At 43.9% G+C, this 142150-nt stretch overlaps 4 protein-coding genes and 1 long non-coding RNA gene across 17 annotated transcripts; 3 read left to right on the top strand and 2 right to left on the bottom strand.

Moving 5' to 3' along the window:
* Positions 1-2119: 2119 nt before the first annotated feature.
* LOC308477131 (WASH complex subunit 2-like) lies at positions 2120-46525 on the top strand. 5 transcript variants are annotated; one of them, XM_081005425.1, is made up of 30 exons: positions 2120-2351; positions 4974-5138; positions 5863-5928; positions 8327-8497; positions 10161-10254; positions 11369-11427; positions 11659-11703; positions 14083-14181; positions 15073-15145; positions 16939-16992; positions 18219-18328; positions 20872-20944; positions 23412-23468; positions 24652-24813; positions 25407-25525; positions 27692-27781; positions 28094-28189; positions 29469-29555; positions 30995-31149; positions 32295-32406; positions 33247-33375; positions 35184-35300; positions 36351-36476; positions 38382-38483; positions 39759-39863; positions 41180-41242; positions 41626-41817; positions 42426-43034; positions 44540-44714; positions 46098-46525. In XM_081005425.1, exons 1-30 carry the CDS (start codon positions 2154-2156, stop codon positions 46235-46237), a joined length of 3843 nt encoding a protein of 1280 aa, XP_080861551.1. In that variant the 5' UTR covers positions 2120-2153; the 3' UTR covers positions 46238-46525. The 5 variants fall into 5 exon arrangements, with proteins under 5 accessions (XP_080861551.1, XP_080861554.1, XP_080861552.1 ...); XM_081005424.1 differs by having other exon boundaries at positions 2122-2351; positions 33244-33375; XM_081005428.1 differs by lacking the exon at positions 35184-35300 and having other exon boundaries at positions 33244-33375.
* LOC308477308 lies at positions 46273-48403 on the bottom strand. Its single transcript, XR_013986471.1, has 2 exons — positions 48128-48403; positions 46273-46764 (listed from the first exon to the last, which is right to left on the bottom strand). It is a non-coding gene; the product is annotated as an uncharacterized lncRNA (long non-coding RNA).
* Positions 48404-48516: 113 nt separating this feature from the next.
* ZFAND4 (zinc finger AN1-type containing 4) lies at positions 48517-75298 on the top strand. 5 transcript variants are annotated; one of them, XM_081005490.1, is made up of 10 exons: positions 48517-48667; positions 51689-52000; positions 55018-55093; positions 55182-55249; positions 62187-62373; positions 63446-63593; positions 64514-65668; positions 70129-70180; positions 70649-70766; positions 74935-75298. In XM_081005490.1, the coding sequence occupies exons 2-10, from the start codon at positions 51817-51819 to the stop codon at positions 75068-75070; spliced, it is 2124 nt and encodes a 707-aa protein (XP_080861616.1). In that variant the 5' UTR covers positions 48517-48667; positions 51689-51816; the 3' UTR covers positions 75071-75298. The 5 variants fall into 5 exon arrangements, with proteins under 5 accessions (XP_080861616.1, XP_080861613.1, XP_080861615.1 ...); XM_081005487.1 differs by having other exon boundaries at positions 70649-70762; XM_081005489.1 differs by having other exon boundaries at positions 70652-70762.
* Positions 75299-78194: 2896 nt separating this feature from the next.
* Positions 78195-114374, bottom strand: CFAP99 (cilia and flagella associated protein 99). Of its 2 annotated transcripts, none has more exons than XM_081005513.1 (16): positions 114252-114374; positions 109730-109860; positions 106987-107131; positions 105940-106034; positions 104740-104852; positions 101293-101461; positions 99128-99208; positions 97753-97824; positions 96792-96845; positions 96245-96333; positions 93767-93971; positions 92435-92576; positions 85691-85842; positions 84677-84882; positions 82199-82379; positions 78195-78707 (listed from the first exon to the last, which is right to left on the bottom strand). In XM_081005513.1, the coding sequence occupies exons 2-16, from the start codon at positions 109841-109843 to the stop codon at positions 78549-78551; spliced, it is 1977 nt and encodes a 658-aa protein (XP_080861639.1). In that variant the 5' UTR covers positions 109844-109860; positions 114252-114374; the 3' UTR covers positions 78195-78548. The 2 variants fall into 2 exon arrangements, with proteins under 2 accessions (XP_080861639.1, XP_080861640.1); XM_081005514.1 differs by lacking the exon at positions 114252-114374 and adding an exon at positions 111235-111361.
* Positions 114375-114668: 294 nt separating this feature from the next.
* Positions 114669-136222, top strand: MXD4 (MAX dimerization protein 4). Of its 4 annotated transcripts, none has more exons than XR_013986403.1 (7): positions 114669-115052; positions 115440-115527; positions 124222-124251; positions 127080-127194; positions 127503-127662; positions 132514-133973; positions 134018-136222. XR_013986403.1 is itself a non-coding variant. In XM_081005759.1 (6 exons), exons 1-6 carry the CDS (start codon positions 114989-114991, stop codon positions 132654-132656), a joined length of 600 nt encoding a protein of 199 aa, XP_080861885.1. In that variant the 5' UTR covers positions 114669-114988; the 3' UTR covers positions 132657-136222. The 4 variants fall into 4 exon arrangements, 2 of the variants coding, with proteins under 2 accessions (XP_080861885.1, XP_080861886.1); XR_013986404.1 differs by having other exon boundaries at positions 132514-132909; positions 132945-136222; XM_081005759.1 differs by having other exon boundaries at positions 132514-136222.
* The last annotated feature ends 5928 nt before the right edge of the window (positions 136223-142150 follow it).

The raw sequence follows: 142150 nt of genomic DNA on the forward strand, positions 1-142150 counted from the left end.
TTTGGTGGGAAACTCCCTTATCCCAGCACCGTGTCCCGCTGCTGTCCCTTACTGATGATGTCCCTTAAATTTCCCGTGTTTCATGCTCGCCCGGCTCGGGAGGGAAGCTCGGCTCAGGGTCCTCCACCGTGAGAGAGCGCGTGCGCACAAGCTGACGCATCTCCGTCTCTCCCTTTTCCCCCTTAGGGGCGTGTCATGAGGAGATGGGTGGCGGCGGGCGGGCAGGCAGCCCCTCTCTTGCGAGACTTCCGCCGCGCTGCCAGGGGAAGCCGGAGGCAGCGGCTGAGAAGGCGGCCTGAGGGAGGAGGAAGAGGAGGAGATGGGGAGGGATGCAGAAGGGCGGCACTTCAGCGGCTGCCGTGGCGCCGCAACCGCCTCGTGCCGGGCTCGCGGGTGGCGTGGGTGAAAGGCTCTCTCCCTCCCCCCCCCCTCTCGGGCGGGGAAGCGCCGATGGAACTCCTCGCCCCAGGACGACGGCAGCCCCGACGTGCTGCTTAGCATCCCCTCCAACCAGTGCAGCATCTTAATGTAGTGATTTCCCCCTCTGCATCCCTTTCATAACTCTATTTTTAACAATCATTTGTCCATCCATAGTTCAAATTTTTACTACAAGTTTTCTGTCAATCCTCCCAATGTATGTAACTCTTTACAATAGCTTTTCAACTAAATTATAAACTTTCCCCATTCTTTATTAAAGAGGTCCCCTTCCTGGTTTCTAATTCTGCCTGTAAGCTTTGCCATCTCGACGTCGTTCATCAGTTTTGTCTGCCACTCTTCTTTGGTCGGAGTTGTAGACCCTTAGGATCATCTAGTCAAACCCCCTGCAAAACATAGTCAGTCTCAGCAAAAGCAGCATGGCTCCATCAGTGCCAGATTGATGTATAAACTAAGCCCAAATCATGCGAAAGCTTGGGCTGGATAAATCCCTAGCCGGAATTAAGATTGCCAGAAGAAATATCAACAACCTCAGATATGCAGATGACACAACCTTGATGGCAGAAAGTGAGGAGGAATTAAAGAACCTCTTAATGAGGGTGAAAGAGGAGAGCGCAACATATGGTCTGAAGCTCAACATCAAAAAAACGAAGATCAGGGCCACTGGTCCCATCACCTCCTGGCAAATAGAAGGGGAAGAAATGGAGGCAGTGAGAGATTTTACTTTCTTGGGCTTCATGATCACTGCAGATGGTGACAGCAGCCACGAAATTAAAAGACACCTGCTTCTTGGGAGAAAAGCAATGACAAACCTAGACAGCATCTTAAAAAGCAGAGACATCACCTTGCCAACAAAGGTCCATATAGTAAAAGCTATGGTTTTCCCAGTAGTGATGTATGGAAGTGAGAGCTGGACCATAAAGAAGGCTGATCGCCGAAGAATGGATGCTTTTGAATTCTGGTGCTGGAGGAGACTCTTGAGAGTCCCATGGACTGCAAGAAGATCAAACTGATCCATTCTGAAGGAAATCAGCCCTGAGTGCTCACTGGAAGGACAGATCGTGAAGCTGAGGCTCCAATACTTTGGCCATCTCATGAGAAGAGAAGACTCCGTGGAAAAGACCCTGATGTTGGGAAAGATGGAGGGCACAAGGAGAAGGGGATGACAGAGGACCAGATGGTTGGACAGTGTTCTCGAAGCTACCAGCATGAGTTTGACCAAACTGCGGGAGGCAGTGGAAGACAGAAGTGCCTGGCATGCTCTGGTCCATGGGGTCACAAAGAGTCGGACACGACTAAACGACTAAACAACAAGCCCAAATCCCTTATTTTGGCTGCTGATCCCTTATTTTCGAGGCTGCTGGTCCCTTATTTTCAAATCTGTAAGTTGACAGCTATGCGGGGGGCGGGGGTGGACTAGATGACCCATGGAACCCCTTTCCCCTTTCTGAACGATTCCATGAGAAGGGGGCGGGGCTCTATGCGGAACGTACAGCCCTTTCTCGCGCAGGCGCCCTCACGGTTCCCTCCCTCCCTCCCACCGCGCTTCCGAAATCTCGAAATGAAGCCGGAAGCCGCGGAGCTGCCCTGCCCTTTTTTTCCTGCCTCTAACAGCCGGCAGCCCAGTCACGCGACCCGGAGTCAGCTGACCACTGGGCCGAAGGTGGCAGTTAAACCGCCGTCGCGAGGGGCGCCTCAGCGTCTTCCTGTCAGCGACCATGTCGTCGTCGGCCGCTTCTCCTCCCGCGTCGTCCTCGTCGTCGTCCTCGTCGGGGGCGGCGGCGGCGGCGGCGGAGGCTCCCCCCGGGGCTACGGCGGCGGCGGCGGCGGCGGCGCTGCTGCTGTGGGAGCGAGCCTGGTCCCTGGAGGAGGTCCGAGCCGGGAGCCCGTGCTGGTCCTTGGCCGCCGACGCAGGGGTGAGAGGCCGGGGCCGCTGCCGGATAAACGCGTCGTTAGGGGGCTGCTAGGCGTTTGCCACCCTCGCGGCGGCGGCGGCAACAGCGCTCCTGAGCGCGTGCAGAGAGCGCGGCCCGTGACCAGGGTGCCTGCGGAGGGCGGGGGGCGTTGCTGTCGTTCCCCTTGCCCTGCCCTGCCAGGGTCGCCCCCTGTCCTGTGTAATACGGGATGGCCTCCTGCTTCAATGTAAAATGCTACGTCCTGGGTTGATAAATATTCGTCCAGTATTTCAGGTCTCTCTCTCTCTTTGCAAAGTTAGGGATCCTCTCCAAAAGCACGTGGTTTTTTGTTTTTTTAAGATACAATTTATAAATTTTATAATAACAACAACAAAACCAAAATAACATCATATCAAAAATTTAACTCATATATCTTAATTGACTTCTCTCCAATCCCAATCCTGGTTCCATTATTTTATACTAATTCATGCATCTTATATTCTTAACAGTCCAATTTTAAAATCTTACTCATGTTGTTACAAGTGACTTTTAGAAGTTTGACTAATGTAGAAACCTATACACAAAGCTTGCAATATATGCCTTAAACATTTTCCCATTTTTTGAAAAACCACGTCCTTTTCTTGGGTTTCAAATTGTGTAATCCTGCATAGTTCATTAGTTTGTTTTGCCAATCTTTTTCATCTTCTTTGGCCAAAAGCATGTGGTTTTTTTTAAGGGGGTGTGAGATGTCGTGTGTTTAAGCTCCAGATAGCCAAGCACAAGATTTGCAAATTTGTGCGCATGCGTGACAAATTCCAGAGGGGCCATCCTGTTAGGCTGCTCTAGGTTGTAATGTAATTGATTGTTTTGAAGTCACTTCAGCGCCAGATGAAAAGAAAAGAAAAGAAAAACCCAGCCCGCTCTATGTTTTGCCAGAACAAAGGTGGCAAACCCTACTTGCCACTTCCTATGCTTTAAAAGCCTTGGCCGCCTCGATCATGCCTATAGGGAGAAGGGCACGACATGCTCCAGGTAGCAGGCATGCACTGCCAGAAGAATAAGAGGAATCGTAGAACTGTAGGGTTGTAAGGGACCCCGAATCTCAACTATAAAGCATCCATGACAGATGACCATCCAACCTCTGCTTAAAAATCTCCAATGAAGGAGAGTCCACCACCTTCCAAGCAAGTCCCATTTTGCTGTCGGAACAGAAGGAAGAAGTGGCTTGTGTCTTCCTTTCAGAAATGAGCCGCCCTTCCACTGGCGGTGGAGTTGCAAAAGTGGTGCGATGTTAGTGCCCCACCTCTCTTCCTTAAGTGTGGTGGTGCCCAAAGGCAGTTGGGATGCCGAATTGTGGCACTACCACCTGTGTATTGTATGTGTGGACATTTGCAAGTCACCCAGGAGACGGACGCAGCCTTTCACCCCATTGCTTTGTGCATCATAAGAGATGATCCCTTACACCCATGGAAAGAATGTGTGTGTGTGTGGCAAGCTCTGCCCACATGGGCATGGCCAGGGAGTTGCAGGGGGGCAGCTGCCACCCCCCAAATCAAGTAGAAAAATAAAAATACTAAACTAACTGACCATTCGTGTTGCTGATAGTTTGGTTCTGCCCCCCACAACAAAAGTCCTGCAGCCCATGCATGCCCACCCCACTGTACCCAGCAGCCATCTCCCCCACCGCCCACCCAGAGCTCTGAACATACCGTATTTTTCGCACCATAGGGCGCACCGGACCATAGGGCGCACCCAATTTTGGGGGGGGGAAATAAAGGAAAAAAATTATTCCCCCCCCCCAGGCGCGGGGCTGGGGCGGGGGAAGCTCGAGCTTCCCCCGACCCCAGCCCCCAAACAGGCAGCTCTCTGCAAGCCGCGGGAGCGCTCCCGCTGCTTGCGGAGAGGTGTGCGAAGCCTGGAGAGCGTGAGGGGTCGGTGCGCACCGACCCCTCTCGCTCTCCAGGCTTCAGCGAAAGCCTGCATTCGCACCATAGGACGCACACACATTTCCCCTTCATTTTTGGAGGGGAAAAAGTGCGTCCTATGGTGCGAAAAATACGGTAATACTCCTCGCAAGTCATCCTGATCTGATGCTATGCCAGAAGGATAGCTAGCTGCCAGATGTGTTGGTGGGAGTGGCAGGGTTGACCTATGCATCCCTGCAAGCATGTACTTGTTTTTACAATGTGTATGGGAGTGGTGGTCATCTGAACCCTCTTAATGTCCGACATGTGGGGTGTGGTAGGGTATAAGAGCTCTTCCCAATAGCCATGTTCTGCCTGTGGAATTCCTTGGGGAAAAAAGCCTTGTAGGCCAAATTGGCCTGTGAGCCAAGTTTGGCCTGTGGGCTGGAGGTTCCTCACACCTTCTATAGTACATAGAGCACCATGAGCTTCATCTTTGTTTATTACAGTTCAGATTCTACTCTCAGTTCTTTCTCCAAAAATATGGTTGTTACACAGTCGGTAGTATATTTTTAGCTGCTTTCTATAAACTGCCTGTGTTGCATTTTTTAGTTGCTGGATAGCAAGCTTAATTATTTTGTAGGAAGAACACTTTCCTGTTCTCCTTGTCTTACATCATTACTTCAGTTTCTAAGCTATGGCTTAAAAGTCTGAGCAAGTGCATATTCTGTTTTTGTAGCTGTTGCGGTTTTTGCAAGAATTCTCCCAGCAAACTATCTCCAGGACACATGAAATCAAGAAGCAAATGGACAGGCTGATCCATGAAACCAAAAGTGTAGATTGCCGGCTGCACAATGTCTTCAATGGCTTCCTCATGCTTTCAAATACACAGTTCATTGAAAATGTGAGTGTGCAGTAATTGAATACTATGATATGAACTGAGATATGCTTAAGCCAACTCTGGTGTAGTATGAGAAGGCATCATAGAAGGAAGTGCTCGTAATGAACACAATAGTTCTAATAGATCTGATTTGTGTGCCTATCCCTTGCAACTCCGAGTACAATATCATGTAAGCATGTAATTGATTACTGGGTGCTTTTGAATTCCATAATGCAAGGATAGATTCTTGCTCTCTGAGATGTGTAAGAAAGGGAATGCAAATATGAAAAATGAGGAATGGCTGACTTCTTGAACAGTAAATTTTCAGATTATGCTATAGCATAACTAGTTTTAAGTGAAAGGGAGCCAAAGTACATGGGTAAGGGGAGCTGAACACACCTCCAGACCACCAGATTTACAACCCCCAGCTCCTTTCTTCACTATCATATTTTCCACTTGGGGATCATGTACATGAAGTAAAATAATCATTTTAGGAAAGGGGCTATGGGGGAGGGGGTATTGTTTGTCCCTTTGGCTCTTTGGCTTGAAAGCTCCCCCCCCCCCACTTTATCTGTGATGGTGCAGGCTAAACAGATGCCGTAATCTTGTTTCATTGGGCACTTGCTGTTCAGCTCTTCCACTGAAAAGTATTAATAGTACAGGTAGCATGGTGACTTGCCTTTGCTTGTGAAGGCTATTTGTATCAGATGCTGAAACTTAATAAAAAAAGTTTGAATTAATTTTATAGAGAGTGTATGATGATGAAGTGGAAGAAACCATATCCAAACCTGAAGTGAGCGACAGGCCAGAACAGGCAAGTGGATTACATAAGAATATGTAATATATTGGTAATTGTAACCTTTGATATTTATTTGCAATGCTGAAGATTACAAATTGAAAGTTCAGGGAAGGTGGGAGGAGGTATTTATCAATGGCAGACTCTCCCCACACTTGCCAAAAATGAGTTCTGCTTTAATCATGGAGGATTCAGATGCAGAGGGCAGTGATGGCTGGTAGGAAGCTTCTCCTCTGCAAGAGCAAAACTGCAATATTTGCAGGCCATTGTTATATTTTGAGAGTAGTCAGTGTGTGTCAACCACCTCCTGCCTACCAGCTCCTACGTCCTCTCTGGAGCTGCCAAGCAAGCACATTCAATCTCTTTGAGGGCATGCTCTGCCTCCTTACACCTCCCAAATTACCTTTCTCTTTCCACCATTCTCTTCCTTTCTCTGAGGTGGGGAGGGTGGGAGTCTGCTTGTTGAAAGGTTCAGGAGGATGAGCTATAGGTAACATGGTTTCAGAGGGTGGTGTCCAATGGTATTTTGTTCCCCTCTCAGCTGCCCACTTCCTTCCTCTAATGTGTAATAATGGATTTCATGTGCTTCAGGCACAGGTGAATCATTCCATTTGAAAGCCTTCAGATGAACGGTGTTCCTGAGCGCTAAAGATCCTATTTTTTATGGCTTTCGTCTTCGAGAGAGACTGTAATTCCATCTTTGGCATTTCCTGCCCTGTGTTGTGTTATCATTCTTGAGTGCAGTTTAAAAGGCAGACGTGTCAAAGACTGTGAATTGTTTCAGGATTGAAATCATCCCATCCCCTCCCCAACATGATATATGATATACACACTCCACTCATGCTCCCAGTTGTGTGGATAGCTGGTGTGGATAACTTATCTGCACAATCACAAATGGGGAAACATCAGTTTTGAGAACCCATGTGGATTGCCCATAACATGCATGAAGTTATTTGTGTGGTGAGAAAGAGGGGTACCCACTTAACCACCACATGGAAATTCTCACCCCAGCAAATGTCTAAACCTGGTCATCAACTAATCAAGCTGCAGTTAGATATAATAATTATCACTCAAGCCAAGCAGTAGTTCTGCAGTTGGGTACTGTAAATGTTATTTGGGGTCCTTTTGTTTTTCACTTTTGTTGGGAAAATGAGCGCACTTAAGTAGAGCTGCCATCAAAGGCTGTTTGTACAGTGCAGAATGTCCTCTTGCAATCTAAGCCTATTCAACTTGGCTTGAGTCTGCTGAATTGGCAAACTGCTGGCTTGTAGGCACAATTCAAGCTGCCGCTTTTGAATTCAAAAGCTCCAAGTTCTCTTTTTGTCCATTACAATCTTTTTACTTATTAGAGAAGGACTGTTTTCAAGGACTGGCCCTAGTCCTGTAAAATCTGCCTGTATTTGAGTTAAAACTTGTTCATTGTTGTTCCAGAGGGCAGGATCAATGGGCCAAAATTCAAGGGAGGCAGATTTTGACAAAAAAAATAGGAGAAACTTCCTAGTGTAATAGCTGTTCAACAGAGAGGTAGTGAACTCTCCTTTACTGGAAGTATTTAAATAGAAACTAGATAGCCATCTGTCAGGAATACTGTAGTTGCTTCCTGTAGATTCTGCACTGAGACAAGAATTGGACTAGATCAGAGATAGCCAATGTAGTACCCTTGAGAAATTCTTGGACTCCCATCCTCCTTGACCACTGGCACTGCATTGTCTACCCCTGGAGTAGATGATCTCCAAGGTACTTTGCAGTCCTGTGATTCAAGAAAGCTTTTCTTTCCACCCCATCTCTGTCTTTTAAAGTCAGTCTTGCCGTATATACCTTAACCTTGTGTCCCCAGGGTGGGGAAGTTGTAGTTCTCCAGATGTTATTGTACTATATTTCCTGTCATCCTTGACTATTGGCCATGCTGGCTGGGGCTGATGGGGATTAAAGTCCAAAAATAGCTGGAGGGTCACAGGTTCCCCTTTTCTGATCCAGCCTCATGATTGTCAGTATTGCTGCTCATTACTGTCAATTCTGAGTACTCGTCCCTTCCATGTCTTGTAGGAAATGACTATTGGTGATCAGGTTCTGTTGACTTCGTTTATCATGGTTAGTTAGTGCTGCAGTTTTAAGTTCAGCTTATTTGTGTTTTTATGATTGGATTATTATTGCTTTCATATTTGCTTTTTATTTGTTAGGCACTTTAAGTGACTTCTTCATGGAAGGGGAAAGGAGGGCTTTTTTAAAAAAAAAAAAGTCCAGCTTTATGAAGGCATTCCATTTATTCAGAACGTTTTAGCTCCATATTTAGTAATGCAGCCCGTTAAGAGTGGCCAAGCCATGTTGACCAAAATCCCAACTTTCCCCATCACATTTTTGAAAAATGAGTATAATAGGAAATTAACAATGAAATGTGTTTCTTTTGATTCTAAAGGAGAAAACCCGTGAACAGAAAGAAGCCGATCTGATTCCCAAAATCCAAGAAGCTGTGAATTATGGGCTGCAGGTGTTGGACAATGCCTTTGAACAGCTGGACATCAAAGCAGGGAACTCAGACTCTGAAGAAGAAACTAATGAAAGGATAGAACTAATATTGGAGCCAAAAGTAATGTAACTTTGTCTCTAAAACAGTAAATTTACAATGTTTTAATTTCAGACTTTGCAGAGCAACTACACTTGAAGGATGGAAAGTGGAAGATACACAATAGTGTGAGCGCTGCTTCTGAAAGGTGTTGCTGATTATCTGTCAGGGGTCCTTTACCTTTACCATTTTTTAGCTGTAAATACTGATAGCCATTCTCTTGTACCTTGGAAAATAAAACCATGGAGAAATTGATCTGGGTGCATTTCTAAATTTCAGTAACATTAACTCTGAAAGCTCATGACACAGTAAAGCAGGGATGAGTAACCTCCTGCCTGTTGGCCACTCTTGACCGACCACAGGGTCCAGTTTGGCCTGTGATGCCATTCCCCCAAAATCACACCCCCTCATGTCATTCTGACAGGCGTGATGTTAACAGCGAGGGGAACTGACATGCACAGCAGAAGCAACAGGATTTAATCCCCTGCTCATCAGTTTGATGACCGTGGGGTTAAATCCTGCTCAGAACCCTGCGGAGAGGAGGACTGAAGTCTCTACTTACAGGGTTACTGAGACAGAACCATTGTGAAATGCAGAAAAGTACAGAGAGTTATTAGCAGTGACAGTTCACAAAAGAGTAGATGACAGACATCCAGGCATTGGTGAGCCATCATTGCCATATACTTGAAGATTGGCAAGTCCTCACTGTCTCCCTCAAACCTGCTGAACAAGTGAGTCTTGCTCTCACATCCTGAACTAGAAGCAACAGCAGGCCTCCATAATAATTTGGCTACAATGTGTTATAAATGGTGGTGGAGGGGTGAAGAGTACCAAGGCAGTGCTGTCTATCTGTTATTCTTCTTGCCTGAGCTGGTCCACCCTGCCAGTCTTCATACACACACTCAGCACCTTCTCTGCAGATGAAGACAGGAGATGGAATGTGATAGTAGCTCAGCGACCAAAGAGGAAAGGGAACCTGTCCTCTTGGAGACTTAGCAGAAAGCAAGAATTATGGAATCATAGAAATGTAGGAAGGGTCAACTCCCTACAGTTCAGGAATATGCAGCTGTCCCATACGGGGATCGAACCTGCAACCTTGGCATTATCAGCACCACAAAGAAGAGAGCCCTCTCCAAAGAGTCTGCACAGTGCTTAACTTCTGAAGCTTTTGGTCTTTCCTTTTAGCCCTAGGGAGCTGATATACAGTGGTACCTCGGGTTACAGACGCTTAAGGTTACAGACTGCACTAACCCAGAAATAGTACCTCGGGTTAAGAACTTTGCTTCAGGATGAGAACAGAAATCACGCTGCAGCAGCGGGAGGCCCCATTAGCTAAAGTGGTACCTCAGGTTAAGAACGGACCACCCGAACAAATTAAGTTCTTAACCCAAGGTACCACTGTACATTACAGTTAGAAGGAAGATCCCAATTGGCAATTAATTCAGTGAGGCACTCTCATTCTTCCTTCTATCCTTATCTGCTAAGATGAGACTCACCTGGAGGTAATTTTGTACTCTGTGGTGGTGTCCGAGTACCTAATTTCAAACCTGGAATTGGGAGTTACCATCAAGACAGGACACTACAAATCATTCAATGTGTTTTGGAGTTTTATCTATGAAATGTGTAATTTTGACCTGTGGCATATTCATTTGAAATCTAAAAATACTTTTTTGCCTTTTTTTTACAGGATCTTTATATTGACAGGCCTTTACCGTATTTAATTGGCTCTCAGCTCTTCATGGAGCAAGATGATGTTGGGCTTGGCGATCTCTCCAGTGAAGGTGTGTGATAGGATTAATAATGTATTGGTAAATACTGATTTGAGTTTGACTTGTGGCAGGCCAAATACTTCATTACTAAAAATGTTGTAAGGGTGCCTGACAAAATCTTAACTAGCTTGGAAAACCTAGTCTATAGCTAATTTTTGACGCTTTGAAAAATGTGTCGCTTTTTCGTCTTAGTATTTTGAACAATCCACTAGATACTTCGGTTATGACTTAAGTGTGAGATGGCTACTGAATATGTTTGAGTACCCAAAACCATATCTTTTTCAGTTGTGCCCTTATGGAACCTACCAGGGTATTTTCTGATGAGCTTTCTCCCTCACACGATTTTGTTGCTGTTGCTCTTATTAAATTTTCCAAAAAGAAACAAAAGCAAATGCATTCAGAGAATACAAACTAAATCGTTATAAAGACAGTGCTCAGACATTCAAGAATAAAGATCTGTATATTCTCACATATGTTCTTTGTAAAAAGAAATCCTGGTTCTCCCCCCCCCCCCATTTGCTCCACTGGTTATTTTTCCTGATTAGTGCAAAACTAAAAAGGAAACCTATTTTCATTCAGTAGTGCAGGGATGGAAATGGACTGTGTTGCAGGATCCAGAATTTCATTGCTGTAGGGATGAATTTGAAAGAGTACAAAAAAAATGGTTCCCTCATGGAAATGCAGAGTGCTGATATCCACGGAAACTTTTCTGTGGGAATCCTTGCAGCCACTGCTAGTTTTCTTGCAAAGAAAATATTTTCTTGTCACTGCCATCTTGGACATGGGAACCCAAGAGGACTGCTCTTCCACTCAATGTCTCTGGGTTTGAAGAATTGAAGTTGCAAGTGAATAGGGAAGTGATTCATGTGAGTGAAAAGGATTGTCTGATTATGTATTTACTACATTTATATACTGCTTTTCTGCATTATTATTTTTAATAATGTAGGAAACATAATACAGATGGAAAAGTAAGTCATGTGTCAGCTCTTTCATGTTGTTACAGAAGAGTCAGGTGGAAAGTTATATGCATAGTTGTGTATAATTATTACCTGGGGAAAGGATCTTGGTATGTAGTGAATAAAATGATCCGCACATAAGTCTTCTTTGTTTCCCTTCTATGAAACAGAAGGTTCAGTAGACAGTGATCGTGGAAGCATGATTGACAGCGAAGGCAAAGATGAAGAGGTAAGGCATGAAGACATTTTTTTTCTTGGATATCCCCCCTCCCCCCGCAGCTTTAAAATGTAAAATTGAAACATTTTGGGGAAATTATAGGGATTTATGGATTTTCATGTTGGTGGGTCCCTGACTTTATCTGTGGTATAGACCATAAGATTATACGGACGTAAGAAGTGAACATTTTAAAGCCTGTATAAATGCTGTTTAATTTAGTCTGAAACTGCTTTTGCCTTTCAGGACCTGGAAGAATTTGAAAATGCAAGTGAGGAAGACCACAAACCGGTAAGAAGTCCACCATGTGTACTCTCTACTAATGTAAACCTTCAACTTTTCCAAGGGTAGGGAGTGGGCCATGGATTTTGAGTGTTAGAAATCTAACAGTGGCATAAGTGTACAAATGGCCTCATGGGGTATCTTGCAAATAGTAATCTTTCCAATGTTCTTTAAGATATGCACCTTCCTTGTTAGATCTGACTACTGAACTCCAATATTTTAAAAGTACAAAATAGATAAAGGGCTGTATTTAACTAAATTGTTGCACTAGCAGAAGCCAGCACAAGGATTTCTGCTAGCACAACGAGGTTCCCCCCCCTTTCCTCCCCTCCATGTGCTACATGCCATCCCTAAAACTGCTCTGAAGGGTTGGGGGAAACCCTGGAACAGATTTGGGGGGGGGGAGAAGGGGGGAAGGTTTCATTGTGTGAGAAAATATTTGTGCTGACAGAACCTTAGCCTTTGTGCTATGTTGAATGCAACCCATAGATCATGGGTCAAACCTAATAAAATGTGTGTGTGTTTAAAAAGAGACAAATGGAAACTGATTTTTCTTAAAGTGTTCTACAAATAATTTTAGGTAGCTATTGTCTTAACTGCCCAAGTTTTCTTTACAGAACAGAGTCCATACTAATTCATTGCTTTTCGTTCATAGAAAGCAATTTTTTTTTGTTAAACCGAAACAAAGAGATGTAAAAGTGACTATCAAAGAATCTTAACATGTTTCCAATAGATTTAGTATATATTTAGAATTGTTCAGAGTTCACTGGTTAAATATTTCAACTTTAAATGTGATATTTAATAAATTTTCCTTTTGTATGAGATTGGGGGAATTAACCATAAAATGGATGGGAGCAAGCAAGCCCTGATGGCTTTGAGAGAAAAGAAGGAGTTTCCCTCTTCTACTTTGCCTTCCTCCCTGCTAGATTATTTAGGTTTGATTTTTTATTAAAAAAAAAGAGCAAATGAACCTGATAAGCTCCAGCTCTGAGCAGAGACACACGCTATTCCTCCACATGTCTAATGGAAGATCTTAAGAAAGCTGCAAGCAGCACTGAGAACAAGCGGCAGCTACTGTTATAAAAGTAGAGAAGTTGTCAATTTTAACAACCAAACATGATGCACAATCAGTGGAGGTTCTGGTTTGCAAAATCAGCCTGCCAAAATACAGCTCTGTGTATGCATATGTGCATGTGACCACTGTTGCAGCTTCCTTAGGTAAAGGTAAAGGGACCCCTGACCATTAGGTCCAGTCGTGACCGACTCTGGGGTTGCGGCGCTCATCTCGCTTTATTGGCCGAGGGAGCCGGCGTACAGCTTCCGGGTCATGTGGCCAGCATGACTAAGCCGCTTCTAGCAAACCAGAGCAGCGTACATAAATGCCATTTACCTTCCCGCTGGAGCAGTACCTATTTATCTACTTGCACTTTGACATGCTTTCGAACTGCTAGGTTGGCAGGAGCAGGGACCAAGTAACAGGAGCTCACCCCGTCGCGGGGATTTGAACCGCCGACCTTCTGATCGGCAAGTCCTAGGCTCTGTGGTTTAACCCACAGCGCCACCCGCGTACCTGCAGCTTCCTTACCCAGCTCTAAATAATACTAGGTATGCTCAGTGTTCTCAGCTGATTTCTGGTGGAGAGAAAGGCAAATCACGAAGTTGCTTCAGGGTTGGGTTAGGTTGGCAGTGGATGCTCCTGAAAATGGTACCTGGATGCTGTTATATGGCACGCTATGTTTGCACACACACAGCATTGGTTTTCCTGATGATGGGGACAAGGGTATGGTCTTACAGCTTTTGCTGCAGTTGTGAAGATCAGATTAGTCCCCAAGACTGATGGCCATCTGGTGAGCACAGTTAATGGGGGAACCTTATGAACCCTAGGGTCATTGGCAAATGCCCAACTGTTATGACCAGTGGCACTGGCCTTGCTTGAATCTGTATAGCATAGCAGGTTAAAGTGATTCCAGGCACTTCAACTGACAATATCTGCCTTGGGAAAGGCTTTCATGGAAATGAAACATAAGACTGTGTGAGAGAAGAATACTCTACTTGTCATACAGCTTTCGACATCAGGTTGAATGCTCCTGTTGTCAGAAAGGAAAGCTGCTGCCTGACAAGCATTGACTCTAAAGCTGGCTCAGTATACTTCATCTGATGCCTTCGTTATATATTTTTTGTTGCCAGGTGAAAATGTTCCTATTCTACCAGGCCTTTTAATTATTTATTTGTGCTTTTTTATGTTGTATTTTTCTATTGTGAACCATTCTCAGATCTTTTGATGAAGATTTATTATAAAGCCATTAAATGAAAAGTAGTAAAATAAAGTACAACTTTCTGTCTCAAGTGTCCTGGAGCATGAAGTGTGGTGTGTGTTTGTTTTTTCAGAGAACGGCACTGATGAGTGACGAAGATGATTTTTTTGGTGACTCTGAAAAAGGGGAAGACGATGATGAAGACGGTGACTTAGAAGAGAACGCAAGGCTGGTAAGTGATTGCTGCCTGACATCATTTCTAAGTTTTATTCAGAAAAACTTCGGACAAAAAAAGGCACGGGGAAAAAATATTCAGCATAGTTGATGGATTAGCTCTTCCATGTTTAGAAAAGGACAGAAAACTCTCTGATACAATTCAGTTGGCTCAAAGCAGGGCTTTCTTTCTTGGTGCTGTAGATAGCCTAAGACTAGTTATGACATCTAAAAGTACACTAAGTAAAACCTGCTTGGTTTCTGCTTGGCATATGACCCAGTAGAATGTTTCAATGTAATATATTTGTACTGAAGACTGCTTATTCGTAAAATCATAATAATAGTTTTACATTTTTTCTTTGTTTAAGGCTTTAACACCACCATGTGTTTTGCAGCCAAGAACAGGACCAAAAAGTCCCTACTATGTACCTAAATGATCATGAGTAACCTGCATTTGGATCCTATATATAGCTTTGAAAAACAGAAAATCGTCTAAAATAATACTAACAGACTGTTTTCATACAAAACGTTGCTCATTGGAACTGCAAGTTTTCTGTTCACATGCGTGCTATTTCTACAAATTTGCTTCCCACTGACTATTCTCCGAGAGCGGTCTTAAGACTAATTTAACTCTTTTGGTAATCCAAGGGAGAATCTCCAATCTAGATGGTAAAGTGATGTTAACTAGTAGGGCCCTGACCCATTTTTGGGGAAGTGGGGGGTAATTGTTCTTATGATTGCCTATTCCTTTCATAGTCTGAAAAAACGGTCAGTTTTCTAAAAAAAACAAAAAAACCCCCCACCTTTTTCAACAGCAATTTAAAAAAAGTTATGAAACCAAATTGAAACGAAATATGGGTGTATGTTTCTTTCTTTCCCTCTTCCATCCATTCCCATATGACTACTTCAGAAAAAGAAAAGGCCCACATCATTTACAGATGAGCTTGCCGCTCGTATCAAGGGTGAAGAAGAAGAGCAATCATGTAAGCTGCTTCTCAGAGCTTTTTTCTTTGATAAAGTTGAATTTTGTGCATGTGTGCGGTGTGAAAAACATTTTCTGTTGGCATTTGGAAACGTACAGGACAAGTGTGACGTGCAGCAAAATGTTGCAACGTGGCATTCTGTTGCTGGGGATTTCAGCTACTCCCATTTCATTCTCATTCATCCCTTCCCAAACTAGTTAGTCAGTATTCCATGGCCAATGAACATCCTTCACCTTCACTGGGCAGTTTTGGGGTTCAACCAATAGGGTTTTTTGGTAGTTCTCTCCCAAGGCTCCTGTCCCCTCCCTCTTGTATTGGGGTGATGTTCACTTTCGGCCTGAACTCTGGAAATAAAGGGAACAAATGTGAGCCTTCAGATCTCTCTCTTCTCAGGCAGGAGACTGTGCAGAGCAAGTTGTTGACAGAACTAGAGAATGGACAAGTATCATTCATATTGGTGTGCTTCTTTGTCCTTTTCCAATGTTCAATTTCCACCCAATTTTCAGTGTTTTTCCTTTCAACAGTCAGCCCACCATGATTACTCAACACATGCTCAGTCTTTCAGGTCCCTCCACCTCCACCATATTTTTCGCTCTATAAGACGTACCCGACCATAAGACGCTCCCAGTTTTAGAGGAGGTGAACAAGAAAAAAAAAGTTCTCTCCCTCTCTGCTCAGCGCCTCTCCAGCAAAGCGGGAGGAGAAATGGAAGGGGCTCCGTTTCTCCTCCCACTTCGCTGAAGGGGCGCTGGGCAGCTTTCCCTCTCTGTGCTTCGCCTCTTCAGCACTGAAGAGGTGCTACACACTTCTCCCTCTCTGCGCAGCGCCCATTCAGCGAAGCGGCAGGAGAAACAGAGCCCCTTCCATTTCTCCTCCCACTTCGCTGAAGGGGTGCTGCGCAGCTTTCCCTCTCTGCGCAGCGCCCCTTCAGCGAAGCGGCAGGAGAAGTGGGGCCCCTTCCATTTCTCCTCCCGCTTCACAGAAGGGGTGCTGCACAGTGGCTGTCCAGCAAAGCGAAGCCAGGAGAGCAAGAGGGAGCGCTCCCGCTGCCCTCCGGAGGCTTCGCGTTGCTTTCACTGAAGCCATGGAGCCTGCATTCGCTCCATAAGACGCACACACTTCCTTACTTTTTAGGAGGGGAAAAGTGCGTCTTATAGAGTGAAAAATACGGTACTTCATTCTTCTGCAAACCCTGAGGTTAACCTGAACCTCTTGACACTTCCCTCTTGTATGTACCTGCTGCTGTTTGGACCACATAAGCCTGCCATTTTACATAGTTTTACTAATGTTCAAAAACCATCAGTAGCTGCTATTAAAGAGAGATCAGGGACTAGAAAGAAGATTGAAAAATATTCCATTTGGGTAAAGTCTTTCTGTTATGAAAATAGCTTTCCCCTTTCCCTCCACCCCCAAGAGGTAGAAACGAAATTTTATAGCACTTGTTTATATTATTTTTGTTAAAAGTGGTTATACCCTAACAGACCCAAGCATAAGAGCGCAACATTATGGTTTCTTTCTGGTTTTCAGTGATATGATGCTGATTGATTCTTATGTTGGCTTTGTGTGTGTGAGAGAGAGAGAGAGAGAGAGAGAGAGAGAGATAGATAGATAGATAGATGGTATTTTACTGTTATGGAAGGCCCTTTGAGGGTAACTGTGATAAAAAGTGATTTATAAATATTTCATTTTTTCCTGGCTTTCTATTTATTGCTTGTCAAATGTTTCTATAAATGATGCATTGACAAAGAAAAGTTAATCCTCAATTAACTTTCTTCTACTTCAACCATTGGTAGATACAAAAAATAAAACCACAGTGACAAATAAGGAAGAAAGTGTCTCATCAGATGGTAAGTGTTGGTTTTTTCCCATGTGTTAAGTTTTCTTTGGACGTATGGAGGTGGAATTGATGGGGGCATCAGCTAGTCATTCCTATTCTAAACTTCTTAATGTTCTCAATCTTAATGAATACTACTGTGAGTTGGAAGTTTCAGGTTCCCTTTTTTTAGTGCCAAGACAGAAGAGGCATATGGAGAAGGTTGAGCAATTTCTGCATGTCTTATTGTGACCGCAGTCTTGTTGCTGTTCTTAAGTTTTAAAACATTTCCTCTGAGATGAGGATGCCCTTTATTGCGTTTTTAGACCCTTGTTGCTCCTTTTGCACATAGCAAGGAACTACAAAAGAACTTGACACCAAAGTGAATCAAATGAAATGTGATTTCAGCTCTGAGTCCCAATCTGTTACTTTATCCATTGAACTGTATAGCCACAAATACAATGGATTCATTGCACTACTCTACTGTGGAATATTTAAGAGTGGGAAGCTTGAGTCTTTGTGGCCCTCAGACAGTAAATTTGTCAGAGTTGTTCCTGGCTTCTTTCTGGGGTAGATGACTTAGTTCTTCATAATGTCATGGGCTGGTTGTATGCACAGGCATGGTGGGCAGAGCCAGCTGGGGAACCATCAAGGGAAGAAGGCTCAGAGTGATGGTGGGACAACGATGAGTGGTCAGAGGGAGAAAACTAGGAAGAGGAAGTGTTGAAAGCTGAAGGAGTAACAGGGCTCAGTGAGTTGGGAGAGTCCGTGGCAGAGAGAAGGCCAAAATCAGAGGCAGAAGCTCAAGCAGGCGAGTGGGAATAGGGAGGTCAAGAGGCAGAGATGGGTCGGTTTGGTGAAGAGTCATGGGTGTCTCCCCCTCCCGCTGCAACAAACTTCCCTCCCCCTGACTCCCAGAACAAGGAGAGAAATGAAATGGGAAGAGCAAAGACAGGCTGCATACAAGCACAGTATCTGATTGCTTGGGGAAAGCCCTGGAAAGGAGAAGACATAGATGGCTATGATTAGGCAGGGACCTTTAGTCTTGGCCACTCATTTCATGGAGTAAGGCCTACAGGGAATAAGCTGCCGTGCCAGTTAGGCCTGAAACAGGCAAGTCTGTGAAGATCCTGCTTTTGCTAATAAAGAGTTAACTCCAATTTGGAACTGTAATTTACTAACTGGCTTGCTCTGTGACACATAATGAACTTCTTTCCAGCAACTGTAAAATACATTGATACACGTATTCCCTCTTCCTAGATGATGGGGATATTTTTAAGCCCCCCAAGTTGACGGATGAAGACTTCTCACCATTTTGCTCTAAAGATGGCCTCTTCAGTGGTGGCACAGGACTCTTTGATGATGAAGAGGTTGGTATGATTCAAATCAGCAGCTAGACTGGTGACTGGGAGCGGCCGCCGAGACCATATAACACCGGTCTTGGAAGACCTACATTGGTTCCCGGGACGTTTCCGAGCACAATTCAAAGTGTTGGTGCTGACCTTTAAAGCCCTAAACGGCCTCGGTCCAGTATATCTGAAGGAGCGTCTCCACCCCCATCGTTCTACCCGGAGACTGAGGTGCAGCACCGAGGGCCTTCTGGCGGTTCTCTCACTGTGAGAAGCTAAGTTACAGGGAACCAGGCAGAGGGCCTTCTCGGTGGTGGCGCCCTCCCTGTGGAACGCCCTCCCACCAGATGTCAAAGAGAACAACAACTACCAGACTTTTAGAAGACATCTGAAAGCAGCCCTGTTTAGGGAAGCTTTTAATGTTTGATGTATTACAGTATTTTAATATTTTTTTGGAAGCCGCCCAGAGTGGCTGGGGAAGCCCAGCCAGATGGGCGGGGTATAAATAATAAATTAGTAGTAGTAGTAGTAGTATTAATCCATGTACAGAATTAAACAAAGAGCTCAGAGATGATACCCTCCTGCTCTAGATGGTTATACCTAACACAGCGTCTCAATTACCATCATCAGCTGAACATTTTTTGGAAGTCACTTATATCTCTCATATTCAGTATTCTTAGATATACTGAGCCCATTTACAATTCCCCAAATATTATGCTGCACCATTGGCTTCAGTTGAGGCATCCTCATGGTATAGCCACTTTCTTTTCTTCTTTTTTATATATAAAAAATTATTAGGCTTTTGATCATTTTATACATAAAAAACATAACCTTTTCAAACATTCAAATACAAGGTTCTTTTGAACCTTCGGACCTCCTTCCCTCCCTCCACGGATTCCATATTTAAATTTAAGTTTTCCACATCTTTTACCATTATCTATCTATTAATTAGCCATAGTTATCATAAATAATTCCACATTACAAGTGTCATTACATCCCTGCCAAAGATTTTAACTGTTTACAATGGACTTTTAAGTGAATTACAAATTTACTCCAGTCTTTAGTAAATACTTGATCTTCCTGGTGTCAGATCTTCCCCATCTGTTTCGCCATCTCCGCATACTCCATCAGTTTCATCTGCCATTTTTCTTTCGTTGGTACTTCTTCCTTCCTTCCATCTCTGAGCTAGTAGCATTCTCCCTGCCATTGTTGAATGGTATAGCCACTTTCAATATCATTGTAAATGGCAGGAAACCACTTAAGGCTTCAGGAGATCCAGATGGTTGTTTAAGGCGATCAAGTTTATAGACAGTGGATCTAATCCTGTCCTTTTGCTTTCTTCAAACACAGTTAGGTGACCACAAGTATATAAGGCTGCTGCTACTTTTTCATATCATTAAGTCTTTGTAGAGCGTTGAGTGGCTGTTGCATGCTGTTTGAGCATCTGGCGAATAAAGTTCAGCCCACACAGGCAGGCATTTTTTGCAGTGCTGAAAGGAAGAAGAGCAGGTGAAACTGGTACCAAGGCAACTCTCCAAAGTCAGGAATTGAGTGGCACCTTTTAGATGTGGCTTGCAGAATTCCTGCTTGGGTTGAAGATAAGGGATATTAAACCACTTTGAGGTTGTTGTTTTTTTACAATCAAGTAGTATATAAATGTTATGAGATTGAAATAAATAAATATAAATAAATAAAAATGGTATGTTGAAATGGGCAACAAAGTATCGTTCCCGGATGTCTCATAGGACCCTCGTACCTACGGGACCACCTCTCCCGGTATGCCCCACGGAGGACCTCAAGGTCCATAAATAGCAACACCCTGGTGGTCCCGGGCCCTAAGGAAGTTAGATTAGCTTCAACCAGAGCCAGGGCCTTTTCAACACTGGCTCCGGCCTGGTGGAACGCTCTGCCTCATGAGACCAGGGCCCTGAGGGATCTGATTTCTTTCCGCCGGGCCTGTAAGACAGAGTTGTTCCGCCTGGCCTTTGGCTTGGAGCCAATTTGATTCCCTCCCCCTCTTTCTTTTTTCTTTTTTCTTTTTCCTCCTGTGATGAGGCTGCATTTTAATATTTTAATGTTGTATTTTAATCTTGTTTTTAAGTTGTATTCATTCAACTTGTTTTTATTACTGCTTGTGAGCCGCCCTGAGGCCGGCCTTGGCTGGGGAGGGCGGGGTATAAATAAAAATTATTATTATTATTAATATTATCCCATAGTTTGATAGCCTAATCCTGAAGTTGTGGATGTCCTGTTATCTCACACTGGCTGATATCTGCACCCAATGAATATAAGCCTTTCATGTTGCAATTTGCAGCGAGTAAGGAAAACTGAATTAAAATTGTTCCTTCTCTAATGCTGTTTACCCCGGTAGTCTCATTAATAGCCAGGAAGCAACATGGTGGTTCGCTACATGTCCTTGTGAAGTATATTTCCAAAATGTCACCTTTTTTGAGTCTAGCATTGTTTTATTCTGTAGCATTTGGTCCCTATTGTTCAAGCAGTTACCCTATTTACCATTTATCTCATGCAGAAACTATTTACTATTGGTCTCTCTTTTCATCCAGAGTGACCTTTTCTCTGAATTGCCCAAAGGGGAAGATGTGGTGGAAAAAGAATCGCGAGTCCCAATAAATGATGGTGAGGATTTCTGAAATGTGGAACAGACTGAACTATGGAGATTTCCTAAATGTAATGGAGATATATTAATTGGGAATGCTGGGCATGAGCATAGAGCTGATTATATGATGCATACATTAGAAGCCAGAAAACCTTGGCTTGAGTTCTAATGTGCAACTTTCCAAGTGCTTATGGTGGTGAAGAAAACCTTTTAAATTTGAAAGTAGCATCTGATGATGGGTCAAATCAAGAGCCAGTTTTGACATTCAGGAAGCAGAGCATCCCTTCAAGTGTACATCTTTAGGCCACAAAACCGCATTGAATTTAGGGGAAATGGCATGCTGGAGAGGAAACTTGTGCGGAAATCTTGCTCCTTGACATAGTAGCTTTTTATAGTCAAGGATTCGCCCCACCTGCAAAGCAGCAACCTCAAACATCTGAACCACAGTCACTGCAGAGTTGGTTAGTGCTGCTTCCTTGTAACATCTGAAGTAGGAGTCTTAAGGAGGTTCAGGATATAGGTAGGAGCCTACATGTTAGGAACATAGGAAGCTTCCTTGGGAACCGGAAGTTTGATTTGCACGGTCTGCCCATCAAGTCTCTGGTTGAGAGCAGTTGAGGCAAGGAATACTAGGATGTCTTTTGAAGGGGTTGCGGGGTGGGGCGGGAAATAGAGCGCAGGGGCAAGGAACAAAAAATGGCCTGCTCAAACCCCTAAAAGCACCTAGTGAGTCCTGGAGCAAGGCTTTGAAAATGGGACACTTTTAAAATGAAAACAGGCAAAACTAAGGGGGTTATGCTTACCGTATTTTTTGCTCTATAAGCCTCACTTTTCCCCTCCTAAAAAGTAAGGGGAAATGTGTGTGCGTGTTATGGAGCGAATGCAGGCTGCGCAGCTATCCCAGAAGCCAGAACAGCAAGAGGGATTGCTGCTTTCACTGCGCAGCGATCCCTCTTGCTCTTCTGGCTTCTGAGATTCAGAATATTTTTTTTCTTGTTTTCCTCCTCCAAAAACTAGGTGTGTCTTGTGGTCTGGTGCGTCTTATAGAGCGAAAAATACGGTACTTCATAGAATCATAGAACTGTAGAGTTGGAAGGAGTTTGCAGTCCAACTCCTTGCAATTCAGGAATCCTGCCACTACCAATCTTCTGCTTAACAGCCACACTGACCCATTTCACCACAGGACGGCAGCTATTAGAGGCCAAGAGCCACATGTAGGCTGCTGTGGTCAGCTGTGGGAGTTGTGGTTCTCCTTCACACACCTTTATTAGCAGACCAGAATGGGGTGAGTTTGCTGAATGCCGTCTTCATATACTGATATTTATAAAGACCATGGGTGATGGTGGTGGGAATATCTATGATTAAGTACTTCAGAGAGAAATTGTATCTGAATATGATCTAAGCCATCTTGATTATTAGAACTGTATGAGCAGGGCATTTTATGTCCCTCAAACTTAGGGACATAAAAGAGGAGTTTAACTCTTTCCCCCATGTATACAGTGAAGGGAATGATCATGAGCACCAGCCATGTCCCCAGTACCTACATATTCAGTGTTGATGTGAAGGGGGATGTACCGTATTTTTCGCTCGATAAGACACACTTTTTTCCTCCTAAAAAGTAAGGGGAAATGTCTGTGCGTCTTATGGAGCAAATGTGTGGTCGATCGCTGGCTCCCTTTCCGGCCCCGGCTCCTTGCCCAGGCCTCCATTGTTGAATGTTCTGCAGACAGAGACTGTTTGTTTCCCCAGTGACATGTGACTGACTGACTGATTAGATTATCTGTCTGGAAACTGTAGAAACGGCTCCCTTTCCTTTCCTAAAGAAGCTGCAGAACTGTGAGTTGAACCCCATAAAAACAGGATTTTTCCCCTTTGCAAAGTAAGCTCAATAACTTTGAGCTGATCCTCAAAAAAGGGGTTTTTCCCCTTTGCAAAAGAAGCTGCACAACTGTAAGCTGATCCCCCCAAAAACGGGGCTTTCCCCCTTTCCTCCTCTAAAAACTAGATGCATCTTATGGTCAGGTGCGTCTTATGGAATGAAAAATACGGTACATGCATTCAGATATACGGTGTAGGTCTCCTTCAGGTTAACATTGAACGTGCAATTGTCTTAGAGGGTGTGACTTGTAGGTGTGGTTGCAATCCATTCTTTGGGTTCACTGAACAGGTCTGGGGACCTCATATGTCTTAATGTCCAAAGTGTTGGATGTAACATTGTTCTAGGTGAGGTCATTCTTTTTACCCTTGAAGCAGCTACTGAGTGGAGGGTTAAGAGCCTTTAATGTCAGCCAGAAAAGTAAAAATAGGACAAACTGTACCTGTGAGATTTCCCTTGTATTTTCTTCGAGTTATACCTCCCCACTCCTTGTAAACTGGTTAACTTACTAGAAAAATGCTCCTTCTAGTGTTCCGTTTTATAATTGATCAGAAGTAACTCTGAAGTGAATGTTTTGCATTTTCAATTTGACCGCATTATATGCTTTTTAGAGCCATCGTCAAAACCTACAAGGAAAGTTCCTGCTGGTGCAGTATCTCTCTTTCCAGGTATGAGTAATCTAGAGCTGACTTAAAATAGTGTTTTTTATACTTTCTACCTTCAGATCAATGTGTCTGTTGCAAACACCTGTGCATTAGAGGATTCCAGGGCAAGTTCTAGGACACCTGTAGGTCATTTGATCTCATCTGCTCCTCTAAGGAAAGCCTAACTGGGTGGAGCTGAAATTGGAAGGCTACAAGTTCACATTTAGCTTGTAGGCTAGAGATTCCCAGCTGTTTTATATGTGATGTTAAGTCATGACTGAGTGGGGTTGGGAATCAGTAAGCTTGCATATTCATATAGTTCTCCTGGAAACCCATCCAGTTATGATGATTTGCCTTTCCAATTTACTTGTTAATCGCTGCTGGTGTTAAATACTGTATTTTTCGCCCTATAGGACGCACTGTTTCCACTCCAAAAATGAAGGGGAAATTTATGTGTGTCCTATGGGGTGAATGCAGGCTTTCGCTGAAGCCTGGAGAGCGAGAGGGGTCGGTGCGCACCGACCCCTCTCGCTCTCCGGGCTTCAGGAAGCTATCCGCAAGCCTTGGGAGCCCAGCGGGAACTCCCGCTGGGCTCCCAAGGCTTGCGGACAGCAGCCTGCAGCCCGAAACCCGGGGAGCGCAGCGGGACGCGCCCCGGGCTTCGGGCAGATATCCGCAAGCCTGGAGAGTCCGGCGGAAGTTCCTGCTGGGCTCCCAAGGCTTGCGGATAGCAGCCTGTTCTGTGGGCTCGGGTCGGGGGAAGCTCGGGCTTCCCCCGCCCCAGCCCAGCAAGCTCCGGGAGCGATGGCGAGGTTGCGCAACCTCGCCTTCGCTCCCAGACCCCCAGCCCCAAGGCTAAAAACGAAGCCAGGACAGTGAGCGGGATCCATCCCACTCGCTGTCATGGCTTCTTTGCTCTTTGGGGCTCAGGGGGAAATATTTTTTTTTTCTTTATTTACCCCCCCCCCCCCAAAAAAAAATAAGTGCGCCCTATGGGCTGGTGCACCCTATAGGGCGAAAAATACGGTAGCTAGTGATAATGTTCCTAATGATTTTAAAAAGCGAGGTCTAGAAGTCACCATTAGCTTGTCCGATATTTGCATCGGAGATTTGGAGAGAACTTTTATAAACGGAACAACAGTTAATTAGTTTCAACGATAATAGGAACTTCAGTTAAACATGAGATGACAATGTATGTCCTCTATAGGTGGAAATGACGTGTTTAGCCCCTCCTCGTTTCTAAAGGGGAAAGAGGATAAGAAACTGGCAGAACCTGTCACAGATAAAGCACCTAGACATGAAGATGTTGGGCTTTTTGATGATGATGATGGTGGCAAGCTTGAGTCGAATAAGAAAAGTTTCATTTCAGGTAAGCTGCTGCATTTCATTCATTTGGAATCTTCCTTTAAGCATTCTGATAACTTGTTCTTCCCACAAAGCCTTGCTTGGAACAGAAGTGCTGAAGAAGTCTTTGGTTAGAACTTTGGAATGAGAAGTGTGGCAGCAATTGGTTATTTAATCGTCCAAGCAATGCCAAGCAAATCCAAGCAACGTAAAGCCACCCTTTATTATTATTTGTTGAATTTAGATACTGCCGTAGACCCAGAGGTCTCTTTATATTTAAGACTGCCACTTCTTTTAGTGCATTGTGCCTTTGACAGTGGCTCAACATGCATAAATCTAGCAGGTGAAGCTTTTGTTGGTGTGAAAGTAAAATGATGGGAAAAGCTTCCGTTGTAATATGTTTGAATTACAAGCTCCTGTTGAAAGGTCCTTGACATGTATTGAGTAATAAACCTGGCTTTGTGACTATGCACTGTTTTTCTGATGAGTATGATATGATATGGTGCTTTAGCCATAGCCATTGCAAATACAATAAAATATACACAGTGTCTTTGATAGTTGACTTCTTTCTTAATGAGTTAACGTTTTCCCTGAAGTAAACCTTTTGTTTTTAAACAGCCAAACCTGCAACTGATCTCTTTGAAGGTGAGGAAGATCTGTTCAAGGAAAAGCCTGACATTACCACTGTTACAAACAAAGCAGCTAAAGAAAATAAAGACGTTACAGCAGGAGATAAGGTAATCAACATAAATAAACTTTAAAAAATAATAATAATAATGACAGATTCTCAGTTCATTGATCTTCCACTATCCAGCAGCCTAGGGAGAGAAAGGGGTGGTTTCACCCACTTTTGGCTATCATTAAGTTCACCATTGGCTTCTTCCTTGGACATTTCTGGCATGCAATTCAAAACAATAGCTGCTGACAAATCTACTCTTTCTGAAAGGATTGTGAGATCTTGCTCTGGAGAAAGCTGTGTTTAAAAAACAACAACACTTTTTACTATCAAGACTTTAAAAAGACAGCAGCACTAGTAAATCTTAATACAGTTGTACCTTGGGTCCCGAATGCCTTGCGAGTCGAACGTTTTGTCTCCTGAACACCGCGAACCCAGAAGTGAGTGTTCTGGTTTGCTAACGTTCTTTGGAACCCGAAAGTCCGACATGGCTTCTTTGGCTTCTGAACGTTTTGGAAGTTGAACAGACTTTCAGAATGGATTCTGTTCAACCTCTGAGGTAAAGGTAAAGGGACCCCTGACCATTAGGTCCAGTCGTGGCCGACTCTGGGGTTGCGTGCTCATCTCACTTTATCGGCCGAGGGAGCCAGCATACAGCTTCCGGCCCATGTGGCCAGCATGACTAAGCCACTTCTGGTGAACCAGAGCAGCGCACGGAAACGCCATTTACCTTCCCGCCAGAGTGGTACCTATTTATTGACTTGCACTTTAACGTGCTTTCGAACTGCTAGGTGGGCAGGAGCAGGGACTGAGCAACGGGAGCTCACCCCGTTGCGGGGATTCGAACCGCCGACCTTCTGATCGGCAAGTCCTAGGCTCTGTGGTTTAACCCACAGTGCCACCCGCATCCCTCTGAGGTACTACTGTACAATAACACAAGACGTACTGAAGAAGAACAAAAAAAGTTATTGAAATGGCTTAATAGAAAACCTAGGTAAGTACAAAACAGAGTGAGGCAGAAGGCAATAAATGAAAAGGAGGAACATAGTCTTTTTCGTGGCATCAGGGGAAGGTGGCATGATTTGCACCAGTTAAGCAAAGTTATATGTTACAGGTAATGCCAGATAGTCATAACTTCACTAGCATAAGTGGCTTTCTATGTTGTTTGCTTACGTGCATCATAAAAGTCCTCCAAGTGGCAGCAAATCCATTGGTTTAAGCCAGAGCTTTCCAAACTTTTCAAGTTGGTGACACACTTTTTAGACATGCATTATTTTCTGACACAGTAATTCAGTTTTACTAGCAAACCAGAGGTTAAACTAACCCCTTTCCAGCCTTGGGAGGACCGAGGGGCGTGTTCGTGTGACACACCTACATACTGCAGCCGACACACGAACGTGTTGCAACACACGGTTTGGAAAGCTCCGGTTTAAGCAGTCCCCTTCAAACCTTAAAGATAATGGATTAATTTTTCTGAGACAACTAAGAACAAAGCTTTCTTATACCAGCCATTCACATTAATAACAGAAACATCTATCCTTCCTCAACCAGTCTTGAGTGCAACTGAAAGGAAAATTGCCATATATTTTTAAGGGAGGTCAGCATTTATTCCTGGAAGACACAATTTGGGATGTAGGATCAGTGAATTACCAATAATGATTCCAATTTCCCTAAGAAAGTAACCACTTGGCCTTTTTACTTCTCACATTCTGCATAGTCTTCTTTTATATGAGCAGGACATGGATATTGGGTTTCTCTAGGCTTGGCGTTTTTTGCAGCAGCAGTATTTTGCAGCTTTTTTTTGCAGCAGTATTTTGTAGAGATGAAAAAGAATACAAAGATAAAGCTAACAAACTGACAGCAGAAAAAGGCACATTTTGAGTAGCAAAATTGGAAAAACAATTAAAGTGGTACTTCGGAAGTCAAACAGAATCTGTTCCAGAAGTCCATTCGACTTCCAAATCATTTGGAAACCAAGGCGCGGCTTCCGATTGGCTGCAGGAGCTTCCTGCAGCCAATCAGAAGCCATGTCAGACATTTGGGTTCCAAAGAACGTTCGCAAACCAGAACACTCACTTTTGGGTTTGTGGCGTTCAGGAGCCAAAATGTTTGAGTTGCAAGGCATTCGTCAACGACTAGTTGAGAACCAATTCCAAAGCATGATTAATTGCAAAACCTTTGCAAATCAACATAAATGTGTGCGTGTGTTTTGTTGTTGTTGTTTAAGAGTCAACCGTCTGCTGAAAACGTCCGGTCTTCAACTCAGACATTTTCCAAAGGCCACAAAAGCCTGTTTTCGGATGAGGAGGATTCTGAAGTAAGTTATTAATCTAACCATTCACTTTCGCACCAAACCCAACCGAGCTACAAACTTGTCAGTGGATTTGGCCTGCGTGCCACAAAAGATGTTTGGTCCACCTTTATGTTGATTGTCTGCAGTTGTGCCTCCCTTGTTGTCTAATCAGCTGAGTAAAACTACAAGTAGTGGAGGAAAAGGTAAGGTTCCCAGAAGTCCACAAAGAGAGAATGCTACCCTTCATGTCTGCCCATTGATGCTGAATATTCCAGAAGAGTAAATGTACTTCTGGGGTGGAAATTGCTGATGCCAGCTTTCTTTTCTGTCCAACAGGATTTGTTTTCTTATCCATCAAAATCAAAGAGTTCATCTTCTAGCAAAGTGACAACAAAGACATCGCTATCTTTGTTTGAGGATGAGGATGAAGAAGTAGGTGTTGCCTGAAAGCACTAGGTTCTACTTCAGAGTAAAGTATGCTTTCTGCTGCAGGCCTGTATGACACAATGCCTGTGGGCTGATTGTGGTTCTCCCATCTCCCCCCATTTGTGTCCCTACTGGGGATTTCCAAACATCAATTGTTTGCAGCCCATTCTTACCTCTTTGTGGGGAAATTAACTGCCTGGCCCCATGAGCCAACAACCGTGGAGTATGAGCATGAGGAAATATTGCTCTTCCTTTTCCTGGACTCGCTGGCATTTGGTGGAATTGGTGCCATCTTTGCCTGCCAGCCGGTCATAAAGTACCTGCATCTGAGATTCTCTCTAGGTCGAATTAATTGCTGGAAGGGGGAAAGGGCCTTGTGTGCCACAAACTTCAACAAGGAGGAGTGGATATAAGAACTGGGAGCACAGAGGGCAGTAAGAGCAAATAAGGAGCCTAAAGGAAGAAAAGCGGGTGTCACTGAGAAATGAAGCAAACAACAAAATAGAGTTTAACACAGATGGAAGTTGCAGGATCTCAATCAGAGAGCAACTACAAAGGTTTTGGGGAACCCCAATACAGCATTGGACATATAGGTCTTCAGCTGGGGGGGGGGGCAGCGGAGTGCTCAGCTTCATTCTTTCAGAATTTGATTGTTCAGGAGCTTAAACAAGTTATTTGACATTAGGGCCACTACACAAGCCTGACATTGATGGGAAGTCACGTCTAGAGGGTATCTTGGAACACAGAATGTAAGACGTACTTAATTTAGTCATAGGTACAAAATCCTGAGAATTCCAATTTCCTTTCTGAAGTTTATAGTCCTCATGGTTGCTTGGAAATGAAAGAGGAGTTGGGTAACATTTTTATCTATAAAAGGATAAAAACACTTTCTTGAAGGCGCCCACCAGCTTTCATTGGCTCCAAGTCCAATAAATTAACTTCCCTGGTTTTCTCTGGTTCCTAATACTATTGAGCCAGTATCTATCTCAGTCTGTATGAAAAAAATTGAACACAAACAGATTGTGATGTGCCTCCAACACATTGTGCAATAAAGAGCACATTCATGGAAATCTGGAACAGTCTCACATAAGGGTTCCGAACCTGCTCAAAGCAACATTTGGGACCTAGGACTAGGCAATGAAACATTTGGGAGGGGGTCACCCTTGACTGTCTTGATGCACACTAGAGGGGCATGGCTCCCACCTACCTCTACAGTTTTTCGTTGAATGCCACAGTGGTTGCATCTTTGGGGAAAGTAACCATCTCTTCCCTTTGTATTTTCTAGGGACTCTTTGGGTCTGCGCCTAAGGCACAAATTTCAAAACCACCAGTAAAGAAAGCAACCAGTTTGCTCTTCAGCAGTGATGAGGAGGTAACATGTGCAGAGGTTGTTAAAGGGTGGCTGGTTTTATAGCTCTCAGTTAAGTGAAAGTGATATTATTTAATACAGAACTTGCACTCTCAGGTTTAGTTTTCCGCTGCTATGTGTCAGAGCTGTTTGTGCAAGATATTTATTTCAGCTGTACTGCTTCAGAGTCAAAGCTTTTACAAGCAGCCGTAATGGGAAGGCTTTTCCCTGAGTTATTTAAAAAAAAGGTTGTTGTCAAATCTGAGATAGTACTCTAAATCCTCTATAATAAATATATTCAAAACTAACAGCCTCTACAAAACTCAAGGCAACATCTCTTAAAAAAACTCCAGGCAGCATCTTCTGAAAACTGGTTCTTCTGTTCAGAAGATGAGAAGTTGGGCACATAGAAGAAACATCTGGGATCTAGAGAATTTCTGTCGGAAAGGTCTGACAGAGAAAAGCTGCCCTGCAAATTTTCAAAGGTTGAGAATCTGACATAACTGGGTAGTAAAACCTCTGTACTCCTAAAAGTGTCAGGTCCAGGCTCCATTGTTGAGTAATTAGGGAACCGTTATGAAGTAGTGTGCAGCACAAACACCAAAGGGTTTTGTGAGAGAATAACTTGACAACATTGGAAATTGTGTATAAGACATCACAGTCCATGTTGTCTCGTTAAAACGGGTGGAGAACCTCCAGGCCCTGGGCCAGTATTGGTCCACAACGCCATTTCCCCCAAATCGTGCTCACCCACCCATCAGCTTTGAGACGTGAAAGGGTCTATAGTTCATGGATAGAATACATGCCATTATTGTCAAAGGGCACTAGTTAAATCCCTGACATCTCTTGCTGAAAGGCTATCTTACAGCAGAGCTGGAAAAGACCCATATCTTATAACACTTGAAGTTTAATGGTGAATTTTAGATATGATGGAGATGTAAAAGATTAGGATTATTATAAAAGATGCAGGAGGAAATGATTAATAATAGAACCCACAAAGGGAGGAGGGAAGTCCAGGAGATTCTTTGGAATCTTGTCTTTATGTTGTATGTTTGTGATTGTAAATTTTTAATTTGAAAAACCAAATAAATAAATTTATATAAAAAAGGAAAAGACCCATATCTTAGGTCTTGTAGAACAACTAGTCTGAATAGACTAAACTAGGCTAGGTGAACCAGTGACTTGATTTGGTGCAAGACTGCTTCATATGTCCGTACGAGAACTATGCTACAGCTTAAATTGGCTTTGATTTAATGCACCTAAGAAAGGCAAATGCTAAGTATTCTGGGGGGTTGACTTGGCTGAACTTCCTTGGTCATTGTGTTTCACTGTTCTGGTAGCTTCTCGGTTAGTCACTGTGTTCAGAAATACTTCATACATGCTTAACCCAGTGAACTTGAGGAACGCGATTAAAAAGACAACCCCTGGTACAACAAAGGTATAAATAATTGCTGTATTTTTAGGACCACTGGAATATTGGCCAAGAGGTCAAACCTGCCTCTGAATCCAGCCAGAAAAAGGAACCTACAAAATCTGCCTCTGCTGCCAGCCACACAGTTAAGACAGGCCTCTTTGAGGAAGAAGGCGAAGAAGATTTGTTTGTTATCACTAAAGACAGGTAAAATGTGGGCATTAGAAATGTATCTTCTATTGCAGCAGCTGTGTCTAGTTCTTCCCTTGGCAATGGATATAGTGCTTTTTTTGAACACTTTCCCCACAGGAGTAAGCCAGGCAAGAGTGGATTAACTCTGTCTGCTGCCTAGGCAGGCAGAATTTTGAACTTGAAGCAGCTTGGACTTTTTGCTTGCTATTTGAATGTACATTTGCAGTTTTAGTTTGTTGTGTTGGTTTGTATGGCTTATTTCACTACAGTGCTTTCTATATAACTACTGTACTACTTTGTTTAGCCACTTTAGTAACATAACTTTATGTTGCTGGTGCACAATACACAATAGGGGTCCCACAACAGTCCTGGTTTGCATACGTTGCCTGAGCCTGTGGTTAGCTCTGGATTGAGGGAACAGTTAATTATTAAGTGATAAATACCACTAGTATATGTTGAATTGAAACACAAAACCTACTTAATTTCTATGCATCATGTTAATATTCAAAACATTATACACCAATTATTCCTGGTAACAACTTTCGTTGTTTAATTAACAAAATTATTCCACCTTGTTGCAAAACTATCATCCCTCTGTTTTTGTTGCAGTAGTCAAATTAACTCATTTCAACAAACTGCCACAATTTTTCTACACATTCTTTTGCAACAAATACTTTAGCTGTGGTCAACGTATAGGAATTCTCTTCTATTTTCCCCCCTAATCCTTTCCCATCATTTAAAAGGAAAAGAGTGGAGGCGGATTTTATGAACTAGGCTTTTTAAAAATAAATAAATAAGACTTTAATTTTTTTCCAATACTTTGTTTTGTCACCCTTCGTGTGTGTGTGTCTGTCTATCTATCTATCTATCTATCATCTATCTTACACCCCCACCCCCACTGTATCGTAATATATATCACAGACATATACAGCAATATGAAAGCATAAAACCACAGGCCAGAGGTTCCCTACTTATGACCTAGAAGTTTGTCCCCCTGTGTGGAACCAGTGGCCTAAATTTCAGGGATGGGTCGTGATTACTTATCCTACTACTGTTGTAATCAGCAGGCAGTCAGAGGACTTGGATCTTGTACCAAGAACTGCAACGTTTGATAATCTGATTTGTGTGATTTCATGGTGCTTCTTTTTTTCTTGTTGCAGTCAAAGAAAACCGCCCAAAGCTGCCCTCTTGTTCCAAGAAGATGCTGTAAATGGAGACTCATTCTTCAGCATTCAACCATCCCATCTCCCATCAGGTGTACAAGAAGTAACGGTATATACAGCTCAAATACAGCGTTCTAAAGTGGGAATTTCTCAACACTTTGCTCCCAACTTTTTCCCCATATGCTTCACAGCTCTGCTTTAATCCCCACATATTTCTGCTATTCAAAGGATGGAGACATGCTCTAACTCCCCCTGCCTAGTCTCTTCACCACAAATGTGGAACCTGTAACCTGCCAGATGTTTTTGGACTACAACTCCCATCATCCCTGACCATTGACCAATCCGGCCGGGACTGATGGAAATGAATTCCAACAGCTGGAAGACTGAATTCCAGCAACATCTGGTTGACTACAGGTTCCCCAACTTCACACATCCAGTGAGGCTTCTGGAGAGAAAGCCAGGCAGCTGCTGTCTATAGCTTATCCTTAGGCTGCTTTGTGGGAGATAGTGCCCTCCTTAGAGAAATCCGAGATAAACAGCAAAAATGAAATGAAATTTTGTCGCACATTAAATACTGACAAATTTATTATGGCAAAAGCATTTATGGACCAGAAGCAACATCATCATATGAATTGCTATAAAAAAATCTTAAACTTGTCAGCCATTCTCAACTGAACGTCATTCTGTAACACTCCATTTTGCATTGTTGAAATTGGCAAGTTTTCCAAGTCCATTGAGAAAGGGGTGAGTTCCTGGTCCTTCATTGTTAGATCTTTTTTATTGTGGTTTTCTTTATTTACAGTATATATCAGTCATAAACAGCGATTCATACACAGCTGATTTTTAATTTTTTTTACAATCCCCCCTTTCAGAAGCACCATATGTCTATTTAAATACATTTACCTTCTAAGTCATTTCAGATTTTAAACTTTCATTTATTGATCAGCAGGAGGATTTGCTGGGAACACGTCAAAAGAAACCAGTGGAAGAGAAGGCAGGACCTTTGGGTGAACCTGGTACACTTCACAGGTCTGATCTTGGAGGAGGAGATGCAGGAGAGCAGCAGAGGAAGGATGAAGTAAGGAAAACCTATTTATGTTGAACAAACCCCTGAAAAACATTCCTTTGGCAAGTATGTCTTCAATGATAGTGGAGTCTAGTGGGCACATTGTTAGAGTTGGTCTTAGGAAACTTTGACCCTGTTAACTTGGTTTGATTTTCACTAAATAAGTCATATTCTGCCATTTTTAGCCTCTTCTGTGACCTAGACATTAGCTCTTCCTGCTTTAGCTGTATTGGACAAGTCCTGTATTAAAATAGACTCAAAGCAGCATTCAAAAATTATCAGAATAAAATCTAATAGAATAATATATTAAAGCATGGTATTGTTGGGGAGCAGGGCAGAGAAGTAGTATGAATAGTAAAGACATCAGTAAATTAGTGATTAGTAACCAAGGAACCTTTGGCACAAAAATCTTTTCTTCCAGCAGAAGATCACTATTTTAATAACGCTATCTTAATATATTTAGCACCATTGGACAGTATACAAAGTAACGTAAGCAAAATTATAGGCTCTTGCCCCAAGGATGTTACTGTCTTGAGTTTTTTTGAAGGGAGAGGCCAGGGGGTAGTTAGGCAGAGATGTTGGGGATAAAAGTAGGAACCAGTGTAGCAATATATACTTGGGCTTAGTTGTCTTAGAGAACAAGGTCTTCAAGCATAAACTAAGCTTTGAGGGGAGAGTTGAAAGAAGAGAGAGGTGGCATTATGGGAGGGGTGTTTTAGGAATAAGGGGTAGTAAGGTAGAATAGGCAGTCTTGTTTAAGGGAGAATGGTATCTTTTGGGTAGCTGAGGATGTCAAAGTTGAAGAAGGAAAGGTCATGGGCAGAGATATATCTGTATAATGGGTCAAGGTTGAGAAGGCTTTGAATGCCAGGACAAATAATTTGCATTATATATGGGAGTGGGCAAGAAAGCAATGCAGGAGTTTAAAGAGATCTTTCACATGGCGTGAATATGAGGCAAGTGAAGCATCTTGGAAACAGAATCTTAGAGGTGAGAGTGAAAGAGAAGGTTGTAATAGTTAGAGACTAAATTGGAGGTTTCAGTGAGGGAACAGAGGAAGAGCTGAACCTTTGCAGCGCTGTATAGGGAGAAACCACGGACAAGATCACAGGAACTGCCAAAGCAGTGAAAATAGTCCAAAAGTGACATATCAATTGACAAAATGAAACTGCCTATAAAATTAATATGTAATGGAAGACAGCGGTCATGAAAGTAAGTGGTAGCTATTGTTGTGTAGCAATTTCTCCAAAGACCTCCAGTTATAGAAATCAGCTGTCAATCCATGTAGCCATTTTTGGCAAGGAAGGCAGCCGATGTTGGGGTCACTATACTTTTTTTTAAAAAAAGGTGTCTACAGATTGCTAAGTAATATACAGATGACTTTCAGCAACTACATATAGGTGTACATTTATATGTGTACAGAGAGAGAGAGAGGGGCGGAGAGAGAGAGAGAGAGAGAGAGAAGGAAGACTGGCCTTTGAAATGCCAAAAATGCACATATTTGAAGGTTCAGAGAGTTTTGAGGTTTGTTTGGGAACCATGATCATTTGTGTGTTCCAGGCAGTTGTGATCTTGCACCTTAAGCGTGCAACTCAATAGCCAGTTTCTTGCTACCTTGAGCATATTGTCAGAATGGTGGTAGGGAAAACAGAAACGGAAAGTAAATTAATAAATGAGAGACGGAACCTTTTAATTTGTTGTTCCAATTACTGGATAATGGGGTGTAAAATCAATTCAACTACTTCTAAACCTAGCTTGAGCATTTAGCGCAATCTGCTCTAGATCCAGTGGATAACTTACATTTGTTTGATAACTCTTAGCCCCTTTTGGAGAAAGATGTTAAAAAAAGGATTAAAAGTGTATTCAGCTTATTTGACGAAGAGGAGAAAAATGAAGCTGTGGATGCTGATAAAATGACACAGAGGGAAATTGAAAAGGTGAGTGATACTGGAGTCATCCTAAAAATAAAGATACAACAATTAATATAAAATTTTTAAAAAAAAACACCACCAAAACACCCTAAACAATACTACAACCCAAGAGTCTGTTCAGTAGCTTTTGTAGCTGGAGTCAGTCAGGGCTTCGCCCTCCCAGGCCAATTGGGAAAATGTCTACAAGTCAGGGAGCACGTCTTCTAGGGCTCACAGCCAAGATGCCAGGTAAGAGAAAGTTCCTAACGAAGCGTTTAAAAGGTAAAGGGACCCCTGACCATTAGGTCCAGTCGAGGCCGACTCTGGCGTTGCGGCGCTCATCTCGCTTTATTGGCCGAGGGAGCCGGCGTACAGCTTCCGGGTCATGTGGCCAGCATGACTAAGTCGCTTCTGGCGAACCAGAGCAGCGCACGGAAACGCCGTTTACCTTCCCGCCGTGTGGGTTAAACCACAGAGCCTAGGACTTGCCGATCAGAAGGTCGGCGGTTCGAATCCCTGCGACGGGGTGAGCTCCCGTTGCTCGGTCCCTGCTCCTGCCAACCTAGCAGTTTGAAAGCATGTCAAAGTGCAAGTAGATAAATAGATACAGCTCCGGCAGGAAGGTAAACGGCGTTTCCGTGTGCTGCTCTGGTTCGCCAGAAGCAGCTTAGTCATGCTGGCCACATGACCCAGAAGCTGTCTGCGGACAAATGCCGGCTCCCTCGGCCAGTAAAGTGAGATGAGCGCTGCAACCCCAGAGTCGGTCACGACTGGAGTCCCTTTACTTTACCTATGAAGAAAGATGCCTGCACTGTAAACACATAGCAGCAACATAGTTACTTAAGGACACATAAAATTGAATCAGTACTACTTAAGTAACATCAGGGAGCAGGCAAGAGACCTCTGCTGCTAGGTGGTGGTGAGGTTGTGTACACGAGTGTGTCATGTGCATTCACGCAGGTATCTGGAAAATTGAATTGTTTTAGGACTTAGAAATAAGTTGACAAGTTGACAGAGGTTACAAACTCAAGTTATTAAGGAGTCCACAAAGCCTCTTGAGCCTTGCTTCTTTTCCAGCCCTCCGAGAACAGTATCCCTTCCAAGAGCACAGGCGTCTTTCAGGATGAAGAACTTCTCTTCAGCCATAAGCTGCAGAAAGACAATGATCCCGATGTTGATCTTTTTGCTCGCAGCAAAAAAGAGGTCAGTCAGTCCAAAATACCTTTAAAGTGGGTCCTCGTGTTTGAAAAAATTAAAACCAAAAGAAAAATTCCTGTTGGAGCACTAGCAGAAAAACTTTACAAAGGGTGTTGTTCAAACCCTGCTGACTACGTGCAGTTTAACAAGGCGGCCATGCATATGCATGTAATAAAAAAATTACAGCAGTTAAAATCTTAAGTCAATTCAATGTCTTTTTGTGGAAGAGTCTTGCATCATAGAAGCCCTCCACCCATTTAGTGGGGAGCCTCCAAGCTGGTTTAAATGGACTTTAAGATTCTTCCTGGGCTACATTCCTTTCTTGTGCTTTTGCCTGTCTAGATTATGTGTCTGAGCAGTGATAATGGCTCTTGCTTACCTGGTTGGGGAATGGAAAGGAGTGTGTTGAGAAGGGGCAGAGTACAGAAACTTGAGATCCTTGCATTGCTGGAATGTAGCCTCTGCTGGGGGCCACTAGGGGGCGCATTGGAAGATGGCCAACAATACCATCTCTCCGACCCACACAGGGTAATTAAGAGGCTGTTATGGGAGTAGGCAGCCTCCCTTGTTGCCCCAAGGAAATGGGGAACACTGCCCTTGCCTGCTGTGCCCATAAATCACCCCCTAATTCGAAAGAAGGGGGTGAGGGCCCTAGGCAGAATGCCCCCGTGTGGACCTCGGCTCTCCTGGACGCTGTCTCTGATCGGGCACTAGTTGCAGCAATTTGGAATAATTAATGACAAAAGAAGCAAATGCACATATTTCAAGTGAAGAAGAGGAGTGAAGTCTGCTAATTTAAGTGACCTCTGCGAAAGAAGACGACGGGCTGGAGAAACAGGAATATTTTACGATGAAGATACACCAAAGGCGGGGTATGTTGACAACGGGGCTGAATGGGGGGGGGAACCTTTTTTACTTTCCTTCTATGTGATTTACAAGAACCCCTCCTCATTAGAACCGTCGGTTCAACTGACCCAAGCAGGATGATTAAGGTCTGTGTGGAGATAAACTTTAACCAAAAGTATGCTTTATGGAGACCGAGAAGCAATAAGAGCTTTTGGGAATGGCGCAGCAATTAATTCGGAGTCGCCATCTTGCCAAAGGATTTATAGCCGGGAGGAAGAACGGATTTGTTTTCAGACTGCATTCCTAGTGAATCTCCTCAGAGGTTTTGAGAAAGGAGGCAGATTGGTGAAGATTAATGACGCTAAGACTGTTTTGATGTATGAAAGTGATGTTATATGGAAAACGTCTGGATATGGCTACTGGATAAAAAAAATAATATCCACGCAGGATTACAAACTGTTCTAACCAGCTTGCGGAGACTATCAGAGGTCACAAAGAGAAAGGAAAAATATATGAAAATAACAACAAGAGATGTGGAAAAATAATAAGAAAGGACTGGATAGTACTGTGAACATCATAAGGTTAGATTTGTGGACATTAAAACGGCAGTAAGAAGCAAGAGGTTGATTGGATCCCTTCGGAACTTGAAATATGGGTACCCCCAACAAAAATTTAAAATTCGGCTGTGTAATTTGGAATTTATGTAATTTGGTTTGATTTGATGTGATTGTTCGGTTAATAAAAAAATTATTCTTAAAAAAAAAAGTAATGTAGCCTCTACTGTGCAGAGATGAGACTCGCATCAGCTGCTTTGCCTTCTTTTGCCTCTGGCCCTGCCCACCTCTGGAATGTGGCCCCCAGAAAGCTGCCTGGGAGGGACAGCGGCCCTTGGGCCCTAAATATTCCCTATCTGTGGTTTAAAGGGGATATAGTCAGAAAGTGACTCTTTGTGAGAAAAGGTAAAAAAAGTCTAGAACCACACACACAAAAAATCTGCCTCTACTGTTCTGTATTTTGTTTTATTTTACTTATAAGAGACTGATTTATTTCCATTATTAATTTCAGGTTCCAAAGCCCAGGGTAAAACTTCCATCTGAAGGAGGGCTGTTTGGAGCTGATGATGATGGTGATGATGGTCTATTCAGCCCTTCTAAAGCAAAGCCCTTGGTACTTGCCATTTTGTCCTGAGAATTTGAGGAGCAGTAATGCACAGAGCAAAGTTGCCCGTTGCCTTGCATATTAATCACATGGAATGTTACGGCTTAAAAAAACTCTCTTCTGCAGCCACATAAATTAAGCAAATTGGGCAGATGCACTGTTCATGCAAGTAGTGTTCTTACTCAGTGTTGCAGGATTTAGATTTTTGACTCACTTTTTGTGGAAAGAAGATTTGGGACCATAGCTGTCAACCGTCCCTTATTTGGCAGGAAAGTCCCTTATCCCAGCGCTGTGTCCCGCTGCTGTCCCGTATTGATGATGTCCCTTAAATTTCCCGGGTTTCAAAGGAAGCAGCTCTCTCCCTCCCTCCCTGCCGCCCAGGGAGGAGGGAGGCTCCAACTGTGTTGCTTGGCTGCATTGCTCACCCAATAAGGAGTCTAAGAACAACTGGGGGGGGGGGGAGCTTGCATGCCTTGTGCCGATCAAATCGGCTGCATTGCCTGGGGACTCGCCTTTGCTCAGCGCTTCCCAGCGGAGAGGTGACGGTGGTTTTCCTTGCTGCATCCCCTTTGCTGGGTTTCTGCACTGTGGGAACCACCGCTTGAGGCTTCATTTGGCTACTGGCTGGGCTTTCTGCCTTTGGCTTGGAGGTGCTCAGAAGTTGAACATACCTGTGCTTGGAAAATCCCTTATTTTGGCTGCTGATCCCTTATTTTCGAGGCTGCTGGTCCCTTATTTTCAAATCTGTAAATTGACAGCTATGTTTGGGACCAGAGCTAGACTGATTTTTTCAGCTCAGCTCTTTTTGAACAAGGAAATTCTCCTGAAAACAGGGAAGAGATGAGACAAATGCCTCATACTTTCATTTAATGGGGGTTGGCTGTACTGTACTTTTTAGGACGAAGCAGCCCAAGAGTCTTCTTCCTCCTCTTGTTTTTTGTTTTAAACCCTCACCAGCCAGTCATTGCAGCCAACAGCTCTCCACAGCAGCTTTTCCGAGTTCCACACTTGTGCTAGATGTGGCACAGGAAAAGGAATATCCCAGGCTCCTCACATTATCTTTGTTGTTCTTTTCTGCTTTTGAAAGTTGCCTAATCCGAACAGGTTCCAGCACAGGAGGGGAGAATTAACCATCCCCCATGCACTGCAGACCCAGTGCAAATTGCCTCTCCCCACCCCCATCTTAGTCTTAATTTTTAAGATGGGAAAATATATATAAGTGTGCAGAATTTAGGGTATTCCTCTTCTTGTTCACTTACGCTTCTTTATTTTACTTTTTGGAAGGTAGCAGAGAAGAAAACAGTAATCTCCTCTTTGGAAGAGGATAGTGAAGTTCCGGAAAGTAATAAAAACGCCAAACGAGAAGAATCAAACTTAAAGGCCACTGAGGTTTGTAAGTTCCAATTTTAGAGAGCTTCGAGAGCTTGTTCCTAAATGCAGTTCCTGAACTACCCCCATTTTCTATCTAAGCAAGCACATAAGACACTCAAATATCTACATAGATATTCTCTTTGCAATCTACATAGATATTCTCATTGTTCCTTTAACTGCCTCCTGGCATCCTGCCCATAGCTGTCAACCGTCCCTTATTTGGCGGGAAACTCCCTTATCCCAGCGCCGTTTCCCACTGCTGTCCCTTATTGATGATGTCCCTTAAATTTCCCGGGTTTCAAAGGAAGCAGCTCCTCTCCCTCCCTCCCTGCCGGCCAGAGAGGAGGGAGGCTCCAACATGTGTTGCTTGGCTGTGTTGCTCACCCAATAAGGAGTTTAAGAAAAACTGGGGGGGTGGAGCTTGCATGCCTTGTGCTGATCAAATCGGCCACGTTGCCTAGGGACTCGCCTTTGCTCAGCGCTTCCCAGCGGAGAGGTGACGGTGGTTTTCCTTGCTGCATCCCCTTTGCTGGGTTGCTGCGCTGTGGGAACCACCGCTTGAGGCTTCGTTTGGCTGCTGGCTGGGCTTTCTGCCTTTGGCTCGAAGGGGCTCAGAAGTTGAACATAGCTGTGCTGGGGAAATCCCTTAATTTGGCTGCTGATCCCTTATTTTTGAGGCTGCTGGTCCCTTATTTTCAAATCTGTAAGTTGACAGCTATGATCCTGCCCTTTCTCCACCCTTCTTCACCTAGTCACTAAGGCAAGGGTGGGGAACAGGATTTTGCTGGAGGGCTGGCTCCTTAGTTCTTCACTCCCAGCAGACTATGTTGGCAGCTGAGTGGGCCTTCCGACCTCTCAAATCACATGGTGCCACAGTGTTATGTCACTTACATTTCCTTTCCAGCATGGCTTGAAGTCACGCTGTGCTGCAAAGGAAGATCAAAGTGGGGCTTTTAAGTTCCCAGTTGGGGTTACATTTCATGCCAAATTTAGAAGACAGTGAATCTGTCACCCACATGTCAAGGAACAGCCAAGAGCACATTTTCAAGATTGTTCCTTTTCAACCATGTATTTTCCTGTCTCACACCTGATGCCGTATGGCCTTCGGGGAAATGGCATTGTGGGCTAAATTCAGGCCTCCCCCTATTGAATCTAATGAGGCCCATAGGCTGCAGGCAACCCTGCGCTGTTGCAGTAAGGGCTCAGGCGGGGGCGGGCGGCGACAACCATACTTTCTGGGCTATCATACTGCTTCTGAGATGCTCCTGTAAAATACTGAGTGCATTACTTTTATTCACTTGGATTAATGTATATCTAATGTAATTTTTATACAGAAATCCACTGGCCTTGGTGCAAGTAAACATAGAGAGTCCTCATCTAGGATTGGAAAATTACAAGTAATTTATTTTACTGGCATTTTAGCTTTCAGTGTACTTTTCCTGCTAACTGTGGTTCTTCCACAGTAAAATTCTTTTTTCCCCACTTCCGGCTTCAGTCCTTTCTTGTGAATGCAACATCTGCTTTCTGTAAATGCATGTTTCACAGGATGTGCTTTTTTTCCTTTTGGGAAAGACATGTCTCTGGACAGGACTAAAATTCCTAAGCTGAGGGGGAAAGGGTGAGAGGGCATGTCCTTCTGTGCGCATGCACTATTCTTGTTTTTCCTGATCTTTGTCAAATGTGGAAATGCTCTTGGTGATTTTATTTTTCTTGGATTTCACATTTATATTTTCCTTATCTACTGCTCCCATTAACAATGGCCTCTCCATCCCTTTCTAAGGCAAGCTTGGATATTAATCCAGCAGTTTTGCTGCCCAGTGCGAAGCCACCTTCATTGTATCCGAAGACTCCGATTCATGAACCTCATGGCGTACAGCATGTTGAAACAGCCTCTTCTGTAGGAAGTAATAAGGAGATGGGAGTCAGCTTTGATGATCCCATGCAAGCAGACACACTGCAAAATGCCAACAAGGTATAACTTTGTAATACTTCATGCAGCAGCATCCTTGATGCTATTTGGAATGTACCGTATTTTTCGCTTTATAAGACGCACTTTTTCCCCTTCAAAAATTAAGGGGAAATGTGTGTGCGTCCTATGGAGCAAATGCAGGTTCCTTGGCTTCAGCGATAGCAACGCAAAGTCTCCGGAGGCTTCGCGTTGCTTTCGCTGAAGCCTGGAGTGCAAGAGGGGTTGGTGCGCACCGACCCCTCTCGCTTTCCAGGCTTCAGGGATAGCCGCCTGAAGCCTTTGGAGTGCAGTGCGAGTTCCCGATGCGCTCCGCAGGCTTCGGGTTCCTTTTGCTGAAGCCGGGAGAGCAAGACTCTCCCGGCTTCAGCAGAGAGGGCTGCGTAGCACCCCTTCAGCCAAGCGGGAGGAGAAATGGAAGGGGCTCCGTTTCTCCTGCCGCTTCGCTGAAGGGGCGCTGAGCAGAGAGGGGCAGAATTTTTTTTTCTTGTTCTCCCCCTCTAAAACAAGGTGCGCCCTATGGTCGGGTGCATCCTATAGAGCGAAAAATATGGTAAGTTTACTTGTTTCTCATTTTGTGTCCTGTTGTCACCTTGGCTTCATTGTTATTGCAGGGCAGAATCAAGGTGACTGGGAAACGAAGGCCACCTACCAGAAGTGCCAGGCGATTGGCTGCTCAAGGGGATAACTCGAATGACATGAACATTGCTGAGGATCCATCCCCGCCTCTCTTCAAAGAAAGCTCTGTGCCACCAGCCACATTGCATCCCTCCGACGTAAAACTGCATAGGAAGGAAAACACTGAAGAATCTCAATCGCCTCTACCAACCAACAGCAGTGAGCAGCTTCACGAGGCAGCTGGTAGCCCTGGCTCAAAATCAGCAGCCCAGCCTAATGTGCATGATCTCTTTGAGTCAAATGATATTTTTGCTGACAGCATAGCATCTAAAGTGACCACGAGACCAAAGGCAAAGGTGGAAACGGAAAGCCTCATGAGCCAGGTCCCTAAAGGTGGGGAAGGTTTGTCTGTTCCATTGGCATTGGATGGTGCAAATAGTGAAGGCCTCTTCCAGGCTGAAAAGCCCTCAAAGAAACCCGACCCAACTCCATTCTTGGAGGATGAAGATGATCTCTTTGCCACCAGTAAAAAAACTGTGAAGAGGAAAGATCCAAAACCCATTCCTCAGTTAGTCCAGGATCCTTCCGTCCCAGATATTTTTGAGGTAATATAGAAACATAGAATTTTAGAGTTGGAAGAGACCTGCCAGTATGTGAATGTTGGAATCTTGTTCCTTCAGGCCTGGATATGGCTTCTTTTGTGCTCTGCTACTTTTGCTTAGCACAGGGATGGGAAATGTGCATCTTCCAGATGTTGAGCTCCATTTCCCCGTCATTCCTGACCATTGGCCTTGTTGGGGCCAATGGGAGTTGGAGTCAGACAACATAGGGAAGACCACAGCCTCCCTGTTCCTGGCTCAGCAACTCTGTAAGCATGGACTTACAGTCCACTGCATAAATTCCTCTGAAAATTAGATAGCACGAGGGTGTGATGTCATATTGTAGAATGGGGAGGTGGTTATGTTGTGATTTGGAAATCTTGATTAACTCTGGAAAGGTGTAGGAAACATAGGCATGTTTAACTTCTTCATTGCCAGTCTCCTCCTTTTACCTGGTCTCTGTGGGTTTTCTTTCCTGGGCCAGCCTTTGAAACACGATGATACTTTGGCAAATCCTGAGTACAATTCACCCAGTTCATTTCCATTTTTCCCCTCCACTGGATGATCTCAGTGAAGAGGCAGTTGCTTTAATTATCTATCAAGCATTTATGTAGATTTTGTTGTGATGTGTAGTGTGCTTTAAAATTCTTACACATTCGGCAGAAGTTATTAATGGGCTGCTTTATGTGTTACTGGAGTAGCAGGGAAGAGAATTTAACTTGGCTAGATTCTATGTTGTACCACTGGCATCCGTGTCAGGTATCGCGCACAGAGGTAGCCTGAAAACTCCCACTTTTAAATTTTGGAATTATTTTTCAAATACAACAAAAAGAAACATTGCCAACTCACATCACACTTCTTTTTTATTTATTTTTAAAAAACCTTGCTGTGTAGCATATAAAGAAGTCACTTGCTCATGTTGATAGAAATGTGTTGATGCCAGAGAAAGATAGGTACACTTTGCAAATCTCACTGCAAAGGAGCTACGCACATTTTACCTTCAGCACCAGCTGAAGATATGCCTCTTTGCCCAGAATTTTTTTTTGGGGGGGGGGTGGGCTCAGTTGATGAGGCCAGTTGCCAGTTAATTGCCTGCTGTACTGTGAACATTTAAGGATTTTTAAAATATATCTATATATTGATGTTTTATGTCTTTTTACTGCAGTTTTTGCGATTTTAGAATTGAATTGTTGTGTATGAGTTGTTGTGTTGTGACTTGTGATCTGCCCTAGGATTATTAAGCAAGGAGGGGTGGGATAGAAATTTGATAAATACCATGATTGCCTATAGCAGGGGACTCCAACCTTATTGGGTCCCAAGGTACATTTGAAAATTGAAGAAGTGGCACAGGCACTACAAAAGAAAAACTGGTAATACTCATTGCCTCCAACCCCAAACCAGGCAGAATGAGAGCAGCTGTATTCTGAATTACCAGCCTCCAAGTAGCGAGAGTAGGGAAATGTGGCTACACAAACTTGTCCTATACTGAAACTTCTCTTCTTTTATTCAAGGATGATATATTTGCATCAGAAGCTCTTAAGCCGCCTGTCAAAGCAAAATCAAAAGAGCTGGAAGTGAACCTGTTTGATGATGACGTTGACATCTTTGCTGATCTTGCAGTAAAACCAAAAGAAAGGAGTGCCAAAAAGAAGATGGAATCTAAATCTATATTTGATGAGGAGATAGGTAAGGAGTTAATGTAAGCAATTAGGTCTGTAATATGGTTACAAGTGCCAAGTGGTGGTTTTCATAGGGTAGAGAAAATTTATTATCTCCTCTGAATGAGCAGTTTGCATTGAAAGGATATCCTCCCATTGTAAGAAAATTCCCACTGCTTGTCTGTAGCTATCCCAATAATCAGTCCCCATCCCAGATGATGCTATATTTGCATTTTGAAAAGCCTGCATAATGTGAAAGTGTGTTTTTTGTTAATACACGGCAGAGGGGTGCTGTGTTTTCAAATGCTCTGTTACTTCCAACAAAGTTTTGGTGTTAACAGTGTTTACAGAATAGACTAAAATGTGAAACATCCAAAGTATGTCAGTACTTGGCTCAAACGCTTTTGGCACAGCAGCTCCTGTATCTGTCATTACTGACCCACTAAATTCCATGAGCAGGTTCAGTGTTGCTTCCCGGGCAATAGCTACTAACCTTGTTTTGTATCCGGTTAAATTCACACCAGTCACAAAACCTATTATTTGACATTCACAACTCCATTTGAACCGTAATAATTTCCTTCTCGTTCTCTAGAGGTTTGGGGGTATACATAGTTAGGATGGCAGAAAAAAATAAATACAGCAAATATGTACATACTTGATATTTTGTTGTTTTTTATATAGCTAGAGACACTATCCAAAAATAGAAAATAGAGAAGCAAATGGAGACAAAACTAAATGGGCAAATATGATGCAATTATTTCTGCTACACATTTAGTTACAGTAGGAAATTACATCTGGAATGGTCTAAAGGCTTTGTGAGTTTTGAGGAGGGATTTGACGTAAATAAGGGTGAAATTCCATAGAGACTATCTGGAAGGCAGTTTAAGGCCTAAGGGACAGGATGGGAGAAACGGCAGTTGTTTCAAGGAACAAGAATCTTATGGAAACTAAAGTTCCGCCTTTTAATAGGAAAAGATTACTATCTTCCCATGTAATGTGCACTGATGAGTATCTTTCAAGATCATTAAAATGGCAAGAGACAGAATATTGTCTAGTTAATACTTGAGGCAGGTCATGTAATTTTTGAGTCTGAGATAATCTGAGCAGGAGCTGGGACTTTTCCATGACCATTGCCTTTAAAACAATTCAGCAATGGGCGGAAAAGGGTGGTGGTGGAAAGTGACAAAACACACAAACCTAGTAGTGTCTGTCTCCCTTTTAAAATGGAAGCCAGCAATATCAATTTGGCAAAACTTTAGAAGTCATTGGCAACTTGCACACAGACAACATTCTCAGCCAAATGTAGCTTTTTTTTACCATTGGCAGTAATTGTGTATTTCCATTTCCCATTCTCTCTCTCTCTCTCTCTCTCTCTCTCTCTCTCTCTGTGTGTGTGTGTGTGTGTATTTAGATGATATCTTCTCACCTAGTAGTCAATCCAAGACAACCATCAAGAAGGCCCAGTCCTTTCAGGCAGCTTCAGGAACTAAATCCGAAATCAGAACATCAAGTACATTTGAAGACCCGCTCAATGTATTTGAAGGTCAATGAAAATGTAGCCGTTGACTCTTCTGTAGCACTCTTATCCTGCCCAGTACTAATTCCCTTGCTTTCCGATTAAACTCCTGGTATGACGGAGCTGTTCAGGCTCGCATCTAAATATTTCTCCTTCCAGGGCATCAAAAGAAACATAGTGTTCCAAAAATAATTTCAGTACCCTGTAGCACTTCTGTTCCAGTTCAGTAGCTTATACATTGACCTGCTAATGTAATCTTTTGTACAGAGTATAGATTTTATTAATCAGAACTGTCAAAATAAATCTGATATTGATAAATACAATTTGTAAAACCAGTTTTTGTGTATGGCGTGTTAGGGGAGAGGGGTAGGACCTCTGGTGGGGGACACATGCTCCTTCTGGGTTGCACCTTGGGTCCCCACCATGCACTCAGCTCTCACCTGTGGCTCTTGGATGCTGCCAGGATGTGGCTTCGAATGGCTGGCTAAACTTGATGGGGGTAGCCAGTGGGTCTCAAACCCTCAAAGAGTCAGTCCAACAGTCAAGGTGGTTTCTGCACATGCTGCAGAGAGAAAGGAGGGGCAGATGGGGCTTGTCAACCTGGAAAGGTAGCTCATCTAGGAGAAAGGCTATCTTTGGGAAGAGTAAAGTGTGGTGTAGTGTGGTGTGGTGTAGTGTAGTGGTTAAGAGCGGTAGTCTTGTAATCTGGGGAACCGGGTTCGCGTCTCCGCTCCTCCACATGCAGCTGCTGGGTGACCTTGGGCCAGTCACACTTCTTTGAAGTCTCTCAGCCCCACTCACCTCACAGAGTGTTTGTTGTGGGGGAGGAAGGGAAAAGGAGAATGTTAGCCGCTTTGAGACTCCTTAAAAGGGAGTGAAAGGCAGGATATCAAATCCAAACTCTAAAGGCTAAGTAAGGTCCTACACCTTGCCAACAAAGGTCCGTATAGTAAAAGCTATGGTTTTCCCAGTAGTGATGCATGGAAGTGAGAGCTGGACCATAAAGAAGGCAGATTGCCGAAGAATGGATGCTTTTGAATTATGGTGCTGGAGGAGACTCTTGAGAGTCCCATGGACTGCAAGAAGATCAAACCTATTCATTCTTAAGGAAATCAGCCCTGAGTGCTCACTGGAAGGACAGATCCTGAAGCTGAGACTCCCAATACTTTGGCCACCTCATGAGAAGAGAAGATTCCCTGGAAAAGACCCTGCTGTTGGGAAAGATGGAGGGCACAAGGAGAAGGGGATGACAGAGGATGAGATGGTTGGACAGTGTTCTTGAAGCTACCAGCATGAGTTTGACTAAACTGCGGGAGGCAGTGGAAGACAGAAGTGCCTGGCGTGCTCTGCTCCATGGGGTCACGAAGAGTCAGACATGACTAAACGACTCAACAACAACAACAACAAGGTCCTACACAAATCCAGAGTGGAAGGAGGCATCTCGTACGCCTCCTTCCAGCAACTCCCGCAGCCAAGCTGGTGCCAAACGTATTGCTCTGCTTTCTTTTGGATCACATCAGTGAGGCATGTCATCTGGGCAGCCCAGGACCCCCATGCACAGTGTGTCTGGGCAGCAGTTCACCCCCAGAGGCGCACTCCATTGTCTCTCCAGACAGATGGCAGCTTATTTCCTGTCTCACAATATGCTTAAGCAGGCATAGGCAACCTTTGGCCCTCCAGATGTTTTGGGGCTACAATTCCCAGCATCCCTGACCAGTGGGCCTGTTAGCTAGGGATCATGGGAGTTGTAGGCCAAAACATCTGGAGGGCGGAAGGTTGCCTGTGCCTGTTCTTAAGACTCCCAAGGGTGGAAGCAAACCTGAGAGCTTATCTTTTTGGCGTTGATTTTGTGATAGGCGCTACCCCATTGTCCTGACCGCATGTCTCCCTCCTAGTTACTGAAATGCCAGACTCGAGTAGTCCACCTTCTTTAACTAGGACTCGGCTACCACGAAACTACATTTCCCGGCAGCTCTTGCGGGCCTTGCGGAAGCGCCGAGCGCGCGTTGCTAAGGGCAACGCGGGTCCCAACATCCGGGGTCCCTCCCACGCTCCGTTAACGACCAACAGCGCCCCGGCGTCGGCGGGAAGTCCCGCCCCCCGCTCTTTGCCAGCCGCGGGAGCGCCCGGCGATTGGGCGGCGGCGCTCGGGGGGGCGGAGACCTCTGGGCGGCTTGGCCCGGAGCCCGCCTGGCCGCGTCACAAAGGCCCGGTGGGCGGACGAGGGAGGAGGCGGGCTGCGCGCCGCGTTGTGAGGGGAGGGGGCGGGCGGGGGCGGGAGTGAGTGAGTGAGTGAGTGCGGCTAACGGCAGCGGCGGCCGCCGGTTCTCCTTCCGCGCCTTCCTCCCAGCCTTCTCGTGATGGTCGCGTGTTCGGCGGCGGCCCCGGTGGTCCTGTGAGGCGGCGCTTGGCCCCGCCCCGTCCAGCGACCGAAGGGGGGAGAGGCGGAGGCGACCGGCAGGCAGGTGAGGAGGACGAGGCGGCCGTTGCGCTCTTTCCCCTCCTCCCTCCTTCGCGGGACGCGCTTGTTTAGCGACTAGACGCCCGCCAAAAGAGCTTTGTTTTGGGAACTGGCATTCTTAGCACTATTAACTATATATGGATTTGTTATGTCAGTTGTTATATATTTATTTACACCCCACCTTTTTGTCCTGACAGGGACTCGAGGAAGTCTACTAGTTATTGAGAGAGAGAGAGTAGTTTTATAGAGATAGATAGATAGATAGATAGAACTATCTATATAACTATCTATATATAGTTATAGTTTTATATAATAATAATAATTTATTATTTATACCCCGCCCATCCGCCTGGGTTTCCCCAGCCACTCTGGGCGGCTTCCAACAGAACACTAAAATACAATAACCTATTAGATCTAGATATAGTTCCTATATAGATCCTATATAGATCTAAATATAGATAGTTTTATATAGATCAAGTTATAGTTTTATATAGCTATGTACTTATATATAGTTATATAACTATATATATATAGTTTTTTATATATATAGATATAGATATAGATATATATATAGATATATATATATAATGATAGTTCCTATCTGTAGGCTTCACCTCAGTGTTTAGTTCCCGCGCCTTTCCCTTGCAAAGAGTACGAAAACCGCATCCTCCCGTGCACACCCTTTGAATTAATCAAAAAAAATTTGCAAGGGTTCCCGCAGCCAGGTATTGTGAGCCTCATACGGCAGAGGTGTTCACGTTCACAAGTGTTCACGTTTCCTTCTTGATGCCAACGCAGCGAATGGAATTTTATGCACATTGAATCTGCAGCTTGCGCACGTTGAACTCGTGTGCATTCGGCTTTATGTGCTTGGCAAAAAAAAAAGTCAAAAGGTGGTGGGGTTCTGGTGAAAATGACTTGGGCAACCCCGCCTGCCATTGAACCCAGTGGGTTTTGACTATACACAATTACGGCTTTCGGCACGCTCCCTAGAATGTAATGTAAGTTGCGGACTTTGTGTATATGGTTATTTCCCCAAAGTTTACCTCCCCCCACCCCCCATTTTTATTCATACATCCCTTTTATTCATATCATTGAGATTGTTAATAGAAAACAAACAAAAAATGATTCCCCCTCCCAAGTTTATTTATGATTTCCTTTTATTCGTATTATTGAGATTGTTAATAGATAAAAACAAACCCTTAATAAATTACTCATGCTATACAGGCTTCATGTTTCAGCTGCGGGGTGCTGCAGGCAATTGTCACTTTGGCACACTGCACTACCTTTGGCACACTGCACTAACTGGAAGTTAGTCCAGAGGCTGCCAGTCAGAACTGGAAGCCCAAAGCCGCTCCTTGAATTGCCAGGTTCATAATGGGAGACCTCTTCCTCCTTGGCAGTTTTCAACCTCTTAGACTTCACAGCACTCAGCCTTAAGGCTGCTTTGCTGAAAGGCCAATGAGCGTAGTCAGGTCAGCAGTGGTGAAGCTGTGGGTTTTGCTTCTTTCTCTGTGCAACTGCTTCACCAGTGTTTCAGTTTCAAAGTCCCATTTCCCACACGGTGTTTGTTGGATTTCATAAATCTGGGCTGAATTGCGCTAGTGAAGAAAAAAGTTCATGCTTGTTTCCACTGCTCAGCCCAGGTACTCTAGCCACGTTCCCACTGAAACGTTTTGATTGACTTAGGCTGCGATTCCGTGCATGTTTACTTAGCGGTAAGCCATGTTGAATGCAATTGCTCATACTTCTGAATAAACATGCATGGAATTGGGATGTTAGAGATTGTACAGCAATCTCTTGTGTGAACTTCTAGAAGCCCTTACAATGACAGACAGACTAAACAATCGGCGCAGCCTAGAGCACACAGCTGGCAATTAAATGGCTGCTTCCATTCGGGACAGCAGGAGGTATGCTTCAGTTATCGTACCTGTTTGGTTACTGTTTATAATTTGGCCCAAAATCAGATGTGAAGCAAAGAAAGTGAACTTTCCAAGTGCCTAACTTGTGTGCTTGCCTTCATGGCTTGCTAAACATCTGTCCAAGTTACCAAGTATGCTGCAAAACGTAGAACAGTTTTGAAAATAATAAATAACCCAGTAATTAAATTTTCTGCCTTTCAAATTTAAAGCTAAATTGGGTGAGGGTAGCTGATGGGTGTCAAACCCTCAGTGAGTTAGGGACTTCCCCAGTGTGTTGTAGAGGGAAGTGAGAGGCAGATGGGGTTTGTCAGCCTGGGAATGTAGCCTATCTACGAGAAGGAAAACTCTGGTCCTAAACCTCCGCTGCCTTGAGGGATATCTTCAGGAGAAGAAAAGGCTAAGGAGGAAACCATACACAAATCCAGAGTGGAGTCCCGAAGACGATTGGATGGCGTCTTGTATGCCTCCTCCTGGCAACTCCTGCAGCCAAGCTGTTGCCAAACGTATTGCTCTGCTTTCTTTTGGACCACATCATCAAGACCAAGAGGAGTGTCTTGTCGTTGGGGCAGCCCAGGACCCCCATACACACTGTCCAGGCTTGTACACCATGGAAGGTCACTTTGGTGCTGCAAACACTGGGTTGACTTCATCCCCAGAGGCATACTGGATTGTCTCTCGGGGCAGACAGATGCATACCCCTGAGTTAACTCATTGAAGGGCCTTGACCAGTATGTGTGATTTTGCAGATATTCTACCTCCTTAACTTCTTGCAAGCGAGTGGTTATGAGCTGCATGTGTGAATAGAAAAGAATTCGGTTATGATACAACAGTGTTAATATCAATTTATTAGTTTGTTGAAATATCGCTGAGAAAATTACTCCTGAGTCAAATAACGGCCCAGACAAGCAAATGTTTTGATGGGTGATAGTGTAAGCACAGCCCATAAACAGTCCCTTCTTTTGACCTGTAGCCTGTTGTCAGGTAACTATTTTGTGTCACAACTCACACAAGAAGTTCAGAGACAATTGCTTGTTTGTTGTTTGTTTTTTAAAGAATGTTGTTTCCCTCAAATACCATGTTTACTAACTCTGCGTCTGTCTTAGGTGCAAACTTTGAAACATGAACAGCATCACCCATTTCCCGTGTTCAGAGCTGACTTGGCTTGTCGTGGAGCCCAGTGCCCAACGCTTCCCAACTGACTTCCCCACAAGGCATTTTTAAAGTACCTAGAATGGCCAACAAGAAAGAACCTCCTTTCTACAATGATAATAACATGGGACCATGCCATTACAAATTTGCTTTCTATGAGACTATGGAGCTCTTCATTGAAACTCTAACAGGAACATGCTTTGAGTTGCTGGTATCTCCTTTTGAAACAGTAATTTCTGTGAAAACTAAAATCCAGAGATTGGAAGGTTTGTGTCCTTTTAAGTTATAAAAATCTAGAAAGGTTTTTAACTTAGCACTTGAAAAGGTGGTTATTTTATAGAAAACATGCCATTGTGATCTGTAATGCAGTGGTGATCAGTGTAAAGAGCTAGCTAGCAGTGTGAAATATAGTGGTACCTCTGGATGCGAACGGGATCCGTTCCGGAGCACCGTTCGCATCCAGAAGCGAACGCAACCCGCAATTCGGTGCTTCTGCGCATGGCATCATTTTGACCGTCTGCGCATGCGCGAGCGGCGAAACCCGGAAGTAACGCTCTCCATTACTTCCGGGTCGCCGCAGCGCGCAACCCAAAAATACTTATCCCGAAGCTATTTTAACCCGAGGTATGACTGTACCTGGAAGATGGAGCAAATTTGTTTTCTCCTGCCACAGAAAGGAGATTCTGACTAAATATCAGGAAGAACTTTTGGATGGTAAGAGCTGTTTGACCGTAGAACGGACTCCATTGGAAGGTGGTGTACTTTGATGGAAGTTTTAAGCAGAGGTTGGGTGGCCATCTGTCATGGATGCTTAATTGAGATTCCTGCATTACAGGGGGTTGGACTAGATGTCCCTCGGGATCCCAGCTCTGCAATTCTAGGATCTACCATGTGACAGCCCTTTAGATATTTGAAGATGGCTGTCATATCTCCTTTCAGGCTCCTCTTTTCCAGGCTCAGCCATGCCTCATAAGGATTGGTTTCCAGGCCCTTATTATATTGGTTGCCCTTCTCTGCACCGGGTCCAGCTTACCAATATCCTTAAATTGTGGTATCCAGAACTGGACACAGGATTGCAGGTTGGGTCTGACCAAGGCAGAATAGAGTAGTATTACTACTTCCCTTGATCTGGACCATACGTCGGCAACCTAAGGCCCATGGGCCAGAAGCAGCCCATGAGGGTCGCTTAACCGGCCCATGAGCCACCCCCGAACCGAGCCGCCCGCTCAGTGAGTCCCCTCACGCTACGCTAAACCGATGCTGAGTGGCGCAGGGACTCTCTTCCGCGGCTCCGGAAATCGCTTCTGGGCATGCGCAGGCGCGATTTCCAGCGCTGCACCGGTCCGGCCCACGGAGGATCTCCGTGGGAGTGATCTGGCCCATGCCAGGTAAGCCTTGCCGACCCCTGATCTGGACACTGTGCTTCTGCTGATGCAGCCGAGAATAGCATTAGCCTTTTCTGCTGATGCATCACACTGTTGACTCATGTTCAGCTTGTGGTCTACTAAGACCCCGTGACCCTTTCCACTTGTACAACTGGTAATCCCGGTGTCTCCCATCCTATATTTCTGCAGCTGGTTCTTCCTGCCTAAGTGTGGAACTTGGCATTTGTCCCTTTTGAAATTCATTTTGTTAGTTTGGGCCCAGTTCTCCAATCAGTTAAGGTCATCTTGAATCCCGATTCTGTCTTCTGTGGCAGTAGCTACCCCTCCCAGTTTGGTGTCACCTGCAAATTTGATGAGCATCCATTCAACAACATCCATTGAATTGTACTGGCATTTCGTTTCTTACATAAGTTTAGAATTCTCATTGAGGTGTATCATTGAGATATTTACAAAGACAGTGAATTAGCCAATTTAAATGATAGCTGATATGTTTTGGTAGTAACTTATTCTTAAAATTATCTACACTTTTCTGTATGAGTATCTATCAACTGTTCATGCTATAGAAGTATCTTCAGAGAGTTCTTCATCATTAGTGCTTGCTTTCACAAGAACCCAAGTACTCACTGGTAGTAGTTTTAACATCTAAGTGCTCAGAAGTTTCAGCTAGTGCAAAATTTAGCACCCCAGCATTGTACACAGCAAGCCAAGATTTGTTGCTCTAGTGTTATAGGATCAGTCTCTTTAGCCGCCATGAGTGCTCTCAGACAGCATAAAAAAAATTATTATCAGTTAACTTCGTATTGATCTCTTTACATTGAAATGCGATGTTCAATACTACATTGACGCAGTCAACAACCCTGCCCAAAAGGAAATAAGAACAGAACCTTCCCAAATCATATGGGTTAAATTTGCCTGGTCTCTGTTGCAACAACAGTAAATAGCAATGATTGTCATACGGTTTTTGGAGAGGAGTCCAGTGATCTCAAATGGTTGCCATGGGGACATGGCATAACACATAATGGCTGTGGGGTGGGGCATGGCGTAACACAACACAGTTCTCCTGAAGAGAATAGCATAACCCCAAATTAGAGAATACAGTCGTTTCCTTCTCTCATGAACTCTACCTGCATAAGACCGCCTTAGAGAATGGCATGTCATGTGAGATCAAACAGCTAGGAACTGGAGATGGAGCCTTTTCAGTGGTGGCACTAACCTCTGGAATGCCATCCTGTGGGTTCCTACTTTGTACGTAGAGTGAAATTGATTTGCAGTAATTTCAAGATAGATGAAAGGCACACTTTACACAGCGTGTCGCTTGCTAGGTTCTTGTTGCATCTGGCTACTTGCTTTTGGAAGCAGGCTAGTTCAAACCATGTACTTTTCAAGCAAAGTAGCTACAGTAGTATCTTGGTTTACAAGCTTAATCTGTTCCAGAAGTCTGTTCTTAAACAGAGACACGCTTTCCCTATAATGAGGCCTCCCACCGCCAGTGCCCTTCCACCGTTCAGATTCCGTTCTTAGACCGAGGTAAAGTTATCAAAGCAAGACACTATTTCCGGTTTTGCGGAGTTTTTAAACCAAATCGTTCTTAAATCGGACTGTTCTTAAACCACGGTACCACTGTATTCTGTTTTTATGTTGTTACCATTTAATCTCAAGGACAGAAAAGGACAGTACTTTGTGTTCACTTGATAGTAATGTAAGGATGTTCCTTTATATATTTTCAAGGCACTTTCTACTACGTATTCACATCTTTTCAGCTCTTTAGTACCTTTAACCTAAATGAATTTACATAACTAAGTATACTTAAAATTAATTTCAGTGGTTTACCATGGTGATTTGGGGCACAGCTTTACAAGGTCAGTAAGCCAATTAAAATTTATCAATGTCATTTTAAGGTATCCCCGTATCTCAGCAACACTTAATCTGGAATAATGTAGAGCTGGAGGACGACTATTGCTTGAATGATTACAAGTGAGTATTTAAATGCAATTACAGATGTTTCTAAATACCATTTCTGTTGTGGGAAAAAGGCTACAAAACATTTTTGATTGGTTTACAGCATTTCAGAGGGCTGCACTTTGAAGCTGATATTGGCAATGCGAGGTGGACCTATTAATACTAGAAGAGGTAGGTGCCTATTAAATTGTCTCTGAAGTATTTTTTGCAAAGTCAGTACAATCCACCTGAAAGCTAAACTTACTATGATCCCACTGACGGGTGAGAGGGAGTAAAGCACATGCTTCACTTTCCCATTATGGATCACATGCTTAACTATTGAAGTGAATGAGAGCTTCTTTCCTTTTTGTGCTTCTGTTCAGTAATAAATCAATTACACCCCAGTGACATAAGAGTTAAAGTGCTGTGGTAATTGATTCTATATACTTCTGCCTGCGGGTGGCGCTGTGGGTTAAACCACAGAGCCTAGGACTTGCCAATCGGAAGGTTGGCGGTTCGAATCCCCGCAACGGGGTGAGCTCCCGTTGCTCGGTCCCTGCTCCTGCCAACCTAGCAGATCGAAAGCATGCCAGTGCAAGTAGATAAATAGGTACCACTCCGGCGGGAAGGTAAATGGTGTTTCCGTGAGCTGCTCTGGTTCGCCAGAAGTGGTTTAGTCATGCTGGCCACATGACCCGGAAGCTGTACGCCGGCTCCCTCAGCCAATAAAGCAAGATGAGCGCCGCAACCCCAGAGTCGGTCACAACTGGACCTAATGGTCAGGGGTCCCTTTACCTTTACCTTTTTAGTAACTTGGCAATAGGCTCCCAGTTCTGGTAAAAGGCCCAACCTATATATCTCACCCCAAGAGTTATTGGATCATTCTCTCTTCACCACTAAAGTATCACTGTGTAGTTTGGGCTGAAATTTTTGCATGCCATTGACATCTTCCTTTAGCTGTTGCAGCACAAGCCTTGGTGTACCTAAAAGAGGATAATTGTTGGGTAGCCACAGCCTGTCTTTGAGGAACGAAAAGGGGAACACCAAAAGTATATTCATTTCTTTGACTTGTTAGATTCAAATCTAGACTTAAATTGGACAATCATATTAAAAGCTAATTGCTTTCCAAAAAAAAAAAGGAAAAATAACAGCAACATATTTGTAATTTTATTTTTACAAATTCTTTAAAGAAAAGTGGGAGAAACTACACTTTGCGTCCTTTCTGCCATTGTAATGTCTGCAATGAAATAGTAGGTGCGGAGGCAGGCAAAGTGGCCAGTTATTACACTTACATGCAAGGGAAGATACAACATTTTTATTTCCGAAATCAGTGAAATGAAGAAACAAACATTGTGAGACGTGTGTTCTTAGCGCTCGCTCAAATGTTACTGCATTTGCTCTGTAGTTACTCTTGGTAACTTGCATCAAAAGAAACCCATAAATATTGTATGAAGCTGAGTGGTATGAACCAAGTGCTGAAAGAAAGGTGGTTTACTTTATTATTAAGTGGGTCAAACATTCGATCCCTCGTATTTACAGAAATGTCTATCATTGTATACAAAATTAAAAGTGAGAATGAGTGTTCAAAGCACTCAGTGGACTACTGCAGATAGTTTCAGCAATTTGACCAACACAGAAGTCCTAATGCTGAATAGTAAATGTCAAATGTGTTCTGCAATTCTCTCCCCTCCCCCTCCCCTTTTCAATATGCTGGGCAAACACACAGATGATTGGTTTCTATGGGCATATCACCTGACAGTGGGAAGCATGTTCTAACTATGGGGCACCTTTGGTTCCCACATTGGAAGCCCTTAGCATTATTATTTGCAAAGTATCGTTAAACCACAGAGCCTAGGACTTGCCGATCAGAAGGTTGGTGGTTCGAATCCCCACAACGGGGTGAGCTCCCGTTGCTCGGTCCCTGCTCCTGCCAACCTAGCAGTTCGAAAGCACCTCAAAGTGCAAGTAGATAAATAGGTACCGCTCCGGCAGGAAGGTAAACGGTGTTTCCGTGCGCTGCTCTGGTTCGCCAGAAGAAGCTTAGTCATGCTGGCCACATGACCCAGAAGCTGTACGCCGGCTCCCTCGGCCTATAGAACGAGATGAGCTCACAACCCCAGAGTTGTCCGCGACTGGACCTAATGGTCAGGGGTCCCTTTACCCTTTACTTTATCATTATCACAGAAGATGTATAATTATTATTATTATTATTATTATTATTATTATTATTTAATAATTATTAATAATAATTTAATAATATTATTATTAGCTGCTCAGGGCGGCTAACACCAGTAAAATTACAAGAAAAGCATAATAGGGGGGGAATTTAAAATACAGGTTAAAATGCAATTTAAAATGCAGCCTCATTTTAAAAGTAGCCCATGGATCAAAATCGTAAGGGAAGGGAAAACATAAGGGTCAGACTGAGTCCAAACCAAAGGCCAGGCAGAACAGCTCTGTCTTGCAGGCCTGCGGAAAGATGTCAAGTCCCGCAGGGCCCTAATCTCTTGTGACAGAGCGTTCCACCAAGCCGGGGCCAGTACTGAAAAGGCCCTGGCCCTAGCTGAGACCAATCTAACCACCTTGCGACTTGGAACCTCCAAAGTGTTGTCATTTGTGGATCTTAAGGTACTCCGCGGGACATACCAGGAGAGGCTGGGTCTTAGTACCTAAGACACAACTGTGATTTCATAATCATTCTTTTTAGCAGTCCTCACAGCAAATCACTGTATCCAGCAAATCAAATCATCCATAGTGACTGAAACCGTAGCCCAAAGTCAAAAACAGACATTCAATGATACTGCCTGTGAGAGCACAGATAACTGCATGGATGTTAAAAACCTCGATTATCATTAGAGTGACGATTCTATCATTAGATAGAATTAGAGATGAGCCAGTGTGGTGTAGTGGTTAAGAGCGGTAGTCTCGTAATCTGGGGAACTGGGTTCGCGTCTCCGCTCCTCCACATGCAGCTGCTGGGTGACCTTGGGCCAGTCACACTTCTCTGAAGTCTCTCAGCCCCACTCACCTCACAGAGTGTTTGTTGTGGGGGAGGAAGGGAAAGGAGAATGTTAGCCGCTTTGAGACTCCTTCGGGTAGTGATAAAGCGGGATATCAAATCCAAACTCTTCTTCTTCTTCTTCTTCTTCTTCTTCTTCTTCTTCTTCTTCTTCTTCTTCAGATCGACTCTCCCAGGAAATCTCTCAGCCCTCACTCTGTAGTGCACTATCAGAGTCCTCATGCCTAGAAGTGTGTTTTTAAAACCAGCAGGGTTTGCACAAGATAAGCCCATTTTAGAGTGTCTCTTGATAGGCCAGCCATCCCCCAACCTGTTACTTCGCAAATGCTTTGCACTGCAACACGCATCAGTCTGACCCTTATGTCTTCCCTCCCCGTACGGTTTTGATCTATGGGCCACTTTTAAAATGAGACTGCATTTTAAATTGCATTTTAACCTGTATTTTAAATTGGGTTCCTTTTTTTCTTTTTTCCCTATTATGTTTCTATTGTAATTTTACTGGTGTTAGCCGCCCTGAGCTGGGGAGGGCGGGGTATAAATAAAAATTATTATTATTATTATTATTATTAGTTGTAGCCAGCATGGTCAGGGATGATGGGAGTTTCCTCCACCAACATCTGGGAGCACCAGTCTAGGGGAAACTCTGAAATACTGAGAAATACCTTTCCTTTCCCCCATCCCCGGGCAAAAAAATAATAATTTCAAAAGTAGTATCAAAAGGGTCAGAGGGAGCCTGCTTGTTTCAATCCAGTTCTGCTGCATCCATAATTAAATCATAGTGAAAGCATACTTTGCTAGCTACTGGTGCTATATTAATAAAATCTTGTGGTGCCATTGATGTCAAACTTGGATTTCTTGATGTGACAGGACAGCAGAATGGGGGCACAAAAGGAGAGTATTACAGCTTTTCCTGTATTACCATACGCACTAGGGCTGTGCATTCACTTTAGAAAATGTGCCAGATACATTTGTCCAGATACTTAAAAAAAACACACCCTCAACTGGCCTTTCTATAACTAGAAACGGCTGCGGGTGGATGGGTGCGGTATAGTTTTGTGAGCAACATATATCAAGGAGGAAACTCTCGTTGGTTCTGACGCTTTCATCTGAGAGGTCATATAAATACTGCAGTAAAGACTAGAACTATGAGGGGATTCCTTAATCTTGAGAAAACGTAATTTACTTTGGGAAAGTGCAGATGAAGCCACTAAACTCAAAACGTTTGTACTATAGGTTCTAAAACAAATTACCCTATTTTTTGCTCTATGACTCACTTTTCCCTCCTAAAAAGTAAGGGGAAATGTGTGTGCGTCTTATGGAGCGAATGCAGGCTGCGCAGCTATCCCAGAAGCCAGAACAGCAAGAGGGATTGCTACTTTCACTGTGCAGCGATCCCTCTTGCTGTTCTGGCTTCTGAGATTCAGAATATATTTTTTTTTCTTGTTTTCCTCCTCCAAAAACTAGGTGTGTCTTGTGGTCTGGTGCGTCTTATAGAGCCAAAAATACGGTAGTTTCAGAAGATAGTGTGGGGGGTGGGATTCTGCTTCCTTCTTATTCCCCACACTCTTAGACACCAATATGAGGTCACCCGAGGGCTTGGAATGCAGAGTCATGACTGATTTCCCTCTGATATTGGAACTGAGCGAGGCTGTACAGATGTATCATCTGGACTCCATAATGGGCTGGATGACGACCAATAAACTAAAACTGAATCCTGATAAGACAGAGGCAGTATGAGCAGGTAGTTCCTAGGACTTTGGTGTTTTATCTTGCTTTGTTTGGCGCTGCACTCCTCCTGAAAGAGTTGGTTCACAGTTTGGGGGATGCTCCTTGATTCAGCATTGTCAGTTTGGGGCCCACCTGGCCTCAGGTGCCTTTTATCAACCTTGTCGTGCTTGCAACCTTTGCCGGACAGAGTATAGCCTTGCCATGGTGATCCATGTGATAACATCCCAGTTGGATAGCTGTGGTGCCTTATATATGGGGCTGCCCTTAAAGATAACTCAGAAACTTATTCTCCAGTGAAATCAGTGCTCAGAATGGCAAGGTTTGTATGAGAAAAATCTTTTTATTTATGAATGTGTGAAATCTTCAGGAAGACTTGCATGGAAAATCCATGCACTAGGATGAAATTTGTTTGCTGTCATTGCCAGCAACAAAAAGGGGTGATTTGCATCTGTATAAATACTTCTCGTGGCTGGAAAGGGCAAAAGTAAGGCTAGTGCATCAGTAGGGATGGCCTTCCGTAGCTACTACAGGTTTGACAGCCTTGGAAGTGGGCAAAACCTGGGACCGCCACCCAGACACCTGCGAGCGTCACAGTACCCTCAAAGGCTTTCGCTGGTGCCTTGGGCTGCCTGTGGGCATTAGGTTAGTTAAAAAACGGTAAAGGTAAAGGACCCCTGACAGTTAAGTCCAGTTGCGAATAACTCTGGGGTTGCGGCGCTCATCTCACTTTACAGGCCGAGGGAGCCGGCGTTTGTCCGCAAACAGTTTTTCCAGGTCATGTGACCAGCATGACTAAGCCGCTTCTGGAGAAACCAGAGCAGCGCACGGAAACGTCATTTACCTTCCCGCCGGAGCGGTACCTATTTATCTACTTGCACTGGTGTGCTTTCGAACTGCTAGGTTGGCAGGAGCTGGGACCGAGCAACAGGAGCTCACCCCATTGTGGGGATTTGAACCGCCGACCTTCCAGTCAGCAAGCCCTAGGCTCAGTGGTTTAGACCACAGTGCCACCCGTGTCCCCATTGGGTTGGTAACCCACTATATATCTATATCTATCTGTATATCTATCTATATCTATATCTATATATATTATTACTACGATTATTATTTTGGTTTGCTTTGGTTCTTTACACGGCAGAACAGTTCAGAGTGGTTGCTGGAGGTGGATGGGTCTGCCTCTTGCCTTCTGGTTGGTTTGGAAGGATTCTTTTTTTGCGGGGGGGGAGACGGCAGAGAAGGCTTCCCCACCCCCTGCCTCATTGCTTGCTTGTTGCCTGCTAGTCTTGAGCTAGCAGTTGCATTACCCTAGAATGAGAGAGAGAGAGAGAGAAGGAAGGAGGGGTGTGTGTGCGCAGGAATGGTTGATCTGGGAGAGGGAGAGCTATCTGTGAGGTTTGTGCATGGAAGAGAGGGGTCTGTGCATGACTATGTGGTCTATGTATGTGCAGTCTGGGGGCAGAGAGAGATGTGGGGGGGTATGTATTTGTGTGTTTGGTGTGGGTGGGTGGGTGGGTGAGAGAGAGAGATCTATATTGTGTGATCTCCACAATCAAGACCAGCAGGACATAGCCGGCTTCCCATGGTAAGCACAAGGTAGTCTTGAGCAGCAATGACAATACTCTTGATTTTGTGTCATATCATGCCCCTCGTGGCGGCGTTGTGTTATGCCGTGTCCCCCTGTGGCAGACATGTCATGACCGGCAGCCACAGCAGTTTCAAGTTTGAAATGTGGCCACTGGCCCACACAATGACCTGTGTCAGCTCTAGAGATCTGTCTGCAAGTGCAGCCCGGTCTTTTTGTCGACAATTTTGCTGGTAAGGGTAAAGGGGCTCTCTCTTTTTCTGAGCTGCCGTAAAGTTTGATGAAGCATTACAAGGTCTAGCCAGTTATTGATTTAATTTATTAAATTTCTATTTGAAAATGGTTCTTACTTGACAGCAACTTGATCATAGGTTACCGTATTTTTCGCTCTATAAGACGCAGCAGACCACAAGATGCACCTAGTTTTTGGAGGAGGAAAACAAGAAAAAAAATTATTCTGAATCTCAGAAGCCAGAACAGCAAGAGGGATCGCTGTACAGTGAAAGCAGCAATCCCTCTTGCTGTTCTGGCTTCTGGGATAGCTGCGCAGCCTGCATTCGCTCCATAAGCTGCACAGACATTTCCCCTTACTTTTTAGGAGGGGAAAAGTGAGTCTTATAGAGCAAAAAATACGGTAATTATTTATTTGAGGAAGTTATGTGGACTATCACTTAATTTGGCCTATTACAGACACTTCAGGATAGCTTCAGGAGATAAATCTTTTCAGTATGTTGCCTAGGTGATAAGTGTGCGTCCTTGCTTTCAGACAATAAAATATTTCTGGTTGTTTTTCCTCTCAGTTCCTGTGGGAGACCCAATTAGGGAAATAACAGAATACATGGATCCCAGTCGAGACGATATTTGGGAGAAGGTTCCATCCAGCAAACAGGTTACCTTCTTAGTATACCGCGAAGGAGATCAACTGAATTTTTTCCGTATTATAGACAAGGGAGATGGAACTTTAACACCATTGTCTGAATCGTTAAGGTATACTGGGTTTTATTTCTTTTCGAAAAAGTTAAAAAAATGTCTAACATAGAAACTTTTCTTACAGATTTGGTAGGAATAATCTGAAGGGCCCCCATTCTGAAGAAGCGCTTCAACTTTTTGCTACAGTTGATGAGGCAGATTGGAGTCTGACAGGCTCATAGGTTTGAGGGGGAAGGAAAAGGCACAGAATCCTAAAATTATGAAACAATGGATCCTGAAAATGTGGTGTTGAAAGACCTTGGGGGCGTGGAACCAGAGTACAGTGACTGAAACTGTTTTGGATGTTTTGAAGAATCAGGTTCACAAGCTTGGGACACCTCTGCATTCAGGTGGCAGCTGTAGCCAGAAGTGCCTTTCACCCAACTTGCTTGCTTACTTATATATTTGCTCTTCATCTGAAAAGATTTCCTGAGCAGCTGACAAAAACTAGTCCCTGTCCTTACAACACAAAGAGACTCAAGGAAAAGAGGCTTGGCGGGTGGAGGAGGGAGAAAGCAAGCTCAGGCACCAGTTCTAAAAATTATAATAACCAGGTGGGATGGAAGCAGCTCAGGTAGCCTGATGGAGTGATGATAGAGGAAGGGTCAAAGGCTGTTTCAGAAGAGGCAATGGAATAGCCCTGGTTTTCTTCTCTCCCTCTGCATTGCAGCCTGATGGGCCACCAGTGACACATGTTCCCGATGAGGTCAAATTTGCTGTGGTAACACACATCCATATTGCGTTAACTGGAATGCACTCTGCTTGGGGCTACCATTGAAGACTCATCAGAAACTTTACTTGGTCCAGGATCCAAGTGCATTAATGTTGTCCAGTGCTTGCGCATGAGATCATGTTATATTGATCTTAAAACAGCTGCCCTGGTTACCAGTATGTCACTAAGCACGATTCAGAGTGTTGGGGCTTATCTTCAAAGCCATAAATGTATCCAGGGTACCACCTCTTCCCATATTATCCTGCTTAATTTTGAAAGCTTTTGACAACCCCCCCCCCATTGCTTTGAATGTTTGGCATCTATATTTACAACTTAAATACCTAATGTTAATGTAAATTTGCACTCTCTCCTTGCCAGTGGTGGTTCTGTTTATAATTTGTATGCGGATGATGAAGATGATACAGAGGCATCTCCTTCTGGTGAACAGATTATTGAGAATTCTATTACGATGAATAAAATGAAGCTTCTTAGAGCAAAGATGGAGAACATGAATCTGAGTAAAAAGGTGAAGGCACAGATTCTTCTACGCCATACAGAACTGTATGCATATTCATTTCTTTTGAAGAGTTAGCTGACTGCCTTAACCTTTATGGACTACAAGTATTCAGCACAGAACTGTTAGAGGGAATTATTGCTTTGTTGGCCTTAAAGCGAGGAAACATATAGAAATAAGGCTACTTTTATTGGACCAAAACTTTAGTAAGGGAGAGACAAAAACATCCTTTTTATTTCAATAGCAGACATTGTTCCAACAAAAGATAATACTTTACTATATAATATGCCCAGAATATATGTGTGTGCCACTTATTACAAAGATGCATTTTTAGTATAAGGTACAGTTGTACCTTGGAAGTTGAACAGAATCCGTTCTGGAAGTCCCTTCGACTTCCGAAACGTTTGACTTCCAAAGCGTGGCTTCTATTTGCTACAGGAAACTCCTGCAGCCAATCGGAAGCCCCGTCAGACGTTCGGCTTTCAAAAGAACGTTAAAAAACCAGAACATTCACTTCCAGTTTTCAATCATTCGGGAGCCGGAATGTTCAACTCCCAAGGCGTTAGAGAGCCGAGGTACGACTGTATATAGTAAACAACTTCTAAATGAGAATCTGTTTTTATATTTAATAAATGCAAAGCGGTGTTATTTAGTGTATCTGATTTCCCAATATTCTAATTATTTATTAGAAAAGAATTAGTTATTAACATTGCCGTCTATGCAGACTTATAGTTTTGAACTTCTATTAATCTGGACACTGAGCAACATTTAAATTCACTTAATTTCTTAATTGGCCATTCTTGGAAAGGTATGCAGTTAAAGAAAGTGAGAAGAGGCTATTTTTAAATTTGAAAAGTCATCTCGGAATTTTTGTGTATATTGTAATGCAGAAAAAGTAATAATAACCACGTCTCCTTTTTCTTTTTTCACAGCCTAAAAAAACGATTAAAGTGACCCCCCACCCTCCATTGGCTCCTCGCCCATCTAGTGGCTCAGTCACAGCTGCTCACCAGAGATTTTTGCGAGCGCTCCGCCGTATGGGACAACCGTGCCTACCTCCTAGGAATTCAAATACCTCAGACTTTTCTCAAAATGCACTTTCGTTTTTAACATCTGCTGGCAGAAGGATGCCATCCACTAGTAATGACTTCGTGAAGGAAAACGACAGGTGGGAGACCGCTCCACAGTCACTTAGCAGCCTTAGGCTGCCCCCTAAAATTCCACGCGTGGAAAAAGAAGATTCAAAGCTTCCTCCAAACAGCGTGGTTCTTCCGGTCCCTGCTCCACTTAGGCACCCTGGGAGAAATATAGATAACAGTTCGGCAACAAATGAAGCTGGTCCTTTCTTATATCCAAATCTCACCAATGTAAAGCTGTATGCTGCAGAAGAAAAGGTTATACCAAACTCTGACACTTTTGCCTTGTTAGCTGAACCATGCAGTGATTTATATGGAATAGGAAAAGTCAACACGGAGCTCCATTTATCTGAGGCGGATGAGGATTCTGCTTCCGCAGATCTTCCAAACAAGACCATTACAAAACTCCTGACCCCTGCAGCAGCAGCAGCAGATACTAGTATTCTTAATTCTTGCGAACTAAGTCCCCAGAAGAACACACAGTTGTCGCCTCTTCACTGCTCCGCACAGATGACACGTTACAGTCCTCGGAAACCTCCAGCTCAGTCCAAGTTTTTCGAGGTTGGTAACTTGAGGCCCGCTGCCTCGCCAAATGTTCTGCGATCCTTGGAGTTGCACAATTTAGCCGACTCCTCATACCCAAGGACTTCCAAATTCCACGGCATAGGTTTAGACTCGCCCGGCAAAAGACCCGACCTCCTTTCTAAAATGGAGGCACGGGAAGTCACAGAAGTAGCGGTCAAGGCACCCAAAGATCCTGTTGTCTCTGTAAATAATGTGGGGTTCCTAAGTTCGCTGGCCCGGAGCGCAAACAGAGATGCTTCGCAGAATTCCTGTGGGACAAGCAGGTTTCGGACTTCTGGTATTGCGCGGACTACAAACCTCCAACATTTTCAAGGAGAAAGCTACAACATGGCCGCTCCCCACAATGAAATGCCCGGATACTTCCTAGTAAGTACATAAGCTTTCTAAATAGATGAGATTCCTCTTTGTGTTCCTTAGAAGGCTTGATTAGTGTTTGTTTCTGTTAAGAGTCACAAAGCTGATTGCAGCTGGAATTGAGAACTAGATGTGGGTGTTCAGTACTGTTTGTATCAGTATTTCTTAGGCATGTTGGGCTTGTTCATGGTGCCTTTGACCACCTCTTCAAGCAGTAAGCCCAACCCAATAGCCTTGCACTGCCAGTGGAAAACTACCTTTCAGGTAGGTATCAGCCATACTTTTCAGAAGCCTAGGACTTCATAATTTTGGCATTTAATTTCTATCTTGGTGATAAATTCCATTCATTAATTTTCTTGTGACTTCCAGTTTGATCATCCAAAAAGCTTTTGCTTAATCTTCCTATCTGTCTATCCAGTTTCACACTTTGCTGCATTAGCTAAGCCATATGCGGTTCTTTGTTGTTGTTGTTTAGTCGTTTAGTCGTGTCCGACTCTTCGTGACCCCCTGGACCAGAGCATGCCAGGCACTTCTGTCTTCCACTGCCTCCCGCAGTTTGGTCAAACTCATGCTGGTAGTTTCGAGAATACTATCCAACCAACTCGTCTTCTGTCGTTCCCTTATCCTTGTGCCCTCCATCTTTCCCAACATCAGGGTCTTTTCCAGGGAGTCTTCTCTTCTCATGAGGTGGCCAAAGTATTGGAGCCTCAGCTTCAGGACCTGACCTTCCAGTGAGCACTCAGGGCTGATTTCCTTCAGAATGGATAGGTTTGATCTTCTTGCAGTCCATGGGACTCTCAAGAGTCTCCTCCAGCACCATAATTCAAAAGCATCAATTCTTCGGCGATCAGCCTTCTTTATGGTCCAACTCTCACTTCCATACATCACTACTGGGAAAACCATAGCTTTAACTATACAGACCTTTGTTGGCAAGGTGATGTCTCTGCTTTTTAAGATGCTGTCTAGGTTTGTCATTGCTTTTCTCCCAAGAAGCAGGCGTCTTTTAATTTTGTGGCTGCTGTCACCATCTGCAATGATCATGGAGCCCAAGAAAGTAAAATCTCTCACTGCCTCCATTTCTTCCCCTTCTGTTTGCCAGGAGGTGATGGGACCAGTGGCCATGATCTTCGGGGTTTTTATGTTGAGCTTCAAACCATATTTTGCGCTCTCTTCTAAGGCATGTTAATAGTTCACTCCTGTCTACATCCAAATTATGAGTAATATAGAAGGGAACTGTTATTTTGATGTGCTGTGGCCCACTAGAGACCTCCAAGTCTCGCCTATCAACATGTTCAGTGAAACCAGGAGCATGAATTAATCTGCATTTGCTTATGCAAATTGCACATGGGAATTTTACTGAAAGGCGATATAAAACACCCATCTTCAGTACATCAGCCTTATTCAGATATTTCACACTCCAATAAGCAAATTGTGCAAGTGAGAGTGTGGAACTATAACCACTGACTCTTGAGTTGCCAACCAAGCATTGGGATATATCTGCAAAAAGTAAGACACTGAAACGCCCCTAGGCTCTCCCTGTGATCAGAAATCTCCCCTTACCCAAATGCTTATTGTACTGGGAGCGTTGATGGCTGAATATGACTCTTGAGTTCTTGGGCTCTTGTTTTGATTCAAGTTGCTCAGCTTTTGACGCCAACCATATCAAGGGCAACACAAAAACGACAAAAATCGTACATAAAAGTCTCATTCGCTTTAGGTTCTTACTGAGATACTGTGTTTTTACGTTTCTTCCCTGGTTTGGGCTGGTGATGGGAATATTGCCTGGCAATGTTTGGGGGGCAGGGGAAGGACAGGAAAGTGCTTGCTGTACTTTGTTAGGCCGTTGCAGCAAAAACTTCAAAAAGTCTTGTAACGCCTTAAAGGTTGACAGACTCTGGGGTTGTGCGCTCATCTCACTCTATAGGCCGGGAGCCAGCGCTGTCCGCAGACACTTCCGGGTCACGTGGCCAGCGTGACGAAGCTGCTCTGGCGAGCCAGAGCCGCACACGGAAACGCCGTTTACCTTCCCGCTAGTAAGCGGTCCCTATTTATCTACTTGCACCCGGGGGTGCTTTCGAACTGCTAGGTTGGCAGGCGCTGGGACCAAGCAACAGGAGCGCACCCCGCCGCGGGGATTCGAACCGCCGACCATGTGATCGGCAAGTCCTAGGCGCTGAGGTTTAACCCACAGCGCCACCCGCGTCCCTTTGTAACACCTTAAGAACTGACAAAACTTTTCTGGTTCAAGTTTCACGGATTTACTTCATCGTTAGTGGTTGTAAGCATATCAGAGGGATGTGAAATGCAGAGAAGTACAAACAATGATATAATTATGTTATTATAGTGATATAGTTATGTTATTAACAGTCCATTAAACAAAAGTTGTAAGTGCAGAAAACGCGCTGATAAAAATTATTCCAGCAGTTGTTTACCTCTAAGTGAATATAATGATTTGTTGAACATGAAACCGATATTTTGCAGCCCTGCTCCGTTTCCGCACCTTACCTACATAAGTTCACCTTGTTTAACAAGCAGCACAGTTTGCCTGGTGAAGGATAAGGCTCCCATAGCAGCACTAGCAGAAGAGAGGAGATTGTTCTGTGTATCTTGGTGCCCAAATAAAGCAGGGGATAATGGGAGATAACAGGTGCCTGGGGGGAAAGGGGAAAAATGCTTCTTACTGGTGTTTTCCTCCCCAGTCACTTCCTCATTCCCTAAGTTCTTTGTGGAGGAAACGAGGAATGATTTCTTTCTCTTTCATGCTAGGGTTTTGTAGAAAGTAGTAGCAGCAGATGTATGGAATGCTGTCTATGACATGTGTAACAGTTTAACACCCTTAATTCTTCTAAATCTTGCAAACATATACTGCAATGCATTTTTCCACACTATAGTTAATTGATGTCTGGTTTTAATCATTTTTATATGGTTTAATGTAACTTCTGTCATAAACTGCTTTGATGTATTTTATGAAATAGTGGTATGTGAATATTTAGATAAATAAAATCCTTCCTGAACTAAAATAGTCAGGGCGTCATCACCCTCATCTTTCTCTTTAAAGTTTGACATTAAACCATGAACAAGTTGCTGTCATTAAAAATTGTGGCGGGGTTTGCATTCTTTGCACCCCCACTTCATTAATTGGAACATGAGAGCTGCTAACATGTTCTTTAGTGTTCATGGAGATTTAAAATGCCAACAGGCATTTGAAGGGCCTATTGAGTCATTTACATATCCCAACAAAAAGGGAACCATTATAAGAAATATTGTACAATACTAAACAATTTCTACATACAATACCCAACAACAATAATAATTACACAATATTGGAAAGAAATTTCAGTTTTGTACTATTTATTTTAAGTAGTTAGCACCTAGGCTTGGATCCTAGTTTCCAATGAAAAGAGCTTTGCTTATAGCATTTTTTGTTGGTTCCGCCTATGCCTTATGAATATGGTATAAACAAAATCCAAAAAAATGTGGAGAATGTGTGGTTCCGTATTCATATTTTGACTATGATGTTAGGTTTTAGTCTAGATTTAGTGTGATTCAACCATATGGCAAGGCAGTAGCAAATAATGATTGGCCACAAGGGCTAGCCATAATTTGTGAAACCCTGCTACAAATCCATTGCCTTTTTTTGTTTTTACAAACCAAATGGCTTCTGGCTGCTGAGAGGACCAGAAAATCTGCTCTGATATGCACACGGTTTCTCTCGTGCTCTCAAATGACTGAAGTCACTGGGACCACCTAGGAGCGGGGAGTCCTACAACAGCTTTTGTTACTGAAAACAATGAGATATTATTCCGCATTTCAGCATTTTAATGAAAACATTACACCACCACAGAAAACAACTTACATGTTTCATCTTTTTCTTGTTGCATTGAACATCATTCTGAGTTTCTGTTAAACTTCAAAAAATCTGGAGTAAGCCCTGCTTGACTTCCTTATACAGAAATATATGTATAAATATATTTTCATACATAGCAGTTCTGTTCAAAATAGGTTCTCATTAAACAGTGTTCGGCATATGGGTTTTCCCAGTGAAATGTTTGGTGTGTCTGGGGTTCTAACAATTTATTGTATGAAATTTCACATCAGCAAAAAAATGTAAGTTGAAGAGGTATATACCAATACTATGGTAACTTGTTTGTTTTTCATATTTGTATCTGGTGTGTCTTCTAGCTGTATTTGCTTTTAACTCACGTTGTGAACCACTTTGGGTCCTACCCTGGGAGAAAGGTGGGATAGCAAATGCAATATTTTATCCACCTCCCATCGTGTCTTTTCAAGCAAAAACTAATCTGTGCTTATGTACACTATGAGAGTCCTACGTACCAAATTTGGTTCAAATTCATCAACTGGTTCTTGAATTGCTATGGCATAATGCATTTATCTTGATTTAGTGCTCGTTTCCCAACCCAGCGTTTTTTTCACCTAATCCACTAATACAAAAAAAACCTCTCTCTTTTTAGTCTCCTGGACTTGGATTGAATGGAAGTATTGTGGCTGCAGGAAAAAGAATAGGTGAGTAATAAATCCATATAGCTGTTATCAGCTAGAAAGTGCTTGTCTCATTTGAAACTGAACTAGGATCTAAGAGGGAGTATCCAACCTCTCTTTTCTATAGACAGCAGTTCTGGATCCAAAACTCTTCAAAGGTAATCATTCTAAATAAAAAAAGTAGTTATTTTGGGCAGCATAGATCTCACATAACTAAAACCACTTAGTTTTCTATATAGCGTGTATTGCGCTAACAAAAATATGTGCAGTATTTAATTATTATTAAAACACATTAATCAAACAACATGTGTCAGGCTAACATGTTTACTGCTGCCAAAGTTTGCATTATGTAATTTTGGGGGCATAGAAAAGTCACTTGAAACAAGAAACTGTTTTTCACCTGTGAAGCAAGGTTTTCCGTGTGTGCTGTTTTTCTCTTACACCATTTCTCTGAGAGCACGTATAAATTGAGAACGTTTTGCTTTTGGAAAGCAGGTGATGCAACTCATCTCCCACCTGTGAATGGTTCAGTTCAGCCTAAAAAGAAAATGACAAAGCACTGTTTCTTCTGTGGAAAGAAAACTGGATTAGCTACTAGCTATGAATGTAGGTAGGTTGAGTTTGCACCTTGAATGTGTTTGTCTTCAAACGGAAGCTTGTTGCTATGCTTTGTCACTTGTTAATGATTATTACATCTTCATTGATAAAATGTGACATTTCTTGACATAAATCTCCAAGGGATGAAGGGCTGTCCATTGTAAAATATCTCCGAATATTTTGCATCTCATTTAAAAGGGGTCACACCTTGATCTTCCTTTTAAAGGTGGTAGAGATTTGTGTGAATGGGAGGGAGGGCACGCTTAGGCCCTGTGGAATCACAGAAATTTACCAGAGTTGCATAGCTACTGGAAGTTGAAAGTTGTCATGTCCAGGAGTTAGTCCTGGTCCTGCTGGGAGAAACCATAATGTATGCCCTACTGCTAAAATAATTGGATTCTTCTGCTCTCCCCCCCCCCGCCCCCCGTGACTAATTTCAGTGGGTTTACGCTGAATAAAACCACCCTCTTCTTCCAGATACAATAGACTCGTAGAGTTGGAAGGAACTTCAGGGGTCATCTAGTCCAACCCCCTGCAATGCAGGAATCTCAGCTAAGTCATACACGACAAAGGGAATTGCAAAATGTCTGCCAAATTGTGTCCAGGCACTAGTTTTTTATGCCTACTCTAATCCAGTGGAATTGGCTGGCCAAGACAATTGGTGAAGCAAGTTATTTCCTTCCTTACAAGCTGTTTGATATACACTTCGAAGTGGTGGTTGTGGGGGATTTTTGTGGCATTTTATAATAGGACCCCGGCAGGGACACTATCGCCCTGTTTGAAGTGCATACCTGGAATCCATTAGCATTCTTCTCACCGTTTGAACCAAGCAGTGACAGGTCAGACAAGTTCAAATGGCTTTGCAATGTTGTTAAGCTGCAGCTACAGCAGACACACGAGACAAAGCCACAAATACAAAGCTATTGGTTATTAGACATCATGATCTCTGAATTTGCAAGCCAGAGTAACTCTCATTGACTCTGGTCTCCCCCCTCCTCTGCTCTTTCTTGCCTTGATTACCGTATTTTTCGCACTATTGGACGCACCGGTCCATAGGACGCACCTAGATTTGGGGGGGGAAATAAAGGCAAAAAAATTTATTCCCCCCCCGCCAGGCGCGGGGCTGGGGCGGGGGAAGCCCGAGCTTCCCCCTCCCCCAGAACGGGACCCAGAGCCATGCCGAAGCTGCGCGCAGCTTTGGCATCGCTCTGGGAGCTTGCGGGGCTGGGGGAGGAGGAAGCCCTCCGCCAGCCTCCAAACCATGTCGGGAGACAGCGGGATGGCGCGCTGCGCCTCTCCCGCTGTCCCCCGAGTTTGCGGGGCTGGGCCAGCCTTCTAACCAAGTCGGGGGACAGCGGGAAGGGCGCGCTGCGCCCCTGCCGCTGTCTCCCGAGTTTGCGGGGCTGGCGACGGGGAGGAGCAGGCTTCTCCCCCCGCCAGCCTTCTAGCCAAGTCGGGGGACAGCGGGAAGGGCGCGCTGCGCCCCTGCCGCTGTCTCCCGAGTATGCGGGGCTGGCGACGGGGAGGAGCAGGCTTCTCCCCCCGCCAGCCTTCTAGCCAAGTCGGGGGACAGCGGGAAGGGCACGCTGCGCCTCTCCCACTTTCTCCCGAGTTTGCGGGGCTGGCGACGGGGAGGAGCAGGCTTCTCCCCCCCCCCGCCAGCCTGCTAGCCAAGTCGGGGGACAGCGGGAAGGGCGCGCTGCGCCTCTCCCGCTGTCTCCCGAGTTTGCGGGGCTGGCGACGGGGAGGAGCAGGCTTCTCCCACCCGCCAGCCTTCTAGCCAAGTCGGGGGACAGCGGGAAGGGCGCGCTGCGCCCCTGCCGCTGTCTCCCGAGTTTGCAGGGCTGGCGACGGGGAGGAGCAGGCTTCTCCCCCCGCCAGCCTTCTAGCCAAGTCGGGGGACAGCAGGAAGGGCGCGCTGCGCCCCTGCCGCTGTCTCCCGAGTTTGCGGGGCTGGCGACGGGGAGGAGCAGGCTTCTCCCCCCCGCCAGCCTGCTAGCCAAGTCGGGGGACAGCGGGAAGGGCGCGCTGCGCCTCTCCCGCTGTCTCCCGAGTTTGCGGGGCTGGCGACGGGGAGGAGCAGGCTTCTCCCCCCCGCCAGCCTGCTAGCCAAGTCGGGGGACAGCGGGAAGGGCGCGCTGCGCCTCTCCCGCTGTCTCCCGAGTTTGCGGGGCTGGCGACGGGGAGGAGCAGGCTTCTCCCCCCGCCAGCCTGCTAGCCAAGTCGGGGGACAGCGGGAAGGGCGCGCTGCGCCTCTCCCGCTGTCCCCCGAGCTTGTGGGGCTGGCGGTGGGGCTCTCCTGAAGCCTGGAGAGCGAGAGGGGTCGGTGCACACCGACCCCTCTCGCTCTCCAGGCTTCAGCGAAAGCCTGCATTCGCACCATAGGACGCACACACATTTCCCCTTCATTTTTGGAGGGGAAAAAGTGCGTCCTATAGTGCGAAAAATACGGTATTTGGTCCCACTCTTGGTAGTTTTTCCTCTGTCTCTGACCCTCACCTTTCTATCCCCTTTTTCTATCTCTCTCCAACTTCAGGTATTCCTTTTCGATTGACTCCCTACCTCTCACCCTACTGTTCCAGACAAGCTAAGGAAATACGATCTCCTCATTAGGTTCCTCATTTGCAAACATAATACATTTGTCAGACTGTCACCTCCTGCTATCTTCTCAAGGCCTTCATAAACCTCACTCCCACTGACTCTGCCCGCTGTTCATCAGTATCAAAGTTCAGTACCTCTATTTGACTGGTCTGAACCTGGGTTATTAATACGGCGTATGAGTGCTGCTGGGACGGGGGTGGCGCTGTGGGTTAAACCAGAGCCTAGGACACAGAAGGTCGACGGTTCGAATCCCCACAACGGGGTGAGCTCCCGTTGCTCGGTCCCTGCTTCTGCCAACCTAGCAGTTCAAAAGCACATAAAAGTGCAAGTAGATAAATAGGTACCACTCCGGCAGGAAGGTAAACGGCGTTTCCATGCGCTGCTCTGGTTCGCCAGAAGCGGCTTCGTCATGCTGGCCACATGACCCGGAAGCTTTACGCCGGCTCCCTTGGCCAATAAAGCGAGATGAGCGCCGCAACCTGAGTCGGTCACGACTGGACCTAATGGTCAGGGGTCCCTTTACCAGTGCTGCTGCCTCAGATTAAGTTACTGTGCCCTTCCATCCTCAGAAGGGCTTTTGATAACAACAGCAGAGGGTGGATTTTGCTAATGGATTTGGGAGGTTGGCGGGAAGCAGTCTTCAACAGTTTTCCCTGTAGATCCCAATGCCTCTCAGAAATTTGCTCCAGAAGGTCAGGACTCACGTGACCCTGGAGGACATCGTGAGGTGTAACAGAGCAGACTGCAAGAGAAATCAACCTTCCCCTTTCTATTTGTGGTTAGCATGGGCCTCCACAAGCAAGGATAGAACCTCCAGCATGATCCCATCCAGCTTATGGCATCTCTCTTCTCCACTCCTCTGTCGTGCTCTTCCTCCCAACGCCCCCTTTCCATCCAAAGCCAGTGTTCCTCCTCTAGTGCTATACTTTTAACCCTTTTAGGTTGGAATCTGATTCACAGTTTCCTGGGAGGTGCATCATTCAGCACAGTGGGACTTGGTTTTTCTCCAATTATATTTTATTGAGTTTCAACATTTTTAACATACATAGTCATAACACAAGTTCACCTTTTCTCATATTTTTGTTGACTCCCCACCCCTTTTCCCATGCAGTTGTTTTTACTCCCCTACTGCTGCAGCCTATCTTCCGTCTATCAAAACATAACCAAATTATTACATTCAAATTACTTCTGTTGCTCATAGCTGAAATCCTGCTCATGAGTTCACCATACTATAATATTTAAGTAGTCTGAAAAAGCATCCATTCTTCCACAAAACACTCATCATTAGATTTTCTTAATTTTGCTGTTGGATTTTGCCAGTTCTGCATAGTCCAATATCTTCCTTATCCAAAACGGACTTTTTTCCAGTGAACATACAGTAGATCGTGCTGTACAAAGAATGCAGATCTCGCATCAGGAGTTAGTGATTTTGTCTCTCTGGTTTTACAAGCCTTCCTGTGTTACTCAACTCGTTTAGATGAGACCTTCAACCATTAAAAACGGCATTATTTTATTTCTGGGACAGTATCTGGACTATGAGATTTGTGGAAGATCTCTAACACTTGCCTTTCTCTTTTCAGATGTGGAAACAACTTCTGTGCAACTCACCGCTATGCAGAGACTCACACATGTACTTATGACTACAAGAATGCAGGGCGGAGGTACTTGCAGGAGGCCAATCCTGTGGTCAGTGCACCAAAGCTTCCCAAAATCTGAGCATGGTTTTATGGCATGCATCTGTCTGCCAGAGGAGCCTTATTACACAGAGAGAAGTAGCGGTGGTTTAGACTGCTTCTTTTGCCATGCTCCAAATCTAAAGATTGCCAACTAACAAAATCATATGAGGCTGCATAATACTGAAGAATAATGTGAACACTACTGTAGCTGACACCATTTATTCTTGAGTGAATCAAAAAATTTAAAAAAGTAGTTTTTGAAAATGTACATTCTGATTTAACTATTATTATATGTCTTGTGTTAAGTGTTTTATATTTTCCAAATGCTCTTTCACTAGACAAGTCTTTTAAAAGATGCACTTTACTAAGTTTTAATATAAATTTTATAATGAGACTTGAGGAGGTTCTGTAATGAGGGTGTCATGTAATCTCTTCTATGTTCTACCTTGGTTTTTGTCCATTCTGGGGTGTAAGTTATTTTCGTATAAAGTTTCCCAGCACATCAAGCCTTACCCTTTCAGAGTTTAGAAAGTGCTCTATTGGCTGCACTAGGTTCCATTCAGATGGTCAGCCATACATACATTGTGTGATCCAGTCTCAAATAACATATCATGTTAATCCTGCTATTTCTTAGGAGGCAGTTCTTTCGTTTTCACATTTTTACAAAAGAGAAAGTTTACCTTGCCATTAAATAGAAGAGACAACTTATTTTACCTTTTTGTAATTCCCTTTTTCAAAAGACTGGGTTTGTTAAAAATGTTGAGTTCTGTTACTAGGGGGGCGGGGGGAATCTATTAAAATTAAATTTTCATGCAGTTATAAACATAGCAACTGACTTCTACTGTTTTACAGGCTGATGGCAAGTAGGAGCAATGATTAAGAAGCTATGCCATTGTTTATCCCATTAAAACATATGAAAGCCGGCAGACTGCAGAGAGTGCTGTACTGCAAGGCAATTTCAAAGTATCCCAGCTAGGTTGCAGGTTCCGTCAGAATCTTCACATGCCATCCTCCTGACTCTTACGCCTTTTTCTGGCATTCCTCATTGAACATTTCTGGCTTTCTCAGAAATGTTGAATCCACATAGGAGTGGCACCAGCAGCCTTGATCTCCTTTCTACTTTCACAAAAATATGGAGGGGATTTTAGTGACTGTTAACACTGTCTTTTCTTCCTTCCCCCCCCCCCCTTCCTTTAGCAGAAACATAACACTACTTTCGCCGAATTACCTGTCAGTTGCTGGAAGTTTTTACTTATCTGCGGTTGCATTTATTTCTGGAAATATATGTGCAGCTGGCAACGTGTAGGATTCCTAAGAGCATGAGGACTCTTCCTTTTTTGCCACTTTCAGGAGACCTGAAACATGGCTGCAATTTGGTGCAACAGGTCTACTCGGTACATTAAAGAACGTGAAATGATAGAGCACGCATTCATGGCAGCACTTCTCCACCTTTCCCGAGTCAGTTTCAGCTTTTCTGCAGGCTGAGTTCAAGTTTTGTCCTGATAACTGAGCACACATTCACCCTTCTTTAGAAAATGGGCTGCTGGTGGGGGTGCATTGGGGGGCTTAAAAGGCAGCAGGCATAGCTCTCGCCTTTTGCAGCTAAGATGTTGCACTGTATTTCCCCCAAGGCATTTGCAAGCTCAGTTTGAATTTATTTATTATACTTTGATTCCACCGCTTCTTTAAGGGGCTCAGGCTAATGTACAAAGTTCTCACAATCACCACCACCCGCCCTTTTCCTCATCAATCCTGTGAGGCGAGTTTTGCTGAGTAAGTGCTTGGCCCAGGCTCCATAGCTAAATGAGATTTGAACCCTGGTCCTCCCCTCTTCCAGTACATCAAGAAACTCGGTGCGATATACCACATCTGTGAAGATGCGGAAGAAATGGAAATGGCCAATGATTAAAAAAAAGAGTAAGATACTTCACCTACCTTGCCCATAGTTTTCCTTGAATTTTACACACACCTTGGACCACAAAGACAATGAATGAGTGGGAAACTGGGAGACAATAAGCCTGCTAATATACTTTTGTCTTCCTCAGACTACCAGCAATTTGAAAAGCCCAAACTTGAAACGTTATTTCAGAGGCTTGGAAAGTAGCCTTATGTGGCTAGTTGGCATCATCCTAAAACCACACATACAGGAGGATTTGTGAGGAAACCTGAAGCCTCTTTCAAGCATGGCAAACATGGGCAGGAGCTGAGGGGGATGTGAAAATTCTCCCCAACTGCTTGTGTTTCAGTGCAAACAATTTAAAGGCTAAGAAAACACATCTGTATCTTTTAAAATGGACACGCAGCTTCAGATAAGACATCTGCTCAAACTTGGGTGGCTCCCAACAGATTGAAAACAGAATAAAACTTTATCAAATATTTAAAACTTCCCTAAACAGGGCTATATAGTTAATGCTGTATCTATTGTTACTAGTTCCTGAAAGCTGAGGAAGGTTGGTGTAATCTGCATATTTGATGGGCATCCACTCAATTCCATCATTCAAGTCATTTGCAAAGATGATGAACAATATTGGGCTCGGGACAGAAGCCTGTGGCACTCCGCTTGTCACCTTTTTTGAGGATGACAAGGAACCACTGGTGAGCACACTCTGGGTCAGTCAACCAGCTACAAACCCACCTCCCAGTAGCTTCGTGTAAGCTGGGAATGTGTATGGCATTTCTTTGACTGCATTAACAGAGCTTATATGATCAAGAGGTCATAATGTAGGCTACCGTCTTATTTTCTGCATTACAGAATCACCATTTATCAGGGATCAAGGGGTTAACTGGCAAAGGCAGGACTGAATGACTGGTTGGCACAGTGGACCCCGGTTACTTTTTGATGCATTGCACTGAAGCCTGGCAGAACAGCGAAGGGGGTGAATAAAAACAAGTTTAACTCCCACCAGCTCAAAACACCTGTTTTACGCCAAAGTCTGGTGTGCGTGTCTACTCAAAAATAAATCCCATCATATTCAGGAGGGCTTCTTCCCAAGAATTATGTGTTACTGAGAGTTGGTAACTTTCCTTTTAGTGTCGGCAAGCCTAGAGATTGTCAAGCAGTGGAGGAGCGCAAGGGAATTCTTGCCAAATTTGTGGTCTGGGCACTGCCTTAGCAGAGCATTGTAAATTGCATGTGATGAGGAGGACATACTCAGCCAGACACGTTTTCACAATGTGGGTTATCTTTAATGGAACAAACCTCCCCACTGTGGACATGGAAATTTCCACCACTCTTGCTAGTCTGACACCGATGCTCCAATGGAGGTAATGACAAAAAGGGGCTGTGCTGGCGGGGGCAGGAGTAGGAGGCGGGGGTTGGGGAGGGAGGGCGCTAGCCTTAGTGCATTAATTCTCTCTCCCGTTGACATCAATGGGAGGGAAATCTTGTAATGGTAGGAAACAGCTGAAAAAGAATACTGAGATACTGTGAACCAAAACTAGCTCTTGGTGCTTACAGTATAAAAGACCTAGTAAACGTCTCATAAACAGAAATAAACGTAGAAATAGCTTTGTCTGACTTAAGAGCGCAATATACAAGCCTTGGTTCCAGTTCTCAAAGTCTCATTGGTCATCCTTTTCTGAGTCAATTCTCTTGCCATAAAACCATGTTGAAGCATTTTGAACTGCCGCTGTTGACTTTCTTCCAACTTCTTCCAGTGATCCTCACGCTGAGATTTCTGTGGAAGCAACACACAGAATATTCTGGTATTGGTACAAAGGTGTTCAATAAGAGAAAAGCATTTTATGGTCTCGTCCGCCGCAAATGTAGATCAGAGGCAGTACTATTAGAAGCAGAACCACACTCCCGTTGCCAGCATCAGTACAGCTTTCCTGGATACTGGTTGTGGGGAAGGGGCCACTGTTTTGCCCCGGGAGCTCGTGGTGGCATACGTGATTCTCCTCCTCCACATTTAATGCCCGTAACAACCCTGTGAGGTAGATTAGGCTGAGAGGCGGTGGCTAGCCCAAGGTCACTGAAATATACTCTGAGTCGAGTGTGGATTTCATGCTCTCTATTCAGCTCATAGTAGTGAGGAATGAAAGTTCCCCCAAAATATCTGCTTTATATACATTATTTACACAATGAGCCGCACGTGATTGGCTAATTCTGGAATTCTCCTGTAGGCCAATCAGGTTGCGGATTCACTTCCACCTGGAGCTGGACTGGGTGGCTCCTGCGGACCAATCATACTGCTGAATTGTTCTAGGACCAATCAGACTGCTGCATTCTGAATCCTATTGTTCTAGGACCAATCAGACTGCTGCCTTTTGGATCCTATTCAACTCAGTACATAACAGTCACCCAGTGAGCTTCATGGCCAGATAGGGATTTGAACCCTGGTCTCCCAGGTCCTACTCCGACATGCTAACTGCTATACCTGCACACTGGCTATATGCTGGGAATAACAAACCTAGTAGAACGGAGAGAACCAGTGGGATATTTATTTCTACATGCGGATTCTATTGGAAAGACAGACAAGGGGAGAGATGTCATATTTCAAAAAGTAAAAAAGCAGGACACCCCGAAAGTTGAGGGTTTTTTCAGGAAGATCCCAAAATTGTTCAGCTTTTTTTCTAGAATAACCCCAAAGATCTTGAGCTTTTTTTTACGGAAACACCAAAAAACCCACCGCCTTCCACAGATTCCCCCCCAGGAATCACTTCCGCCTTTGAGATCCCAGTAATGTCCAGGAGATCCCAGATGTATGCCAGGTGGTGGGTGTTGCTTAGAGGACACTGAGGCAAACAAGCTAGAAACCCCCAGAGGCAGACTACTCCACAGAATTGTAAACTGCAATACCAGGCACCAAAAGGAAATTGGCACTGGTGACATACTATCATCGTATCACCTCCTGACCAAAAATTTGAGATGGAGCATGAAAGTAAGGAGGCATCCCAAGAAGTAAGTGTTGTAGTAACGTGACCACAATTACACCCTCACATAGATTGGGTAAATGCATGTTCTGGTCACAACAAAGAGGTAACATTTCTAAATATACCGTATTTTCCGCTCTATAAGACGCACCAGACCATAAGACGCACCTAGTTTTTGGAGAAGGAAAACAAGGAAAAAAATATTCTGATCTCAGAAGCCAGAACAGCAAGAGGGATCGCTGCGCAGTGAAAGCAGCAATCCCTCTTGCTGTTCTGGCTTCTGGGATAGCTGCGCAGCCTGCATTCGCTCCATAAGACGCACACACATTCCCCCTTACTTTTTAGGAGGGAAAAAGTGTGTCTTATAGAGCAAAAAATACGGGCGCAAGAACTAAGAGCTGTGGAACCAACTGGCAAGAATGACCACAGTGCTATCAAATTCAACATAACTGAACAATTGCAAAAATAAAAAATCACACAGTCCTATTTGACTTCAAAAGAGGAAGCTTCTCAAAAACGAGGAGACTGGGAAAAAGCAAGTTGAAAGGGGAAAGTCAAGAGTCAAATCTCCAGAACATTTGGTGGTTATTCAAAACTACAATTAACAGAAGCTTCTGCAGATCAGGAAAGGTACTGGCAAGTCCAAGAGGTTGCTAGCAGAGTTGATGAACAGAGTCACGAAAGCTATCAGAGGCAGAAATGATTCTTTGAGGGGAAAAGATCGCCAAAACAATTCTTTAAACATTGGAAGCAGGAAAGTGGCTGGAGGATAGTTGGATCATTGGATAGCAAGGGAGTTAGAAGTGCGCTAAGGAGGAAAGGGAGACTGCAGAGAAACTGAATTATTTGCTTCTGTCTTCACTGCAGTATACAGCAGACTGCTCAGGAAAAGGGTCTCAAAAACTCAGGCAAATAGTGGTGGCAAGACATGAAGTTCTAAGCTGCACCAACAAATTAAAAGCTAACAAATAGCCATACCCAGATGGTAACCACTTGAGCTGTCTTAAAGAACTCAAATAAGAAATTGCTAACCTTACAGGCCAGTTAGTTTAACATTAATATTATTAAAGATAAAATTACCAAGCATACAGAAGAACAAGTATTTCTGAAGAAGCATGGCTTCCACCAAGTTATGTCCTATTCTAACTAACCTTGAAGAGTTCTCCAGTAAGTCTGTAAGTGAACAGAAAGAGGCGTTTCCGCCGTCTTTCAAATAGCTCCTAACAAATCTTCAGAAGGTTCCTCACCAGACTCTTGAGTAAGCTTAGCAGTCATGGGGCAGGTCATCTTACGGATCAGTAAAGGCAGGAAGCAGAGACAATTCTCACAATGGATGTGAGACCCGCCAATTATGACCTGCACTGAGAATGGTACTTTCCAGCTTGTTCACAAACTATCTGAAGTTAGGGATCAGCAGTAAGGGGAGCAAGTTTGCTGCAGGCACCAAATTGCTCTAGGTGGTAAAAAGTAAAATGGCAAATAAGAGTTTAGCATAAGCAAATATAAAGTGATTTTTTTTTGGGGGGGAGCAGGAATATTAACTTTAAATATACAGTGGTACTTTGGTTCTCAAACTTAATCCGTTCCAGAAGTCCACTCCAAAACCAAAGCGTTCCAAAATCAAGGTGCACTTTCCCATAGAAAGTAATGCAAAACAGATTAATCCGTTCCACACTTCTAAAAACAACCCCTAAAACAGCAATTTAACATGAATTTTACTATCTAAACGAGACCATTGTTCCATAAAATGAAAGCAATAAACAATGTACTGCAGTCACACAATCAATCCGTAGCTAAACGGGGTTCCACACAGTCACGCAAAAAAGAAGAGCCACAAAAACGCAAAATAAATAGCAAAAACAGACGGGCCTCAGCATAACACTTAAAACGGAAGTGTGAAACTCAAAATGGACCACGTTCGACTTCCGAAAAAAGTTCGCAAACCGGAACACTTACTTGCGGGTTTGCAGTGTTTGGGTTCCAAGTTGTTTGAGAACCAAGGTACCACTGTACATTAATGGGGTGCGAATTGGTAGTGACTGACCAGACAAGATATTAGGAGCCCGGTGAACAGCTCAGTGAACATGATCCAGTGTGTGGCAGCTGTGCAATGCAAATTTCATGGTAGGTATCGTTAGGAAAGTGACTGACAGTGAAACTGAAGATTGCAATGTCTTTATACAAACCTATGGTGTCACCACACTTGGAATACTGTGTCCAGTTCCAGCTGCAAAGAACTTATTTCCATGCTATGTTTGGACAGTGATTTACACAAGAACAAGAAATTTCTTACTTTCTTTGGCCTCCAAGATGTGACTGACCCTTCGTCGTACTTTAGGGATGCAGTCTGCATTTTCTCAGCTTGCATTTTACGCTCCATAGATTTTTCCATAATCTTTTGTTTCAGCTCCAAAACTTGTTGATCTTTCAAAATGCGTTCGCGAAGCGGTGGCTTGGTTTTCTTTTCCTCCAGCCTGCAGAGCAAATAAGAAAAAAGTAAGAACAAATGCTGTTATTTTCCCGTTAGTCACAGTATCAGATCACCCATTTTTTGTAGCAGGGGAGAAATAAGTGATTTGAACAATGGGAATCCAAAGATTTTACACACATTGTGATTTTTCTATACCGCTAATCAACCTACACCTATTAACCAACCAGATAAAATTAGCTCTGTCAAACCTTAATGCGAACTTATTTTAATCAAACTCATAGTTCAATCATAAAATAACAATTAAGAAACAAGCTCTGAGACCCTTAACACAATTTTTAAAATTATTGAACACAATGGGTAGAGAGCAAAAAGGATTAATTTCTAAGCTGCACTCTGTGTTGCTTAACGCAACTTAGGAAGATGATATTGGCACACAAATTCTCCCCAAAAGTTAGAATAAAATTTGGGAATCACAACCCTTAAAATCTGTTTCTAGTTTCTTTTGGGGAAACTCCTTGAAATTACTACACAGATGGTATCGCATTACCTTGCAAATGCCCAAAATGTTTTCTTCTCTGTCACCTAATTCTTGGGGGAGCTGCAATAAATTTGGTGCTTATCATTTCTGGTGACAATGCACATTGGTACAAGATTTCTGGAATTTAATTTTGGCAGAAATGATAAATATTACTAAATAAACTATTGTCCAAAATTACAGTTATGGAATATTCTTCATGATACAAAGGTAGATATATAAAAATGAGAATTGAGAATTGGCCTCATGTATGGGCCTGGCAGCTCACATACTGTATTAATTGCAACTCAATGGGAAACAGCCCAAAATCTTACATTGGACACAGTACCATTCAAGATGGAGTATAGCTATGATGGAGAAAATTATGCATATTTTGACGACGACTAGAGCCTCTGGACACTTGTTACATGGTTTGTCATTCCTTCATTACATATACAGTAGAAGCATCATTTTAAGACAACCATCATCACAAGCACGGCAAATTTGGAACTATACTTGACAATAAAACCGCACTAATATTATTTCTTTATATGAAGAAAACTTTTATTTTTGCTTTTTGCTTTAATGGCTTGGACATTGCTACTTAACTCATATGTCACACTCTCCAAAATCCCACTGACCAAAATTCAAAGATGCTTGTTTTTTGGTCCTGAGCTTTTCTGCAGGAGCCAGGTGATTTGTGAAAGAGTGCAAGACAGAAAAACCCAAGCGTCTTTTGGTCTGGCATTCGTGTGAGCCAGCTGATTCCTGCAAGGCATTCCGGGATCCAATCAGAATCCGGAATGGCTTCTGTAATTCCAGGATGTCCTGCTCAATTCGGGACTGCTGAGGGATATGATATGAAAGGAACCCGAAGCCTTTGGAGCGCAGCGCGAGTTCCCACTGCGCTCCAAAGGCTTCAGGTGGCTATCAGTGACGCGCCTATCATGCGAAGCCAGAGGAGGAACAGAAGGGACTCCTTCTGTTCCTCCTCCGGCATTGCGGCGACGCGCCTGACCTGGAAGCCGGAGGAGGAACAGAAGATGCCTGTCCTGGCTTCTGCCTTAGCCGTGCGCAGCCTCTTTGGGCAGGGGGAGCCTTCATCCCGCTGCCCTGAAGAGTCTTGGCGCGGTTATCCCAGAAGCCAGAACAGCCACACGGTATCCCAGAAACCAGATCCCTCTTGCTGTTCTGGCTTCTGGGATTCAGAACATTTTTTTCTTGTTTTCCTCCTCCCAAAACTAGGTGCGCACTATGGTCCGGTGCGCCCTATGGAGCGAAAAATACGGTGTAACTACTTATTCTACGTGCCTAGTCAATGGTTTTGTTTTCATCTTTTAATTGGCATCTGTTATAATTGTTCTCTCTGATTTATATACATTATAGAATGAAATTTTTAAAATTACCCAAAACATCATTTCAGTCCACCCTGTAAGGACACACCCTGGCTTTTGTGTTTTGTTTTGAAGGCATTTAGTGGTTCTTGTTCTGAAAGGGTGAATGACAGAATAATCTACTCCTGAGACTTGTTTTTGACATTTCCCCCACATGCAAGGTCCTTTACCTCTGAAATGGTGATTCTGGTCATCGAGTGAGAGCACAAAGAATTCAGATTTACTATTAAATGTCAAAATTTACTCATGTTAGCTGCTGGACCCCTCAACTTGTGAATATTACTAAAAAGGAGTGATAATTAAACTTCTGAAATCAGTCACAGAATACAGCTATTTCCTATCTATTAACTTGAAGAGCAATTATTTGTTTTGTTTCTGTAAATACATAATCCACAATTAGGTATTATAAATGCTACAGTTCTTCAAACTAACTTCAGCGCAGCTGCTCTTCCAAATTGGTCTCTGAACATGGAGATCTGCTCAAGTTTGTCCAAAAGAAGCTGTTCCTTTGCATATTTTTCTTGGATTATCTGATCCCTCTTCTCCTCTTCGGCCTTCTTCTGAGCTTGTTTCAGTAAGGCTAAGCGTTCCTGCAGTTCTACTATGGACATCTCACCAAGAACACCATGGTTAGGAGTCTAGAGAGAAGAGAAACCGGCAAATTCTATCTTTTTTTATTATACAAGCGTCCCCCCCCCCCCAATTATGCATGATCAACTCGCGCCAGAAAATCAATCAATGAATCAACCAATTGATTTCAATTCAAACCTAGAAATGGCAGGAGAGAGCTGGAAGTCCTCGTGGCTTGTGAGAAACCCCTTCCCGGAGCCCAAAAAGGCTTTAAAAAAATAATGTATGGGTTTCAAGATGGCATGTGGAAGCTCTCACTGCTACCACCCTGTTGGGCAGGGAACCTGTAATGCAGCAAAATCGGGCGTGCTGTTCCCTGCCGTTTCTGGTGCTTTGGAGGCACAGGTAAGAGTATGGGTTGCTTTTGGTTATGGAGGGTTGTGAACAGCTCTGAACGTTTTGTTGCAGAAGAAAGGAAATTTCCCTAGTTCCCTGCTCTGACAAGGATCCCCCTTACACACATTTTGCTTATGCACACAGCGGCCCGGAATGTAATCCCCCTGTAAGTGGGGAGTCGCCTGCACATTAATTGACACACAACCCTGACTTCATTAGAAAATTATTTGAGGTTTGAGTTGGAATGGAGAGCTATGACTGGGTACAGAAATGGCTAGTTATTGCATTGACCAGAAGTTGCTCTAAGGCAGTCAAGCCCTAGCAACCTATGGCTGGAGATTTCCAAGAAGGCCACTCTCGTTCATCCTAATCTATCTCACAAAGGAGCTGTAAAATCAGGTGCTGGACTGAGAACCTTGGATGGGAAAGTAACAAATAAATGCACACAGGCACTTTTGTAATCTGTCTTAATGAACTCACCTGGGTTAAGTCAACAAATTTTTGCTTCATTAAAGGCAGATACTCTATTGCTCTTATTTGTTGAATCAGTTCATATCTTTTCTTGAATCTCTCTTCTTCTTCTTTCAAACTCTGAAGTAGGATTTCCTGGCTTTCTTCAGCAACTTCCTGCGCTGTAAATGGTAGGAAAGATGTGCAGTCTCCATAGCAGTGCATAAGGTTAAGTAGAGTGGATTAGTAATGTAAGTTGGGATGCTGCCCAATTCTGTCAAGACCGGAATTTGAATTGGATTTGGGGTTCTCAGTAAGCAGAACACATGGTGATCTTTCAGGCAATCATACCAAAAATCTACCCTTTTCTCTGGTGTTTAGGAGTCTGTGCTTATTGATTCTATCAGTGTAGACTTACAGGGATATACCGTATTTTTCACTCTATAAGATGCACCAGACCACAAGACGCACCTAGTTTTTGGAGGAGGAAAACAAGAAAAAAATTATTCTGAATCTCAGAAGCCAGAACAGCAAGAGGGATCGCTGTGCAGTGAAAGCAGCAATCCTTCTTGCTATTCTGGCTTCTGGGATAGCTGCGCAGCCTGCATTCGCTCCATAAGACGCACACAAATTTCCCCTTACTTTTTAGGAGGGAAAAAGTGAGTCTTATAGAGCAAAAAATATGGTATTCCCCTCTACCCTTGCTTATCCAGAGACCTCTAGCTTCTGGAGCTTTCTAATGACACAATTACCAAAATTTGCAAAAAGTATTTGGGCTGGCCCCGTGAGACCTTTAAGTGTTATGGGAATCTCTGGATCCAACAAGGCTCCCGAACCCATTTTGAGGCCCCTACCTCCAATCTTCAAGCAAAATATAGCTGGACAATTCATGGGATTCTGGCTTTCAAAAATTCCTTGGTAGCTCACCAGCTTGGAGACTCAATTATTCATTGTCTCAAAGCTAGTGCTGTATTATATCCTGTAAACTCTGAAAGTGTCATAGGAGTTGCATGCTTTGCACAGGGAATGGCCCATTGACTTGCTTACCATGAATGAGCCTTCTGAGCTCGCACAGCAAAGCACCTACATGATGAGTTATTTGTCCTGATTCACCTGGGCAGCGGCCATGTGATTTTGCAGATTAATTTAGCATCCTTCTTCCACTTTCCCTCCAGTTGTGGTCTAAACCACTGCGCCTCTTGGGCTTGCCGATCAGAAGGTTGGCAGTTCGAATCCCCGCGACGGGGTGAGCTCCCGTTGCTCTGTCCCAGCTCCTGCCAACCTAGCAGTTTGAAAGCATGCCTGTGTGTGTAGATAAATACAACCCCGCTGCGGCGGGAAGGTAAACGGCATTTCCATGTGCTCTGGTTTCCGTCATGGTGTCCTGTTGCGCCAGAAGTGGTTTAGTCCTGCTGGCCACATGACCAAGAAAGCTGTCTGTGGACAAACGCCAGCTCCCTCGGCTTGAAAGTGAGATGAGTGCTGCAACCCCATAGTCGCCTTTGACTGGACTTAACCGTCCAGGGGTCCTTTACCTTTGCCCAGTTTTTGTATGTGACAAAGCTCTGACTAAGTCGGATTCAGAAGGATGACAGAGAAAGAAAGAAAAATCCACAGAACAGACCAACCCCTACAGTGGCTTCCTCCCCTTCAACTCGTGAGACTGAGGCATATGTCTTTACCCCGGTGTGGCTCCCCTTTATCACATATGCAGCACAACAAAGCAATGACATATCCCCGCCAACAGCAAACAAACCGATATGGCTAATCTGACCCAACACTCCATCCCGCATACAAACAAACCCCACAGCAACCACCTGAACTCAACCAACCAAGATCGGAATCCTCTAATCTCTCACACTGCCAACAAAAATAAATATATAAACAAAGGACCTTCTCGACTGACACCGACACAAAACCACTGCACAAACATTATGCAATAGAACAAAATAGCACCACACACCCCATCTCTCTCCTATCTTTTCCCCCAACTGTGTAATGTCTATGACAACGGTGTCTCCTACCGCTTGTAAACTGTGGAAACGACTCTATGAATTGAAAGTGGATGTGCTTTTTTAATACACAAGAAAATATTCAATAAAACAATTTTTTTAAGGGGGGGAAACTCATGAGACCGAGGCATGAAGAGTGCAACTAGAAGTGGGAGAAGGGATGGCTCACTCTGCCAGCCCAGAAGCCCCATTCAGTGTAAGTGCATCAGTATTTCATTCCTAGGCTGGCTGAGGCATCCACATGACGGGACTTATTGGAGCTACAGAAATGCTGTGCGCAGGGCTCTTCTTCACTGAGGAGACAGAACGTTGTGCATTATTTGTCTGCCAACGGAAGGATCTGCTGAGTCACAGAGATCCAACTTTTTATTTATTTATTACCTGCAAATTAGAGATAGACCCTAGCAAATATGTGACCTCTCTACATTTTGTAAAACACTTGGGAGATTGATTATTTTTTTATTTATACATACATACATACAATCAAGCATTATACAGTGGACCCTCTGGATGCGGATTTAATTTGTTCTGGGAGTCCGTGTGCACCCTGAAATATCCGTAACCAGAGGCGCCGCTTCTGTGCATGCACGCAGAGCGCTTCTGCGCATGTGCGAGCGGCAAAACCCGGGAAAATACTTTCGGGTTTGCCGCTTTCACAACCCAAAGATTACGTATCCAGAGAGGTACATAACCCGAGGGTCCACTGTATAAATTTTATGGGGTAAACTAATAATAGATGTGTTGAAGGTGCTCCCCCTCCCTCAGATGTCACTAAAACTGGGGGTTGTTTTGCCTGGAGAAAGAGGTGAAAGGCTTGTTTGGGAGGTATGACTGAGTTTTGGCAACTCTGGATCCTAGGAGGGTGAAGCCCTTTAGCCAAGGAAAATGTATTGGGAAAATCATATCCAGATGCCTCAGAAGAGTGAACAACTGGGAGTTCAGCCCAAAGGCGCATTGCACAGGGTTGCTGTTGATGTTTTAACTTTTTCTTCCCATTCCCTTTGCTACAGTGATATGGAGAGGGGCGTCTTTGGGAAGGAGGAAGAAGGTAGACTAGATCTCTTTCTGTGCTTATATCCATTTTACGCTGCAGCTTCCTGGAAATGTCAGTCAGCAAAGCCTCTTTGAAGTTAGAAATCGACTTTTTAGAGAAGGGAAGGAAAGCCTACTGTGATGTAATGTACTGTACTGAAGGAGGTTTCGTGATTAGCAGAAGGAAAACCACTAACTTCCCATGTGGGCCTCTGGTGGTCAGAGATGATACTGTACTTTTTAAGCCCTAGAGAAGCGATCTGCAAGTGGCACAGAACAGACTCCCTCTGACTCTCCAACTGCAACATGGGAACCACTTCCATGTTTGATTTATAATGCACGTTATTAATCCTAAAATGACAATTCACGGAGCAATATACATGGCTGTTACCTTAGCATTACTGCAAAACGAAAGCTTTTTTTAAAAAAAAAGAAGAAGAAGTCTCACTCACAATTTCCATGGGACACCTGGGCATGTTTGCTCTTCCAGATTTCATTCCAGTGAGGAGTGATATTACAGAAAGGCTAACTCGCGACTCATTTCCTAGCGCTAAGCTGTTTGGTTTGGAAGGTCACCATTGCTGAGACGCCTTGCTCACAAAGACAGGTGGTTTCAAATGGCAGCAGACAGGTGACAGCTTCGCTTGCCATTCCAGGTAATCTTTTTACTGATCAAAATCCCAAACTTTGGTAATGTTAGTTGCAGATGCTGCATTTTTACCCCAACAGAGAGAAAGAAAGAGAGAGAGAGAGAGAGAGCTCTGCACAACATTCTTCCTTTGCAGCTCAGCAGAACAGGAGCTAAGGAGCAGGATGCTATTGTGCAGCTGGGCAAATGGACTGAGCAAAGACCCTGAAACTGAGGAGGGAATATGTGAAGCAGAGAATAGGGAAATGGTAGCAGAGGCACCTGAGGCCTTAGGAACTTGGCAACTGTACGGAGACCTGTGAATGGATCCCCCTCTCTGGCCACCAAGAACCTTTCCCCCTACCCCAGCGCTGTTTCAGATTGCAGGGAGCAGCGTGAGGGTGATATGGCATCCCTGCTCCCTCCAACTCCCACCTCCTGGCTCCTGCAGCCACCAGACTCCTACCATTTCTTCCTGGGTCCCCAGCTGCTGCCATGTTAGCTGTGCTAACAATCCTACTGTTAAAGATTGGAAAGCTCTCAAGCACGTTATCTCAAAGGTACTATGCACTACATACAGACTCAGATTCACTGGTTAGGAATCTGGAGGTCTTGAAATCTTTGCAGATGCAAGTTTTGGCAGTGACACCAAAGATGGCACAAGCACATCCGGGGAGAGCTGCATGTACAACCAGTGTCTGTTTGACTGGCTGTGCAAGAGGCAAACCACAGTTAACCTAAGTTCTTGTGAAGCTGAACTCAATGCACTGTCATATTCACTAATGGATTGTGAATGGTTGATGCAACTGTTTAAGGACGTCAGGGTTACTGTGCAATGTCCTATACAGGTGTATCAAGACAACAGATCCTGTTTGGCTTTGTTAGCTTCAGAGAGTTGCAAGCATGCCTGTTCCTTAAGGTGGAATGGAAATGTCAACAACGTCTGCATTTTAGTCTCCAGCATACTTCCATTCCAGGAGAAATCTAGAAAGCTACAGAAGGAGCATAGAAAGCAAAAAAAGAAGGGAGAAAAAGACTGCCCCTGCTCAAAAGAGAGCTCTCTCACTAAAGGCAAGAAGCAGGCATCTAATTGAAAGAGGCTCTACGACAGCAGAGAAATTCATCAAATGTGTGTCTCATCAGAAGAACACATCCTTGCCCAAACACTTCAAATAGCATCCCTTTGGTCTGGTCAGCCTTGACTGGAGTCCAGCATGGCAGCAACAGCTGCCTGGCCCTGTGGTTGAAGAGCTATTCTCTAGAGAAAATGAACGCTGCACCAAATGTGGAGGCAGGGGTAAACGCAGAACAACGTGAGTAGTGGGCTCAAATAATAATAATAATAATAATAATAATAATAATAATAATAATAATTTATTATTTGTACCCCGCCCATCTGGCTAGGTTTCCCCAGCCACTCTGGGCAGCTTCCACAGAGACCAAAAATACACTAAAATGTCACACATTAAAAACTTCCCTGAACAGGCCTGCCTTAAGATGTCTTCTGAATGTCAGGTAGTTGTTTATCGCTTTGACATCTGGTGGGAGGGCGTTCCACAGGGCAGGCGCCACTACCGAGAAGGCCCTCTGCCTGGTTCCCTGTAGCTTTGCTTCTCGCAATGAGGGAACCGCCAGAAGGCCCTTGGCGCTGGACCTCAGCGTCCGGACAGAACAATGGGGGTGGAGACGCTCCTTCAGGTGTACTGGGCCGAGGCCGTTTAGGGCTTTAAAGGTCAACACCAACACTTTGAATTGTGCTCGGAAACGTACTGGGAGCCAATGTAGGTCTTTCAAGACCGGTGTTATGTGGTCTCGGCGGCTCAAAACCCTGATGCCTTCTGCTTTCAGATACATGGAATCTGGTCCATGCTGTGGCTGGGAGCGGATGAGGATGTCTCCTTTGCTCTCCTGCTCTCCCCACAACTGCATCTTGCAGCCAAGAGATGAATCATTTGGGAACGTCCATGGCAGGATGGACTTACTCTTCCAATGCTGGGCAATACATGCTAAGATCCAAGAGAAGCCCCTGGGGGTATTCAGAGTGGGCAGCTGAGGACCAGTGGCCTTGCTGAAGATGGTTTTAGGCATGGCTTCACTAGAAGCAGATATTGTAGTGCCTTGGTTGGCATCCACCCATTTAGCTCGTCCTTGCTTGCAGGCGCCATGGAAAAGACAGAGAAGAGGAGGAGTGGAGAGAAAGGTAAAGACTTTGTATGTGTGTGAGACACACGCATCAAGGGGGAAAGAGTCAGAAATAGCTGTGGGAAGCAAGGGATCCAAGAAAATGGAGGCGAAACAAACAGAACACCTCTTTCCATATGAACCTACCTGGACCCTGAGATCATCTTCTGAGGCCCGTTTTTGTGTGCCTCCTCCTTGAGAGGTCTGGAGGGTGGCAACACGAGAACAGGGCCTTCTCTGCAGTGGCTCCCCGCCTGTGGCATGCTCTCCCCAGGGAAGTTCGCCTGGCACATTCATTATACACCTTTAGGCGCCAGGCAAAAACGTTCCTTTTTAACCAGGCATTTGGCTGACCTAATCAACACCCTATACCCTTTAAAATGTGACTGTTTTTTTGGGGGGGGGGTGTTATAGGACTGTTATTATTCTGGTTTTATATATTGTGACCTTTTTTGTGAATTGCCCTGAGATCTCCAGGTATAGGGTGGTATATAAATTCAATCAATCAATATTAGAAGTATGAGGGAAGGTGGAGGCACATGGCTGCCTCACAGGGGGCAAGGACAAAGCACTGGAAGGAAACTATAGAAAGGATGCTATACTAATCTGCAAAGTCACAAGGTCTTGGCAAATCAGGACAAGCAAGCCATCATGTTTCCCATGCCAGCCTACACACAGTAAGCATATTTTAGGTGAATCCTTCAACAAAAGCAAATTTGTCACTTGGCTCTCAAATTCTGTGCAGACATATTTATCGGTGGAATTTCTCAGGATTTCATATATCTCTCAACAGGAGCTTTTCAATAGCTATTTATAACACAGCACTTGAATCTCTCTCTCTCTATATAGCAATGCTTTGCTGAGCAAATCAGAAGAAAATGTACCTTTTAAAAAGACATACGGATTTGGCACTACTCGTACCTATTTGGTGCTTCTGTTTTTGGAGCTTCATTCGGGCTTGCTTCACATTTTTGCGTCCTTCCACCACTTGCTGCACCATTTTTTCCCTTTCCTTCCTTTCCTGAATGCGCCTTTCTGCAATCTGTTGGCTCATTTCCGCTTCCTAAACTCCAAGCAAAATTGAAGCCAGATAAATTAATTACAATGCAAGCTTCTTGCTTTGTTTTTTAAAAAATCTTAAGCATGCATTTCTTAAATAAATAAATAAGCAAGCTTCCTTGACCTTAAAATGCTAAGCATTCTTTACTCTTTCAAATCTGAACGAAAGCCCTAAACCTGAGATTGCTAGAGCTACAGCTAAAGAAACAAACCTGATTTTAATCATTTTCCTACACCTAGCTGAAGATTACCTGGGTTAGTCTGTTGCAGCAAAATCGGCAAAGATTACTGTTGTACCTTAAGGGCTAACAACTTTATGATGACATTCTTGGATCTCCTTTGTCCATTTCTTTAATTCTGATACCGGTATTGTTTCTGAGGCTGTAGACTGCATCATGTTTTACAAGGCAGCCGCTGAGTGGCAAATGATGCTCTTTATTGATATTGATTATTGATATGCTCTTTATTGATTGGGCTCTTTATTGATATGCTCTTTATTGATTTTACAAGGAGTGCAGATGCACTCCTTGTAAAACTAATCTTGTGTGGTGCCACCCACTGCCTCACAAACAGTACTGACACCAGCATTAAGGCAGATAAAGGAAGTTGGTCCAACATGGTGTAGAAATTTTCCACAAATCTTAATTGAACAATTTATATATCCATATTTCTCCCCTCCCCCTATTTGGCTTATCCCATATTTCCGTATTGATTTATTAAACAAATTCTGTAACCTGCTGGTTTTACCTCTTATATAGTTGTGAAAGTTTAGTCAAAACCTGCCAATGGGTCCAAATTTTTATACTGTCTTTTTATATACCGTATTTTTCGCTCTATAAGACACACCAGGCCACCAGACACACCTAGTTTTTGGAGGAGGAAAACAAGAAGAAAAATTGCAGTGAAAGCAGCATCCCTCTTGCTGTTCTGGCTTCTGGTATAGCTGCACAGCCTGCATTCGCTCCATAAGACGCACACACATTTCCCTTTACTTTTTAGGAGGGAAAAGGTGAGTCTTATAGAGCAAAAAACACGGTAGTTTATAGATGGATCCCACTCCTTTTTGAAATCGATGTTGTCTCTCGATGTGGACTTTGCCTCTTCTGCACACCCTCTTCCTCATTTTGCCACTGAACATACCCATACACAGGAGTCGTGGCGAGATAAAATATGAACAGTATAGTAATAGAGTACCTCTTCCCTCTTCTGCTCTGCTTTTCTATGGTTTTCCAGAATGCGATTCTGACGTGCAAGAATGGCCTCCTCGTGGCTTAGCTGTCCTTGCAGCCTCTTACATTCTGCTTCTGCCAGCTTTTGGTTCAAATCTCTCTCATACATTTCTTTTTGCCAGTCCAGAAACTCAGAAGGATCCCGAGCCCCTCGTAAAAGCTGTTCAATCCTGTAAGGAAAAGAAAACAGGCTACTCTGAGGAACTGAACAGAGTAGAGCTGTCAAGGTGAACGTGGCATTACATAGCAACATAATAAGTGAGTTCAAATGAGGCAAAAAAATTATTTTTAAAATCAAGGTGCCTGAACTGGTCTGTGGCTACCTTGGGAAGATTTTGGGACTATGGTAAAGAACTCACTGAAAACATTACCTCAGAGTTCACGAGTAGTGAAAATAAAAATCCCATTCATAAATGTATAGTACCGTATTTTTCGCTCCATAAGATGCATCTGACCATAAGACGCACATAGTTTTAGAAGAAAAAATATTCTGAACGAAACAGTGGGTGTATGATTTTTTTGGGTGCAGGCAGTAGCCATGGACATGCTACGTGATCTGATGGTGAATTTGGGGTGACCCAATGGAAAAATCCTGAGGATCCATGTGGATCTCTGCTTTGTAACCACATTTTTGCACCATTGCAGCCCCAGGAAACAGTGGATGCTTGATTTTTTTGGTGCAGGCTATAGCCATGGACATGCTATGTGATCTGATGGAGAATTTGGGTGACCCAATGAAAAAATCCTGAGGATCCATGGGCTTTTACCTCCCCTCTCCCAGGCAGCCTCCGCTAGTGTCCCTTATCTCTCTCCCAATCCCACCAATCAGCTACTTCCTTTCAACACTCCCTTCCCTCTTGTTTGCCTTAGTGTCTTTTCCTTAGCTGGAGCAGTTTTTTGCTCCTCCTTTTCTTCTAATTTCTCTCCTCATTGATTTAGTCTTCCTGTTTCCACCCTTTGCAAGGTTGCTGTCTTTACCTCACCCCTCCCAGGCAGCCTCCTTTATTGCTAGCATCCCTTATCTCCCTCCCCAATCGCTTGCTGATTAGTGGCTTTGTTTCCACACCCACTTCCCTCTTTAAAAAAAAAAAGCATGATCTGCTTTTTGCCCCTGGGCAATTTGGCTCCACGGACCACGCATTTGCTCCGTAAGCCGCACAGACATTTCCCCTCACTTTTTAGGAAGAAAAAAGTGTGTGTTATGGAGCGAAAAATACAGTAATTGCTACAAGGTCTCTGTTGTCCAATAATGAAGTCTTTGCTTCAGTTAGTTTTTGTTTCATTCATCTAATGAAGCATTCAGTTTTCAGCAGTGGTCGGCTCCTACCTAGGGCAGGAACAATTGCCTTCACATGTTCTTTGCCTGCAGTAGCTAGTCCACAGGTATCCCACTTCTGTACGTGTATCTATTCTACAAATATTTGATAAATGTCCCTAACTAATCCCTTTTTTTAAAGCTGTCTAGGTTCCTGGTCATCACCAATCTTGTGCTAGTGAATTCCATGTATTGTTTGAAATCATTCCTTTTGCCTGTCCTCAACCTACACTCACCAGCCCTACTGAAGAGGCTCCTCATGAGGCCGGAGGAACATCGCCCGGCCTCATGTTTTATTGTTCCTAATGTTTTATTGATTTATTGATTTAATATGCTGTAAAACGCTTTGAGATTTTTATTAAAAATATAAAGCGGTATATAATAATAATAATAATAATAATAATAATAATAATAATATATTATTTATACCCCGCCCATCTGGCTGAGTTTCCCCAGCCACTCTGGGCGGCTCCCAATCAAGTATTAAAAACAATACAGCGTTAGAAATTAAAAAATAATAAACATACTGTCAGTCAATGTCATTTGTCTGGAACTCGTAATACTGTACTATGAAAGAGAGAACTTTCTATTATCTCTATAATTTTATACAGATAATTATATAAACTTCTATCAAGTCATGGCTGCGTATACCTATTTAATTTTGTTTTGGAAAATAAATGATTGTATTTCAGCAGTGTGATCTTGGGGTACAGTGATTTGAAATATTGATTTGTTTTGTAATGTATTACCAGGTAAGCACTATTTAAGAGGCCTGCATTGCAGTCCTTCACCACCCCAAATTTGGGCTGGACTGTAGAGGACTATATGGCATATTCTTAGTATGCCTTCTCCTCAGGCAGAGCTCTGGCCTTGTCATCACCTGAAGAAGTAACAAGCTTCTGATGAGCTGACTTCTGGAATCTTTCATGAAGGTTTGGAAAAGAAGCGAATAATTATATTACGAACAACTGATTAATTCACTTTAATGCAATGCTGAGATTCCAGAATTACAGGGGTGTGGACTACATGACCCTTGAGGTACCATCCAACTCTACAATTCTATGATTCTGTGACATCTTTCATTTAATGCATATGCACAAACAGAAGCAGACGGAGAGTAAAAAGTACCTATTAAGCTCCTGCTCCACTTTTCGTTGGTAAAGGACACCTTCTCTTAAGATCGCTGTTGTGTTTAGTTTCACAGGTACGTTGTCAATCTGCCAGGAAATTTAGCACATAAATAGAGAATTACAAAAAGCAATACAAAAAGAATTACAAAAGCAATAACGAATCTTGGAATGATTTAAATATAATAAAGGCAGTTTAGAAAAGCTTTAATGAATGGTGCTGAAAGTTTGAATCCACAGCTGATATTTATACTGCTTACCAGCCAATAAAATTCTAAAGAACTTTTTAAGGACTTCAAATGGTTAATGTAATACCTTAATTTGTATTCTGAACACTTCAGCATCCCCCGTGTATTACATTGAGCTAAGGGTATGATGGACAAGGAAAACATCATTAAAACCAGGATTCTTACCTAAGATATTTAATTATTAAAGAGAGGTGTGCCCTCAATTGCAGAACTACTAACTTTTATACCAAATCTGAAATTTTACCTCTTACTTCCTGCTGGTTGGAACATCAGGATAACATAATCAAACAAGTTGCTCACCTCCCCTTGGATCTTCTGAGCTTGAAAGGTCTCCGCAACAGTCTGAATTATACCCTAATAATATAATATAAATATAATAATTATTTCATTTAGTGGTATATTGCCTCTGAACACGAAAAGTCAGTATTTATTTATTTTACGTAAGTTCTATCGCACACATTCTCCACAAATTTATGTCCCTATGGTAACTAACAGAGTAGTAAGAAAAATAACACTGATGCTACTAATATACTATACTATACTATACTATACTATACTATACTATACTATAATATACTAATATAGCAAGTTCAAAAGAACTAAAGCACTGGAAGCCCACTCAAATGTTTAACAGACAGCAAAATCACACTGTGGTAAGTTTAAAATGGTAACATCAGCAGTTCTTGAAAGCCTGGGGAAACAAATGCTTTTGCCTGGTGCCTAAATGATAGCTTGAAAATGTGGCAGCAGATAGATCAGGAAGGGCAAGAAAGAAACCGTAGCTAGAGAAGCAAAGTGCCCCATCTTCCTCCCCCCAGAAAGCCTTCAATTTGCTTACTTAGGGTTATGACAGGATGGGGAATGTGTGATAGGTTACATTATTTATGCAATGTTTGCAACTACCCAATAAGGTGGTCCAGAGTTATATCCTTCCCCCCACTTTTACAGGCCAAGGAGGTGGGATTGAGGCTGGGGCAGAAATGTCTTGCCTAGGCCACTTAGTGAGCTTGTGGCCCCAATGAGATGTGTAGTAGGAACTACCTGGCTCATAGCTGCAATCCAAGTAAGGATTACACTGTATGTCATTCTTCTATACTAGTTGTGTTGTTTTAATAGTCAATACAAAAACTGCAGTTCAATATTATGATCTCAACAAAGAAATCTCAGTAAAATGATTGATCCTAAGACCCCAATAGTGGAGGCAGACTTATTATTCATTCCCACACTACTGAATATGTATATTCACGCTGATTTTACTTACAGCGCCACAGTGACATCCAGGTTTGGGGGCAGCACAGGAGAACTGGTTAACATTTGCTTCCAGAAGCAGTTCCTAAAGGGGACACAATAATTCCAGTAACATGATACCCTTCCCCATTTTGTGCAGTGGGGACGCAGCGGGTGTAGAAAGAGAAGATGAAGTTAAAGTGGATGAAGTTGGCTAACACTTTAGTTCTCCTCCAGGGATGTTCGGCTGTGTGAAAACATCAATGAAGATATTAATGGTAAGCTAGGGGTGAAAAGGTTTAACAGTTTGTGGGGAGAGTAGATCAAATGCATCCAGGGTAGAGGACTGGGATGCATTGAAGATGCAAAGTAGAGTGTCTAAAGGTCCCCTGAGACATCATTTTATTGCAAATCCATGGTTATTTGTGCGTGCAAGCAACTTTTGGAAAGCCTCTCCTCCTTCCGGAGGGGAGGGGTTGTGACCGGGAGCCGATTCCCGCGTCACGCAGGGGGCGTTCCGCCCCTTGCCCTGCCATCGTCGCTGGCGCGGCGCACCCCCAGATGGGCACCCGGTAGGGTGACAGTGCGGGGGCGTGGTTTAGCCGCTCAAATGCGGCCGCGCCAGTTGCCACCATTGCGCTCCGATTTTCCTCGAGTCACCCACCCACCACTCCCTTTAGGGCGTAGCTTCTCGCTTGACCTTGCTATGGACCTATGGTTGGTCGCCCTGGTTGCCTGGGGGGCTTGGTAGGAGTTTTTTCCAATTGGCAATTGGCACCGGCCTCTTGGTTTTTTTCGCCTACCTCGTAGCAATCGTCACAACTTTCTTGGTATTTGGCGGTTAGGCAATAGAATGTGTTGATGGTGTATGGAAGGGCAAGGTGTGGCCATCGCCTACCCCTTCACTTATGGGTATTCCATTAAAGGAATCAGGCGGTCGTGGATCCTGTCCGATGCCATGTGGGGCGGAGGGCCATGGCACGACCCCCGGTGACATCAGGGGAGAGCTTATAGTTGTGTTTGCATCAACAGGCTCCCCCTACTGATGGTTAACCCTAGACAGACTCACCCCTCTCCGAGTGGGTGGAGTCAAAATTTAGTGTTGGTCCAATGCCTAAGCCAATACCTCTCACATGCTGTAATCAAAAAAGTTGGGTCCTTTTCTAGCCCATTAACCTTATATACTGTGTCCACGTGTCTTTATTATTCCCAAGCCGGGGTCGGGTCCTCGAATCACAAGTGGTTTTCCAACTGCCCCACTCTTTTCTGCTCTTCACCGCTGAATTGCAGCAAATGTCGATCCACAGAAAACCTGCTTGACGTTCAGTTTCCCCTGAAGGAAAGTGGTGGGGCGAGCAGCAGTGCGGACAAGCCCTAAATAGATTATAAAGAGATAATACTGAACTTGCCTCTGCTTTGCGACGATTCTTCAGTTTAATTCCTTCTAGCTGCTGCTTCAGTTTTTGGGGTTTATAAGTACTTTTAGGAACCTAAGCACACAGAAACAATAATTTAGAGTTAGAAAGTACTAGGTAATAAAGAGGTCTGAAAGGATTTGAATAACATATATTTCAACAGTTTGCTTTAGAACTAAAGAAAACCCCTGCTAATTTAGACCAAAGGCATATCTAGTCCAGCACCCTGTTTTTGACAATGCCTAACCAATTGCTTCTGGGAAGCCCACAAGCAAAGCGTGAGCACAGTAAGCACCACTTTCCCATTGCTTGCCAGCAACTAGTATTCAGTGGCAGGGTGGATTTGATTTAAATCAAATTTATTTAAATAACGGTTTAAATCACTAGTCAGTAAGACTTGACTTAAATCATTTTTTTACAGAAAGACTCATTCTTGCTGGTATCATCTTAATATTTACAACCAGATGAAGGTTTCATTTTTGGAATAATAAATTTTCAGAGTAGTTTTTACAATTATATCAAAAATTACTGATTTGGTTTTACTATGAGAAATACATAGACAGATAATTAAGAAATTATTGTGAGGTTTCATAAGTTAACTGTTTATATCTGGACAACTTTTCTGCTGTGCTTTATTGGAAGGAGAAAAATAATCATTTCCTTAATAACAATTTAAACAATTTATTGAACTAAAACAATAACATTATAGCATATGTATCCATATTTGTTAACTGATGTGGTTAAACATTTTTTTAAAAAAAAAACTTGTGAGTTTTAGCACACATGAAAAACTTAAAATGAATCCTTATTTCCTGATGAATAGCCTTTGGACTGTAATGTAACTTAAATGGATAACTATCTTTAGAAGGATTTTTCCCTCAAAAGCATTTTTTTTTTTAAATCCGATTTAATTTTTTTTAAAAATCCAATTTAAATTTTAAAAAACAATTTATATATATATATTTTAAAAATCATTGATTTTTATCCACCCTGTTCAGTGGCATATTGCCTTCGAATCTACAGTTTCCATATACCGTATTTTTCGCCCTATAGGACGCACTTTTTCACCTCCAAAAATGAAGGTGAAATCTGTGTGCGTCCTATGAGGCGAATGCAGGCTTTCGCTGAGGCTTGGAGAGCGAGAGGGGTCGGTGCGCACCGACCCCTCTCGCTCTCCAGGCTTCAGGAAGCTATCAGCAAGCCTGGGGAGCCCGCAGGAGTTCCCGCAGGGCTCCCTAGGCTGCGGGTAGCAGCCTGCTTCCCGGAGCACGCTGAAAGCAGAGCGCCCGGCGCTTCGGGAAGACACCCGCAGCCTACGGAGCCCTGCGGGAGTTCCCGCAGGGCTCCCTAGGCTGCAGATAGCAGCCTGCTGCATGGAGCGCAGGGAGCGCTGAAGCAGAGCGCCCCGCACTTCAGGCAGACATCGGGCAGCCCCACAAGCTTGGGGGACAGCGGAGAGGCGCAGCGCCGCCATCCGCTGTTCCTCGACCTGGTTTGGAGGCTGGCGCTGGGGAGAAGTGCGCTTCTCCCCAGCGCCAGCCCCACAAGCTCGGGGGACAGCGGGGAGGCGGAGCGCCACCATCCCGCTGTTCCCCGACCTGGTTTGGGGGGGGGGGTTCTTTTATTTCCCCCCAAAAAACTAGGTGCATCCTATGGGCCGGTGCGTCCTATGGGACAAAAAATACGGTAGTCATCGTGACAAGTAGACATTGAGAGCTCCATGATCATTCATGGATTTGTTTTTTCTTCTTTTAAAGCTGTGGCCACCAGCACATCTGGTGTACTTTCTTTTCTGAATCTACTTCCAGTCCCAATTATAGTATTATGAGAAAGTATAGGTGTTGGGTATCTCCCAACTTCAGGGGTACCTGGCGTATACACATATGGCCCAGGGAGGCCCGATAGGGTCTGCCATGGGGAAACCCACCGCAGCTGCAGGTAGCTCTGGCAAGGCCCAGTGGTGCGCTTGCTGGGGCTGCTGGGAGCGGCAGTGATACTGTCCTACAGAAAAACAAGATTTTTATAGGATTCATCTTCAATAACTAATACGTAGCGCTTTCTTCAACTGAGGTTTGCCTTTTAGAGTCTGTTAATTTATTTAGGGTTCAGATATTATCAGAAATCAGACAAACTTTCTTTGGTAAAAAAGCAACACTCACAGGCTTCGTTTTTTCTACTTGTGGAATTAGCTCAGGAACCATAATAGCTCGTGGATTAGGGACTGTCAAGTTAAACGCCTTTGGTTCAGTTGTCTTTGACACTGTAGCAGTGCATTTAATTGATTTGTCATCAAGCTGATCGATCAGTTGTTTCACTTTGGGCTGCCATCTTCAAACAAAAAAATATATAACCTTATTTTCATTTTTTATCTTATATTCTTTTCTAACAGACTACGGAAGGGAGGAATCACAGTTCAGTGGGAAGTACATTTTTTGTATGTATAAGTTTCCAGGTTAAATTCCTGGAACATCCAGTTAAAAGAATCAGGTCATGTGAAACACTTCTGCCTTGAGGGCTGAAGCCATCTAACTGAGTTAGGTGGAGAAACAGTCTGACATGGTTAAAATCAAGTCCATTTATGCCTGTTAACTTTGGTAAATATAAACTCTATACAGTTTTCCCCAATGCCTTTTAAAATTTTATTTACCCTGTCTTTTAGGTTGAGGATAATATAAACATTAATATAGAATGTCTTCCAATTTCATGAAATCCATGACCATATCATATGTGGCCTGAATGACCCAATTTGTATTAAATTTTTGGGAAGTACAGTTTCAAGTATTCGATGTTGAGATCCACATTTCCTCAACATACCATTTCCAATGGAATGCACCAATCGGACTCTGGGAAGTACCTGTGATGCTATACTACCCAACAGCAAGATAATGAGGTCTCCCTGCTACCCATCAGAGAATCCAGCAGGCCATATAAAGGGCAGCCTCATCTTGTAACGTTTATTGTAGGATGTCTTCTCCCAACACCAAAAAACACCAATCTGAAGCTGCTAATCTTTTTAAAAATGTACAATCAAGAATACACACCACACAGTCACCTCTTAATTATTTTAAGGCAGGAAAGTACAAGAGACAACCCACCGCTCCCCTACCCTCAAATACATAAAACGAATATGAATTTAGGAGTTTTAGTTGGCCTAAAGAAGGAAGGGGTTGCCCTCCATAATATGGATTACAGAGAAAAGTGAATCCCTTTTATTTTCCCCATAACCACCCCTGGACCTATGTCCGCCATTTGGGAGGTTTAATCCACTCGGGGGGGGGGGCTGGGGGCTCCTGTGCCTTAAAAATAATAATCTAATTCTGCCCAAAGGGGGGCAAATTATAACTAAATTCCCTAGAAGAGTGAACCCAGAGGCACAGAGCTTTATTTTATGCAGAGTAGCTTGGAATCTAAATTACAAATCAAAGTGGACAGAGCAAGTCAAAAACATATTGGATTGCTATTATTGTTTAAAACACAGATACAAGATAAATCTGCCTGTAAGTCTAAACAACACTTAGCTAGAGGATCCGATAGTCTGACTTGGTATAAGGCAGCTTCCCCTGTTCCTAAGAACCTTAATAACAAGAGGTTTACAGAGAAAAGGTCATGCAGCACCGAACCGATTCGGAAACCACAGTGCCCAACAGCTGACTCAGACACTTCCTGTATGGCAAAGCAGGAGGGCCAATGCACCACAGCTACTTAGGCTGCTTTCCTATGCACACTTACCTGGGAGTAAGCTCTATGGAACACAGCTTACTAAATAAATAAATATGCATAGGTTTGCACTGTTCACAACTTCAATGTTCAAAGTTTCTGTCTGGAAACCAACTGCCTCCATTAACCTCCGAGGGTAGATAATTCTATCAGGGCCTCTACTTCTGAGGAGGGGGGAAATGGCTGAAGCCATAAAAATAATAATAATTTATTATTTATACTCTGCCCATCTGGCTGAGTTTCCCCAGCCACTCTGGGCAGCTTCCAACAAAGATTAAAAACACATTAAAACATCAGTCATTAAAAACTTCCCTAAATCTCAGCAGGATGTGATCTCACCTGTTGCATTTTCAGATCATCCTCTTTCTACCTGGTTGAGAAAATCAGATCAGGGCTGAGGACCATAGCTGTCAACTTACAGATTTGAAAATAAGGGACCAGCAGCCTCGAAAATAAGGGATCAGCAGCCAAAATAAGGGATTTTCTGGTCACAGGTATGTTCAGCTTCTGAGCCCCTCCGAGCCAAAGGCAGAAAGCCCAGCCAGCAGCCAAACGAAGCCTCAAGCGGTGGTTCCCACAGCGCAGCAACCCGGCAAAGGGGATGCAGCAAGGAAAACTACCGTCACCTCTCTGCTGGGAAGCGCTGAGCAAAGGCGAGTCCCCAGGCAATGCGGCCGATTTGATCGGCACAAGGTACGCAAGCTCCATCCCCCAGTTGTTCTTAGACTCCTTATTGGATGAGCAACGCAGCCAAGCAACACAGTTGGAGCCTCCCTCCTCCCTGGCCGGCACGGAGGGAGGGAGAGGAGCTGCTTCCTTTGAAACCCGGGAAATTTAAGGGATATCATCAATAAGGGACAGCAGCGGGAAACGGCGCTGGGATAAGGGAGTTTCCCGCCAAATAAGGGACAGTTGACAACTATGCTGAGGACTGCCACGTGATATTGGGACAAACCCATGGTTGTTATGGTGGCCATGAAATTCTGAGACACCTCAGATTTAGTGGACTAGGCATGTACAGTGGTGCCCCGCAAGACGAATGCCTCGCAAGACGGAAAACCCGCTAGACGAAAGGGTTTTCCGTTTTTGAGTTGCTTCGCAGGACGAATTTCCCTATGGGCTTGCTTCGCAAGACGAAAATGTCTTGCAAGTCTTGAGATTTTTTTTTCGCTCCCCCCCCTTTTTCTAAGCCGCTAAGCCGCTAATAGCCTTTTAGCAGCTAATCCGCTAAACCGATAAGCCTTTAATAGCCGCTAAACCGCTAATAGCGCTAATCCGCTAATAGGGTTGCTTCACAAGACGAAAAAACCGCTAAACGAAGACACTCGCGGAACGGATTAATTTCGTCTTGCGAGGCACCACTGTATGTTGAAGTTCTCCAGAACCAACAGTCTGGGAGTCCTCAAGACCACATCTGAGACCACCTCTGTCGGCTCAGGCAGGAAGACAACTGGGCATCAGGGCAGGTGGTAAACCGACAGAATCCCTAATCTGTCCTGACTTCCCAGTACAGACACACTAGATCTCAACTTAAGCAGACGGGAAGAGAGATGGAATTTCTACAGACTACAGCCCCACCCTACTCCTCAAATCTGCCCTGATGATGCATCAAGTACCCAGGTAAGACCAATTCCACCCTGTTTGCTTACCCAAGTCTTGGTAATACAAACAGTTCAGCCTCCTCACAAATAAATATATAAATTATAAACTAACCCCGGTGAACTGGATTTTTTGGGATGTAAGTGATGCTAAAGATAATCTAATTATCATTAATTTATTAACAGACACAAACTGCAATCCTATGCCACTTTCTGGGAGTAATCACCATCAGACATAATGAGACTCACTTCTGTTTTAACACGAATGGGATTGTACTGATTATTGCTTACCTTAGCAATGGTTCGATCCAGTTTTCTTTTACATAGGCAGAATCATATATCTGGTTCCATTCATCTTTTATCCATGTGTGCAAATTTACAACATCGAAAAAAAATCTAAGGAACTAAAAAGAATTTGCTTTAGTTAAGGAATTAAAATCAGAGAAAACCCAGTAGCCGCCTTAAACATTGGATCAGATATTGTATTTTGTTTGTCCTAATAACTGCATCCAGTGCTTTTTTCAGGGGGGGGGGGACGCAGGTGTATGCATACCCCTAAACATTTTGTGAATCTAAGTTCGGCCTCATTGAGGGGCAGTATTTCAATATGAGTAGGAAAATGAGAGTACCCCTAAACATTTTTTTAGAAAAAAAGCACTGACTGCATCCTGTCCACATCCGTTCCTATGTCTATTTGAATTCTGTTGAGATCACTGAATATCCTGCAACCAGAGGGTTAGATTGAGAGTTATCGGGGGTGGGGGGTTATTGGGTTGTTGTTTTTATTTTGATTGTGTACTTTGTGGTTTTCTATTCTGATTTTATCCTGTGAACCACCCTGAGACCGGAGGGTATTGGGCAAAATATTAAATAAATCAATAAATATCTAGAAGTTGAGAGGCAATTTTAGCTGATTTCTACTTCTTCCTGCAGTCCCCTGTGTAATAGAAATCTGTTTCACTAGGCTGGGAGAAAGTACAGAATATGGGAGGAGACGGGAAGGCTGCAGGGGGAACTGAAAATAACAGTCTTCACTGGATCTCAGTGCCTTCTGTGAATGGAAGAAACCCTTCCTTTTGTGGACAGACAACTTTGGTTCCAACCCATCTGGTAAAGAATCATAGAATTGTAGAGTTGGAAGGGATCCCAAGCATCATCTAGTGATTCTAGTCCAACCCTCTGCAATGCAGCAATCTGAACAGTCTCCCATCCAATTTGAAACCATAAGGGACCCTGCTTAGCTTTGCAAATGTGATAGCAGTTTTATTGCTGCACCACTAGGAGGGGTAGCTTACCATTTGCTGAGGCATATAGGATAATTATATGGTGGACAACCTTTGTCTAGTTGATTGACAATGAAACTTCTTCATTATTGATATCCAGATATGTAATTTAATATATTATTGGGGGGAACCAGTTAACCCATAATGGATAATAAAAATGTTGTTTTTTAAAAAATAATAATTGCTTAACTACATCAGTTTTATTTACCTTACATATTTTAACAGGATCTGCTGCCTTGACCATTCTTGAGAACTGCTGAAGTCCAAGTTCATCCAATTGAAAAGTGGCCAAATAACAAACAACTATCAGAAACAAAATAGATTTGTATTTTATAGATGAATATGGATAATGATACAAAATTGATAACTTTACTGGACTAGTGCAAAGTTAGTATATGGAAGGGTTCTCAAATGTTTGATCCCCAGGAGTCACATGAAAATTACTGAGGCCCACCAGTTACAAAATGATGGTGAAGAAGCAGAGCATGTCACATCACATAATTGTAGAAGGTGGAATTAGAGTTTGGCATAGTCAGCTGCCAATGACAGTCATTATTTTCTGTTGATATCTTAGGTAAAGGGACCCCTGACCATTAGGTCCAGTCGCAGACAACTCTGGGGTTGTGGCGCTCATCTCGCTTTACTGGCCGAGGGAGCCGGCGTACAGCTTCCGGGTCATGTGGCCAGCATGACTAAGCTGCTTCTGGTGAACCAGAGCAGCACATGGAAACGTGGTACCTATTTATCTACTTGCACTTTGACGTGCTTTCGAACTGCTAGGTTGGCAGGAGCAGGGGCTAAGTAACGGGAGTTCACCCCGTTGCAGGGATTTGAACCGCTGACTTTCCAATTGGCAAATCCTAGGCTCTGTGGTTTAACCCACAGCGCCACCCGCATCCCTATTGATATCTTACCCCTCTAGAAATTCCCAACTTCTTTGCCACAGTGATTTCCTTGTGGCAAGGAGTTCTCTGGTTCAGCTTTTCTCAAGCTCATTACAGTGTGTCTAGCGGTTTCATGACTCAGCCTCACGATTTTAGGCAGAATATGCTTATCCAAAGGCTCTGAGTCAGTGGTGGCGAACCTATGGCACACGTGTGTGTGTGTGTGTACACACACACACACACATATATATATAGTCTACTGACTGCAAACAAATGATAATGACAACCCCGTGTAAATTTCCTATGTCATTATATTGTAATTGTGTAATACCCAACACTAAATCATTATATTCTGATTAGATAATACCTACCAACGTAAAGATTATGGTCAGACAACAGGCAATGTTTTCCATCTCTGGTATAAAATGCATTGACCACCACATCCAACAGAGGTTTATATTCTATACAGCCAGATAAAGTTGCCATCAAAAAGGTTTCATCTGTTACACTGAAAGCCTGTAGAGATGAAATTGATTACAATTTGGGGAGCAAAGTCCAACGCATGGAACAAAACACCACAATTCTCTGCCCAATGATAACATGGATTGGCCATTAAGGAAGGAACTATACAAAGATTGCCACTGGCTTGAGTCACTACTCCATAGAGCTAACAATCCAAGGTCTCTGACAAGATGAAGCCCACAAATAATTTGCTGGAAAAGGAAGCTCCTTGTTATGCACTGTGCTCATGAGTTTTTCCAGCATAGCTACTCTGGGTGAGGTCAGACATATGGTTCAAGATTACTTTGAAAGAGAGGTTGGTCCAGTTCTTGCAGTGGACAAACATGTTACGTGTAGAGGAGTGTTTCCTGTATTCCACCTTGTGCTCTATGTTGTAGCTCTTTCTAAACCATTTTCTGTAACAGTGGAACATCTGGTGGACCAATTCCTTTCGTCCCATAACAAAATCTACAGTGAAGTTTGTCATGATGTGCTGCTCTCTGAAGTCAGTTGCTGTTTTTATTTCATGCTTGTCAAAGTGAGATCTCTGCAAAGTGTTGTTGCCCCTCATCTCATAGTGCTAAGGCATGGGTAGACAAACTAAGGCCTGGGGGCTGGATCCAGCCCAATCGCCTTCTTAATCCAGCCTGCGGATGGTCCAGGAATCAGCTTGTTTTTACATGAGTAGAATGTGTCCTTTTATTTAAAATGCATCTCTGGGTTATTTGTGGGGCCTGCCTGGTTTTTTTACATGAGTAGAATGTGTGTTTTTATTTAAAATGCATCTCTGGGTTATTTGTGGGGCGTAGGAATTTGTTCATTTTTTTCCTCAAAATAGGTCTGAGGAACAGTGGACCAGCCCACTGCTGAAAAAGTTTGCTGACCCCTGTGCTAAGGCAAGAAACCACAGCTGGTGCATTTTACTGTTACACATGCACAACAACACATACATGTTCCCAAATGATACATATATTTTGATAATTAATCAAGAACTACAGTTCCTCACAGCAAAATCTGAGCTTCCTAATAGGAATTATCAAGACAACAAGTCAGGGTTTAGAGAAGGGTGGTGGATCTCAGGCCTGTGGACCAGGTCAAGCTTTCTATTGCCCCCTGGCCTGTTGCAGCAACATCTGCAGTGGTGGAAAATAACAATGCAAACATTCTGTGCTTGTGGCACAGAAACCTCTGACAATGGATGGGTGAGCTAATGTGTTGCCACTGAACTCTCAAATGTTCCAGCTGCTAAAGGAACAAAGGTTTGTTTGACAACCAGCTTTGCAGTCCAGTCTCTTTCTGTGGAGGGAAGGTTGTCAGTCAGTCTGGGATTAAGATCTCACATGTTCTAGGGAGGAAGCACTTCTGGAGCATATTAAGGACCTGGAAGAGGATGAAAGGAGGCTAACAGGCAGAAAAGGGGGAACAGGGAAGAATAGGAGTAGGAGATTAATGGGGAAAGAGCAAATGAAAAAATGGAATAGGGATAAGAAACAGAAGCATTATTCCTTTCACCCACTTGATGACAGTTGTGGAGAGAGATGATGTGGGGAGAGGGGACAAAATAGGATTGATTAATGCTCTGTCAAGGTGAATGGATGAGATTTCTGTGTAAACGTATTAGGCATAGGAAAGGAATTTGGCAAATTCAGCTTCCAAAGCAGACTCACTTGATCCACACTTCCAAGATTAATGAGCAGATTCGACGTAGGTCCACTTTGGAATCCACACTTCTCCTGAATTTCATGGCAATATCAACAAAGGGCTGAGGACTCTTATTTTTAAGAATTTCCTCCCCCACTGCTCCTGCCTCCCCACTTATCTTTCCATCATATAAAGTAGCAGAGACAAAGATAGGAATGGTAGGCATACATCCCAAACCAAGTGGAGCTTCTAAGATACTGTATTTTTTGCTCTATAAGACTCATTTTTACTCTTCTAAAAAGTAAGGGGAAATGTGTGTGTGTGTTATGGAGTGAATGCAGGCTGCGCAGCTATCACAGAAGCCAGAACAGCAAGAGGGATTGCTGCTTTCACTGCGCAGCGATCCCTCTTGCTGTTCTGGCTTCTGAGATTCAGAATATTTTTTTCCTTATTTTCCTCCTCCAAAAATTAGGTGCGTCTTGTGGTCTGGTGCGTCTTACAGAGCGAAAAATACGGTAATTCCCACAGTCCAGAAACTGACACCTGGGCATCCATTAATGCATCACTCTCAGGCTTGTTTATGTCCATATTCCTGTGCTATTCCTAAAATTAATTTCCTTCTTCTAAAGTAGAGGCATACAATCTTCTTACTAGTTTAAATGGAAATCCCACCTATAACTAATGCATTTATCTAGAGGCTTAAAAATAACAAACTTTAAGTGTTTGCACTTAATATTTCAGAGGACTAGTCTAACAACATGCCAAGCCAGATATTTCAGATTATTCCTCCTCCCCCCCCCCACCACCACCATGGGATTTTGATCTAGTTTGCTTGCTCCTACTTCTCCCCCCATCCACTGAAAGCATTTTGATATCTGGTGACATTAAGATTAATCTTGCTTAGTTCTAAGAAAGGAAGAAAGCCAATTTAAAATGTGAAAATTGTGCAGGATGAAGTAGGATTCTGCATACCTGGAATGTTTTAGCAGCTGTTTCATCCAAGAAATGCCCAACACTCTCATTTTCAGGATTGAAACGATTAAGCTGTTGGACTACAATTTCAATGTGCTTCAGCTGGCTGGCCATTTTCACATGCAGGATTCCTGTAAATCATTAAATGTACGGTATATATTGTCATCAGTTACAGTTTAATCTAAGTATAAATACTATTTTTCATGAATACACTAGTGCTGCTACTAGTATATGCTAAGATTTATGCTGAGGAGGTAGTATTTGAAAAGATGAGGGGGGAAACTTTCAAAGTTGAATTCTAAATGCCAGGTTTCTTTACACTTACTATTAAAATACATTTTGTGACATTTCAATTTCTATCTTTTCAAAAATATGCATTTAATTCTTTAATGCCACTTTGCTTTTTTCAAGGTACGTACTCTTGAGTTCACAACACAATTGTTAAAAAAATTAAAATTCAAAAGCCCTAAGCTATGGGCTCTCTGTTGTATCTAACCCCTGCTCCCAGATTTCAGGGGAGGAGGTATAATAGTTTCCTTGCCTGGGTGTCCTTGTGCATAGGACCACTGTAAGTCTGGATGCCACTGAAAAGGTTTACTGGGGCGTGGGAGTTCAGAATATGCCAGAAGTTCCAACTTAATATTTACACACTAAATATTAAGTTGAGACTCCACATTCATGATGCCAGGTCATACTAGATAGCTCAATGAAGATGCTGACCCAGTGTGAGGTGGCCATAAAAAAAAATAAGGCATATTCCACACTAGAAAGAAATGGGGAGGGGACAGCCAATATCATAATGCCAATTATCCAAATCTGTGGGGTGACCTATTTGAAGTACTGCGTACAGTTCTGGTCACCTCACCTGAAGGAGGAGCTGGAAAAGCTTCAGGAAAAAAGGCCATCAAAATGATCAAGGGGGTGGAGTAAGGAAGAGTTGCAGACGTGCTTCCCAACAGGGGGGCAATTTGATTTTTAAGGGGTGGCAATTCGAGCTTGTTCAGACCAAGTTTATGGCCTTTTAGGCTTACTCCACGTGAATAGGAGATCACTTTTTGAATAATAAGAATTATATGTCGGGGGGGGTCATCAGGATTTTAGAGATGCTTAGGTGAGGCATGGCCAAAAAAAGGTTCGGAACCACTTGGGTTAGACTAGGAAAAGCGATGAAGAGGCAACATGACAGAAGTCCTCGGATCCCACACCTAGGGGTCGAGGTCCCTTTGCCCTCCCCCCCCATAAAATATTTGGGGAAGCTGCCCCCCCCCCCCAAAAAAGTTGATGGCCATTGAAATGGTGTTTGTGTGCTGCATCGTGTGATTCATTATGCGGGACAGGGCTTAGCTGACAAACCCCCCCCCCCAAAAAAATATATATATTTAAAATTCAAATTGGCGCCCTGATAGAAGTTCATGTGGAGAAATGCTTCTCTCCCACGACGGGCTCCTGCGAGGCTGGGCTGGCTGGGCCAATGGCCTGATCCAGCAGGTGAGTCTGGCACTCACCTGAACGACGACCCGAGAGATGGAGAGAGACGCCGCTTCTCTCACCTTCCGCAGAGAGAGAGAGAGAGAGAGAGAGACGCTTCCCCCGTCCCGAGCGAGAGAAAATGGCCGCCCTCGCGGACGCCGCCTCGGTTGCCTGGCAACCAATGGAAGCCGGTGGCGGCGGCGGCGGCCTACGAAGCCCGACGCCGCCCGGCCGCGGGATTTAGAAAGCTGGCTTCTTCCCGCTTCCCAAGCGGCGCGCTCTTGCCATGCTCCTGCGCCCTCTTGTTCTGGGAGCTGCCGCGGAATAGAGGGTCCCGAGTCCCAGTTCACCCACCGGCTCTGCTCTTCCCGCTTCGGGTGTCTAATATAACGTGAGGATGGGGTGTGCGAGCGTGAGGGAAGAAGATCCGAGTTCGAGGGAGACGCCGCGTGCCTTTTCTTCCCGAAGGGAAACCGGGTCAGAGGCAGGAGTGAGAAAAGGAGGGAGTTCAGTTCTGAACATGGAAACCAATTCCCACGGTTCAGAATGTGCTCAGGTGTTTTTGCACTTCACTCTGCCTGGCAGAGCTTGAGGTTGTGGGGCTGCTGTTGTGGTTTATCACACAAGTCTGAAGCCTGCCCATCCTTGATTCATCTCACGCATTTTCCCCAAGTGCATTGACACTTAATTCTGCTGCAGGTGTAGATCCAGCCTTTACACCCCTGTAGGCAAAATTCTGCTGGCCTCCTTAAGCTATTTCATTTTTTTTAAAAAAATATTTTTTATTAAGTTTCTTACAAATATACCACACACTACAACAAAAAATAAAGACAAAATCACAAATATAAACAAAAAAGAATATAAGAAAATAAAAATACATATTGACAAACACCCAGACCATACAAATTAATTAGCTGCTCAAACTTCTAACGTCATTACCATAGTTTGGACTTCCTTTGAGCACTCCCATCTGAATTTCCTTGTATTTAAATGTAGCGGTTTTCTAATATTATTAAAACACAATGTTCCAATTAAGTTCTAATTTCTTAACTTTTCGAGGTTCTGAATCTCAATTATTTTACAACTCTTACTTTCATCCTAGACCTATTTAGTAGTTTCAAGTAGTTTCTAATTTTTAATGTTACAATATTTGTTCAAATAGTCTTTAAATTTCTTCCACTCTTCTTGATGTTCTTCTTCTTTCTGGTTGCGGATTCTTCCAGTAAGGTCAGCCAGCTCCATATATTCCATCATTTTCATCTCCTTAAGCTATTTCAGGCCTTTGTCTGAATTTTCAGCTTTTTGTTCTCTAAAAAAATAATAATCTCTCTAGCTCTTTTATTTATGGAAATGTAAAAGCATGCAGGCAACATTTATATCCAGCTGGTCTCTACAAATAAACTTTTCTGATGCCTTGAAATGTCCTGTTGAGTGAATGTCAAAAGCACTGGAATAACTTAAGAGCGATGCAATAGACGCTTCTAAATTACATTTGATGGTTCAAAATATTCAATACCAATTAGATACCTTATTTATTAAACAAATCGGGATATTTGCGTTTATTTGGTGCATTGCCCTGTACCTTCTGCACTAAATCACCAAAATTGCTGGTTCCTGGCTTGTGTTGCTGCAAATGTAGATATAGAAAGGAGAATTCCTGGATTCCAAGATCCCAGTACTCTTTGGTGACACAACCCCAGCAGAAATTCAAAGTCACAAAATACACAGCAAAGTAAAATGTAGAAATCTAGGTTGTTAAGACGTTTAAAATATGCCCTTCCAAGCCAGTCCAGAAATGTCCCTCTTCCTCCAGCATAGGGAAAAGATGTTTGGTTAGTTGAAAACTGGTTTGCTTACAAACTTTTCAAAAGTCAGGTTCATGTGCTTTGCCGTGCATGAGCTAGAAAGGCTGCAGAGACAGTAAAAAAAATCAGTTTAGTTCCAAAGTGGTGTGAATCCCTAGATTATTGGTATGTTGTTGTTGTTTAGTCATTTAGTCGCGTCCGACTCTTTGTGACCCCATGGACCAGAGCACGCCAGGCACTTCCGTCTTCCACTGCCTCCCGCAGTTTGGTCAAACTCATGCTGGTAGCTTCGAGAACACTGTCCCACCATCTCGTCCTCTGTCGTCCCCTTCTCCTTGTGCCTTCCATCTTTCCCAGCATCAGGGTCTTTTCCAGGGAGTCTTCTCTTCACATGAGGTGGCCAAAGTATTGGAGTCTCAGCTTCACAATCTGTCTTTCCAGTGAGTACTCAGGGCTGATTTCCTTCAGAATGGAGAGTTTTGATCTTCTTGCAGTCCATGGGACTCTCAAGAGTCTCCTCCAGCACCAGAACTCAAAAGCATCAATTCTTCGGCAATCAGCCTTCTTTATGGTCCAGCTCTCACTTCCACACATCACTACTGGGAAAACCATAGCTTTAACTATACGGACCTTTGTTGGCAAGGTGATTTCTCTACTTTTTAAGATGCTGTCTAGGTTTGTCATTGCTTTTCTCCCAAGAAGCAGGCGTCTTTTAATTTAGTGGCTGCTGTCACCATCTGCAGTGATCATGGAGCCCAGGAAAGTAAAATCTCTCACTGCCTCCATTTCTTCCCCTTTTATTTGCCAGGAGGTGATGGGCCCAGTGGCCGTATATGAACTCAAGATTTGCTGTTCTTCACAGCCATTTTCTGGAAGAAGGCTTGAAGGTGAGGAGGGGGCTTCATGTTAACTTATATTTACAGTACAGTGGTACCTCGGGTTACGTACTTAATTCATTCCAGAGGTCTGTTCGTAACCTGAAACTGTTCTTAACCTGAAGCACCACTTTAGCTAATGGGGCCTCCCGCTGCACCGCCAGAGCACGATTTCTGTTCTTATCCTGAAGCAAAGTTCTTAACCTGAAGCACTATTTCTGGGTTAGCAGAGTCTGTAACCTGAAGCGTATGTAACCTGAGGTACCACTATACTAAAATGCGGGGGTTTTTTGTATGTCACTATATATTTTTATTGTGTCCCTATATCAGTATGAAATAGTTTATTCTACGCTTTTAACCCCTTCCATGCACCAATTAGACCAGAGCACGCTGGTTATCCCCGAGGCTAATTTTCCCCCCATCAGGGCGGCCACGGCCTCGTCGGTTCCGCCCGCTCGCTTCCTTCACTGCGCAAGCGCGCCCAGCTGTGCTCCCGGCGCCGCCCTCTTCCATCCCAAACTGAGGCGCCGCCTCCCGCGAGGCGTTCAACTTCAAAGCTCATTTGCATGGGCTCCCCGTGCCCAATCACTGGCCGCCGCCTGTTTTGCATGGAGCCCGGCCGGCCACTCACAGAGCCGGGGGGCCGGGCTACCACGTGCTGTTGCTAAGCTTCGGCTTCTGAAGTTGTTGCTATAGTCGCCGGCCTATCAGGGGGCGAGGCTCTTGATCTGTCAACATTCTCTGCGCCGGAGGGAGGGAGGGCGGGCAGCTGGTTGGGTTGTGCGCGTGTTTTTTCCCCCTTCCTTCCTTCCCCCTCCCGCCCACCTCGCCTCTGATTGGCTCCGCGATGTCTCAGGACCCTGCGGGTGACGCTATCGACTGGCCCAGCCAGCCGTCCGTCAGCTGGGAAAGTAATATGCCCAAAGTGTGGGGGTTTGTAGACTTGGGCTCAGAGAGCAACACTTTGGAGGAGCCTCCCTGCGCGCGCTTGTGAGCTCCCGGGTGCGGAAAAAAACACACCAAAACCATTGTTAATTGCTACTATTGCTGTTATTTTTTTCCTTCCTACCTTGCTGCCTAAATTGCAAAAAAAGCAAAAGGCTGTGAAAATGGAGTGGAATTCCCTGCTGATGCTGCTGGAAGCTGCGGAATACTTGGAAAGGCGAGAGAGAGGTACATACAGCAAGATTCCCTGCAAAAAGTTGAGGGGCTCCCACCCCAGGGCTGCGATGCACCCCGGATTTATTTATATTTATTTTTTTAAAGTCACCTTGAGTGGGGGTGGGGAGATGGGTTTGTTTTGTTGCAAAAAGGACTTTAAAAAAAAAGAAAAAGAAAAAGCCACGAAATGAAGGAAAAAATCTCCCCACCGTTGGTCTGGTGGCGCTGCAGGTCCGCCTTTGCTCCCTTTCTCCGCCAACTCTCTCCCTTTGCAACTGCTTCCTCCCTTTGCAATAAGTTGCTTGCAACGTTTGCACAGGCAGCAGCAGCAATACGCGGCAGTTGTCACGAGCTCAGCTTTTATGTGTTTTGTGTCTTTTTGCCTCTTCCCCCATCCAGAAGCGGAGCACGGCTACGCCTCGGTGCTGCCCTTCGACAGCGGCTACGCCAGGAGGAAAAGCAAGGCCGGGAAGCCCCAGAGCAGCCGGTGAGTGCGGGGGGCTGCGATCCCCTACCCCCCACCCAGGAGCCCTCTGCTTAAATGCAGCTTTTCCCTCGGCCTTATTTATGGGTGGGCTGCATGTGTTTTCTGCACTACAACTCCCATCATCCCTGGCCGCTGCTCCTGCTAGCTGAGGATGATGGGAGCTGTAGTCCTCCCGCCACCTGATAGGACCCAGAGGCCGTGTTGATGCACTAGCACAAGGTATTTTGCAGCGACTTCAGCACCAGCGCAGAAGCAGGAGGTCGCCATTTCCTTCTGCCGACCCCTCTTTTCTGGGCTGGGTTTATGCTTCGGTCTCTCCTGAAGAAGCTGCCACGCGTACAGCGGGGGTTCCTTTCTCCCTAGCAACCTCCACTGGATGCTACCCAACCCAACCCCACCCCGCAGTCCCCTTTTGCTCCTTGGCTCCAGGGATTTCGACTTGGGCGAGGGCAGGATCGCTAACACCCCAAAATTGCCAACTTCAGTTTTCAAAAGCAGGTGCCTTGGGGGGGGGGGGAATGAAAAGCACGAAAGTCGAACCTGCTGAACTTGTTTTAAATTGCAAGAATAAGCAGCACGGCGATCTTTGATTATCTTTCTCAAATACAAAAAGGTGTTTCAGCGCACAGATCGTTCTGAACAATCTTGGGAACTGCAGTGTTAAAAGTATCTTGCGAGTTTCAGTTACAGGCGCATCAAAACTGCAGTATGTGCATCTTTTCCTTTGCAAATTTTGTCACCTGTTCCTTCGGGTCGAGTGCTGGTAATACGGGTTGAATTGGTGGCCACCCCGACTGGTCTGTTTCGCAACATTGTCAATCGCATGTAAGCTTGAGCTTTGAAAAACTGCATTAAAAATGAAAAGTAAAATGTTATCAGGCAGTTATAACAAAAACTAATCTGTATAAAGCTGTGTCCTCTGAGGTCTGCATCCTAATGATCTTGCCAGCCCCGCTGCTACCACATACCACACTTGTAAGCCTCTGTGTTTGTTTGTTTTTTGCTTTTTTTTGCATGCTTAACCTGGAAGTGATTTCCACTGGATTCAGTGGGACTTGCAGGTGAGATTCTGCATGGTCTCTATAAAAAGTACAACTTAATAGATGCACTAAGAGAGTAGCAAGGTGGCAGAACGCTGTAAGATTGGCATAAAGGGAGTTATTTAATATTTCCTTGCATCTCCTTATCTTTGTCCAGGTTTATAAAGGTAAAGGGACCCCTGACCATTAGGTCCAGTCGTGGCCGGCTCTGGGGTTGCGGCGCTCATCTCGCTTTATTGGCCGAGGGAGCCGGCGTACAGCTTCCGGGTCATGTGGCCAGCATGACTAAGCCGCTTCTGGCGAACCAGAGCAGCGCACGGAAACGCCGTTTACCTTCCCGCCGGAGCGGTACCTCTTTATCTACTTGCACTTTGACGTGCTTTTGAACTGCTAGGTTGGCAGGAGCAGGCACCGAGCAACGGGAGCTCACCCCGTCACGGGGATTCGAACCGCCGACCTTCTGATCGGCAAGTCCTAGGCTCTGTGGTTTAACCCACAGCGCCACCCGCGTCCCTATCCAGGTTTATAATGACACATGATTAAAAGTGCATCCCCCGGCTCTGGATACTTTACCCTGAGCTTTCCTGCTCTGCTCAACTGGATGTGTGCCTGGATAGAGTGCGATGGTGCCTTTATTCTTTGCTTGTTCTATATACAGTAAGTGTTTGAAAAGGGAGTTTCATCTGGCCGTTTATACTGGTTGTTGAAGAGAGCACCAGGAAGGCCTTGGAAGCAGGAGCTTGCGAAGCACAAACTACTCACACACACCTTCAAACCCCACCCCCCTTGCAGGGACTCCTGTCCTAATGATCAGAAGGAGCTGCTAAGGATTGTTTTGCAGACTCAGCAGATTTGTCTGGCTTGCCCCAAACAAAGTCCAGGACACCCTGTGTTTTAAAGAATGTGCCTGCTTCTTCCTTGACTTCCTGAAATACCCATTCATTGTTCTTGATGCCCTCCTTTGCTTATCCTTCTCTTTGTTCATGCAAAATATCATCTTGGAGAGAGAGAAAAAACTACCTACAAAGGAATCTGAAATAATCGCAAGCACTCGCCATATCAGACAAGCTTCTCAGTCGCTTGCTATTCCTGAGTGCAGCCAACAAAACTGAAATCAGGAATGAGTCTAGTGATGTTTCGATGCATTTTTATTACTATAGCCAATTAGATACTTAAGGCACCACAATATATCTGTACTGCAACACTTAATATACAATTAAATGCAGGGCTTCTTCCAACTCATATGAGCCTTGTCGCATTAGATCACAGGCCTCTCTGGTCCAGATCCTGTTTCTCACATTAACTACCCAGATGACTCTAAGAAGCCTACAAAAAGAACATGAAAGCACTTGTTGTTGTTGTTTAGTCATCTTAGTCGTGTTCAACTCTCCGTGACCCCATCAACCAGAGCATGTCTTGGAAACTCTCACTTTCTTCTCAAAGCTTCTCCTTTTTTATATCCATGGAGTTTTCTTGGCAAAATACTGGAGTGGATTGCCAGTTCCTTTTCCAGGTGGATCACATTTAGTCTAAACTCTTGGCTATGACCTGTCCGTCTTGGGTGGCCTTGCACGGCATAGCTCATAGCTTCTCTGAGTTATTCAAGCCCGTTCGCCACGACAAGGCAGTGATCTGTCCCCTACTATTGCCCCTCCCAGAATCAAAATTAAGTACCCAGTTTTCTTAACCTTGTCACAAACCATCTCTGGGTTCAGGGGTGCCAACTATGGGGGACTCTGGATGCCTGAGCCCCCACAAAATTTTTGTTGTGGATGCTCAGGTACCCACACCTTAGGGTTACCTGTGCACCTTCCAAGGTCTTGCATTGGGCACCCGTAACCTGGGACCCAAGTCGGCTCCCCTGTCTGGGTTCAAAGACACAGCAGCAGATGGAAGTTTTAGCCATAGGAAAGGAACGTTGTTTTTTGCTTTGTAGTTGGATCAACTCAAAAATCTGATGTCAAATTTTGTTTCTGGAAGTCCACCTTGTAGATGCTGGAAGACTTTAAAGGAAGGCTCATGCATTTTGCGAGTACCTGCAGAGAAACCCCGGGAGCGAACTCTCCTCAGCCGCAGCCAGCATGGCAAATGGTCAGGGTTGGCAACAGTTGTAGTCCGACAACAGTTCAGTCACCCTGATACAGACAACCTTCCTCCAGTTGTTTCACTTTCAAGAGATAGTATGCGCACCCTCAAGAAATTCGAAGTCTCTTCTGTGCATAGCAGGGTCACCTTTTCAGATTAGGGAGGTGGGTGGAATTCTCGACAGGCAGGGTTTTCAATATATTCAGAGGTAAATACCCCGTTTTAAGAGCATCCGTTGCATTTTTGTGCTTCATCAAAGCGGTAACGGTGTAATAATATCAAACGCATAGTTTAGATGTTCCGTATAGATCCGTAAAATGTTGCCCCAATGTACCTTCATAAAAAGAAAAAACTGCCCTTAATTAATCTGCATTGCTTGCAGGGGTGGGGAAAGAAATTTCCCCTAAAATTTCCTTTCCCCAACAGGTACTCGACACTGGTGCATGCAAGAAATTGTGGCTTGGGGGCCAATATTATTCATTTAGCAATACTGAAGAAGAATAAGCCCTACCTTTCGTTTCCTAACACGAAACACCTCGAGGCAGCTAACATCACAAGGAAATGCAAGGTTGAGAACCTCGTCCTTCATTTGCAAATGCCAAGTCTGCTTCTTTCGTACACCATTTTGTAGAAGTAGACGACTAGGGTAGGAATCACCTCACCTTGTGAAATTTCTCCTGGGAACTCGCTGAGTACAAGGGTCCCCTCATGGTCTACAACCTAATAAACCTGAAGAGGCAGAGCAACCATGGATAGAAGCATAGACAGAAGCTATACAGTGGTACCTCAGTTTACATACGCTTCAGGTTACAGACTCCGCTAACCCAGAAATAGTGCTTCAGGTTAAGAACTTTGCTTCAGGATGAGAATAGAAATCGTGCTCTGGCAGCGCAGCAGCAGCAGGAGGCCCCATTAGCTAAAGTGGTGCTTCAGGTTAAGAACACTTTCAGGTTAAGTACGGACCTCCGGAACGAATTAAGTACTTAACCCGAGGTACCACTGTATATGACAAACAAATCTGAATTAAACCCCTAGTGATGTATGGAAGTGAGAGCTGGACCGTAAAGAAGGCTGATCGCCAAACAATGGATGCTTTTGAATTATGGTGCTGGAGGAGACTCTTGAGAGTCCCATGGACTGCAAGAAGATCAAACCTATCCATTCTGAAGGAAATCAGCCCTGAGTGCTCACTGGAAGGACAGATCCTGAAGCTGAGGCTCCAATACTTTGGCCACCTCATGAGAAGAGAAGACTCCCTGGAAAAGACCCTGATGTGGGGAAAGATGGAGGGCACAAGGAGAAGGGGTGACAAAGGACGAGATGGCTGGACAGTGTTCTCGAAGCTACGAACATGAGTTTGACCAAACTGCGGGAAGCAGTGGAAGACAGAAGTGCCTGGCGTGCTCTGGTCCATGGGGTCACGAAGAGTCGGACACAACTAAATGACTAAACAACAACAACAGGATGAGGGTTGCGGGTTAAGCAGCAAATCATGGGCTGGGTATTCCAGTCCTGACGCATCAAAGAAATTGAAATGTCATTGGAGAGGCAAGGCCTCATTGGCAGTAGGTTGAGCATCTTAAGCACTATTGTTCTCTGTTTTACACGATTTGCTTTTCTGCCTTTCTAACTTGGGCGAACACAGTTCACACATCCCATGAAGCTGACTTCAATTCAAAAAAGCTTGCGCCATATTAAATTTGGCACCACCAGACTGTTGTTTTTGCTGCAGCAACCTAACAAGGCTACCCCTCTGGAAAGCATACAACAAGCTTTGCTTGTTGTATTTCTGCCATCCATGGAGCTTTTAAAGACGCAGGAGCGCTGTTGAGAAAAAGGAGGCATTTCTCAGAGTAGGAATAGGGGACTTCAGATCCAGCGGCCAAGTGTGGCCCTCCAGGCAGCTCTGTCTGGCCCTCTGAGACCCACTCCTCCCCAGCTCTGCTCTGCATCCTCCTTGAGTGTTCTCCCCTGGCTGGGTTTCATCCTTGGACCTCTTCTCTGCCTGGGTAGTGCACAGAAACGGGTATGCGGTCATGTGTAGAAACAAGCTTACTCTGCAAAGATAACCTTCTGCATTCATTGCTTTGCCCATTTTTGGCGCTGTGGGTTAAACTACAGAGCCCTAGGACTTGCCAGTCAGAAGGTTGGCGGTTCGAATCCCTACAACGGGGTGAGCTCCCGTTGCTCGGTCCCTGCTCCTGCCAACCTAGCAGTTCGAAAGCACGTTAAAGTGCAAGTAGATAAATAGGTACCACTCCAGCGGGAAGGCAAACGGCATTTCCGTGCACTGCTCTGGTTCGCCAGAAGCGGCTTGGTCATGCTGGCCACATGACCCAGAAGCTGTACGCCGGCTCCCTCGGCCAATAAAGCGAGATGAGCACCGCAACCCCAGAGTCGGTCATGACTGGACCTAATGGTCAGGGGTCCCTTTACCTTTAATGGCATGGAAGGTTGCTGAGAAGGTTTCAACCCTCAGGTTGAAAAGGTTTCCCCTACCTTAGAGTAAGCTAACCACAGGAAAACAAGCAAGGGAGAAAGAGGCAGATACTATTATTATTATTATTATTATTATTATTATTATTATTATTACTATTTATTTATTTATTTATTTATTATGGAAAGCACTCAGCTGAACGCATTTTAGTGGGACTCATGCTCTGTCTCATAATACATTGATGTTCCGGACCATATAGCTCAGGCATTTCTGCATTTTCCTTCAAAATTAACAATGTTGACTCTCCTCCCTTGATAGGTAGCAGCCTTCTAAAGTTGCACCGATAGAATAAGGCACTGGCTTGCTAACGGAGAGCTTGAGGCTAAAGCTGTGTTTTTATATTGGAAATTGCTCTGTGATCTTTGGGCGAAGGGTGGTATCAACTTTTTATGCCGTGATTTTTAAAATTAAAAAACAAATCCTTATTGTGACTTGAGAGGTTTTTTATTTTATTTTATTTTTATTTAGGTCTGCAGTGATCTAAGTGTGCAATAACATGTGGAATCAGTAACAGTCTCCAGACCGTTGAGATTTTCAGATAGTGGCCGCCTTAGTTACTAGCCGATACTAAGAATATGCCACTAGATTTTGTGACTGTCACGAGCTGCGGTCGTAAAGAACCTCCTGGCATCTGTTTACTGAGTTGATGTGGAGGGGGAAGAAAGGATTAACGAAAGCATGGTGGACAGGTTAGACTAAGCTCTTGCAATGTCTGAGGAGAAGAGCTAAATGTTTCGACAGGGAGCGTGGAAGAACTTAAAATTCGGGGCAGAGAAGGATGATGGCTGCAGAAAGCAGGATGGATAAAGGAGTAGGGACAAAATCTGGGACTTGAGCAAATAGATGTTTTGCTGACAGGGCCAAGGTAAAGGTAAAGGGACCCCTGACCATTAGGTCCAGTCGTGGCCGACTCTGGAGTTGCGACACTCATCTCACTTTATTGGCCAAGGGAGCCGGCGTACAGCTTCTGGGTCATGTGGCCAGCATGACTAAGCCGCTTCTTGCGAACCAGAGCAGCACACGGAAACGCCGTTTACCTTCCCGCCAGAGTGGTACCTATTTATCTACTTGCACTTTGATGTGCTTTCGAACTGCTAGGTTGGCAGGAGCAGGGACCGAGCAACGGGAGCTCACCCCGTCGTGGGGATTCGAATCGCCGACCTTCTGATCGGCAAGCCCTAGGGTCAGTGGTTTAGAGCACAGCGCCACCCGCGTCCCTTAGACAGGGTCAAAGGGGTGGCCAAAGAAAAGGTGAGATGGGGACTAGCTTACACATGGTTAGGGTTAGCAATTTTGCTGCTCGGCTTGTGTGCCAGTAAAAGTTTCATATAGTACTCAGCAGAAGCTGAAAGCTGCTCTGCTGCTGCCTGTGTCCTTCGCAGCAGCCTGACCCAAAGAATTTGCCTTTTAAATTTCTTAGCCACCTTTCTCAGAAACCACTCAAGGTCAAATTACAGGAAGATAAAATCCTGAAAACATGCAGTGTTTAAAACCACAAACAGTAAAAAAAAGAAATCCATATGATACTAAAAGAACACTTCCCCGTCAAAGTTACAAAATCAAAACCAGTAGAATATACAGTTAACCAAACCAAAACAAAAATTTAATGGTCTTTAAAAACAACCCCAATCACTTGCCTTCAGATGCCTGGTGCTGAAGAGACACCGGGTGGGCTTTGCTGGGAGAGCATTCCACAGACTGGTGGAGGGGCCACACCCCAAAAGCCCCTGCCCCCCTTGCCACTCCATGAGCCTCTCTGAGGTGACAGGTGAAAGTAGGGAGCTTTTTTCCGTTGACTTTTGTGCCCGGCTGTTTTTAAAGGTGCAGGAGAAGGGCCACTAAAGAGTGGCCATTGTACAAGCAGGAAAGGTCTGGAATCCATGGACCACAGAGCAAAGGAGCTATATAGAGTTGCTGGATCCAAATTTGAGGACTCTCCCCTTGAAGAGATGAATATAGGACAAAAGTTTGCTTCTCACGTCTTTCAAGATGGCGGCGAGAAAAGCCACACCTTGCGAAATAATAATAATAATTAATAATTAATAAATTTTATTTATATCCTGCCCTCCCCAGCCAAAGCCGGACTCAGAGCAGCTAACATCAAATGTATAACACATTAACATAAAATCAGACAATCAATTAAAATACATCCTCAAATCAGATCAGGATCAGAATAAAATCCAATCAGATGGCAACCCGCAGATTAGGGTTGGGGACCTAAAATGCTCACCAGGCCCAACTGTTTGTGGTGAACTTATATGGGCCTGAGAGAAAAATTGGGAGGCCACTTTCATGCAAGTTCTTATGAAAGGGGAGAGGGAGTCAGACTGAACCCCGACCAAAGGCCTGGCAGAACAGCTCCGTCTTGCAGGCCCTGTGGAAAGATGTCAAGTCCCGCAGGGCCCTAGTCTCTTGTGACAGAGCGTTCCACCAGATCGGAGCCACAGCCGAAAAAGCCCTGGCTCTAGTTGAGGCCAGCCTAACCTCTCTGTGGCCTGGGACCTTCAGGATGTTTTTATTTGAAGACCGTAAGGTCCTCTGTGGGACATACAGTGGTGCCTCACAAGACGAAAAGAATCCGTTCCCAGAAATAGTACCTCGGGTTAAGAACTTTGCTTCAGGATGAGAACAGAAATTGTGCTCCGGCGGCGTGGCGGCAGCAGGAGGCCCCATTAGCTAAAGTGGTGCTTCAGGTTAAGAACGGACCTCCAGAACAAATTAAGTACTTAACCCAAGGTACCACTCTAGTTCTGTTTAAGAGACATGTGGCCTGCAGACTTCAGTCCTACAAAACCATCTTCCTTTTTTTTATACTATTTTTGTATGCGGAAGGGTTATTTAATTTTGTGAAGTGTGAAATATAAAAATCCCAACCAGATTCAAGGTTGAGCCTTTGGGGAGAAAATAAGATGTGCTAATAGTGTTCTGGATATGTCAAAATAGGTCCCTAAGATATTTTTTTAATGGATTTCTGACAGGAATTGATTGAAAGTGCATTGTTTCATTTGAACTTCGGGTTATTAGCAAGTAAAACTCTATAATATATCATACTTTCTGTTGTTGTTTTTATAGGTCTTCACATAATGAACTAGAAAAGCATAGGTAAGTAGTACGAATCAAACAGAACCAGTACGGACACTATTATTCTGCTATGGCACAATCCTGCAAGAGAAACATTTAAAAATTGGAAATAACAGGGAATTATATTTGTTTAACTTGTGTTTATTTTATGAAAGTGTTTGCTGTCAAATTCCAACCACTTGTTTTCAGAAACAGGCATCTAAACGTTGAATTATACTATGTGAATAATGCTGTTTATACTTAAGGTTTCAATGACATTAAAATATTTCTGAATCTGTCTACTGTAGCTCTTAAGGGGCACGTTCCTGGCTAATAATTGGCAGCTCTGTTGCTTGCTGGAGCATCAAAAACAAATGGCACCTTTCCACAGACACTAGAAAAGTAAGGCAGTGCCTAGCGACTACAGAGAGCCGAGAGAGAAATTGCACAAGGTTTCCTACCTCTGACAGCAGAACGTCCTGAAGGGTGCCTATAGAAGCACCAAAAAGTTTGAGCAGTTAACAGGGTAGGCAGACAGGGCATTTGCAATGCATTCTTCCAGCAAGGGCAGACATAGAGCTGGAGAAATAGGGCTGGAGTGAGGAGAAAGGGAAAGAATCAGCGCAATAAATTGCTTCCCGTATTGGTGCTGGGCTCCTGGTTGTAGGGGCACACACAGTAGAGAATGGAATTTCGCTCCAGCAACTTGATTTCCCCCTCCAACTTAGCGCTAGCGCGCCCCCCCCAATGCAAGGGTCCCAGATTAAATAAACCAATCTGCTGTTCGTTGTTGTCGTTTAGTCGTGTCCAACTCTTCGTGACCCCCTGGACCAGAGCACGCCAGCCACTCCTGTCTTGCACCAGTGTGGTGTAGTGGTTAAGAGCGGTAGACTCGTAATCTGGGGAACCGGGTTTGCGTCTCCGCTCCTCCACATGCAGCTGCTGGGTGACCTTGGGCTAGTCACACTTCTCTGAAGTCTCTCAGCCCCACTCACCTCACAGAGTGTTTGTTGTGGGGGAGGAAGGGAAAGAAGAATGTTAGTCGCTTTGAGACTCCTTAAAGGGAGTGAAAGGCGGGATATCAAATCCAAACACTTCTCTTCTTCTTCTTCTTCTTCTTCTTCTTCTTCTTCTTCTTCTTCTTCTTCTACTGCCTCCCGCAGTTTGGTCAAACTCATGCTGGTAGCTTCGAGAACACTATACAACCATCTCGTCCTCTGTCGTCCCCTTCTCCTTGTGCCCTCCATCTTTCCCAGCATCAGGGTCTTTTCCAGGGAGTCTTCTCTTCTCATGAGGTGGCCAAAGTATTAGAGCCTCAGCTTCAGGATCTGTCCTTCCAGTGAGCACTCAGGGCTGATTTCCTTCAGAATAGAGAGGTTTGATCTTATTGCAGTCCATGGGACTCTCAAGAGTCTCCTCCAGCACCAGAATTCAAAAGCATCAATTCTTTGGCGATCAGCCTTCTTTATGGTCCGGCTCTCACTTCCATACATCACTACTGGGAAAACCTGCTGTTCACTGGAGCTCAAATAAAAAGGCATCAGTAGGCTGGTGCTTGTGTGCTGGCTGTCCCTCTCAGTCACTCACAACTCTTTCTGTTTCAGCAGGAGGCAGGGCAAAGGCGGCAGCAGACAGTACACAGAAGGCATGCTCCAAACAAGAGCGGAGCCTCCTGCAGCCTGGATCTCAAAGCCTGCTGCTGTCAGGCTGTGCAAGCTCAGTGGAGCAACAGCCAAAGGCATGGCCCGCTAAGTGGAATGCCGTGACCCTCACCCTGTTCCCTGTGTTCAGTGTGTGACTATCTTAGATGCTAATCCTTGCATCCTGGTGGGGTTGAAATGCAAGTCTGCAAGATTGTAGGGTCCAGATGCCCTAGAAAAATGCTATTTTTGGAAAGCAAAACATCTGCCAGGAGATGGGTAGAAAGGACCAGGCCATAACATTGTTCTGTGATTGATTGATTGATTGATTGATTGATTGGCAGATATAGGGAGTTTCTAGGTGGAAATTGAAGGGTATCGATCAGGGCCGTCTTTAGCATATGTGCTGCTGGGGTGCAAAGATGCGCCTCCAAATGTAGTTTAGCCGCCCCCAAATTAACTTTTGTTGACCTTTTTTTGGAAAGGGGGAAGCCAGTAACAGAGCGACAGAGGAGGGGAGTGGGGACTTTGGCTCCATTGCTTTTCACTACCGCCAATTGAGAGGGCCAGTATACAGTAGGTATGCAATTGGCGCCTGCCAGAATTTGGCACCCGGGTGCCCTGCACCCCTTGCACCCCCTGGTAAAGACGGCCCTGGTATCAGTGTAGGAAGGGCAGGAGAGAGTGGCTTTGAAATTTTGGGTAAATGCTTAGCGATTTCCCCCTGGGCTCTGTCCTAGCAACCCTAATAAGTCTTCACTGATACCAATCAATTTCTGAGCAGTCGGGGGGTCTTCACGGGTTCTTATTATAACTGTCAATGTATCATTTAGCTTTTAGTCCAGGGGAAGCTTCCAACCGTAGAACGAGCCCTTGTTCCATTTTCTCCTCTGCCTCTCAACATTCTGTGTCCTTGTAGTGTCTTGAGTCTTTTACACAGTGCCAGCTGCCCTGGAAATCAAAACAGGATATAAATGTGTTAAAACAAAGAGTGCAATGATTGGGGGCGGGGGGGGGGACAATGACGAGAAAAAGTGGGTTTGATGCTTTGAACTTTGTTCATCAGATCTTTACAAGGGTTGTCATTTTAGTGCTGGGATGAATGTCCTTTTTGCTTGTTTGAAGGTAGCATTGTGCAGAAATCCTGAATTTATATGCTATCTATTGCACTCTAGTAAGCTAAAGTGCACTGTAACAAGACTAAATGTGTTTGCTTTTTTAAAATTTCAGACGAGCTAAACTACGACTATATTTAGAAGAGTTAAAACAACTTGTCCCTTTGGGAGCAGATAGCACTAGACATACCACACTCAGTCTGCTGAAAAGAGCCAAGATGCATATTAAGGTAAAAAAAAAAAAAGCGAGTTACCTTTTATTTTGTTTTACTTAAACAACAATCTGACACACACACCCTTTTTTTGTGAGTGGGCGGGATTGCAGATTTCCTAATTTAAAAGGTGCTGCTCTTACTTAATGGTATAATTTTTTCAGTCTTCGATGCTGATGTGGTAGGTTAAAACCCAAATAATTTAGTACATGGAGAACGTCTCCACTTTTTAAACAGTTGTTTGTTTTTGTTTTTTATTGAGAGCACCGGATAATCAGTGCAACCAGAACACTGTTTTTACTGTTAAAATTATTCTAACTCCATAGAAATTGGAAGAACAAGACCGGAAAGCTCTAAATATTAAAGAACAGTTACAGCGAGAACATCGATACCTCAAGCGTAGATTGGAACAGCTCTCCATGCAGGGCCTGGAACGAATTCGCACAGACAGCCTGGGATCAACAATATCTACGGATTCTGAGCAAGGTAGGGGGGGCCTAGAAATCACCATGGGACTGTTAACTAAACTTAGACCGTATATTTCTCTAGGGTATGTACTGGGCATCTCAAAACAAGTACCGTATTTTTCGCCCTATAGGACGCACTTTTTTCCCCCTCCAAAAATGAAGGGGAAATGTGTGTGCGTCCTAAGGGGCGAATGCAGGCTTTCGCTGAAGCCTGGAGAGCTATCCAGGAAGCTATCCGCAAGCCGTGAGAGAGCTGCCTGCACCCAGAAGCCTGGGGCGCGCTGAGCTTAGCGCCCCTCAGGCTTCGCGCGGTTCTCTGCAAGCCGTGGGAGAGCTGCGCTTGCGGATAGCAGCCTGTTCTGGGGGCTGGGGTGGGGGGAAGCTCAGGCTTCCCCCGCCCCAGCCCCGTGCCTGGGGGGGGGGGGAATAATTTTTTTTCCCTTTATTTCCCCCCAAAAAAACTAGGTGCGCCCTATGGGCCGGTGCGCCCTCCGGGGCGAAAAATACGGTATGTATGTTAGAATGTCCAGCGCCAGAAGTAGAGACAGTTCAAAGCATAATAGTCAATTCTTTAAAAAACAATAAATCGGGAAAGCTGTGGATGCAGTATATTTTGATTGCAGTAAGGCTTTTGACAAAAGTCTCCTATTATATTCTTGCAGAGAAGCTGGTAGAATGTGGGCTGGACGAGGTAACTGTTAGGTGGATTTGTAGCTGGTTGACTGACTGAACCCACAGAGTACCCATTAATGGTTTCTCGTGTCAAGTGGGGTGCCGCAGGGTTCTGTCCTGGGTCCGTTGTTGTTCAACGACTTTATAAACGACTTGGATGAAGGAATTGAGGGGGATGCTCATCAAATTCACAGATGACACCAAACTCGGAGGGGTAGCTAATGCTGCAGAAGGCAGAATTGGGATTCAAGATTACCTTCACAGATTGAATTACTGGGCCAAAACAAACTAATTTCAGCAGGGACAGGTGACAGGTTCTGCACTTAGGCAGGAAGAACCAGTGGCCAAATATAAGATGGAGGACACCTGCATTGCCAGTGGTACATGTGAAAAGGATCTAGGGATCGGGAAAGAAGATACTCTAGCTATATAATATATATATATATTATTAATTTTAACATATTGATTATCATACATACAACAAAACTTCACTTCTTATACAATCTTTTTGGACTTCCATCAGCACTTCTGATGATCCACCTTTCTTATCACTTCTTCTGCATTTCTTAAATTCATATTGCCTTTAATTATCTTAACTAACAATTCTCCTCTTTACCATTTTTGCAATAATTCAAATAATTCACCTTACAAAACTTCTTGCAAACCTACAAGCGTAATCTGATCGTCACAATTCCTTTTCAAATAGTCCGTAAATTTACACCAGTCTTCTGTGAATCTCTGGTCCCGCAGGTTTCGAATTCTTCCTGTTAATTTGTCTAATTCTGCATAGTCCATCAGTTTCATCCTCCATTCTTCTTTTGTCGGTCTTTCTTCTTGCTTCCAATTTTGTGCCAATAGTATTCTTGCTGCCGTCATTGCATATAAAAATAATTAAAAATAATCCTTTCTATTTATATCATCTCCTACAATGCCAAGTAAAAATGCTTCTGGCTTCTTAATAGATGTATATTTCAACATTTTTTTCATCTCATTATATATCATTTCCCAGAAGTTTTTCACTTTTTTACATTCCCACCACATATGATAAAATGTTCCTTCTTTTTCTTTACAGTTCCAACATTTATTACTCACTTTATACATTTTAGCTAATTTAACAGGTGTAATATACCATCTATACATCATTTTCATCACATTTTCTTGTAAGGCATATTCAAATATATAAAGGGCTGTCACACGGAGAATGGAGCAAGCTTGTTTTCTCCTGCTCTGGAGGCTTGGGCTTGAACTGAACAAGAAGAGATTCCAACTAAACGCTAGGAAGAACTTTCTGGTGGCAAGAGCAGTTGGACAACAGTCCCCCTCTTGAAGTGGTGGACTCTCCTTCCTTGGAGGTTTCTCAGCAGAGGTTGGATGGCCATCCGTCATGAACACTTTAGTTGAGATTCCTGCACTGCAGGGGGTTGGACTAGATGACCCTCAGGGTCCCTTCCAACTCTACAATTCTGTGATTCTGTGAAAGGAGCACCACAAGTGAAGGCGCTTCTCTGCATGATGATGTATTGCATTCACACAGGAAAGCTAGTTTTATTACTATAGGCATTGCAATTTAGAGTCAAGAGATGCTAAAAAAGAACAAGAAGATGCCCCTCCCACACAAATACACCATTTTGTTTCTCCACTGTAAATTCTGCAGTGCCAAAGCTGTTTCCCCTTCTTAAAATGGTGTCAAGGCATGTTTACCTGTTTGTTTGTTTGTTTGTTTGTTTGTTTGTTTGTTTGTACATACCCTTCCCAACTGGCTGGGTTTCCCCAGCCACTCTGGGCGGCTTCCAACAAAATATTAAAATACAGTAATGCATCAAACATTAAAAGCTTCCCTAAACAGGGCTGCCATCAGATGTCTTCTAAAAGTCTGGTAGTTGTTGTTCTCTTTGACATCTTGGTGGGAGGGCGTTCCATAGGGCAGGCGCCACTACCGAGAAGGCCCTCTGCCTGGTTCCCTGTAACCCTGCTTCTCTCAGTGAGGGAACTGCCAGAAGGACCTCGGCGCTGGACCTCAGTGTCTGGGCAGAACGATGGGGGTGGAGACACTCCATATATATATACAGACCGAGGCTGTTTGGGGCTTTAAAAGGTCAGCACCAACACTTGCATGTAGTAAGCAGTGGTTTTTTTAGGGGGTACACACACCCCTTTTTTTGTTTGTTTTTTTTTGTTAAAAAGTGTGGCACTCACTGTAACAACCTCATGGTGACTAAAGGTAAAGGGACCCCTGACCATTAGGTCCAGTCGTGGCCGACTCTGGAGTTGCGGCGCTCATCTCGCTTTATTGGCCGAGGGAGCCGGCGTACAGCTTCCGGGTCATGTGGCCAGCATGACTAAGCCACTTCTGGCGAACCAGAGCAGCGCACGGAAACGCCGTTTACCTTCACGCTGGAGTGGTACCTATTTATCTACTTGCACTTTGACGTGCTTTCGAACTGCTAGGTTGGCAGGAGCAGGGACCGAGCAACGGGAGCTCACCCCGCCTCGGGGATTCGAACCGCCAACCTTCTGATTGGCAAGTCCTAGGCTCTGTGGTTTAACCCACAGAGCCACCCGCGTCCCTTACATTAAACTTATGTAATTTGAGTATCTGAATGGAGACATGAACTATTACACAGGAAAGAAATGTGGTATATGGTTGTGGCTAAGAGACTGAGCTCTGGGTTGGCAAGTCACTGGTTTGAATCTCGCACCTCCTGTGCACTTGGAAAGATTTCTTAGACAAGCCCTTTCCCCCCTGCCCTTCAAATGTGTGCACACATTTACATCATAGGAATAATAATGACCCGTCTTACAAAGTTGTAAATATGGCTACAGTGGTATCTTGTTTCTCAAACTTAATCTGTTCCGGGAGTCCGTTCGACTCCCCAAAGTGTTTGAAAACCAAGGTGTGGCTTCCGATTGGCTGCGGGAGCTTCCTGCACTCAAGTGGAAGCCGCGGCGGACGTTCGGCTTCCGAAAAAGGTTCGCAAACCGGAACACTTACTTCCAGGTTTGCGGCATTCGGGAGCCGATTTGTTTGACAACTAAGCCGTTCAGGAACCAAGGTCCCACTGTGTAGGAAGCCCTCTGAACACTCTATTTTTATTTTTTGTAAAGTTTTTATTATTAAAATAATTCAGCATTAATACACACATAATGCGAACATACAAGCATACAAACATACATTTCATACAATCCTTAAAGATGTTCAAACATACCTACACTCATTCCCACAGATAATTCCTTTTCCCATCACCATCCACCACCCTTCACCCCACCTTTGTGTTAGACTTCCAATCTACTCAATTGCAATTTCTTTCCACTTCTATTGCTTTCTTTCACACACCTTTAACCTAATTTCATGCTTCTTTTTCTATTACACATTCTTAGCCATCTTATTTAGTATTTCAGTATTTAAAACGGAACTTATTTATTCTAAAAGGAGTTCTGATTTTTTAATATGGTTTTGCAAGTATCCTTTAAACACCTTCCAGTCCCTGTCTATCTTCTCTTTTGAGATCCTTCCAATTTCTCCCATTGTTTTGGATATATTGTAATACTCCAATAATTTGGCAAGCCACTCTGTTTTTGTTGGTATAATACCACTTTTCCAGTTTTTCGCAATCAATAGCCTTGCGGCTACTGTTGCGTATAAATATAATGTCTTCTTCCTTTAGACTTCCTGGTACTATTCCCAATAGAAAACCTTCTGGTGTTTTCCTAAATGAATATCTGAACATTTTTTTCATTTCGTTATATATTGCTTCCCAAAATTGTTTGATGTTTAAACAATTCCACCATATATGCATCATAGTACCTTTTCCAGTGTTGCATCGCCAGCAGACATCGCTACAATTTTTATTAATGTTGCATTTTGAAGTAATTTTCTTTCAATATATAACACAAAGTGAATTTCATATCTTCTTTCCACAATTTTTCCCATTGTTCAAACATAATATTTTCCCCAATATCTTGCACCCATTTAATCGTGGATGCTTTAACCAGTTCATCCTTTGTTTCCCACTCTAAGATCAGATTATACAATTTAGATATATTTTTTGATTTTTCTTGTATTAAGTATTTATCAAATTTTGATATTTCTTTTTCAAATCCTAACTTGAACGCTCTAAAGCACTGTATAAACATCAGATGGTGCGGTTCGGCTTGTCACAGTTCTGAAACTTCCGTCTTCTCTCCCGTTTCAATTTAGAAGTAGACATCGAAGGAATGGAATTCCCACCAGCTGAAATGGACAGTAGCAGAAGTCCCAGCGATGCGGAAGACAGTTTGCAAGGGAGCTCGAGCGACAGCGGCTACACACATTCGCACAGACTCAATGCCAGGCTTCTGTAGCGTCGAAGGGCACCGCTCAACTCAGGACGTTCTGACTAAAGCACTTACACGAAATATGCCGGACTGCCATTCTTCCAGAAAACCTCAGCCCACAGTAATCTGAAAGGAGGTTTTGTGCCCAGGGTTCGCCGAACGACGATTGGTATATTCAATAAATTGCAAATCATGTTTTTTTCTACAAAATGTGATTAGATACAGTTGCGGCTTAAAGTCCTTTATTGTAGCCATTGTGCACACTGTTAGTTCTGGGTGTGTGTGTGTGTGCTTTTTAAAAATATTTTTTTAAAGGGGATTTCCCCCCAAAAAAATGTTAAAATACAAAGTGGGCATAGCAAATAACTACACACGCAGATGGAGATTTTCTGTTGGATGCTCAAAAATGGGTTTGTCTCTGGCAATAGGAACTTCTGTAGCCGAAACGGCGCATTAAAGGCTTGTCCACAGTTCCGCTTGCCACAACAGTCTTTCCCAGGAAAACCTGCTTTTTACCACTGAATCTGATTGGGATTTCTCTGAATTAAGAGCAGGTTTTCCAGGAGAAAGTGGCATGTCAAAGGCAAAACTGTTCGGACCATTTCTTTGCACAGGTCAAATGGAAGCGTAGCCTTAACCCTAAATCTCTGCTCGTGGTTTGCTTGCGATCCACATTCTTTGGATTCTGGCTGTAGTGGACCAAGGATTGAAAATTTATGGGGGGAAGGATATACTTTTTTTAAAAGTACATTATCATTTTACAAAAAGAACCCCAACAACTTTGGTTAGCAAATATTCCTATAGGAGAAGTTCTTTCGATATTTTTGAGACACACACACACACAAAAAATGTATATGCTCTTGATTTATCATCAAGCGTACTGTTCGTCTTCAAAAGATGGGGGGAAAGCTGATTCTAATCAGGACCTAATGTGCAATGACCCTAGCTTTCTATGTTTTTATAGTGACTAACTCCGGAAAAAAAATTAATCGTGTTTGCTTGCACATGTAAAAAAAAAAAGCACTCTGCTAACTTTTGAGGGTCAGGATTATTGTGCACAAAGATCAGTTGCCTCTCATTTGGTGATTTTTAGTAAGGGTTGTTTATTGTACCCCTGTTTTTACTCTCCACGAAATGCTTTGACTGCGTATGTAGCACTCGGCCCTCAGGATTTTCATTTTTTGTATTTGCATTTATTATTCCCGCCTTCTCAGACCGTGATTCTGATGATTGTGCCAGATCCAAACGAGTGAATGTCAATTCAGCAGAGGAGGCCCATGTCTGCAGCTGATACATATCATATATTATGATGCTTATCTAGTTCCCGTTTTAAGTGATGGAAGCGTCAGGTGTACATTGCATTATGTATCTCCATTCAGGTCATTGAGTCTCACGTAGTCAGATGGGACAAGCTGGATTGGGGCCAACACACTCTCTTTTTCTAATTGATTTTAATGTTTACCATTCAATATTTCAGTATTCTTTGTGAAGGATTCAGAGCTCGAATGAACCAGAGCTGGATTATCATATAGTTGTTTAGAAGAAAGCAAAACTGTTTGCTTAATTTTTTTTTAATGTTATATTGCTTTCTACAGCTGCAAATACACTTAAATGGAAGGCATGGCTTTAAATTACAGTATTCATATTAAACCTTTTTCTTTCTTTTGTATACTATCATTGGAATTTGAATTCCTTACAAAATGCAAAGAAAATGCTGTAAAATTGCATCGTTTATTTAGCGTTCATCAATATGTTTAGAATATAATTACCCCGATTGTAGCAATACTGCAACCTTGCCTTTTAATACACTTTAAGCTTAGTGAAGTCATTAGAGTTTGGCTTGCTGGTAATTAAAAATGGACCAATCTTTGCATCGCTACTTTAAGGTCTTTTTTAAATAAATGAAAAAGATTAAAAGCTATATAGACTTTAGACATGTTATATTGCCTGTAAATACATTTCCTATTAAATACTCTGTATTATATTTTTCCTAACTCTTCCCATTTGCTCATATAGAGAAAGGGAATAGTTACATACCTGAATCGGAGTCTCAGGGACTCTTCACCTTAGTCAAATTGTGCCTTGGTGACCATTGATCTATTCCTTTTCCTTTTCTTGTTTTTAAACCTTAGTGTGATTACTTCAGAAGCACCAGTCAGCATGTTTGAGTGTATCATCTTGCTGAAGGTGAAGCTCTGAGACCTCTTGGTTTTTTTTTAAAAAAGATACTTTTAGTGCAGGGAAAATAATCATTCCAATGCCTATACCCAATAATTTAACCCCACTTTAAAAACGTGTAATATTCATGCGTCTCTTATCAGTGGCTTCCAAGAAAGCCATATAAACTCTGTTCCAGAAGTCCATGTGTTCAGATGCACATAAGGATATTTTCTGCTCCTGATTTAAACGGAGAGGGGTCACTCTGTGAGAAAACTATTCTTTCCGTTTAAATTAATTGGGAGACTCGCTCTAGGGACAGGGATCTACTGAGTAGACCGCAGGATCAGGGCCATGCTGTCAGCTGCTACAACCTAAGGCTGCAATTGAATAGTTTTAGCGTTGAACTAAATTTTATACGGCAACGAACTGGTGAGAAGGGTGAAACAAAATATTTTGGGTGCCTTTCTGGCATCCCAGAGGCACCCTAGGGCAAGACCTGCCCCCATCACTGCCAGCTCCTGCTTCTGAGCATCAATAAACCTTTCCGCTTTCCTTCCTACTATTTTCAAACTGGGGGTTAACAAGTGGGAATTTTAACATTTTTAAAAATCAGGCAGCCTAGAAATAGACGGAGGCAGGCATGCTGGTGTTCCGCTCTTCATTCTGCCAGCTCAAGCCCCAGCAGAATGTAAGGCAAAGCATTTTCAAAACACACCTTAAGATTGCAGCCTTTGCTGCTTCCTTTAATACTCAGTGTATTATTTTCCCCGTGGTGCTCACAGTGCAGAAAACAAAAGGTCGGCTATACTTTTGGCAGCTTACAGACCTTGTTAGCCCGGAACTTACTAACCAAACCATGCTACTTCAAAAGCAGCCATCTATTTTGTAGTCATTCCTCCTTTAACTAGGGGGAAGACGCCTAAAGCTATAAACCGGCAGCTAAATTGGAAATAAACCTCTGTTAATGCTCTTGCATTGTACACTTTGCATATGATTAAAACCTTTCGTGAGAAAAGATACACAGCAATATAAGCATTGTGTGTAGTGGAAAGCAGCATTAATTACTAGCTCCTCTTGATTGCATTTAATGTTGAAAATCATGATATCTATTTTTTAGAAGTTTACTTTAACTGTTACTGGGGAAAACAGTTGCGTTGTTGTGTTTCTTTTACTATATAATGAATGGATTCATGGCTTGTAAAATGTTGGCTTTCATGAAAAAGCAGCTCTTGCACAGAACATTTCAAACATAAAAATCTGAGCGAATGGAAAAGAGATCTCATGTAAAACATTGTTGACTTTATGCTACTCTTTAAAAATAATAATGAATGTGTACAATTTAATGAACTCTTCCATGCTGGGTATAAGTGGCTTTGTATATCTTTTATATTTTCAATAAAGATTACTCCAGTATTCTAAGTTGCATATAAAAAGGTTTTCCTGGTTTCTCCTTGTTCAATCATTGCTGCGATAACTTCTAGAAAGCCAAGGCATATTGGTAACGTGAGAAACTCCCTAAACGTTTTCAGGTAGCAAAGCTTAACTTGGGACACAGCGTTCCAAAGTCTTGCGCGCATAAGTGGAATTTCCTAAGGAACACTTCCCCAAGATGTTTTGATATGCAACTACCATCAGTCCCAACCACCATGGCCTGTTGTTGCTAATGGCAGGCAAATCTTGTCCATTTTGGTTTCTCACTATGTCTCAATACCACGTCACTATAAAGTTCCGTTCTTGACATTTCCACATCAGTGTGCGAATTTTTCAAAGGTACAGGTAGGTAGCCGTGTTGGTCTGCCATAGTTGAAACAAAATAAATAAATTCCTTCCAGTAGCACCTTAAGGTAAAGGTAAAGGGACCCCTGGCCATTAGGTCTAGTGGTGACTGACTCTGGGGTTGCGGCGCTCATCTCGCTTTATTGGCCGAGGGAGCCGGCGTACAGCTTCTGGGTCATGTGGCCAGCATGACTAAGCTGCTTCTGGCGAACAAGAGCAGCGCACGGAAACACCATTTACCTTCCCGCTGGAGCGGTACCTATTTATCTACTTGCACTTTGACATGCTTTCAAACTGCTAGGTTGGCAGGAGCAGGGACCGAGCAACGGGAGCTCACCCCGTCACAGGGATTCGAACCGCCGACCTTCTGATCGGTAAGTCCTAGGCTCTGTGGTTTAACCCACAGCGCTACCCGCATCCTAACAACGCCACCCGCGTCCCAGTAGCACCTTAGAGACCAACTAAGTTTGTTATTGGTATGAGCTTTCGTCTGCATGCACACTTCTTCGGATACACTGAAACAGAAGTCACCAGACCCTTATATATAGTGAGAGGGTGGGGAGGGGTATTACTCAGAAGGGTGGTGGGAATGGGTGATTGGCTGATAGGTGTGGTAAACCTGTTGACGACTGTTAACAACTGCATTTGGTCTTACAGGAAAAAGCAAGTGGTGAAATGGCTAAAAATAGCTTTATCATGTATAATGAGATAAGAATTCAATGTCTCTATTCAGACCAGGTCTCTCCATGGTTTTAAGTTTGGTAATAAGTTGCAATTCAGCAACTTCTCTTTCCAGTCTATTTCTGAAATTCTTTTGTAATAAGACAGCTACTTTGAGATCTTGTATAGAATGTCCTGGGAGATTGAAGTGTTCTACTGGTTTCTCTGTCTTGTGATTCCTGAATTTTTTAAAGGAAATCTTCATGAAAACAGCAATTTCTCTTCATGTCAGGTCTCCTGCGGTTTGTGTGCCATTTCCCCTAATATACACATTTATTTCCCCTAAAACACTGTGCTTTTGGATGTCTTCAACAATGCATGCATTTTACATGGCTGGAAAACTATTGCAAAAATTCAAATGTCAAAGGATGGGTTGGTTTTGGTTCTTGTTCAGGAAAGTGATGACTAGGCAAGGCTGCCTTAAGATGCGAAACGAAATGAATTTCCTCTCCTGAACGGTTGAGGGTATATAGACATTGTAGTGGCACTTCATGAATTCAACAGGATTTCTTCATGCCGATAGAGGTTCTGGCAGCAGCTCTGAAAACCATGGTTCTAAATTGCATGAGGAATTCTCAACATCTCCCTTGCATGTTTACTTAATTTAAAATAAAAGTGCCTGCAGAGGGCTTGTCTTGCACTTAAATCTCTAGAAATCTTTTGTGTGCTTTGTAAATAAAAGCTAGCAAAAGCCCACTTCTATGTGACTTCAAGGTTGATGAGTCGTTTTGGAGCCTCGGCCTAAACCCCTTTTGTCTGCCTGACCCACAGACCCCTATCTCCCAAACTTCCATGGTCTTTTTACTTCTCCCATGTCTATCCAGTATGAAGTTCTGACCTGGTTCTGCTTTCTCCTTAGGTCTCTCCCATCTTGGTCCCAACCACACATTTTCCCCTTGGGTTCTCTGCCCCATTTCCCTTAGTAGCTGCTTTTGGCCACGGCTTATCCAAGATGTTTTAGCACCTGAAGTCGAAATCAGTATGGACCACTGCAATGCTCTCTACGTGGGGCTACCTTTGAAGGTGACCCGGAAACTACAACTAATCCAGAATGCGGCAGCTAGACTGGTGACTGGGAGTGGCCGCCGGGACCACATAACACCAGTCTTGAAAGACCTACATTGGTTCCCAGTACGTTTCTGGGCACAATTCAAAGTGTTGGTGCTGACCTTTAAAGCCCTAAACGGCCTTGGTCCTGTATACCTGAAGGAGGGTCTCCACCCCCATTGTTCAGCCCGGACACTGAGGTCCAGCGCCGAGGGCCTTCTGGCGGTTCCCTCACTATGAGAAGTGAGGTTACAGGGAACCAGCCAGAGGGGCTTCCCGGTAGTGGCACCCTCCCATCAGATGTCAAGGAAAGAAACACTTTTAGAAGACATCTGAAGGCAGCCCTGTTTAGGGATATTTTTAATGTTTGGTGTTTTTAATATCCTGTTGGAAGCCGCCCAGCGTGGCTGGGGAGGCCGGCCAGATGGGCAGAGTATTATTATTATTATTATTATTACCCCACAAAGTGGTGCCTCCCCTACCCCACCCTCAGCCAGGGAATAAGGGGTGAGTGAAGATCTACACCAAGAACAAGGAGGGAATGAGGCCAGCAGGACCTCCTCTTCGCCAAAACCCTCTGTAGAAATGGCATTGGACGGCTGCTAAGGAGAAGGAGGCAGAGGAGAAGCAACAGCAGCAGTGAGCATGGCAGGATCTGCTGCCCCTGTGGATCCTGCTGCCTGAGGCAGTTACCTCACCTTGCCTCATGGGTGAGTCGGCCTAGGTCCCTGTTGCCCAGTCAGTTTCTCCTATTTGTACAGTGTTATGTACTGAGTTGAATAGGATCCAAAAGGCAGCAGTCTGATTGGTCCTAGAACAATAGGATTCAGAATGCAGCAGTCTGATTGGTCCTTGAACAATGCAGCAGTATGATTGGTCTGCAGGAGCCACCCAATCCAGCTCCAGGTGGAAGTGAATCCACGACCTGATTGGCCTACAAGAGAATCCCGGAATTAGCCAATCACATGCAGCCCATTGTGTAAATAATGTATATAAAGCAGATATTGTGGGGGAACTTCCATTCCTCCTCACCACTATGAGCTGAATAAAGAGCATGAAATCCACTCTCGACTCCGAGTATATTTCATGCAGTCTAACCGAACAACCGTCTCCTTCAGCTCCCAGTTCTCCTCGACAGCCTGCCTGGCATTCCTCTCTTCCCACCTCCCCTGCGAATGAACACCCTGTTTCAGGGAGTTGAATTTCACATATTGATTTCGACCAGCCAACACAATCGTCGTTTGTGTAATCCTTAGGAAATCAAGGTGGTGTACTTCAGGCAGAGATAAATTTCCTTATTGGCTGGTGCTGATTCCTTACCGTATTGCTAGGCAACAGCTCTCGGCAGGACCGCTTACAGCACCCATAATCCCCTGCATGTGAATTTTCAAACTTAATTCCACTTCCCTTGGTTCCAAGCCAAAGGTCGTAGCATTTCGCTGCAGCCAGAGCAATTAGCAAGGAGCCGCTTCCTCACGCGGCTGAATTACAGCAAGCGAGAAATGGAAAATTACCATATCGACCCCTTGGCAACACATAACCGACCTAAGTAGAACGGCCATCAAGACACATCTTTCCTGAGGCTCCTAAGCTTTCTCAATATCTTGTTTCATTCAATGAAAGGCAATACTGAAACAAGCCGGGCAAAAGAATTATTACTCATTGTTTAATATACATGGGGTTTCCCCCACCTCCCCATAGTGCTGAAAAGCTCAGTACAAACATGGTGGAATGCTCCGGGAAGGGAGGGAGATCTGTCATGATGCTTGCTATTGAAAAAGATAAAGCACACGAGGGAAGGGACTGATGGGGAAGGCAGAGAAGGGCCAGAATAAAGGGGTGAGCTATTTCCTGCGTTGCTGGGGGTTGGACAAGATAATAATAATAATATTTCAACATTTCAAATATACATTTATTAAAAAACCAGAAGCTTTTTTATTGGGCATTGTAGGGGATGATATAAATAGAAATGATTGTAAGCTGTTTTTACTCGCAGTGACGGCAGCAAGAATATTATTGGCACAAAAATGGAAGCAAGAAGAATTACCGACGAAAGAAGATTGGAGGATGAAATTGATGGACTATGCAGAATTAGATAAACTAACGGGAAGAATTCGAAACCGGCGGGACCAGAGATTCACAGAAGATTGGCGTAAATTTACGGACTGTCTGAAAAGTAATTGTGATGATCAGATTACATTTGTAGGTATGCAGGAAGTTTTGTGAGGTGAATAATTTGAATTATTGCATAATTGGATGAAAAGGAAGACGTTAGTTATGATAATTAAAAGCAATATGAATTTAAGAAATGCAGAAGAAATCATAAAAATGGGGGATCATCAAAGGTGCTGATGGAAGTCCAAAAAATTGTATAAGATGGGAAATGTTGTGGTATGTATGACAATTAATATGTTTTAAAATGAATAAAATTATTTTTTTAAAAAAAGATAATAATAATAATAATAAATTTTATTTATACCCCACCCTCCCAGGCCAGAACCAGGCTCAGGGCAGCTAACACCAGTAAAATTACAGTAAAAAAATAATATGGGGGGGCACCACTTTAAAATACAGGTTAAAATGCAATTTAAAATGCAGCCTCATTTTAAAAGTAGCCCATAGATCAAAACCGTAATGGGAGGGAAACATAAGGGTCAGACTGAGTCCAAACCAAAGGCCAGGCGGAACAGCTCTGTCTTGCAGGCCCTGTGGAAAGATGTCAAGTCCCGCAGGGCCCCAGTCTCTGGTGACAGAGCATTCCACCAAGTCGGGGCCAGTACTGAAAAGGTCCTGGCCCTCGTTGAGACCAATCTAACCACCTTGTGACTTGGGACCTCCAAAGTGTTGTCATTTGTGGACCTTAAGGTCCTCCACCGGGCATACCAGGAGAGGTGGTCCCGTAGGTACGTGGGTCCTAGGCCGCATAGGGCTTTAAATGTCAAAACCAGCCTTAAACCTGACCCTGACCCTGTACTCCACCGGGAGCCAATGCAGTTGCTAAAGCACTGGATGAATGTGATCCCTGATGTCCTTCAGGGTCCCCCTCTGACCCTACAATGCTATCATTCTATTATTCTAGGTCATTTACTAAAAGGCCACACAAACCGCCAAGCAAGTGGCAAGAAAAGCAGGTATATGAACCTCAACATTATACCTGCTGAACTAGTAATTTGGCATTGATGTGGTCTATGAGTGTGCTAAGTTTCCAGCCAATCCTGATCAGAATCGCCGCCACCAGTAAAAGGCAGTTAAAATGTGCTGAAAACTGGCACATTTACTTTATGTGAACGGGCACACCGATTTGGGCGAAAGAGAGCGATGTCCGTTAATCGAGCTTGTCAAATAAATCTTTCATTGATGTGGGCATGCTCCGAGCCACCTCTCAGGCGTTATGATGGTTTTCCTGACCCATGAATGCCTATGACAAAATTAGGCAGTGTGCGCGCAGATGGATGATAACGCGAAAATATGTGCAAAATGTAAGAAATGGAAATTTCCTGCAGAGTTATTTGCTTAATTAATATGCAGACATAATTGACTTGATAAACTTCCATTCCCACTGACTCGTGCATCTAGGTTTAGTTGCATAGGTCTGAAATGCGCAGAGCAAAAAGCGCTGCCTTTCTCCTGCGTGGACGTTAGGAGGTCCATGTGATTGGGGAACAACCCCCCCCCCCCAGTTATGCCAGTGCTTGTGTGTTCGGCTTACTTTTCACATGAGCATCACATGCAAGATATGTTGGGGGGCCAGCCTCCCTCGTCCCCCTTTGCAAGCCATGCGTGAAGAACAGGAGTCTTCTGTCTATTGAATGGAAGAT

The sequence above is a fragment of the Podarcis pityusensis genome (assembly GCF_964106645.2).
Source record: "Podarcis pityusensis genome assembly, chromosome: 5".
In the NCBI taxonomy this organism is placed as follows: Eukaryota; Metazoa; Chordata; class Lepidosauria; order Squamata; family Lacertidae; genus Podarcis; species Podarcis pityusensis.

Bases quoted from the DNA above. Each gene is read 5' to 3' on its own strand.
- CFAP99 (XM_081005513.1), bottom strand. From the start codon at position 109,843: ATGGCCAGCCAGCTGAAGCACATTGAAATTGTAGTCCAACAGCTTAAT. The intron at 104,853-105,939 runs GTAAATAAAACT...AATTCTTTTTAG, and splicing joins ATCCTGTTAAAATATGTAAG to TTCCTTAGATTTTTTTTCGA. The intron at 84,883-85,690 runs GTGAGTTCATTA...TCTTCTCTCTAG, and splicing joins AATTTGTTGACTTAACCCAG to ACTCCTAACCATGGTGTTCT.
- ZFAND4 (XM_081005487.1), top strand. From the start codon at position 51,817: ATGGCCAACAAGAAAGAACCTCCTTTCTACAATGATAATAACATGGGA. The intron at 52,001-55,017 runs GTTTGTGTCCTT...TGTCATTTTAAG, and splicing joins TAAAATCCAGAGATTGGAAG to GTATCCCCGTATCTCAGCAA. The intron at 55,250-62,186 runs GTAGGTGCCTAT...TTTTCCTCTCAG, and splicing joins ACCTATTAATACTAGAAGAG to TTCCTGTGGGAGACCCAATT.
- MXD4 (XM_081005759.1), top strand. From the start codon at position 114,989: ATGGAGTGGAATTCCCTGCTGATGCTGCTGGAAGCTGCGGAATACTTG. The intron at 115,528-124,221 runs GTGAGTGCGGGG...TTGTTTTTATAG, and splicing joins GGGAAGCCCCAGAGCAGCCG to GTCTTCACATAATGAACTAG. The intron at 127,663-132,513 runs GTAGGGGGGGCC...GTTTCAATTTAG, and splicing joins ATCTACGGATTCTGAGCAAG to AAGTAGACATCGAAGGAATG.
- LOC308477131 (XM_081005424.1), top strand. From the start codon at position 2,154: ATGTCGTCGTCGGCCGCTTCTCCTCCCGCGTCGTCCTCGTCGTCGTCC. The intron at 32,407-33,243 runs GTATATACAGCT...TTTATTGATCAG, and splicing joins CAGGTGTACAAGAAGTAACG to CAGGAGGATTTGCTGGGAAC. The intron at 36,477-38,381 runs GTCAGTCAGTCC...TATTAATTTCAG, and splicing joins TTGCTCGCAGCAAAAAAGAG to GTTCCAAAGCCCAGGGTAAA.